This window comes from Podarcis liolepis, assembly GCF_965112155.1.
Source record: "Podarcis liolepis genome assembly, chromosome: 17".
Lineage (NCBI taxonomy): Eukaryota > Metazoa > Chordata > Lepidosauria > Squamata > Lacertidae > Podarcis > Podarcis liolepis.
The window spans coordinates 3,325,977-3,441,619 of NC_139571.1; the positions used below are offsets into that span (position 1 = coordinate 3,325,977).

The following is a 115,643-nucleotide window of genomic DNA, read 5'->3' on the forward strand; positions in this document are numbered from 1 at the left end:
CGACTGGACCTAATGGTCAGGGGTTCCTTTACCTTTATTCCATAACAACAACAACAACAACAACAACAATAATGATACCCCACCCTTCTGTCTGGATGCCCCAGCTACTCTGGGTGGCTTCCAACATATATGAAAACATAATGAAACATTAAACATTTAAAAACTTCCCTAAACAGGACTGCCTTGTAGCAGGTGGAGAGTTTTTGCCCAAATCTGCATCATGCTGGGGGGGGGGGCAACCTTCCCCTGCATGACTGTCTTGAAGCTAGAGGCACAGGAGCAAGCACTGTATGAGAACAAGGGAACCCCAGGATGGTAGACAAAACCTAAAAGAGAGTTGGGTGGAATGGTCTTATGTCTCCCCCTTTACCCACAATAAATAGATTCCACTGATTCTCAAGGAGATCTTTGTTCATCCAGTCACACTCTCAGCATATTCTTTCTTTTTTTAAAAAAAAAAAAGATATTTATTGAAATTTCAAAAATTATATTAAAAAACACACAGTAAAACAGACAAAACACAGACAAAAACAAGTATAATTCCAGTCCCTTATTTTCTTATAACTTACTTCCCTGACCTCCTCATACCTCCCCTTTCTGTATCCCAATTTCAAATTATTAATTCAGCAAGTCCTCTCCCTTAATTTCATTTAGTTTTTAACCTTTCTTTTCTTTTAACTTAGTCATTACAGCTGTAAACCACTTAATTTCTAAACCAACATCATTCTAACATTCATTAATTTTGCAATGTTTCTTAAGATAGTTCTTAAATTTCTTCCAATCTTCTTCCGCCGTCTCTTTTCCCTGGTCTCGGATTCTGTCAGTCATTTCTGCCAGTCCCATATAGTCTATCACCTTCATCTGCCATTCAGCATATTCTTTCTCCGTATTTCTTCAAACTCTTCCCATCTCCCCGCTCTTCTGCTGGGCCCTGCCCAGGACAGGCAACAAAGTACAACAAATGGGGAGCTGCAGCAGATGGTAGGTGGGGGTGGGTGGCTGTGCCTCTGTGGAACTTCCTTCCCCACTCAATGCAAGTGTTAAGGACATCCTGTGTGTGTCCTCCTTCGCCATTTGGTCAGTCGTTCCAGGTAAGGTAGAGAAGTTGTAATGGAGGGGGAGAGGCTGGTGGAGAGGCTCTGGGGATGGAATGATTTTTCACATCAATGGGAGCAGCCAAGGGAAGTGGCAGATTCTCTCTACTTTGGAGGTGACTTGGAACAACTCCCAGACCCATGCTTATAAAGGTACAGGCAACAGCAGGTCTCTAGAGAAATCCTTGGACTGGAGGCAACATCTCACGGAGGACACTTTTCCTGGAGGGTGTGTGGGTGTTATCACTGATGTTGGCCCAGAGCTTCACACCCTCCCAGTCCCTTATTTGTAATTGTTGTCTGGGGTCTGCAAACATGAGGGTTGTGCAAGACCAAGAGCCTTGGTTGGAGAAAATGATTGTCGTTCTCAAAGGAGACAGTCCTCCCATCGCGGAATATTGTGATATGTGGGGAAAAGGAACAGGTGAGATGCCACAGATTCTGTCCTGGGCCTGTTGCTGTTCATCATCTTTATAAATGACTTGGATGAAGAATCTATTGAGGGCATGCTCATCTAATTTGCAGATGGCACCAAACTGGGAGGGGTAGCTAAGGCTGCAGAAGACAGAATCAGGTTTCAAGAGGACCTTAACAGATTGGAGAAATAGGCCCAAACTAACAAAATACTATGATTCCAAGGTATCTTTCCTGGTCAGTCACTGCTCTATGAGCATATATGTAAATTAAGTTTTTTTGCCCCATCATGCATCACTTTACAGTGGCAAGTAATTTCTGGAGTGTCTCACCTTCAGCACAGCTGTGACTGAGGATATTCAATGTCTGGGCGTCTTTACCAGATGTTGCTCATAAATTCTGGCACAAAAACTTCTGGTCACAGTTGCAACTCTCTCACCACACTCAAGGCATACTGCATCATCTTATAGTGAACACACAAACAAGAATGACAAGACAGACAGGTAGCACATAGCTAAATATAGTTCTGAATGGGACAGATTCAGCCCATTATGGTCTCTGACTTGTTATTGTCCTATTTCTTTCAACCAAAGACAGAAGATAACGTCAGCCTGTTTCAGAGATTTATGCTGAGTGGGATATTTTTACAAAAATATTTTGGAATTCTGGACATTTTCCATTTAAGGTTCAATGCCAAGTTTCTTTAAATTCCAATTATTTGCTATTAAAATGCCTGTTTCATGATTTTTCTTCTTTAGAAATAAATGTGTCCTAAAATGAAGATTTTAAAAACCCCTTTCTCGTTATTTTTAAGTGCTCTTTTGCGTTCCTTCTCCATCAGTGAAAATCCCCTTTTTTATATAGAAAAGTTCTGCTTCCAGCCTCAGGGACTTGGGATCAGCACAGGGCTGGGAGTGAAGGAGGAAGGAGGTTGGGTCTCTCTGTCTTTCCTTTTCTACCTACAGCTGAGATCTGTTCTTCACCTGCCCTTCACCAGGCAGGCAGCCGAAGGGGGTGGGGAGCACTATGCAGGCTGCTCATGGAGCTGTCAGCTGCTCCCATTCACTGATGAAGATGCTCAGAGACGAGCAAGTGGCACCAGCTGCATCATGTGTCCTCGTCTCCCAGTGTGAAGCACCCCCTCTTCCCCTCCAGCTACTCCCAGCCATCTCTCTCCTGGCACATGCTATCACTTCAGTGCCTCATCCTTGTGCCACTACAACTGGGCAGCTATGATTGCCCCCTACTGAGTACCCAGGAGCGGGGGCAGACTTTGGTGATATGGTGCCCAGAGCAGGGACAAAATTTAGCACATGCCCAAATACATGGGAGTAGCCAAGGTGGGGCAGGGGGGGTTCTGGACCCCTAACAAAAGCCTGCCCCCCTAACAAAAATCCTGACTATGCCCATGCCTAAATATTTCCACAATAATTTTTTTTGGCACAAGTGTTTTTCTTATGGATCTTCTCAATATGATGGTGATGATTTATTTCTAGTGGGGAGGGTGGTCAGAGTTTTATACTGCCTTCCTTGCCTTTAACTGCTTTTAGCTCAGTGTAAGGTAAGCTGCTTAGAAGCCTGTTTTGGCACTAAGGGGTACAGGCAGCCCCTGCTTTGTGTTCCGGGTCATTGTGTGCGATGGCGGAGCACGCCTAAGCCTGTTTGACCCTGTTCTGCCTCCCCCCCCGCGTTCTGCCCCCTTTTCCGCCACTTTGCTGTGATCCACACGGTCGCATGTCAATTGGATGCATGTAAATCAGTTGTTGCCTGTATTTCTGTTCATAAATAACAATGACAACCTGATGAGGGAAGGGCCAGAGCTCACTGGGAACACCATCGGCCTTGCATGCCAAAAGCCACAGTTTCAGTCTCTGCAGGGTGGTGAATGCTTCCCGCAATCTGTTTGCCGCCATCCATCCTCCAACTGCCTCCAGACACTCACACAGGACCTTCACTGCCTTCACTCGTTCTGATTTGAAAGAGGTAGAGCTGGGTATCATCCGCATATTGATGGACACCCAGCCCAAACCCCCTGATGATCTCTCCCAGTGGCTACATGTAGATGTTAAAAAGCATGGGGGAGAGGACAGAACCCTGTGGCACCCCACAAGTGAGGGCCCAGGGGTCTGAACACTCATCCCCCAACACCACTTTCTGGACACGGCCCAGGAGGAAGGAGCGGAACCACTGTATAACACTGCCCCCAGCTCCTCTAGACAGTCCAGAAGGATGTTATGGTCAATTGTACCAAAAGCCGCTGAGAGATCCAGCAGAACTAGGAAACAGCTCTCACCTTTGTCCCTAGCACACCGGAGATCATCATCCAGTGCGACCAAGGCAGTTTCAGTCCCATGATGAGGCCCAAACCCCGATTGGAAGGGATCCGAATGGTCCACATCCTCCAGGCATGCCTGGAGTTGTTCAGCAACCACTCGCTCAATCACCTTGCCCAAGAATGGAAGATTTTAGACTGGGTGATAGTTGGCCGTACTGGCCGGGTCTAAAGATTTTTTTAAAGAAGCGGTTTAATGACCGCCTCTTTCAGCGGTTCTGGGAATGCTCCCTCACAGAGAGAAGCATTCACCACCCCGCAGAGCGCATCGCCCAGACCTTCCCGGCTAGCTTTTATTAGCCACAGGATGGGCAAGGATCAAGGAGACAGGTGGTTGGTTTCACGCGTCCAAGCAGCCTGTCCACATCCACTTCAGCAAGCCCTTCACACGTAGCCAAATACAACATCAATCTGTCAAAAGAGCTTGTTGGTAAGTCAGTACGTAGAGTGGAAATTTAACAGTGGAATTTTGCAACAAATCAACGAATAAGTTCAAAGTATTAAACAACATTTCAATAACAGTAACAGCATGTCACAGTAACACAGAGCTTTCCAAACTCTGTGTTGCGACGTGTTAGTGTGTCAGTTGCAGTGTGTAGATGTGTCGCACAAACGCTCCCTGTGCTCCTCCCAGGGCCGGAAAGGGGTTATTTTAACTTCTGGTTTGCTAGTAAAACTGAATTACTATGTTGCGAAATGATGCGTGTCCAAAATGTGTGTCATCAACATGAACAGTTTGGAAAGCTCTGCAATAGCATCTCATAAAAGACAAGGAGCTTGTTTTTAAAGAGAGTTGCGCTTCTGGGGGAGGCAGGGGACATAGATCTGCACTCACTCTGGACAACTGAAGCCATCCCTTTGGTGGCAGATGTGGGTTGGGGAACCTAGATCACTGCAGTGTGGCAGCGGAGAAGCAACAGGGTCCAGAGCAGTACTTAACTCGCTCCCCTCCCACTCTTTCTCCCTGAAGCTACCTCTCAGCTGCTTTTACCTAGACAGGGTTTCAAACACATGCTAGCCTCACAAACATAGGCCTGGAACCCTATCATCACCATCACCATCACCATCACCATCACCATCACCATCACCATCACCATCACCATTATCAGCATCATCTTATAAAGTGCCTAAGTTCAGCATTTTCTTGTATCAGAAACCAGGTTTTTAGTAGAAAGGATATTTTACAGGACTGAGCGGGATGGGGAGTTTCTAGCTCTTAGGACATTCTAGGAATCAGAAGGAGCTAGTTAAAAACCACATGTCCAGGAGAACAAGAAGATATAGAAAATGGATTGTCTCATGTTGCTCCACACAAGGTGCCTTTAATGCTATTATTGCTTTACCAAAACTGGCTGCTGTGCTGGCTCCCCATAAAATCCAGCAATGCCTGTCCCTGTGGGCAATTTTTTTCTATACTTTATGAGAATAAATAATGTTTGGTTTCCTTCTGCACCTGGCCTTTTACACAGTGGCTGCATATCTTCCTCTTCCTCTAAAAGCAACCTTACACCTTTAATCAAGTGTTTCCTATTCACATATAGAATTTCTGAATTGTCCCTTAAGCTGTAGTGCTGTACACACTTACCTGGGAGTACTATTTTTCTAAAAAAAAGAGGTGCCAGAACTCACCATGAGTGCCTCCCTTGTTCTCTTATAATGGCAATGGCACCCACCTGAGAGGTGCCAGAACTGAGTTCCTGTGAGTTCCCCCTCAAAAAAGGCCCTGCCTGGGAGTAAGACCCATGGAAGTCAGGGAAGGATAGTTCTAGGTGGAAATGCATGGGGGGGGTCAGTTTTCATTTCCTGCTTTTTCCATAGAATAAATTAAGTTATACATTAGAGAGCCAGTTCAGAGGCAACCTTCTTGGGCTGAAATGATAAGTCATGGTTTGCTGGTCTGGGAGTACTCTGAGTGTGTTTGTACACCCCCCTCCCAAACCTCCCCTCACATTATTAGTTTCAGTACCAATATTGTGACTTTAAATCTTCTTCTTCTTCTTCTTCTTCTTCTTCTTCTTCTTCTTCTTCTTCTTCTTCTTCTTCTTCTCTTGGTTCTTGTTCTTGGTTCCAGTAAGTCAAAATTAAACACAAGTTCCCTTTTCTGGATGCAAAAGGAAGCTTTGGTTTAAAGGAGCCTTGAAATCAGCACAGAAGCTGGGCATGCAATGGAACAAGGGGGTAAATAAGTAATTTTTTATTTTTTTTTATAATTCTCGGTTGGCTATGACATCAATGACTCACATTGAATGTACTGACATGTAGAAAGGACTCTATGAACTGAAAACCCCATCCATTTTAGAATTCCTGTGGAGAAATTGTACAGTAGTTTATATGAGCCTTCTTTTCTTTAGTTTCAGTAAAGGAAGGTTTCCTATTCAAATCCTGATTTGCATGTGTTTCACTGACTGCACCCACATGCAGGCACACCTAGACAACTGGCTGCTGTTTTTCACCAAACTATTTTACTCCTCTCTGTCAGAAGGGTAAGGGTGCCACTTCCAGTGCTGAGGCTATGCCTGCTTTTAGACCCAGGCCAGGACTTTCAGTTGCAACCCAGAGATTCACACTGCTTTCTTTAAAACTACTAATTAAGAGTCTGTTACAAGGTCCTCTTCCACATGGGTTGCTTCTCCCATTCATTTCTTCCTTGATCCTCTTTTCTGTCCCCTTCCCACATTTGCTGGCTGGCAACTGCAGGTCTCTTTACTACAGAAGATCATAGAATTGTAGAATTATGGAGTTGGAAGAGATCCCAAGAGTCATCATCCAACCCCCTGTAATGCAGAAATCTCAGCTGAAGCATCCATGAGAGATCGTACAAGTATGGGAGGGGTTGGTTTTCCCTTCACAGAGACACAATTCCCGGCACACTCCACAAACTTCAGGATTCTTTGGAAGAGAACCATGTATGTTGACTGTGCTTAAATGTATAGTCTATGTGGATCTGCCCCCAAAGGACCAGGGAAGGGAGGAAACTCTGGCAGAGGCCCAGATCCCACTTAATGGTTTGTTTCAGGGGCCACTCCATTTGAGTCAGAAGACCAAAATTGCATTTCAAATTCCCCTCATCAGTATGTCTCAGTCCACTAGCGAGGGTTTGTTAGTTTCAGTGGAACTCAGGCAAGAAAAACTGCCTTGGGGATTGTGCCCCTTGGATCTCTGCCTTCCACCCCTCTGCCACACATAATAGCACCCAATATCCGAAAGCTGTCTCTGCCTGCTTCTTTGAGCATTCTGACTCACTGGGGACTTTCTTACGATGTTAAAGCTGAGGAAGTGACAAACCAAAACCAGCCAGTTTCTGGAGAAGAAGTCACTGGTCTATCAGGGCCTCTTCCTTTTCTTTTACTCAGTAATTTTGATTTCTTTATTGATTAGGCACTATGAAAGACAGTTTAAATAAAGATTAGAGTGGAATGGAAATATCACTATATGAAGATGTATGTTATGCCTTTTAGGGTTGTCAAACTGGCCTCACTCTGATGCCTTTAATGATGTGTTCTGATATGCAGGGAAAGCTTCCTCCATCACTTCATAATCCTACCCCAAAAAGCTTCACTTTTTGTCTGCCTGATGGCTGCTGTTAAAAGCAGAGGAGCAGGAACAGAGGGAGGGAAGAGAACACATTGGTCACGCTCTTCAACAGGGCTGGTGCAGGAAGGTGCCCCAGTGAATTTTTGCCCCTTAGCCCTGTAGATCACATCCACACCGTACGTGTAAAGCACATTTATATCACTTCAACCATCAGGGCTTCCTGCAAAAGGCTCCAGGGAATTGTAGTTTAGCCTCACAGAGCTACAGCTCCCAGCACCCTTAACAAAGTTCAGTTCCCGGGATTCTTGTGGTGAAGCTATGTGATCTAAATGGGCATTCAATGTATGGTGCGGGTGTCTGTGCCTCCTGTGAAATCGCAGCGTCGCAAACTGCTCCCATGCAAACGTTTGCTGATCTGAGTTGTTTCCAAAACTTCTTTATTACAATAAGCCCTTTGAAACTGAGTGGTGAACCGAAGCCATGTGACCATCTCCTTCGTGTCAGCTATAGAGACGCCTTGGAGAAAACAGGCAGATTCCCAGGGCATTAGGAAACCAAGAAGTCTGTCAAAGGAGTCCCAGTCCAGAATCTGCAATGGTCCTGCAGAGTACGCCGATTACATGCTGGGATTTTAAAAAATATAAACCAGCAGCACCCCAGATTTTGCCTCCATTTCAGTTCCTACCATTTGTGGGGATGAAGCCAGGTCCCGTACTATTTTGCAAGATTTTTTTAAAAAAAATGAGTTGCAAAAGAGGGAGGAAAGTAAAGGCATTTTTAAATTTAAAAAATAGTATATAAATAATACTAAAGAGTAACAAAAAAAGCTGACAGGTCACAATCTGAATACAATAACCACACAGTACATGCATCTTAAGTTAAATATATATGTAAGCCCGTCAAATGCCCAGATCTACACAAAACTAACTTGAAATATGTTCACGAGGTCCTCAGACCATTGTGTAATAGATTGTGGGTATTTTTGCAAAATTATATGATAGTAGCATCAAAGTGTTCATGCTGCATCATGTGACAAAACATAAAAATTCTGCCCACTTTTGAATATAACATGCCATTTACATGTCAGCTGTTGAATATGGAGATCCAATACAATTAGATGTCAAAATGCGAAGTCAAATAAACAAAGACTTATATCAGCTGGTTACTCAACAACATTCACAGAGGAGAAATCTTAGGATATTTTTTTTTTAGCAAATTAAATTTCAGTTCTGTTTTCAGGGATAAGACTTAGGAAGTGTGTGTTTCTTTGAAGCCAACTTTGATGGATTTAGGAGAACAAACAGACAGTTTATACTTGGGGTAGGACTAGAATTAGATTAAAGAATACGGTTGCAGTCTTGTCCACATTTAAGGCACCTAACCTAAACCAGATGGTCTGGTTTATCTGCAAAATGTCTGGACTTTGTTGAACATCCATTCTGATTTGTTTGTGGGGCGGCTACATGAGAAGCATTCAACCTGGTTTCTTTCTGGGATGTTTATACATCTTTCCCATTCGCCATTTGTTCATCCCACACTTTTCAGTGGATATCCCAGCTGCTTTCCTCACCACAAAAAGCTCACTTATTTATTTATTTTAAGTGGATTTGCTATATTAATAGAACTTTAAAGGTAAAGATAAAGGGACCCCTGACCATTAAGTCCAGTCATGGCCGACTCGGGTTGCGGCACTCATCTCACTTTACTGGCCGAGGGAGCCGGCATACAGCTTCCAGGTCATGTGGCCAGCATGACTAAGCCGCTTCTGGCAAACCAGAGCAGCGCACGGAAACGTCGTTTACCTTCCCGCCGGAGCAGTACCTATTTATCTACTTGCACTTTGACGTGCTTTTGAACTGCTAGGTGGGCAGGAGCAGGGACTGAGCAACGGGAGCTCACCCCGTCGTGAGGATTCAAACCACCAACCTTCTGATCCTAGGCTCTGTGGTTTAACCCACAGCACCCCCATGTCCCTTTAGAACTTTAATCCACATTAACTGCACAAACCTAAATTTTTAATATGTGTTTGAATCCCTCCCACAAAATAATGATGGTCATCCGGTACTCTTACTTGAGAGTAAGCCACACTGAGAACTTATTTTTGAATAACCACCAATGGGATTGGGCTGTATAATGCCGAGCGGCTTGTGCACTTTCCACTATGGTATTTTATTACCATAAATCGCTTTGGGACTTATTGTTGTGGGGAGCGGGACATACATCTGATCTGATTAACCCAACCCTAACCTAAACCTACATGCCACCTGTCCTCTTGGTGGCATGTTATGAAGCTGGGGGGGGGGGTTGGGGAATAGGGGGGGTCCCAGGTTTGGCAAAGCCAGTCTGACTTTGCAAGCAGGCGAGAAGTATGTCTGGGGAGGAGGTTGTTAAACATCCCTGTGATTCCCCACAAAGCCTTGTGAGGTTCAAGAGGATGCTGGCTGAGGGGCGGCATGTCTGTGTCTGCGGAGAACCTTTGGCTCAGCTTAGCACTTCCTGTCAAAAGGAACTCAGAGCGAAGGGCTGAGAAAGTGAATGTTGCTACAGAAGGTCCCAGAGAACTTCTGCCAGTTATGGAAAGCCCTTTTGGTCTGGATCTGAGCCTTGGCTGTGAGTCCCAGAAGACCCTGCAGGCCTTTCCCCACCTGGCCTGGGGGGGGGGCGGGGCCTGGACTGACTCCTGCTACAAAAGCAGAGGCCAGAGACCATCTTGGCTGCCTCTCAGGTCATCAAGCCTGAGCTTCCACTTAAACATTGAAGATAATTTGTTTTGTTAACTTGGCTGCCTTAAATGTGGATTCTGCAGTTGACATCCTCTGCAAAGTTTTATTTTGAAATATTTAAGATAATATTTAGTTTCCTGTTAATTATGTTGCTTTGAATGTATACTTTATATTCGACTTTCTTTCATAATTTATTCTTCTGGATTGTTTTATTTTATGGTTTTATGTAGGTTGTAAACTGCTTTGAGATTCTCTCTCCCCCCCTCTAAAAATACAAATCAGTATAGAAATGAATTGAATAAAAACAAATAAAAGTGAATAAATTCCCTTCTGAGGAAACTTCCAAGGGTCCCTTTCCGTTGTGGGCGTGGCCAGAACCAAAAATGGGTGGAGCAACACATGCAAATGTTTCCTTTGTAGAATGTGCTGGAACACGTTCCTCACCCCAGCTTTAGCTGTGGACCAATTGTCTGTAAAAGGAAGCCCTAAGAAAAGGGGTTGGACTAGATGGCTTCTAAGGCTCCTTCGAGCTCTGAAATGCTCTGGTTCTATATTTGGCCCAGGGTTTTGGCTCGTGCTGTGCATGTAGCCACTTGTGGGAGGAAAAGGGTCTGGAGCCACTCCTAGATCTGAAACAGCTGCCTGGAATTTGATTGAAGAACCAACCAACCAGCGGGGATGTGTGTGTGCTGAGGAGCCGGCGCCCTTCCAGATGTTGCCAGGCTGCCACTCCCATCCCTCGCTGACTATTGGCCATGCTGGCTGGGTGCTGTAGCCCAACACCACCTGGAGGGCCAGAGCTTTCCCCACCCCTGTTTTGGTCAATGATTCCTCAGGTGTGGACAGAACAAAGATGCCGCCACATTCCTCTGGGGTGAGCCATCCTGCGCCCACCTGCCCTGCAAGCCTCCTGCGGTGCTGTGGATCTTCACAGTTCATTTGCTTGCCCTGCGAAAGCTCCTGCCCTGGGGAGAAGCCCTTCGGCCCCGCTGCTCAGGTCGCCTCACCCAAACCCTGTGGCCAGCCCCGGAGTCTCCTGTTCATCTCTCTTCCTTTCCGATCCCAGGTGTAGCAGGTGCTGGAGTGGCCTGGCGCCACCTGTAGCTGCTGCTCCTCATCCTGGGCTTTCCTCATCTCTGTTGCTGGCGAGCTCCAGGCGCTTGCTTTTTCTGCTTCATCCTCCTCTCATGCCTCCTCCATCCTTCACCACGCTGCTTTGCACATCGAAAGCCTACAGGCGCCAGGATCCATTTCTCTGCCTGCTCCCTGGCCTATCAGATGCAGAGGAGCCAAGCTGGCATGAAGAAGGGCAGGAAGGTGGCGCGGCTCCGTCCTTTGGCTGCGTTCCGCCACAGCCGTTCGGCCCGCCGGCCACTTTGGCAGCCAGAGAAAGGCCAGACCCTTTTGGGCTTTGAAATCACAGCACCCGGCACCCCTCGAATCTGGGTCGGCTGTGGTCCCTCCAGGGAAGCCAGGGCTGCTTTATGCTAAATTGTACCCCCTTAACCATATCTCCCTTGGCACCTCCTTAATCAAGACACTCAAGCTCTCCCTTCGAAACTCCCCATTTCTGAGTCTTTTGGACGTTTGTTAAGAAACGTTTTGCTTTTATCAACTCTCACACCTACACAAAGGTGGCATCAAAAGGGCACCCTCTAAAAGTGTGTGTATGAGGGCGGATGGGGGGGGGAGAGACTGGAAGATGTGGGGCTTGTGACCTTCAAATAGCTCTTCCAAATCCCGTTTTGAGGCTCCTAAATTCCTTCCCTCTCCCACGAGCCCAGCTAAGAAGGTGGTCTTGGCTACATTTATCTATATATCAATTAAAAACATGTCTCTGTGCGTATCCCACCCTACTACTTCGTCGCTGCACCGTCTCCTCCTCCAAGATGCGAGCAGAAAGCCAAAGATTTTTGGATGCCGTTGCTGGCATCCCTGCTGCGGCTCGTTTTCCTTCCCCCCAGGCTCGGGGGTGGGGTGGGGAGGGACCCAGGCGTCCGGCGGCAGACCCTTGAGGTGCAACCCACCCGCTGGGGCACCCCCTCCTCCCGTCCAAGCGGAGGAAGAAAAGTGGCGAAGGAGAGGCTGCGCTCATTCTCCCCCCCCCCAGTCCGCCCCACCCCAACTCTCCTTAGCGCAGGGCCGGGGAGTGGAGGGGGGCACTCCCTTCTCCCCCCCCGCCCCAGCCGATGCCTACCTTATCCCCCCCTCCCCGTCCAGCTTTGGGGCCCAACCAGAGCCCGGGAAGGAGGGGAGGAGGGCGGAGGGAGGGGGCAGGGCGGGGCGGGGAGGGAGGGGACTCTCGCCGCCGCCGCCGCCGATTATGTCACATCGATCGGGCTCTGCAGCAGGAGCAGCAGGAGTCGGCGAGGCGGCGGCTGCGGGGCGAGCGGAGGGACGGGCGCGGCTCAGGTAGGAGGCAGGAGGGGCTGCCGCGGGGACCCCCTCCCCGGCCTCGGCAGGAGCCTCGGGGTTGGGGGAGAGGATGGGTCCCCTCGCTGGGAGGGCTGTCCCTCCTCCCGCCTTTGTCAGGATCTGGAGTGGGGGGGGGGTGCTCTTCTAAATTTGGGGTATAAAGGAGACCTGAGGGGTTCCTTAGTGGAACACGCACAACCCGCTTAGAAGAAATAGGCTGGTGCAGCCCACCCGCCCCCTCCCCGCCCTCGATCCGCATCTGTCTCTAGGAGAAGTTGCGGGGCGTGTGGTGGCGGCTGTGGGTCAGGGCTCAGGGCTGGCTGAGTGTGTGTCCGTGGGGCTAGGATCCAGGGGAGGGAATCGGGGAAGAAGGGGCCGAGAAGGGGAGACCCTCCGGGTGCAGGGGAAGGGACCCCTCTTGCGGGGAGGGTGCATGGGAATGTAAGGGCCAAGAGATGTGCTGGAGAAGATGGCGGGGGCGGGGGGGGGGAGAGGCAAAATCTCTAGGTGCAAGCCATCTTTAGCTCTTTCCTCTCAGAGGAAGATGTATGAGGGTCTTTTGGGGGCAGTAATAAGGGATGTGTGAGAGAAGAGGCGGGAGGGAGGCAGCCAGCAGGGCCCCTTGAGTGTGAGAATGTGCCAAGGATGGGGATGTGTCAGGGAAACAGATGTGTGCACCATTGTATGCCAGGATGAGGGCTTGCTTGAGGAAGGGGAGTATTCCAGGAGTGGAAGCCGAGGCAAGATTGTCTTCAGAATGAGTTGTGTGCGCTAGAAGGGTTGTGCCAAGACGGTGTGTGTGTGTGTGAGAGAGAGAGAGAGAGGGAGGGAGCTGGGTGTGTGGGTAGGGAGGAAGGATAGCAGAATGGTGTGTGATGATGAGTCTCTCCTGTGTACATCTGCGCTAAGGAGGCTGGAGCATGTGCCTGGATGTGGGGGAAAGAGCACGCTGTGGACCTCGGTGTGTGAGAAGGGGAAGCATTGTGTGCTGGCAAGGATGCTGTGGGAATCGCGGGCAGCTTGTGGGCGAAGATGTTGAATTATGGTTGGAGGGGGAGAGGGAGGGAGAGCATCGAAAGGGTGTGGCAGCTGGATCTGGGCCTAAAACAGAAGGCTCTACCATTCCTGTCCGCGGTGGAGGATGACCATTACGCAGTGTGAGAGGGTCTGCCTCAGGCGGCAGGTTTCGGGCAGCGGCCATTAAAGAGCAGCAAGTAGTTAATTATTTAATGTATCATATATATATTTAAGTTGTTGGTGGGAGGCAGGGTACCATTTGGACTGCTGCTTCAGGCAACACATCTTTTTCAATTATTTCTGCATCCATGGAAGGCAAGATGGGAGCTCTTTAAAACTACAGTTTGCATGTGTCTGAGAGGAGGCATCAGACGGGGGAAGTAGTTACTCGGAGCATCACTCTGTTTTGGAGGTGTTGTGCAAGGTTGTGCTATTCTGGAAGAATTTGTAAATAGCACTGGGAGGCAGGAATGAAATCATTGTGAGTAAGGACTGGAAGATGGTACTGGAAGATGGATACTGGTTGTGTGTGTGTACAGGTTGTGGGTTGCACATGCAGAGCTTGAAATGCGTGTGTGAGTTGGCTATATGTGAATAACAGAATTTTGCAGGTGAGAAGGAATGTTGATCGCATGGGGTATGTGTGTGTGAGGGGGGGCTGTGTTGTGTTGTGCAGAATAGGGAGGGGCAGTGGGGAGAGCTTGGGGTTTTGTGTATATGGTGTTGCTGCTGTGTCTCTCTCGGGGGGGGGGGCAGTGCTGGCGATGGACATGATCCTGAGGTCCACAATCTTTTGACAGTTTATATGTCTGTGAAAATCTGCTTTGCAGGCATGTGCAACAGAGTAATGTAACAACGTGTGTGTGTGTGAATGTGAATGATTGGTGGGTTTCTAGGTCTTCTCAAAGGGTTTGGTGTAAGTCCGTTGATGGATTCATGGCTACTGAAACATAATACTGGTGTGCATGTGATGAGTGCATTATGCAGACCTAAGTGTGCAGTCAGTTGTGTGTGGAGGAGAGACAGGTTGTGTGTAAAGGAGAAAAGGGTTGCATGTGCCTCTCATATTATGCTGTGCAGATATGGTGGGTGGTGGCATGTGCACAGCCCAGGCCTGCAGTGCTTGCATGGTGCCTTTGTGGAGGTGTTTCCTAGAAGTAAAGAATTTCCAGGATGTGTTCTTGTGCCAACCTGGCACCTACTAGATGTTTTGAACTGCAACTCCCATCAGCCCATAAACATCGGTGTGTGTGTGTGTGTGTGTGTGTGTGTGTGTGTGTGAGAGAGAGAGAGAGAGAGAGAGAGAAAATCTGCTGTGCTTTGCATGCACGGAGTGTTTGAGTGGGACCAACCGCTCTCCCAGGCTCAGCCCTAAAAGCTGAAGGGTGAGGCTGGCATCCTTCAGATGTGAGGACACCTGGAGCAATATCAAATGAAGAGAACACCTCACTGCCTGCATCTGCCTTACCCCCCCCAGCTGCCAGGTCAGAGGCTTCAAATGAGCCCAGACCCCTCTCTATTTAAAAGTGAAATGCTGCACACAAGAGAGAGTCGGGTGTTGGTGGTTTGCACAGGTCTGTGCCTGTGTGTGATGATTTGCTGCTAACTTCAGGCCGTATTTCCTGGGCTGGGTGGGGCTTGTTTTCCTATGCTTAGATCATAGCGGTTTTGCACACACACACACACACACACACGCCACAGGTTTGCTGAGATTGATGAAGTGTCTGTGGACCTGATGGCAGGTTGTGTGTGTGTGCATGGGCAAAAGCAAAGGCTCGGCTTGTATCTGGCTCCTTCTTCTGCACACCCCCAGCCATACGAGCCAGTGGCATAGCGTGGGGGGGTGCAGGGGGGGCTGGCCGCACCAGGTGCAACATCTGGGGGTTAGAGTTAGGGGGCGCAAATCCACAGGTTAGGGGGCGCAAATTACTTGCCTTGCCCCGGGTGCTGACAACCCACGCTACGCCACTGATACGAGCCAACTCCTAGGGGCCAAGGTCCTTTCCCCTCCCCAATAAAATATTTGAGGGGGCCAGCCTCCCCCCAAGTTGATGGGCATTGCTATTCAAATGGTGTGCTCATGCCTTGTCTTGTGGTCTGTTATGTGAGGCAGGGCTTACCTCCCCCCCAATACTTTATTCAAGGAGGCACCCCTGCCCCCAGTGTGGTATTGGAATCAAAGCAGAGCTATCAGCCCCAGAATCTGTTTTCAGAACCCATTAATTTGATGACAAACCAACAATTTAAAAACTGAGTGTTTTGAACATGTGCACCGAATCATTTACATTTATTTACAGAGGTAAATAAAAAAATTGCATTTAGGAGGTGCAACTGTCTAAGCAAGCTGTTGTTTAGGGAAGCAAGCACTGCTCACTCATTCAGAGAACAGGGTATTGCCAGTTCACCATCACCATCATCTTGGGGGGCGGGGGCGGCAAAACTACATCTGACCAATCCAAGCACACATCCTCTTCCTCTTGCCCCATCTAGGGGAGCAAAATCCCAAGAAGCCTTCACCAAGCTGAAGTCTTCCAGTTGCTTTGGACTACAAGTCTCATCCACCTGGGGGGCACCAGGTTGGCAAAGGCTGCTTCTGAGAGAGGAAGGCATCAAAGTTTCTCCCCTCTCAATTCGATCAACTTTTATATATAGCAAAAAAGCAGAGATCAGGAAGACTCCCCTCTCCCTCTTAAATCACCTTGAATTCTCCTTCGATTCCAATAAGGGGGAAATAATTTCTGAGCTTAAATGGGGATATGCCCTTGCCAGGGAGAAATATCTTACTGGGAAATGCAACCCAGAATATTCACAGCAGAAGTCTAATATTTTGGGCTGAACACCTGCTGACCAAGAAATCCTCTGAGCTGGAAAACAGCATTTGTGAACACTCCAATCCTTGGATTTCTACCAGACACAGCACAACTACAGCCAATTAAACACACACACACACACACACACACACACCGGACATAAATCCCTCCTGCAATCAAGTGAGTAGTTAGGAAAATGAATGAAAATCAATGGCATTTTCTGTCCTGAAAGATGAGGGCCCTGAGATTCCCCAAATGCTGGGCAGATCAGCATGAAAAGGCATTGTATCCTGGGAAGTTAAATAACCCCAAATCTCAGCTGGAACAAATCTGATTTTGATTTTATGGCAGTCAGAAGATGGGGAGGGAAAACATTTTGCCATCCAATCCCGCCCCCCCCCCGTCCCTTTTTGGCAGCTTGCAATATTGTTTTGCTGTCTGGCTGGCTCCTTATTAGGGAGAGAGGCTATTTAATTATCACTTTCACCAGCCTAATAACAAGAGGGAGTATTAACATTGAAGCACATAATTCCGGTATCTGGGTAATTGGTCTTGAATTTCTGTTAAGGAAAAAACACCCTTATTTACAATATCCTGGGCATCTATGTAGGTTAAGGCCCCAAACTCCATCTAACTCCCCAGTTTCCTTTCCTTTTCCTGGCTCCAAAGCCTGATGCTAAAGCAGCCCACCCAAGGAAAGGCCAGGAGTTCCTCACATCAAGGATCAATTCCTCTCCCCAGTTTAATAAATAACGCTGTCCTCCTCACAGCATGGCTGTGGTTTTCCACAGCACCCTCCATTCACTTCTATGGGACTTCTGCCGGAGAATATCCTCTGGGGGTGTGCACCCTACCTAGGTCAGGAGCTTGATTCCCAAGCTTTCCTTAATGATTAAAAAATCCCCCTTCCCGGAGCTATGGAAGATAACCCTGGATGCCCCCAGCCTCCCCCCCCCCCGCCGCCCTGACAAGGAGGTGATGGGTGGGTGGGGAGGGGGGAGAGGGGCAGCAGGTGGCAATTGATTTACGGGAGGAATCTGTCTGAGGCAGGAGCTGCGTGGTGGGGAGAGGGACGGATAGCGGCATGTTGCCCAGGCAACGAGGAATTATGGTCTGGCATGTTCCTCATCAATCCACCTTGTCAATAGAGCTGGTGGCAGGATAGAGAGGAATCCCAAGGCCGGCTCTGCCCAACTGCACGGATGCCCTCGGCCCTGACCCAAAACCCTCCCTGCTGTCTGATCTGCCCCCTCCTCCCCACAGGCTTGACAAATGCCCCACACTCTTCTCCTTCTTGCCACCCAGCTCTCTCACCTCTTCCATCCACATTAGAGCCCAACGGTCTCTCTTTCCTGCCTTTTCATGAAAAGCTCTTTGTTCCTGGGACTCTCTCTCTGTCTCTCTCCTGCTTTGTCCCCAGCCTTCTGCTTCTCAGTGCAGCAAGAGTGGAGACCGAGAGTGGAGACTTTAGGGCTTTGTTTGGGGTGGGGAGAGGGAAGGAGGAGGCTGGGGTTCTTGGCACCTGCAGCTACCTCAGGGCCTGGGGGTTTCATCCACAACTGCTGCTGCTGCCTGGCACAGCCGCTGTACCCTCAGTTCCCTTGCCCCACCCAGGGCTGCACCTGCACGTCCATCTCTGTAACCAGACCCATAGTGACTCACCTCCCTGCATCTCTTTTTCATCTTGCTGTATTTGCCTGCCTAGAGTCTCTCTCTGTGTGTCCTGCTGCCCCCACTCAGCACCTGCAGGAATAAACTCAGAGGATGGGATGGGGAAAGAGCTGGATTCTCAGTCTCTTCCCCCTCTGCTGTTCCTCAAAGTCCTTCTCTCATATTGTATATAAAAGAGATGTTTCCAAACAAGCCAATTTCTTCTGACTTTCCACCACAAGGCCTTGCTAGAGGAGTGTGGACTTTTGTTCCAGCTTCCAGAGGATGGAGGACCCCAGGGGTCTGGGTGCCCAGTCCTCTCTGTAGTGTCATGATGTGGGAAGGGCCCTTTCTCCTCAAAGGCTGGACCACTGACTTGCCAGCAAACCACAAGCAGACCGAAGGGGCTTCAGAGAAGATAGCTGGAAGCACAGAGCTGAAAACCCTGCCACCATGGTAAATAGCCAGTTGCTTGGTCACCTCTGGCAATTAAGTGCTGCAATAAAGGTGATGAAGTAAGGAAGCTTAGATCATTGAAAGAGAGCTGGCTAGGCTACTCACCAGCTGCAGGTGACTCATATAGTAGGGGCAAGGGGCTAGTAAAAATGTATGTGAGGCTCTTGTCTAATTTGTAAGGCCTTGAGAAAAAGCAAGGTTTCCACATCATACAGGACAAATCCAACCCATAGGCTACAATGCACTGGGAAGGTAACACTGAAATATAGAAGATCCACAGTCTTAGCAGCTTCCATTCATGCCAGTGAACTTTACACCCCATATTAATTAGCAGAGGTGTCTAGTGTTGGTGCCATCTGGAATTAATAACTGTTGAGACACCAACATGTTTTCGACTTGCTTCTAACCCTGAGCGAAAGCCATTCAACCAAATTATCCTGAGATTTCTTACTGAATGCAACATTTGCACACCACCCTCCACATCCTGCCTCTCCTCGTGGCAATCCCCAGTCCTCCAGAGGAGGTGGGGCAGAGACTAAGGGTTAGCTCAGGTTACTTGCTGTCCTACTCAAATATCAAATTTGCCCTTAGTAAAGCTGTTAAGTGCAGACTTTGGGGCCACAATCTGGGGCCTCACAGCCAAGTGCCTTGAAGAGAGCGCTAGCAAGCCTCACTGGGCATTGCCCACCATCTAAAATTTCTCCAGAAATGTCTCTGAACCTTGGTGGGGCTCCAAGGTTTCTGGGCCAATAAAAATGGCCAGTGGTTGGAGCCTGCCTTTGCTTTCCAGCATGTACCACCCAAAGGGTTACAAAAAGTAAGCAGGCAGGGGCAGAGACCCAGCTCTCTAAAGGGGGTTTTATAGGACAGCAATGGCAGCAGCAGGGAGGGAGTATTCAGGGCTGGGGAGGGGGAAGCTGAGCATGGGACTCTGGGTCCAGTGTTGGAAACTCAGATATATAATCTAATCGTCAAAGGGCACCTTAAGCATAGGGTACAGTCACCAGAATGGAATGTCTAGGTGCCTTTTTTGCAGTGGAATTTATTTTTATTACTGTATTAATTTCGTTTCTATACCGCTTTATATTTTAAAGGGAAAAAATCTCAAAGCGGTTCACAACACATTAAAACATCAAATAAAACAATCCATAATAAAACAAATTCAAGCTTCAAGGAAAGTATTTCAGATCCTTCCCTAAGTGACATTTTGCTTTCCCCCGTCATCAGCCTGGCACCCCAAGATCTCCAGGTGGCCTCAGTTGGCCCTGCGCCAATCACAAAATGCGCCTGGCGCCTGGCTGATTTCTAACACGGCACAGGAGGGCTGCCTCCAACCTCTTGGCACCTCTGTCACCTTCTCCTGCCTCCACAACTAGGAGTGTCAGTTGTGTTGCCCTTTGAAGCATCTTCCTGACTCGTAAGTTCCACCAAAATGAACGAAGGCAGTGCAATTGCATATGTGTGTGATGATGATGACAACACACCTTCCCTTGCTCTGAGGAGTGACAGGGTCTGGGTTTGGCAGAGACATCACACTCCCACTTTTCAGGTTTCTTTCTTTCTCTTGCTTGTTCATGGCAAATGGAGACTTTCTGAGCCATGCAAAAGGAGCGAAGGAAGGAGGCTGCAGTCTGAGAAGCTATTGCCTGCTTTTTGCTTTTGTTTCCTCTCTTGGCTTGGTTGGGCAAAAGTTCGTTGTTTTCAGCTTGCAATGGGTAACAGGGCTGCTGGTATTCCACGCACTATGTCACACTTGCTTCTTTGGGGTGGGTGTGGGTGTTGTTACATTGAAGGAGACAGGCTATTTCGGAGTCCCAGGGAGAGGGCACCTTGCAGGAGGTCTCCTTTGCTTGTCTACTGGATGTTAATTCACCTGGGGGAAGATCACCTGTCACAACCATTTAGGGTTGTTAATGAGTGTAATGAGTGAGATTGAATGCAAGTAGGCTGAGAGGAGCAAGTGTTTAACCTGAAAGGTTTTCTGGCTGGGTACATACCACACATGTTAAAACACACGGCTCCCCCTCTCCCAAGCAGAATCCTGTGAACTGTCGTTTACCTGGCACAGAACTGCAATTCCCAGCACCCTTAAACTACACTTAGACTCATAGAATTGTAGAATTGTAGAGCTGGAAGGGATCCCGAGCATAGCTGTCAACGTTTTCCTTTTTTAAAGGGAAATTCCCTTATTCCGAATAGGATTCCTCGCAGGAAAAGGGAAAAGTTGACAGCTATGATCCCGAGGGTCATCTAGTCCAATCCTTGCCATGCAGGAATCTCAACCAGATCATCCATGACAGATGGCCACCCAACCTCTGCATTAAAACCTCCAAGGAAGAAGAGTCCAACTCTTGTCACTGGAGTCCATTTCACTGTCAAATAGCTCTTCCTGATGTTTAGTCAGAATCTATTTTCTTGTAACTTGAAGCCATTGATTTGGGTCCTACCCTCCACGGCAGGAGAAATAACAACAGCAACAACAACAAGCTTGCTCCATCCTTCATGTGACAACCCTTTTGATATCTGAAGATGGCTATCATATTTCCGCTCATTCTCCTCTTTTACAGGCTAAATATACCCAGCTCCTTCAGCTGTTCTTCATAAGACTTGGTTTACTTTATCATTTCGGTCTCTCTCCTCTGCAAATGTTCCAGCTTGTCAATATCCTTCTTAAATTGTGATGCCCAGAACTGGACACAGTACCCCAAGTGTGGTCTTACGAGGGCAGAATAGAGCAGGGCTGTTATTTCCTTTGATCTGGATACTAGACTTGGGTTGATGCAGCCTAGAATAGCATTAGCTTTTTTTATTGCTGCATCACACTGTTGACTCATGTTCAGCTTGTGCTCTACTAAGACCCCTAGGTCTTTTTCACATTTACTACTGGCAAGCCAGGTGTCCCCCATCTTATATTTGTGCAGCTGGTTCTTGCCTAAGGATTCTTTCCCAGGATTCTTTGTGGGGAAATTGTATGCTTGAAACATGCTTAAAAAACTAAAGTGTGTACACAGCCTCTACCGTGTCACATGTTTCTTCCTTGCCACTCTGAGCAGCCCCTCCTACCTCGGTGGGCTCAGAGCCAAGATGCGGCTGGACTGGCAAGAGAGGAAGGCCTTTGCGGTTCCCTCTCTTTGGCTTTATGCTCTGTGAAACAGACTTGTTCTGGGGGCTCTTGCAGTCGTCCTGCAGCCTGAGCTGCCATCACTCCTCTGGAATCTGGGTCCCAAACAATCAGCGCCTTGTTGTGCACTTGCTGTGTGTTGTCAACAGGACGGCTCGGCTGCCCCCAAGTTTCCGCTGCCTCGCCCTCAGCCTGACCCATCCGCAGGGCATCATGGCTACAATCGGGGACTTGATTGAGGCCCCAAGCAGAGCTAGTGGGACCCATAGCATTGATGGATCATTGGGGGTGTGGTGAGCTGGGCAGGGGCAGCAGGAATGGTGGGGCACCAGCAAAGCAGGGCAACGGGGAGGTGGCGCAGGGAAGAAGCCTGCCTCTGCCTCTCCAGTTCTTCCAGCTGCATGAATCAGCCTGTTCCAAGAAGGAGGAGGCCCACATGAAATCCTCTTCCCAGCAATGGGAATGACCCAGCCCAAGACTCCTGCTGGGCTGCAGCCCAATGACACCAAGCCAGAATGTTTTGCAAATGAGTTGCAAAAGCACAGGCTGGATTTCTAGAAAAGTCTCATGTCTCTCTTTGGTCTTCAGGGTCAGAGTAATCATTTGGACACGTGAATCTGCCCTCAGCAATCCAAGCCAAACTGTTGCTCTTGTGCGTGTAACTGGTGTGTACATGTTCACCCATGTTCACCCATGTACACAGACCACACTTAAAAGTTTTAGTTTATTCCCACCTGTATGTGACCCAGTTCCCTACCTGTCAATGTGCCTTTGGACCAAGAGCATCCTAACGGCTCATGAATGCACTGGCCGGCATCATGAACAGGGCATAAAGGAGGAGGGCCATTTAACAGAGAGCTGCAATAATATTATTAATCATTTATATACCATACTTAACATACAAGTGCAAGAAAGCAAACCTTGAGGCTGCCTGAGGGGGCTTTAGGAAGGAGGAGGAGGGGCCCCTCCATCAGAGAAGGACTCTCAGCAGGGCCATACGTGGGTGGAAAACTCTGCCATTGTACATGTTCTGGTGATTTTCCAGCAATGGAGAAAGGGGGAAACAGTGTGTGTCAGGGACGGGTGTGGATATACCCATCTCCTCAATACACCCTTTGGAATTATGCCATTCTATGGGTGGCTCTGTAGATAATTCCCTCCCATTGGAGCAAAGAAGGAATAGATGACCCCTTTGCCTCTCCTCTGGCTGCAGGGACCTCTCCTTCCTCCCTCCATTAGTGACCTTTAGGACTGTGCTGTTGTTTAATTTTAAACTTGGAGCAATTTGTGGCTTCATTTTGCAGATGGAGAAGTGATGCTGGTAGATCCCTCTTGGTTTGTGGCGCCCCCTGCCCTGCCTATACCCACCAGGTACTCTCAGTACAGGACAGCACCATCTCGACATAAGGCTGCCTTGGGTCGATTTTCCATTCTGTGGGTTTTGGTATTATTTCAGCATTTGGGGGTCATAGAGAATCCATCCTATCCATATGACATGCATTGTGGGATCCTGGGAGGCACAGATCCAATGATGATAGATAGATAGATAGATAGATAGATAGATAGATAGATAGATGATAGATAGATAGTCTTCTTTACATCTGGTTATGGTTTGGAACTTATCCACAGACACATTTAACAATTGTGATGCGGCTGTATGAGAGCAGAAGATGCTGAAAGGGTTTCATAGGGTTCCTAAGCTGCTTTGAATACTCAAGGCCATTCAGACTAGCTTTCAGGGCACCTGGAGTCTATTCTTAGCCCCAGAAAGAGAATGGAGTGAAGGGAGCTGGAGAGAGGCTGGAAGGCCAAACACTCATAATTTCTGAGAAGTGTCTTGACAGGAATCCAGTAATTCCGGGGATGGTGGGAAGGGAAGTGGCCTTTGCGGGGGAAAGGGTGGCTTTCCCCCTTTTGTTTATAAAATGAGATTGCAAGATTTTAATTAGCATTCAGTCTGGACTTAGGGGTGGAGCATTTGCACTTGCTGCCCTGTTTTGCAGTCTCTGTGCTGCTCGGAGGCTCTGAAAACCTGCCTGCCCTTATTATCCCAACAGGTTCCTTGGACCCCTCCAAGCTGCAGAGGAAGCTGCAGGCACATTATTTTAAAGAAACACAGCAAACTGCAAAAAATATCTTCTCCAGATCTTTATGCAAAGTGTAGATGTTTCAGCATTTTGTAATCTCCCCCCCCAACAACAAATGGCTAGAATCAGTGTATTTATGCGCAGTGACCCAAAAGAGCCGTCTGCCATGGGGGTTCCTGCTCAGTCATGGATAAGAGGGTGGGTGAGCAGACGCAAAGAATGGTGGCAGGACTTAATCTCTTGCCTTAATAGTTGTGCGGAAGAGTTCTGTGAGTCTTTCCCCGCTCAGCTCTGAGTGCGAAACTGCAGCTGCCAAAATCCCTTCTTCTACATAAGGATTAAAGGTACATGATCCCTACCTGCCACTTTGCATCTCACCATCCTAAAGGAAAGGTGGGGAACCTCAGGCTCAGGGGTCCCAGGGGCCCCTCCAGGTGCTTTTGACCCAGCCTGGATGGAGACTGTGGGGTATGCGTGTGGGCACATGCGTGTGCACACTAACCTCTGACTTTTGCAGGGCTGCTGTGTAGTCTACTGTGCAAAGGTAAGAGTCACATTTGTTGCTCTGATCACATTTTCGCCAATGGCCGTGCCTACCACTTCATGCTGGCCTCTGGAAGGCTGCCTGCCAGGGAATGTGGCCCTTGAGCTTAAAGGTGCTTCCCTACCCCTGTCCTTCAGAGTACTTGGAGGTGGTGTCAAGATACACAGGGGTGGTGGAGCCCCCCCCATACCCCCCCAGCCCCTGAGAGGCAGGATGAGATTATTTTATTTATTTATTTTTTAAGTTCTACACCGCTTTGTATTTTTAATAAAAATCTCAAAGTGGTTTATAGCATATTAAATCAATAAATCAATAAAACATTAGCCGGGCGATGTTCCTCTAGCCTCATGAGGAGCCTCTTCAGTGGGGCTGGTGAGTGTGGGTCCAGCCCCCTAGGACAGGTGGAAAGGGCCTTGCAGGGAGCGGCCTCCACGCCTCAGAGCCGGGCCATGTTCCTCTGGCCTCAAATGTAATTATGTAATTATGCAAATGTAATCATCACTATCATAATCTGTGGGTTTCAGGGGTGGGCTTTTAATTTTTTTAGGCTTCCTGATGAGCCTGGAGGGTTGCTGATAGAACCTGAAGAAGGGCAATTCTCAGGGTGGAAATATAAGGAGAGAGAGAGAGGGGATTTAAGGGGCTTCCCCCCCCCCCAGTCTTGGAACTGCTCCTTTCCCCGATAAATATGTTTCCCCTCATCCCTCTCCCTTGTTGGGATTTGCATGTTTTCTTTTGCAAATGAGGACAAGGGAGGAGCAGAAATGGAGGTTGTTCACCCCTCAGCCTACCAGACCTTTCTTATCTCCCTGCACAGGGACCCCTGCCATGGCCAGATCTGCTGTGTTTTGCTGAGAGAGGCAGGGAGAAGAGAAATGAAACTGGGACTCTGATTTCTGGTTCTGGGAAAGGATTGGGGCTTAGTGGTTAGAGCAGAAGCCAATTCCCCTGGGTTGAATTCCCTGTGGACAGTTATGGATCCTGCCTCCTCCCCCTTCCCTGCCTCCCCCTCCTTTGTGTGTGTTTAGTAGGCAGAGTCCTTAAGGCTCATTAGCTTATCTTTGCCCATGGTTGCTATGGAGACCACAGAGTGGCACTGTCCTGTAGGGCAGCAGCGAGGGAGTGGAAGAGGCTGCTCTTTGCGCACAGGATGCCTGGCATGCGCCTCACCTGGGTAGTGCCTGCAAATCAACACCTGCCAAAAAATAAAGAGCAGGTGCTCGTGAGACAAACTACACCAACTGTCACCCCAAACTCCAAGGCTTCATGGTGACTGAACTGCGCACAATATGCAAACCACAGAGGGCGTGATTTGACAAGAGACCCAGGTCAGCACTAAGTACACCCACAATGCCCGTTTCTAAGGCTGCGCACGGCCGTGCACTAAAAGCACCCAAGTGCTGTAGCTTACCCACCACAGGGCTGCCATTCCTTGGCACCCTTAACAAACTACAGTTTCTAGAATTCTTTTTCAGGGGGTGGGGGTGGGCGGAGAAATATGTCTTAAATGTTTGGTATGTATGTAGCCTAAGAGCAGTACAGGTGATGGCTGTGGCATGAAGTAAGATAAGGTGGTCCCCTCTGGCAGCAGGTGTTGGGTACGTAAATGCAGGTCCAGCCTGCCAAAATTTTTCGCCTGTGCAAGAACATTGTGCAGCTGCTATTGGGATATATATTAGACAGATCACTTTTTGGGGGGGTTGCTTCCTCTGCCACCAGGCCTTTTAAACTGAGATCTTTTCCAGGCAGCACTGCAGAGGTTTGGCCTAGATGTCTCCCTTCCAACTGTACAATTCTGTGATTCTATTCACTCCCCCCAAGAGTTACAGTTTATTACTTGGACCCCTTAAATCTGTAACTGCCCCACAGGCATGAAGTTCCACCAGCCCCTTTAAAACAGATTAAGGTGCCGCAAGACCCTATTGTTGCCAGTGTAGATCAGTGTCATTCATTGGCAGTGCTCCCTGCCCCCCAAATCAGAATAATAAAAAGGGAAGATCTGTTCTTTCCTGTTGCTATCTTTTAACTACATCAGGCATGTCCAAAATCCGTTTCGGGGGCCTAATCCGGTTGATTTAATCCGGCCCTCGACAACTTTGGTTTAAAATTGTAAAAAAAGCTCAAAAACTTTGGTTGGCCCTCACGCATGATCACTTCATCAAATCTGGCCCTCTTTGAAAAAAGTTTGGGCACCCCTGAACTACACGGAGGAGAGGTAGTGAGACTGGTGACCTCCATTAACAAGTGTATTTCAATTCATTAGCTATGGAGTGCCAAGGAGCAATTTCTAGCAGAAAGTGTCAATCCACAGTATGTTCAGTGTTGGTGTTTCTAGTGCATATATCCCTAGCATATATGTAAATAGCTCGTCATTTATTCATGCAGGAAGAGATACAAATTTGCTGTTGTGGTTGTTATTACTTTATCATAGGTTGTATTCAGTGTATCACTGTCAGGTGTGGGGAACCTTTGGCCCATCTGAAGTTGCTGAACTACGACTCCCATTGTCCCTGGCCACTGCCCATCCATGCCGGGGCTGATGGGAGTTATAGTTCAGCAACATCTGGAGGACCAATGGACCTATAGAATGGAGATAATTCTCTTGGGCAAGCAGAAATGCTGTTGCACACTCTTCTGGGAACAATAGTAACATGCTTCATGGGGTTGTTGGGAGGGCAAATGTGAGATATATATATATATTTAAGTCGAGTGAAAAGGGCTATTTAGATGTTTCATAATACCAGATTAGGGTTGTGTGTTTGTGTTTGTATGTGTCTGTGTATGTTTTCGGGCACAAGGGGCCTGCTCAATGGCATCACTATTATATGGACTCGGTTTTCCCTGCCAGAACAACGGGAATAACTGTGTGTGACTGCCTCTGAAGGTTGGAATGAGATAGGCAAGAAAAGGTTGTGGACCAGTAAGGTTTAGAAGCAGGGGTCCTTTTCATGGGTGAGATGTCTCCCAGCCCTGAAGCTCAGTGGAGAAGGATTCGAGGCTAGTTCTGTTTCTCAGGGTGCCTTCTTATGCAGATGTATTTGATGTAGCAAAGTAGTGAAGACTGCAAACCTAGACACACTTTCAATGGGATAAGCCTCACTGAATGCAATAAGAATTAGAAAACCAGCTTAGGGTTGTGCTGAGCCGCAAATCAAGAAACAGCCCCCCCACCTGGTCTTGATTCTTGCCTTTGCCTCCTCACCCAAGGTGGCCTCAGGCAAGCTTCTCCCTCTCAGCCTCAGCCCCATCCAGCTGCTTCCGCAATATAAGGTAAAGGGACCCCTGACCATTAGGTCTAGTCGTGGCCTACTCAGGGGTTGTGGCACTCATCTCGCTTTATTGGCTGAGGGAGCCGGAGTACAGCTTCCGGGTCATGTGGCCAGCGTGACTAAACCGCTTCTGGCGAACCAGAGCAGCGCACGGAAACGCCGTTTACCTTCCCGCCTATTTATCTACTTGCACTTTGACGTGCTTTCGAACTGCTAGGTTGGCAGGAGCAGGGACTGAGCAACGGGAGCTCACCCGTCTCGGGGATTTGAACTGCCCACCTTCTGATCGGCAAGTCCTAGGCTCTGTGGTTTAACCCACAGCGCCAAGATGTAATAATAATGGCAACTTACCTTACAGAGTTGTTGTAAGGAACACAACATGCTAGTGCCCATGAAACACTTCATTATAGCAGTAAATGTAGGATCTTTGAACACTCAAAGTACTATATCAACCTTCCCCAACCTGGTGCTCTCCAGGTGTGGTTTTTTTTTGCTGCTGCATCACACTGTTGACTCATCTTCAGCTTGTGGTCCACTAAGACCCCTAGATCCCTTTCACATGTGATACTGGTAATCCAGGTGAGCCCCCCCCCATATTTATGCAGCTGGTTCTTCCTGCCTAAGTGTAGAATGTGACATTTGGCCCTATTGAAATTCATTTTGTTAGTTATGACCCAGTTCCCCAGTCTGTTAAGGCCATCTTGAACCCCAATTCTGTCTTCTGTTTGCTGTCCTTGTTTGCTGAGATGGAAGTTGGCTTCTGAGCAACACCTAGGCCTTACAGGCACAGCTCCACAGGGTGCTAATGCAAGCCCAGGGTGGGATTCTAGAGGCACACACCATCCTCTTTTGTGTGCTGACTTTTCCTAATACACTAGGCTCAATGCAGCTCACAGCTGCCAAAAGTTAGAAGGCAGAGCAGCTTTTAAGCCACGAGAGATGCAGCTCCCCAGGACCCCCTTCTCTACCCAACACCCACATCTGCGAGAAGAAGAGGCCAGGCATGTGCTTCATGATGCTCTCCATCAGCAGAGGGTAGTGGCCAGCCGTTGAGTCTCAGAGGCAATGAGATCTGTGGAAAAACAGAATATTAGCTGTAAACAAGCATTTTTAAAAACAACAACAACAACAACAACTGAGGGATCCTAGTGGAGCAGGACATGATCTCTGTGAGCTGGGCAGCTTCTAATCCCTCCTAGCCTTTCACTTTCTCATTAAAGACTGAAGCCTCAGATAAATCTCCAAATGAAAGTGCAAGAGATCCAGTTAATTCCAGAGGATTGGAGGGGCTCTGTTGCAATGCTCAGTTTGTCCTGTAGAGGGCGTCAGGTCAGATGGCGGACAGGCTGCTTCTTTATTTTTAATGCTGCTTAATGCCGCGCCACAAAACTCTGCAGCCCCTTTGCTTTGTGCTGCAGCTGGTGGCAGCTCTGAGATCCCTTTCAGCCGGAGATGTTGGGGCTGAACCTCAGAAGTTCCCCATCCAAATCACATGCTCAAGCAGTGAGCTATGGGCTTTCCTCCCCTGATTTGATTTTATACATTGTTCAGTCTGAGGTCTTGGCAATATTCTAGAAAATGAATTTTAGTTGCTCCATTAATTCATGCACAGCTTAAAAAAAAGACGGCTAATCAATACATTTAAAATTCTTTAATCGGTTCAATAGTCCTAGTTAAAAGGATTCGAACCCCCCCACCCCACCATGGGACATTTTAGCTCTAGTACTATCTTGAGGAAATAAAAAAATCTCCTGCCCTTATATGGGGAGAGGCTGTTGCGCATGGCACACCAGTGGCGGAGGAGATGGGGAGCTGCCTTTTCTCATGCAAACATTTCCAGTTCCTTTTGATTAGGGCCTGTCATCAGATTCTCCTCTCCAGTCATTCCCCCCATCTCTCCCCCCCAAAACTCTACTCCCAGCCCCTGTTAAGAGGGCTTTTGACAAGGCCTGTCACCTACTTCATTAATTCTCCTGCTTCTGTGGATGTTTGTTTTACCAAGGGAGATGAAATATGAAAAGGTTAAAAGAGGTGGGGGGGTCGGGTAGCAAGCAGGGGGACAGGGCTGGGTCAAGCAGAACCAGCAAGGGGAGAGATGAGCGAGAAGGTCACCAAGGGCTTTTTGGATAGGAGACCTAGCCTGGGTAGATGGGAGGATTAAGACTGAAAGGCATTCGTGTGTGTGTGTGTGTGTGTGTGTGTGTGTGTGTGTGTGTTGCATTGTGTGTCTGTGTGCCAGCCCAAGACAATTTGGCTTCTGAGGCAGAAAAGCCAATCGGAGCCCCTTCTGATTAAGGCTGTGTACACACCACCCCCTTGACACACATTTAAAGCACAAGGCCAGGCCTCCTCCACAAAGAATTCTGCAAACTTTAGTTTGCTCAGGGATGCCTGGAATTTTAGCCATGTGAGGGGTAAACTACAGCAACAAGGATTCCTTGGTGAAAGTCATGTTTTTAATTTATGGTGTGAACACAGTCTAACTGACACAGGACCAATCCTACTGGATGTTCTCCTCCATAAGCCCCACTGCAATGAGTGGGCGATGATAATGTGTATAGTAACAGCCCTTGCACAGCTCCCATTCATTTCAGCAAGAGCTGTGCAGGAGAACTTCCCAATGGGCTGTGCTTTGTGAGTCAGATTTGTATATTGTCTACTCTGCTGCCCGTCAACAGCACCCAAAACCTGCCACTCCAAGTTGCCCATCTCACTATGATAGGGCTCTATCTGTCTGTTATAGTCCCCTATGTTTTGAGCAGACTTCACATTGCAATCCAAATACCCGGAGGGTAGGAGTGTTAATGAATCTGCAGCAATTTAGGTTGAGGTGCTCAGGCCAGGTTGCTCTGTGCATGAGCATGCGTTTGTGTATATTAGCAGTCCTTTGTGTGAAGGGAGCTCTTCCTTGCTCTCTGGAACCATCTGCCACAGAACATTGTGATGGGCTCAGGGGGCATTGACCACTGTTGATGTCCAGAATTGTGCCAAGCACAGTTTCCTGTTTTCTTTGGCAGGATTCCTGCCACCAAAGTGTCTGTCTATAACCGGCTGCTTCCCCATGATCCTGCTGTGAATGGCTGTGGGGGTGGGGGCGAGAGATCAGACTGGATGCGGATTGTGGCCTGAATTCAGGCCACAGATCTCCCCACCCACCTCCAAGTTTTGACCCACTAGGCATAGATTGTTTCTTGTCTTAGCAATTATGAGTGCTAGAAACATCGTTGGTTCAAACCAGCGAACGCTGAGGTCAGGCAGCATATTTATGGCTCCCCAGCTTCCCTGGCTGTTGATCTGGTTTTTTTAGTTGTGGAAAGTTGGTGTTAAAAGTTAGTTGGCTATTATATGCTGGGCAGACGACGAAGACCACAGGGGATACTGGCCTGTTTCAGAGGGCTTGTTGCAATAATTATGGAGACAATGTACGCTCTCCAAGTATTAGGTAGGATGGGACTGCAGTTTTACATTAATGGACTTCTAAAGACCTTGTCCCCCGCCCCCCAAAAAAGTCTGAAGGATATAAAGTTACAGTAATTGAAAGTTGGGTTATCCTGTTCAGCCTAAGGACTCCCAGTCCCAGTGCCATTTGAACAGCATTTCTTGTAACAACTTGAATATACACCGTTGGGTGAAGACTGATACTGGGTAAATTGGAGCGGCATCATAGAGACAAATTCTTATTGACACGAAACAGAAGCTTTCAAGTTCAGTGACAAAAGTTCAGAGTGGCATGCTATTCTATACTGTTTTAGCTCTATGGTCCAACCCCTTTCTTTCCCCAAGTGGAAGTGGCTTGTTCTTTCTAAGAGCTGGCTCTGACATGAGCCCCATTTCCCAGCCCCACTGCAGAAGTGTGGGGGAGGGGGCTTCACTTACGTCTCACAGCTTATGTCTCTTAGGTCTTATGACTTATGTCTCTTATTGCGGATAAAGATTATTCTCTCTCTCTTATTCCCATAATACTACAATTTAGGGTCACCTAATTAAATTAAGTGGCAAAAGGTTCAGGACTGACTGTGGGAAGTTCTTCTTCACCTGACACATAGCCTGCTAATAGACAATACACTGATGGATACTAGTTTAAATGGATTTTTATATATATAAGAAAGATTAAACACGGTAATGGCCAGGTCTATCAAATGGCGATTAGCACAACAAATCAACATTTTAAAAATAGAAACTCCAGGATCAGAGGCATTCTACCCCCATGCTTCCTAGATACAGTGGTATGTACCTCGGGTTAAGAACTTAATTCATTCTGGAGGTCTGTTCTTAACCTGAAACTGTTCTTAACCTGAAGCACCACTTTAGCTAATGGGGCCTCCTGCTGCTGCTGCCGCGCTGCCGGAGCACGGTTTCTGTTCTCATCCTGAAGCAAAGTTCTTAACCCAAGGTACTATTTCTGGGTTAGCAGAGTCTATAACCTGAAGCGTCTGTATCCTGAAGCGTATGTAACCTGAGGTACAACTGTTCTGGGCATAAACAATGGGTGTAGCCACACCCTGCGTGGGGTCTCCCCTGAAGCCTTGTGCTGGCTGATGTTGCAGACAGAAGGCTGGTCTATGATGCCTCTTGGCCTGATCCAATAAGGGAATCCTTGCTTCCTTAGCCATCATGTCTTATTTTCCCCCCTGTCTGACATTTTCAGAAAAAAAGCCTTTGAGACACTGTAGCTCTGTCTCCCCCGGTGCCTAATAATCTCCACTTCTTTAGGCTAAGCAAGCATACGCCATGCATTCTGCCTATTCTCCTATGATTTAAAAGGACGGATGATCAGAAACATCTCTCTTTTTCACACCCGGTGATTCCTCCTCTTTCGTCCCCTCCTTTATTTGCATTGCCTTGACCTTCCTGGGTAGCATAATCAGAATCATGGCCTGTCCCCTGTGAGCTCACCCCCCCCCCCGCAGACACAGCTGACAGGTTGCCCCCTCCCCCTTAAATTATTCAGCTCCCCATAGCTGCCCCCTTGGCTCCATCTGCATCCCGGCTGCTGTTCACTGAGCCCCCGCCGTGCTAACAATATAAGCCCCTCGCTTGGTAATTGCCAGATGAATAGAGGAAGGCAGGAGACATGGGAGGGAAATGGGGAGTTGCAGTCAGGGAATGTGGGGCCCATAAACATGAAGGCTTCCCATCACATACCCACCCACATTCTTCAGATGAAAATAGGGACATTTCTCACTCTCTCCTGCCCAACTGACCCTCCTCAACCCCACATTTTTTGTTGTTCCCCCCTCCCTGCAGAGCATTTCCACCAATGGAACATAGCACACATACAGTGGTACCTTGTGTTACATACGCTTCAGGTTACAGACTCTGCTAACCCGGAAATAGTACCTCGGGTTAAGAACTTTGCTTCAGGATGAGAACAGAAATCGCACGGCAGCAGCGGGAGGCCCCATTAGCTAAAGTAGTGCTTCAGGTTAAGAACAGTTTCAGGTTAAGAATGGACCTCCAGAACAAATTAAGTATTTAACCCGAGGTACCACTGTACCCTATACCATCCTGAGAAAACCCCTTCATCCAGATTTTATTTGGCAGATTTGCAAAAAGAAAAACACACACCATTAAATAAATTTTAGAAAGGGGCAAGAGTAGATGCAGGCTCACAAAGCATTTTTAAAAACAACAAGAAGAAGAGCAAGACTCCTGGTGCCCTGCTCCTCTCCACTGCCCCTTTCTTCCTGCGCAGGGTGGCCCAGCCCTCGGCCTGCCCCTCAAAGCTGGTGCATCACGGGGTGACAGCCTCTCCTCCTCCTCACCCCCTCTCCAGCAGCCACTATGAGCTGCCCAAGGGGGGAGGCTGGCAGCAATGGCCATGGAGATGCCGTGGAGGATACTCTTTCACAGTTGCCCCTGCTGCTCAGGACAAGTACCAGCTCCCTGAACTTGGCACTGGCAGGGGAAATAGGGATATTCCGGGATCAAATCAGAAGCCAGGATGGCTTTCAAAATTCTGGCACTGTCCCTGGAGAATTACTTGGAGCACATGCCACCAGGCATCTAGGTGGTCACTGCAATGGGAGGGTGGTGGGCCTGATGGGCCTTTGACCTGATCTAGCAGGAATCTCTTACATTCTTAAGAAATGCCAGCACCCATTTACAAACATGTGCATGTGTCTTTGCTTTGTTGTCTGCATTGTTCTGCTGGTCAGGAGGGCACTTCTACTATCCTCTTGCACCTGATATCCATTCAGAGAGAAGCCAAGGAAGGTACCAGGTCACATCACTCACCAGAATGTTGCAGATAAGTCAGCAAATGGTCATTTGTCTTGGTTTCACCTTGGGTAGTTTTAGCAGTGCCTGGAACGGAAAAACTGTGCACTGCTCAAGCAGTGGATTGGATTGTAGAATCTGGAATGGGTCCCACAGTGCACTCCAGGCATATACAGGGAAGCTAAACGTGCCCAGTTGATGTCGCCAGACCGTACTGTGACAATCTGCATGCTCTGAGGTCACCCCTGGAACAGGAAGAAGTTGATGTTTCATTTCTAGCTTGCTGTGCTGGAGGTCTCTGAGCGTTCAACACACACATCTCATGTGATCTGAGGCTTCTGGCACGGCATAGTGCAAGACAGATGATAACATTGTCCTGCCCGCCATGTTGGAAGGCTCTGGCCACACAATGCAGCATCTAACACAATTTTGTTTTTTCTCCTAAATTTATTTCATTTAGAAGTAAAATAAAACCAAGCACAATCCAGGGCTGTCCCTGAAGCCCAACTAGGCCATTCTGCAAACTGGTTCCAGGGCTGGTTCAGATGTCATCCTACCCTAGCCAGTGCTCTAGCTTTTGGCCCAAATTCCATTTGCCAGGAAATTTGTCTCCATCCTCATATTCTGTAATCTAGATTTGCAGAAATTCAGTGCTAGATCACATATTTATGCATGCCTAAAGTCCCAGGTTCTGTTCTCGTCATCACCAACTAAAGGGTTGGAGATGCTCTGGGCTGGAAAAAGCTACTGCATCAAATCTTGAAGAGCTTCTGTGAGTACACAAGACTTGGGCCTATGCTCTGACTCATTGTGAAGCAGCGCTTTATGGCCAACAGAGAAATGAACAGCTATTCTCCTCATGTGTTATGGCAGTGTGGAAATACCACCCCAAAAACGTATTTGTGAGTCAGTGGGGTACATGCTGGAATGTATGCATTAGATTCACTGTGGCTGATCCTCTGGTTTTTGGGTGTGGCTGTGGGTGCCGGCCTAGAAGCACCCTCCTGTATGGAGGGCTGGTTGTACGGGTGCTGGCAGCACACAGAGTGCTTCTGTTGTATAGATTTTATCTTCAGTGGAACCATGCCTTGTGTGCATGGGCAAAGTCTGGCCTTCATGGGGGAGGGGTTAAAATTGGGGGAAGTGGTGAAAAAAATAGCCACAAGCACACGTCTTCTGCAAAATGTCAAGAAGTTCTGAGCTTTCTGTCACACTGTCAGCACCTATCATCCATGACCACTAGGCATGCTAAACTGGGGCTGGAGGTAGGGCCATAGTCTCCTCATCCATGCTTTAAAGTGACCAAGAAGGCTAGCTCTGGATAGCGCTAAATAGAGAGGCATAAGCCTAATATTTATTACCTGGGCAGGGAGCAAATTTAGACGCGATCTCAGTGGTGTCTCTAAATGAACCCTTTTACTTCCTTCCATATACGGTACACAAGTGGCTGCCATTCATTCATCTGGGTCATGGGGACGCAGCTGTGAAGAAGGCAAAGCCTGCCCTTCACCCCTTGATTGGCAGAACCTGCTTTCAAATATATCACCTGTCAGAATTACAGGATTTTAGCTAGTAATATCAGAACAATCAGATGTGGACCTGACACATAGGACTGTCTAGTCAGTCAGTGATGTGAAGGAGCATTACAAAATGAGACGGAAGTACTGGCATTATAATTAGGAAAACTGATTGAATATTCTCCACATCTGAATGCACTCCTGGCGTCATGCTGATTAAGAGCATGAGCTGGGAAGTCTCTGTCTCAAATGTTTCCATCTCCTGTGCATCCATTAGATAACGTTAGGCTGGGCCTGCACAACTTATGTCCGACCAAACCAGATGCAAGCCATGTCTTTTGGCCTGGCGGGCTGTTTAGAAAATGTTCATGTTTATGCAACTCCAGGCAGGCAGCAAAGCCAGGTTTGTTCAGCTTACCAGTGGGGGACCATGTGTGGCTGATAAGCTCTGTGTTTGACTCGGAAGATCAGAAGTTCTACAGGCTTCTCTTAGGCAAACTCCTTCATCTAGAAGATTTTAATAGGCTTGTTATAAAAAAACAGATTCTGTAAGCTACACCCACCTGCACACCCACCATGCTCCATGGAGAGTTCAAGATTCCTTTGGTTCTCCTGGTGGTATTTGTCTGGACTTTGCCCAATGTACACTGCAAGTGATGCAGCTAAAAACCAGGAAAATCTCTATCTCTGGCACATCCATATCTTGACATCAGTAGAACCTCTGGAGCTACTGAACATGCACAGTTTGCTTGCTTAAAAAAAAATTCTTCCATTCATCAGAAATATCTGTTAGGGGAGAAGGGCAGGAGATGTATGGAAATTGACAATCAGTGGATAAAGAGCACAGCATCAGTGTGAACTATTAGAATTCTGCCTTTCCATGTATCTATTTATCTTTCCATTTATAATAATATATTCTTATCTCTCTGCTTTCTTTCCATCCTCTGCTCTCTCTCTCTCTCTCTCTCTCTCTCTCTCTCTTCTCTCCCACCCTCCCTACTTTGCTATCTCCATCCATCAACCCACTATTCTTCCCCATCCACCATCGCCTCTCTCTTTCTCTTTCAGCCGCCAACCCCCATAAACCTTTCCTCACTCACCCGCCCCCCACCCGCTCTGCCTTCTCGTGACCCACCCTCCCTTCCTGAACAAAAGGGCCCCTCCCCTTTCCTTTCTGCCTCGAAAATACACGGCACCCTAGGCCAAGACCTGCTACATCTTGCCTTGACTTCGATTTCGGGATCGCCCTTCTTTCCTTCTCTCTTTAGTAATCCTGCTTTGTTGGTGGGGGCGGTCTGGGACTGGGGATGCTGGGCTGGTGGTTCACCCACTTGTACACACAGCATGCTCCTCCAACAAGTTGGAGTGAAGGCTGATGGAAATAAATAAACGCAGAAGGCATCATTAACTCCCTCTCCTCTCCAGCTCCTTTTTGCTGCGTGTGCAGTTGTCCTTGGGGGAAAGGATGTTTTGTGGGGGAGGGGGACAATGATGATTACACAGGGTTTCTTCCCTTTTTTCTTTACACTAACGGTCTCTTTCTCCCTCCCTCCCTCTTTCCTCCCACAGCCACAAGCCACAGTGGGGGGTGCATGCTGCTTGCTCCCCTTTTGCTGCGCCACTGCCCAGAGTTGGAGAGAGGCCCTGGCCAGGGGTGCCAGGTGAAATGGCTTCAATGCTGGCTGGTTTGCTGATGCTCTGGCCGTTGGTTCTGCTCCTCTGTGATCCAGCAGCGTCCATCGAGTTCCCCAAAGGATGTGAGTAGTGATGGCATCAGTATCTTTCCCCCTGCGTGTGGCTTTGGAAAGCGGTAGGGTGGGGTTTACTACTGCCGCGTGTGGCATGTTTCCCGAATGTGAGAGCTTGTGATGATGGTGATGCATTCTGGCCATGTTTTGTTGTGTCAGAACATGTGGTTGGTTCTTTTCAGACAGTTTGCATTTGTATTTCTTTTACAATTCTTGTTGGTTTCTCAGAGCCCTGTTCCAGGCATTTATCTCTGCTTTTATATTATCACATAACCTTGGGTAATAGTGCCTCCCAGCGCTCAGTCTGCCTGCCTTCCTTTCCCTAAACCTTTGGTGCAGCAGAGAGCAATTCCGTCTGGAAACTGGGAGGGAGGGTAGGTAAGTAAGAGAGATGGGGGACCTGTATCGTGTTGCTGGTTGGAGCTCCCTAAATACCCTGCCCCCTAGAAACTGCATAGAGGAATAGTACTACTCCTGCCTGCTTGAGGAAAGTACTAGTGCCTTGCGACACCAGCAGTCATTAATCCAATCCTCACCCTCATCTCAGACCTATTTGGATGGTTAGCACCCAACATGCTTCACACTAATGAAAGGGGCAAATTTTGCCAATCGTAACAGGTCAGGAAGCAAAGGTTTGAGAATGAATGTAAGTCTACAGAGATGTGCATCACTTAAGGTGTGGATGTGCAGAGCTTGCAGAAATGGAGACAGAAAGGGAAGGAAGCATGAGCCAACGAAAAGAAAGGTGGAGCTATACCCAGCTGATGATTCTGGCACTCACCTACACCTTGCCTTTATGACCACATTTCTGTACATATTATACATTTTGTGAGTCATTAAATATATTTTCTGAGTCATTAAATATATCATCTAATTTCTATAATGCTTTCAGTGTGCAAACAACTTCACAGCGCTTCCTTCTGCCAGCCTCACAACCTCCCTGTTGAGATGGACTGCACATACAATTCCATGATTTGGACAGAAATGTGGGCCTAAGATAGCAACTTTAGCGCAACCATCCAGGTGTCTATGGCTGTGATGGAAGTTGACCCCTGGCCTTCTAGACCCAAATCCACAAATCCTTTTACTTGATCACATTGCCATTACTGACACAGTTTCTTCAGGCATCTTTGTGCTCTGACTACAGTTTGATGAGTTTAGGAGTTATCAGCCCCTCCTCCTTGTCCCTTCCCTGCTGAGGCCAATGCTTCTTTTGACACTGGCTTGCTTGCTTGTTGCAAAACAGATTGCATGGAACTGTGCTTACAGGCAATTTCAGCACCAAGGACAGCTCTTGAGGCCTGGGAGGCAGGCATAGAAGAGCTGTCCTTTCAGCACTGTTGTGCAAAGGAAGCAGGCATTAGATCAGTGATTCCCAAAGTGGACGATACCCCCCCCCCGGTGTGTGTGCTGGAACGATCCAGGGGGGCAGTAGTAGCCTCAGATGCAATTAGGGGGCATTGAATAAAAAATGGGGGGGTGTGGAAGCATAAAGAAAGAAGAGAGGGCAAGAAAATTTTGAAAAACCGTTCGTACATGTTTCATCTGTTGTGTAATGATGCTTACTGCCAGGTCAGTCACTGTTGTGGGATGGCAACAATGCCTCCCCTGGGTCCGGAGGTCATGCTGGAGGTGAGGGGTTTCCCCAGTCATGGGTGAACCCTTTTTGGCTTCACCCAGGCTCAGGAAGTGGATTGCAGCTTGTCTGCCTATTTGGCCACTGGCAGGCAAGCTGTGGTGCTGGTCTTGCCCCTAAGCCGTCGGGGGGGGGGCACTGAGTAATTTTTTTTTTCCTGAAAAGGGGACAGTAGGCCAAATAAGTTTGGGAGCCTCTGGGTTAGATTATCAGGAAGAGGGCAGAAGAAAGAGGACCTGTGTTTCCAATCCAGCGTCCCAGCCCCTTCCCCATCCCTAAGAGGTGGAAGTCAGTAGGTCTGCAGAATTTATTTTATTTATTTCATGAAATTTATACACCACGTGATTGTAAAAGAAACCTCAAACACATAAAACAAATCAAGAAAAAATTACAATACTTTAAAACATCCTCCCCCTCCCAACCGCCCCCCCCCCCAGTGTAGAATGGAAGCAGCGCCTTCCATCCTGGCCAGGTGCATGGTGGAAGCTCTTCATATTCTTGGAGCCAAACTAGACCTGATGGTGGCAGCCCCATTTGTTCGGGTTGGGGTCTGTTCCAATCATATACATATATGCTATGAGGGCTGGGCTGGGGAGCTTTTCTTTTAGTGCAAAAGGGGGGTGCCGGTAAGAGGATGGGCAAACCTTCTCAGTGCCCCTCACTTATCTCCCTGCAGCCCACAGGTGGGGAGCTACTGGCCTGCAGGCCGAGTGTGGCCCATGGTGGTCTCCCCATTCAGCCCACAGCCTCCCCTCCCCACTGCACAGTAATTAATAATAAAACCAGCTTCCAATTGGGGACAATGGAAACCTGATTTCAAGCCTGATTTCCATGCATTTTGGGGAGAGGATCATGTCTGGGGAAGGGCTAGGGTTAACCCTTCCCTCCCTTTGCACTGGGACGCCCCATTACCAGCACCAGAAATTGTCCCTACATGGCAATGAGGCTTGAAAGCAGTCAGACAGTATCAGCCTCTCTTTCTCCCACTGAGCTGCTTTCGGGTAACTGGAATGAATTGGACAAGAAAAGAGCCTTTAAGGAAACAACCATGGACAGGTGTTCTCTTTTTGCTGCTTTTAAAAAAATAAAAAATACAGGACCCTTCAATTTTGTATTTGATTAGGGGAGACCTGGATCTAAACTAATGGCTCTCCTGCTGTCCCATTTACTTTGTCCCTTGGCTTAAGTGCTTTTGTGAGTGAAAAGGGAAGAATGGCATTTTTCTTTTCTACAGAGATGATTGTGTGGCTTATGCTGTTCTCTCAAGCCTAATTCTTACCGGGGTGGAAAACCTTGGTTTGGGCTGTAGAATGCAGGTAGGGACTCACAATGAAATCTCCGCACCCCACCCCAAAACCCAGTTGCACGTGGAAAACTAGCATGTCAGGGAGACGAGGCAGAATTCAGCTAAGTTGTTGTATGCATGGAACAAGGTCCACTCATGCAACTCCCTCTCTGCCCCCACCCTCTAAATCTGCTCTGGGGGGTTGGGGGAAAACCTAGAACAAATTTAGAGGGTGCATGGAAGGAAGGAGAGGGGGGAAGTCCTGTGGTATGAGCAGACCTCATTCCACACAGGCACAAGCGTGAGTTCAAGGTTAGCATTCTCCCTGACCTACTAGTTTTCTGTGTGAGAGGATTATTTATTTTTGCATGGAGAAGCATTTAGTCCAAGAAGCCCTGGTCTGTAGTTTAAATTTCTAATGACTGAATGTTTCTTCATACAAAGAAATGAAAAATTCTCCCTCACATGGTAGTTCACTATGTGGAATATATTTTTGTGTATGGAGGAATGTGACTTCAGCACCTGCAATATGAAGTTTGGATCTCAGAGAAAGGTGCACCTCTTTGATGGCGACTGGGCCTCCGCTGCCCTGGTCTTGTGTTATGGGTAGATAGGGACAGATGAGGAACCTGCATGGGAAACGGTTTCTATGTCTTCGTTGCTGGGACTCTCAGATGTGCGCTGGAAGCACAGCCACCCTTTTCAAAAGCCTTGTGAAAAGCATTGCCGTTTGAGTGAAGGTCACGAGGGTTGAGTGTGTGGAGGGGGGGGGGTTTCCTCTGTGTGTCCTGAGCTATGTGGTGAATTGCTTCCCAGTGTGATGCTCCCTCTGCCATCCAATCTCCTGTAGACTTGGTTCTGTGGCCAATGGGGCTTCTGTGGGAAAAGGAGAGGATGGCTCCAAGTGTGAGTGAGATGAAGAATCAATCCAGCAGCAGAAACACCTCTGCAGAAGACAGCCCAGCCTGAGAGATGGGTTTAGGAATGGGGAGAGTCACAGGCCCACACAGAGGGGGGAAGGCAGCCGGGTACGCTTGCCCCAGGCCACAGAGGGCTGTTATGCCAAGAATGCCCCGTGCCTCCCAGCCAACTGAGGACTTAATGGGCAAAATGACCAAGAGTGAAATGCCCATGTCTGTCCTTATGCACTGCTAGGCTTTGATAGTAAAATCTGGACTAGCGTTACTGCATACTAACACGTAGCCTCAGTTCAGATTAGGTGCTGCTGCCATGTTGGCAAGTCTCATGAATAAGACTCTTGCTCTGGGCCTCAGACAAGCTCTGCATGGGTTTGGTAGGCAGCATCTGTGACCAGCATGATCACCCATTGGGAAGGAGGCTACAGAGCTGGGGCTGAATTTGTCACTGAGGACAAATGCCAAGACATCCATTGTGTGTCCATTGTGGGCTGCTGTTCCTGTAGAATCTACAATAACAATGTGGACTGTTAGAAGTGGCGGGGGTGGTGGTGGTGAGCTGCCCACTTGGTGGCATTTCTTATTGGGCCATATTTGGGTGAGAGAACAGGAGTGTTTTCACAAGCTCTTCTGGGGCAGAAGTCAGAATTACTTGCTCACCCTCCATTCCAGACATGGCTGAATTCAATTTCAGGGCTTCACGTTCTAGTTTACTAAGAATAGGCAGGATTTAAATTCCAACCTTTCAAAGCCTTTTGCTTCATGTGCTATGACTGGAGCTGTTCTCTTCCCTTCTCCAAGGAAGTCACACAAAACTGATCTCAGTCCTATCAACACTCCTGTCTTTAGATATTCCTTTCCTGCCAGTTGTGCCTTCCATGTCAGGCGACTGCTTTTTCAGTCCATATATTTACTTGCAGGAAAGTCAGGCTCAACTAATGCCAAACGTGTTGCTGAGTTCAAATGATCTCTCCACTGCGTTACTCATTGTCTATGAAATGAGCTGCTTTGTCAAAGGCAGGAAATTATTTTTGGCTCCGCATAATTTGTTCTTTGCAAATCCACATTGGATTCTTGCATGCTTTACAAATCAATTGTTTCCTGATTTTCCTCTGACAACTTCAGAGGGAGCGGCGTTGAGCTAACAGGATTTATAATTTGTTTCCCTGGCTGCTTTGCCCTCCTCTCTCCTGCCAGAGCTGTTGAGCCTCCTCAAAGGGGTTGCAAGTGTTCCTGGGATTTCTGTAACTAATTCCTTCTACACCCAAGGGTGTAGTTCCTTGGGATCCACTGACTTGCTTTCATTCACAGTTGAAAAGCTACATTACTGTGCAGCCAGATAGCAGCTTTAGAAGGAAACCTCTGCTCTGGGGACCCTTTCAGGGCAAGGAGGAACACTGTGCTTTTTCTTAGTTCTTTATCAGCTATCCCTTTTCGCATATAATAAAATGTGATGATGCTGCAAGTAGTGGGAGACAGCAATTTTTAAACAAACCAACACTGTAGGTTGAAATCACGTAAGTGCTGGCGATGGAGAGGGGAGGGAGGAAACAAAGAAATGGAAGACTGTGTTGGTGTAGATAGGTGGGGACTCATGATACCCTCTCAGTGATGTTCACCGCCTGATTCATACATAACCAGAGTTCAACAATCTGTGGTTTACCACAAGTGTGGGGAACCTGTAGCCCTCTACAGGTAGCTGATGGGAGTTATAGTTTAGCAAAAACTGGAGGGCCATAGTTTTTCCACATCCAGCTTACTGGGAATGAGCAAGTCTGCTGGTCTGCCATTCAGGTTGCTCCTGCTCCCTTTTTCTGTGCCAGGAGGAAGCAGAGCAGAGCACTGACTTTCTTGGCATTGTGTGCAAACTGGCACTTGTGGTTAATTTCTGTCCAAACAAATCATGGGATCAAGCCAAGAAGAAGCTGGTTCCTGCCGCGTGCCTCGAGAGAAACTAACCATGAGCTCTGGTTTGCACAGGGCTCTGGTCTATTTCCTCTCGGTCTGGCAAAGGAAGGAGGAGCAGGCACAAATGTGAGCAGTGGGCACCAGCTTGCTTGCTCATTTCAGTAAGACCAAGTTTGTTTCATTCTGGCTTACCATTATGTGCAAACTGGGAAACAGTATACGATTCTATGGGTTAAGAATGTAAGTTATGAGCCAATAAATTCTGAGTTTCATCTCGGTCATAAACTTACAAGGTAGCCCTAGGCAAGCTGTTCCCTCTAAGCCTCAGCCCCATCTGTAAAGAGGAGAAAGCAACAGTGGCCTACTTTACAGGGCTGTAAAGATAATGTTTGGGAACTGCTTTGAATAGTCCAGCCTGTAAGTATATGGCATTTTTGTATTATCATTATTTCCCTGCCTACTAGTATGCAACAGCTGTCATTGCTGGGGGAAACTGAACAGTGACTTGGATAAAAGATTTGATTGCTCATTATTTCACTGCATCAGAAGCACTTGCTGGACCCTTGTAATCTCTAGGTGATTCAGCAATGACTGCACGGCCCTTAAACAGTAAACCCCAGTGTATGGAAAGTCTGTTGACATCACTTTCACAGTCCAATTCTAGGACCCAAAGTAAGTCCCACTGAAACAGCAGATGTAATAAAAAGACAGGAGCATCACAGGAGCAGATCCAGGTAATCCCTGAAAAGGGCTGGGAGGATGAGAAGGTCTGAAAAGACATAAGAATAACTATCAGGTGAGCTTTCCTGGGGGCAGCATTCCAGAGACAGGGTGCCACCACCAAAAGGGCCCTGCTTTCAGCCATTGGAAGCAGCTGGAGAAGGTTAAGAAATGCATCCCTGAAAGGATGTCCTGTCAGTGCAAGATTTCCAATATATTATAAAGATGCGGTTCTTCATTAGTAGATTGGGGCAAATTCAGGTTATGCAATTAAGGTGGGTTGGGGCTCCTTCACAATAAACCTACTTCCAAAAAGAATAGCATTTTTTTTCATCATGGAAAGTGATTATTTCACATGGCATCATATATTCTCCTCAAACAAATTGAAGCGAGTGCTTAATAAACAGCATATAACCTCCCCACAAACATTGTGCAAACAAATCAGGATGACTACTCAGTAAACAGGTCACATGCAACCAACGCTAGTATAATGCTACTCCCGTGGGACGTAATTTAAAAATCTCAATCAGGGCCCCACAATGGTTGGCTGTCCGTGTTAACCAAGCCAAACATTGTGATCGCTGGTCCCTGTCCTTCCTTTGCTTGTCTGACTCCAGCTCTGCCCAAGTCCTCAGGACACCTCTGCTGAGGGGCGGCCAAAGACACCTCCCCACCCGCCTGCCTTTGCTGTGGGAAGTAGAGGCATGGAGCTTCCTGGTCTGGCTCCTAAGCAGTCTCTGCCATCCTTTCCTGCTCCAGAGGAGGAAAAGGAGGGGGCTTGAAGTCCACTTGGCATCTTGGCAATGCCTCAGGCAAATGACCTTGGGGATGGGGACCGGGGTTATGCTGCAAGGGTCTTGGTGATCCGCACCCATCTGTGCCATCTTCAGGGGTTGGGAGGAAGGCCCAGGCTCAACATGCCTTGCCAGAGATAGCAGTGACACATATTCACCATAGCAGGTGTGGTGAAAAAAAATTGGAGCTGGGCAAATCCCCACCATCTATGCAAAGCACATTTAAATATGTGACACCCACCCACCTCCCCAAATCCTGGGAACTGTAGTTTGTTAAGAATGCTGAGTATTGTAGTTCTGTGACAAGAAAACTACATTTCCTGGGAATCTGCTGGAAGCCATACTTTAAAGGATCACACAGAGCGGCCCCAGGCGCTGGTTTTGTCTCACCATTTTTGTGACCTTTTCTTTTTGAATCCCAAAGGTGACCTTGCAAAAATGTACTGAATTGTTTTACGTGGGCTGCCCATTATTTTCACTGTTGCAATGACCCGCCATGCTTTCCTGGGCCAGCTCCACACTTCCCCTTCGCCATGCAGCGCAGGCTCACCCGGTATCTGCAGCCACTCCTGGCTTTCTAATCAATGGACCCGCACTTTACATTTTTGGATGCACACCTTAAAAACAAAATGTAATGTGTGAAAAGCTTTTTTTGTTTTATTATTATTTTATTATTTATACCCCGCCCATCTGGCTGGGTTTCCCCAGCCACTCTTGTCGGCTGCATCTGAGTATGTCAGGGAACTGACATCGGAGCTAGAGGCGGAGGGAAGGCACTCAAATGATGCTGGAGAAGGGCCCAGCAGGCAGCTCCGCAGATGGGGAAGCAAATCAGCGCAACACCAGGGATATAGAGGGGATGATGGGCGAGAGGGCTCCAGGACTCTTCACCGGACACCAGCGGGGAGAGCACGGGTCCTCCGCTACCCACGCCCACCCTGCACAGAAGACTTCCGCGCAGAGAGAGTAGGAGGAGACTGGGTGTCAAACAACTTTTATGTTGGAAAAGATTTAAGAAACGCCCACTGACAGATTCTGCTAGCGACTGAGGCAGCCACGAAGTGAAGGGCTGCCCAGACTGAAAGATTTAGCAAGGCAACAAAGCCTGGAGAGGCGGCAACTTACGCACAAGCAACCCATACACATTACAGAGTACTTACTGTTTTTTGATATACAAGGTGTTGGGAGGGGACAATCATTCCATACTCATTGCAATAGCTCAATACCTGCTGTTAAGGGAAGAGTGGTATCTTCTTCCTTAGTTTGCATACTCTAACATGTCACAGTCCCAAACCGGGATGTGTGTCTTCTGGGCCATGCTCCAGAGCAAGTCATGTGACCTGTGTGAGAGTGTGGAGCTTCAAAATGCACTTCTTGGGTACCATGATAGTACTCTTGTCGATTATTGGCTACAGTGCTTTCATATGTTTTTAGACACTGTGCTCTCACATGTTTTTGGGTGCCATGGTCTCGCGTGACAGCAAGGAACCAAAAAATGGGATGTCCCAATTTAACCAGCACAGTTGAGGGGTATGAAGAGCGAGTGTGGTTAAGGCAGAAGTTGCAAGACAGAGGTTGGGGGTCTTTGGCCCTCCAGATGATGTTGATGATGATGACCACTGGCTATGCTTTCTGGAGAGCACACAAGTCCCCTCATCTCTGTTTCAAGAGTAAGGCAGGGCTGTCCCCGCAGGGTGGATGTGGGCCTGGGTTTGATGAACTCAGTGCCCCTTCTGAATGGGACAGAGGAGAACAATATGTCTCTCTCAACTTTTTTTTCCCAACTGAAAAGGCTGCAATTGGGGACAACAGAAATTGGGGAGTAGGGGTTGAGGGTGAAGAATATGCTTAATTCTTTCTATTCCCACTGCTTTTCTGCTCAAAATTACCTCAAGCTTCCCAGTGCTTTCCTTCTTACATTGAAAAAATATATGTACTTTTTATCGTGCTGTCATGATGATGATTTGTGGTCATGCTTGCCTCCAATGTAATTATATGTGATCCTGCTTTCAATACCCTTTGTGCCTGCAAATGTTTTTCAGTGCAGATACCGCTCCATTTCCATGTCCTGTAACTTCTTTTTGAAATCCTGGAACTTTTAATACCAGAAATGATCCATTTTCTCTTCTGTCCTGCTTTTGTCGCTCTATAATGCAGTAACATCGTCATTATTAATTTACACCCTGCCTTTTTCCCTGGTGGGACTCCAGACATTGTGGAAGCACTGCAGAGCAACTAATAAAGCAGAATGGCATGTGGACAGTCCATTCTAAATCCACTGGTAGAACACATATGCAAAACAAAAACACCTTGCACTGGTCTAGGAGGTTGACTAGTATGAACTCTAGGCTACCTGCAACTTGCTTCTTGCAGGTCTAATGTGTGAGAATGTTTGGCGCTACTTGTGTGGAGATGAGACTCTGACAACCCTGCTCTTCCTTTAATTAATTTTCTGCCCTCAAGGAAGCTCACTGCTATTGAATACAAATTAAAACAATCCAGAATTCAATTAGAATCCAAACAATAAAACGACAACAGAGAAACAGAACTAAAAGCCCCACGTGGCCCCAGCAGAACTAATCTGGTCTTCCTCAGAGGCCCTGTGGAATAAAAAGCTCTTGGCCAAGCGATGAAAAGCCCAAGGTGTAGCCAGCTTGATGGCCCTTTAGTGCAGGTGAGGATGCCCCTGGTCTACAACTCCCAACACCCCTCACCATTGGTCATGCCAGCAACATCTAGAGGACACCAGGTTGTGGAAGGCTGGCCTATAGCGAGGAGAAGCCCTTGAGTCATCCCTGCAGACTCTGAACCAACAGAACTCACATTCAATAGGATTTTGAATGCAGATGCCCCCCCCCTCAACTCCTGGCACCTGCAGGTTAAAAGGATTGTGGATAGCAGAGCTGGGAAATTTTTTTGCCTAAGGGGGACATTAGATGCAGCATTAATCACCAGAGCTGACCCTTGCAGGCTTGATTTTCCTTTACAAATACAGTGGTACCTCAGGTTAAGTACTTAATTCGTTCCGGAGGTCCATTCTTAACCTGAAACTGTACTTAACCTGAAGCACCACTTTAGCTAATGGGGCCTCCTGCTGCTGTTGTGCCACCGGAGCACGATTTCTGTTCTCATCCTGAAGCAAAGTTCTTAACCTGAAGCACTATTTCTGGGTTAGCGGAGTCTGTAACCTGAAATATATGTAACCCGAGGTACCACTGTATCAGGCCTGCATGAGTGGGGAGGGGCTGATCTGCACTGGGGTGTGTTATGCGGAAGGAAGAGGGTTTTCACCTTTGCCCTTGCGCAGGTCCCATTTGGATCAGCCCCCTTTCCCCAGGGCTGCTCTTTGCTGCTGGTGCTGACATGAGGGGGCAAAGTCCCCAGCAGGACCACCTCAGGGGCTTAAAGCTCCTTCCCCACTTTCTAGCCACCCTGTACTTCTGACCCAGAACAAGCACAGCAGGCCAAATCTTGTCATAAGCAGCTGCCCTTCCCTGAGTCTGGCCCTTGGCAGCAGCCCTCCAGAGTTTCCACCCGGGAGTCTTCTCTCAGCCCTCCCTGGAGATGCTGGGGATTGAACCCGGGACCTCAGGCATGCAGGGCTGGGGCTCTAGCACTGTCACCAGTGTCCTTCGTAGTGCATCTAGTTGATCCTGGATGCCTTTTGTCTGAGCTAATGGACCAGCAGCCTGGTGTTTTATGGCATTACTCTGTGCTAGGAGAGCCTAAAAGCCCAAACGTCTAATATATTTCATTCAGAACAGAACAGAAACGTGCAAGTAGAGCACGCTTGAACAAAAAGGGGCAAATGTGCCAAAATGCTATTTATTTCCATGATGTTTAATCAAGTTTTCAGAGTGTCTAAGAAAGGCACAGAGCTTCAGTTTGAACAATCAGTGCCTTGTTGTGCACTTGCTGTGTGTTGTCGACAGGACGGCTCGGCTGCCCCCGAGTTTCCGCTGCCTCGCCCTCAGCCTGAACCGTCCGCAGGGCTTCATGGCTACAACTGGGGGCTTCACTGGGGCCCCAAGCAGAGCTAGTGGGACCCATAGCATTGATGGATCATTGGGGGGGGCGAGGGGGCAGGGGCAGCCAGAACGGCGGGGCACCAGGAGAGCAGGGCACCTGTCTCTCCAGTTCTTCCAGCCAAGTTCTTCCCAAGTGGAATCCTTTCCCCAGCAACGGGAGACCCAGTCCAAGACTCCTGCTGGGCCGCAGCCCACTGATACCAGGCCAGTATGTTTTGCAATAATGTTTTGCAAATGAGTTGCAAAGCACAGGCTCGATTTCTAGAAAAGTCTCCTGTCTCTCTTTGGAACTGAGGGTCATCAGGTTCAGAGCTATATGTGATCAATCTGTATATGGGGGTATTGTTTTTGTTTGTTATTATGCCATGTATTTTTGTGCTTTTATATTGGAAACTGCCCTGTGAATTTTGGATTTAGGGCAGTATAGAAATAACAACTCATTTTAAATAATCAAGCACCAGCCATCTGAGCTGAATGGATGTTCCTCATCTTCTTAACCAACACTCTCAGCATTTGCTTACAAATTCAGACTGCACTGATCAATAATCCATTGCACATGTAATTCAATCCTAAGAGTGTTTACTCAGTTCAGTGGGACTTGCTTTCTTGTCAATGCTTTTAGGATTGCAGGCTTAAACTATTTTGCACTAAGTGAATTTAGCAAACTTTAACGCTTTATATATGGCAATTCTTTCTGAAGCTAACCTCTTGCTGTGAAAATTTTAGCTGTTTGTAATAGATACAGTAGAATTCCTCTTGGGATCCATTTCCCAATCCCTTTAGGAACCCAGGCATCTAAGAAGGGAATAATGCCTCATGTTTTTCTAATAATATTGAACATTTCCTTCCCACTTTTTCCCCTTTGTAGAGGGAACATGTATTGCCTTTTGGAGCCAAACATTTTGAAAAGAAGTTATGGTTTGCATGATTTAATTTGGAGCGCTTCTCCAGTGGCGATGAGCTCTTCTGCAGCTGCCCCAGTCTCACCATGAGGCCTCAGGGTCTCTCCCTTCCACCCTGGCTCCTTCCTGCCCCCTCCCCCTCTTCATGTTTGTGTCTCTCTTCTCCCACCTCCCCTTACGTCTGGATGAGCAGGCAAGTGGATCCCAAGAGACTCTATTCCTCCTCTAATTGGATTGGAGCCCCTTCCCAACCTGTCGCTGACTCAACCAGAGGCAACGCGCTTCCTCCAAGAATCAATTCAGCTTCTATTGAGGGAATTGGCAGTGGTGGGGGGTGGTGCAAGGAGGCAGCCAGCTAGTCAGAAGGCTAGCTGGATTTTTTGTCTGATCCATAGCATATTGGGAGGATCCCCGCAGCCCTGGTCTGAACTATGATTGGATTTTTACAGAATTAGTTGTGGTTTTTTAAAACTACACAACACCCACTCACAGCACACAGTAAAATTGCCAACTTTTCCAACCATCCATGGTAGCTGCTTGATCTGTAGCCAGTGGCAGGTGATTCTATGAAAAGCTTCACCTGATGTTTTCTGTGCACATAGTTGCCATTAGATATGAGAAGGTCATATGGTCAGTTGCCAATCCTAGTCACATGCCCTCCAACATTTCTCTGATGAAAATAGGGATGTTCCATTCTATAATAATAATAATTTTATTATTTATACCCCACCCATCTGACTGGGTTGCCCCAGCCACTCTGGGCGGCTTCCAACATATATAAAACATTAAACATGAAAAAAAACCTTCCCTGTACTTGGCTGCCTTCATACCCTCTAACATTTCTCCAACAAAAATAGGGACGTGGGTGGCACTGTGGGTTAAACCATAGAGCCTAGGACTTGCCAATCAGAAGGTCGGCGGTTCGAATCCCTGTGATGGGGTGAGCTCCCGTTGCTTGGTCCCTGCTCCTGCCAACCTAGCAGTTCAAAAGCACGTCAAAGTGCAAGTAGATAAATAGGTACTGCTCCGGTGGGAAGGTAAACAGCATTTCCGTGCGCTGCTCTGGTTCGCCAGAAGTGGCTTAGTCATGCTGGCCACATGACCCGGAAGCTGTCTGCGGACAAACGCCGGCTCCCTTGGCCAATAAAGCGAGATGAGCACCACAACCCCAGAGTCGGCCACGACTGGACCTAATGGTCAGGGGTCCCTTTACCTTTACCTTTAAAGAAAAGCAGGATATTCCGGGATCAAATCACAAACAGGGACAGCTTCTGTAAATCAGGGACTGTCCCTGGAAAATAGGGGCACTTGGAGGGTCTGCAGTCAGTGCTACAGCAGGCTAGCCACACAGCTGGGTTCCGTAGCCAAGGGGAGAAGAGGCAGCTACCGCCCCCTCCAAAAGTGGGAAGCCAACTATGCAGGGAGACAGAGCAGCCAATCAGTGCTGGTTGACCACTGGGGAAGGAAAGGGAGGAGTCATTGCTCAATGGTGGAGCCCCTGGTTTGTATGCAGAAGGTCCTGGTTTCAGTACCCAGCATCTCCAGGTAAGACGGACAAAGGTCCCTGCCTGAAACCCTGGGGAGTTGCTGCCAGTCAGTGTAGAGAGAATACGGGACAAGTTGCTCTGATTTGGTAAAAGGCAGATTTCCGTCTTCATATAATCTTAGAATTGCAAAGTTTTAAGGGACATTTATGTCCCATTAGCCATCTGATTGGCATATCTATATCTATAGATACATAAATATATGCAGGCTGCATACACATCATACATTTTAAGTACGTAACTTCCCCTGGGAATTGTAGTTTAGCCTTCACAGAGCTACAGTTTCCAGCATCTTTAACAAGCTACAGTTCCTAATATTCTTTCGGGAAAGTGTTTTAAATGTATTTTAAATGCCTGCAGGAGTGGATGCACTATATCCAACCCCACACATGCTTTTGCTGTTCTGCATGTGCACCTTCACACATACCATCCCCCAGGCTTCTTCAAACATGATACCACCTCCTGGTTCACTCTCCATTTCCTATTTGGCTCTCCAAAATGGTTCCAGAATGGCATTCAATCTACCCAGATGCCCCAAAGCAGGATCCTTTATACAACTGCTCCTGCCACCCCCACTCCACATAGCCCCTCCTATGAGTCACACTGTGTTGTGCCCCAAATGGAGAACAGAAGCCGACCACCACTGTGTCCTCAGAGCAAAGAGCTTGAGAAGTGAACTGGGTGAGCCCAGCAGCCTACTCACACAAGAACAGAATTGTAGAGTTGGAAGGGACACTGAGGGTCACCTGGTCCAACCCTCTGCAATGCAGGAATCTGAACTAAAGCATCCATGACAGATGACCATCCAACCTCCACTTAAAAACCTAGTCTAGTCTAGCTCCCGCATCCTGAAATTCCAACTCTTTCCAGATCTCTGACTGTGCCAGATCAAGATGCAAAACAAAATATAGTGGTACCTTTGTTCCCAAACTTAATCCGTTCCGGAAGTGTGTTCCAAAACCAAAGCATTCTAAAACCAAGGCATGCTTTCCCATAGAAAGTAATGCAAAATGGATTAATCCGTTCCAGACTTTAAAAAAGAACCCCTAAAACAGCAATTTAACATGAATTTTACTATCTAATGAGACCATTGATCCATAAAATGAAAGCAATAATGTGCTGTACTATAAAATAAATAAGACAGTATTGTAGATTATAAAAATAAAAATTATTGTTTCTTACATGAACTGATGATAGTCATTGTTTGGATGAGGGACTTTTATCCATTTCTTCAGTCACACAATCAATCAATCAGTAGCTGAACGGGGTTCCACACAGTCACAAAAACGAAGTCACAAGCCACAGTCACAAGTCAGCCCCATAAAACGAAGAACAAGTCACAGTCAAAAAGTGAAAAAGCCACACAATCAAAAACACAAAAAATAGCAAAAACAGAAGCTCCAAATATCACCTCTGTGTTGCATGGTGCTCGGGACTCAACAGCTGACAGACTCAAGAGGAAGCCTCTGATTAGCAGCGGGGGACTCAATTTACAAACGGAGCACACTCAACAGGAAGCGGAACATGTTTCACTTCCAAGGCAAAGTTCACAAACCGGAACACCTACTTCCGGGTTTGCAGCATTTTATTTCCAAGTTGCTCATAAACTGAGCTGTTCTAAAACCAAGGTACCACTGTACTGCTTTCATTCTGGTTGGTGGGTATGACTTGATGATGTTTGTTCACCATCAGCTAGATAGAGAAGATGTTTTCTTCACATTGGACCTTATTAATCCAGCCAAGGGTCAGCAAACTTTTTCAGCAGGTGGCCGGTCCACTGTCCCTCAAACCTTGTGGGGGGCCAGACTATATTTGGGGGGGGGGAATGAACGAATTCCTATGCCCCACAAGTAATCTAGAGATGCATTTTAAATAAAAGCACACATTCTACCCATGTAAAAACACGCTGTTTCCTGGACCGTCCGCAGGCCAGATTTAGGTGATAGGGCCGGATCCGGCCCTTGGGCCTTAATTTGCCTACCCATGATCCAGCCTGTACATTTTGGGTGCCTCCAGACTCGCACTATTTCAATGGGAGGAATTCAGGCACATACTGCAAATTTAGGTTTGCATGTTTCAAACCTGAAGCACCCAAGTGCAAGAAATCCACATATAAAAAAAGAACCTGACTTTTTGCAAGTTGGAAAGTGACAGATAAATGCTTTGGAAAGCTTGAGATGAATGCATGACTAATGAGAACACCCTGAAAGCAAATCAGGAGGAATGCAGGCCGTATCCCTGCAGATCAGAACAAATGCCCAATAAAGACTGGCTATAATCTAACTGCCGCCTAAGCTTTTTGCAAGCAAATCAGGATGAATGCCGAACAAATAGGCCATCCGGAGGAGTTCTTTCCCCCCATGAATTGCCTGCCGCTCTCCTGTTCCCCATGGAGCGCCTCACTCATTCATGACTTGTGTCACACAGTTGCATTCCTGCTGCTCTGCACAGCAGCTCCTCTCACACTCTCTAGCCACAAACTACCTCACTCTCTAGGACACACACAAACCCAGTCAACGCACTCAAACTGCAGACAGGCACCTGATTGTCCCATGTGTGCCTGTCCTGTCCTGAAGAATTTCATCTTGTGCACTCCCCTGTCTTGTATACTCCAATTTCACCTTGTATGCTTCCTGCCTCAAACACACTCATTTTGCATACCTATGCTCTGATTGTGCTCCCCCCGCTTTCCCCATCTTGCACGAAAAATTGCATGTTTTATTTCCATGCTGGGCAGTGATTCTGTGAAATGGCCACTAACAAACACTTATTTCTCCCTTTCTCTCTTTCTTCTGTTGCTTCCTGGCTGGTGCAGTTGACCGGACAAACTGTGAGTCTTCATGAAATGTTGTGTGAGTGTGTGTCTGGCTGCAGGGTGGGAGCAGGACAAGGTGAAGGGCCAGTCCGTGTGACTGCGTTGTTGGGGAGGGGTCTCCTACCATGGTCTGAATCTGTCCTGTTATATCTTTGTGCAAGGTATAACCGTTTTATTGCAATCTGTCCAGGGCGAGGGGAGGCGGGGGGCTTCAAAGGGTGGCCCTCTCCATCTTAGGGGTCCTGGTTGCTGATTCTTGCTCCCACCTTGGTTTTCCAGTACTACAGCCACCTGAATTCACGGAGCAGCCAGATAAGAAGATTGTTATTTTCCCAAATGACGAGGCCATCCTGAAATGTGAGGCCACCGGGAATCCCCCAGTGAAGTAAGTATGACAAAAATAGCCTCCAAAATGCTTTGTCTTTAGGTTGGTGCGCTGATATCTGCACCATACATTTAAAGGGAATTGTAGTTTACTTCCTCACAGAGCTACAGTTCCCAGCACTCTTAACACACTCTATGTGCGAATTTAATGTGCTTTAAATTTATGGTGTGAATGTGACCTTACCAGATAGGATGTGGAAGATCTGTCACTGGATCTAATCATTTCTCTTTCTGTTTTTGAAAAGCAGTCATGGTGGGGAGAGGGGTCGGGGGTCAGATTGGACTGGTGCTGTGTTGTGTTGCTGGGGGAGGGGGAGGGAGAGCGAACCTTTTCCATCCAGGATGCTTCCCTGGTTGAAATTGCTCCCCCTTCTCAGGCAGCTCTTAGAGACAAGACAGGCACTTGTGTTGCTGTGATAATCATAGGTTCAGGGCTGAGGATTCAGCACGGGAAGAAAAGGTTAGGTCCCAGCGCTGCGTCTTCATTCTCATTTTGCCCCCCCCCCCCCCCCGCACCCATCACTACCAGCGCTGGTTTTAAACCAAGTCAAAGATGTCAGGAGATCTGATTTCAGATCTTCCAAGTCACTCTGAGTTTAGCTCTGAGGCACATTTTCCTCCTTTGCTTGATGCCTGCTGCATCTTACACTGGGAAGGAAACATGGTGGGGGCGTGCTAAGTGTAAGGAGCACCCACCTGCAGAGGAGCTGGCCCCAAGTCATCTCTGCCTCCAGTCGCCCAGGATATAGAGACATGGATGAACTGCTGGCCCCCCTGCCCCCTGCATTGATTTATTATAAGGAGGCAGGAGGCAAAGTAGGGAATAATTTGGGAAGCCTGCAAGCTAGATGTTTGGATTGCTTTGCAATTTTGTGTTTTTAATTTGCACCTTTTGTGTAGAGACTTCAAGATTGGGCTGTGAACCAGAGTCCCTGATTCAGGTCTCTCTCCACACTGCACTAAGAAGTCACTAGGTGGTCTTAGGCAAGCCACTTAGCTACTGTTTCTAGAAAGCTATCAGGGGAATTTTTTTTGGCTAAAATTAGGGAGCAGTCAGGGGGTGGGGATTTCATTAAGAGCTCACCTACTTTCCTCTCTATTATTCACGCACTCTGTGTGTGTTTTCTTGGGGCGGGGATGCAGCCAGAAAGGAACCTCAGAGAATGTTTTTAATACTCAGGCATATTCATACAGAAATAGGCAGGCTTTTGTATACCTCAATTCTAACTAAGCTAAGAAGGGCCTTAAAGGTTTAAAACGAACACTTTTGGTTGTCCCAGAAATTGATAGGGAACCATTGCAGCTGTCTGAATACTAGCAAGATGTGGTCTCAGTGGCTAGTGCTAACCAGCAAATCTAACCATTGCATTTTGCAGCAGTCTAAGGCTGCAGTCCCCTATGCATTTACTAGGGAGTAAGCCCTAGTCACCTAGTGAACTCAACAGTACTTATGTCTGAGTAGATACAGTATGTACGCATTTTGCTCTGTGTTTCTCAGTGTTCTTCAAAGGGTACAATATTTGATCTTGACTGCTGAATTGCTAGCCATGTAAACAATTATACTTTTGGTCACACGCTTGCAGATATCAGATCTTCTGTACTTGCTGGGATGGGGGTGGGGAATTCAGTTTAGTTTGCATGTTTGCAAATTTGCCAAATTTACATTTCCTGAAACAACAAATGAACTGAAATTCCTTCAAAATTCATATGTATCTGAATTTTGAGTTGCAGTTCTCCAACAAAAAAGTGTACATATTTGGGAAAAGGTGTGCATAAAAATGGATATATAAAATAACATACAGACATGCAACATGTCAGTGGAAATTGCTTGCAGAAATGTGTATATTAGGAAAAGGAGCACTACAATGCTGTCAAATATTCATAAGAATTTTTTTTTAAAGAATACCACCCTGCTCATTTATGTGTAAATTTGGCAAGCTAAACTTAGGTTTAGAAAAAATGAGAAAATGAGAGAAAGTGTAATTGACATCTCCCCTCAACCCTCTGAGCTACAATGTTTTGAATAAAAAAACAAAATTCCAAATTTTGCCAGGACTCAAATTCCTAATAAAGAATTAAAATAGAAATGATGTATGCATAAGAGTGTATATTTGTAGAAATTCTGTTCCTAGGAATTGCATTTTTGAGCACCATACTTGGCTATTTCTAAGCCAGAACGCATTCAGCCCTGGGTTTCCACCTCCCACCGTAGGATCTGGTCTCTCCAGTGCTTATGAGACTGGATATTGCACAGTGCTCCAAGCGCAGCTCCACTCTGTTCCTAATATCTCTTTTATTCCCTCTTATGCTGCTCCAGTAATGTTCCTCACCTTCCTCTGACCTTTGCTCAGCTCCTAATCTGCTTCCTTGCCTTCAGCTCAGCTCTTGTGAATATGAGAGAAATTATTGTTCCCCTGCCTTCCATTCCCATAACCATCCATTCCCACCATTGCTTCCCCAGTCTCACCTCCCCCTACTGGTGCATACTGGTTTTACATGGGGTCATCCCTGACCATCTCCTAAAAGAAGCACCCTCCCTCCGACCCTGTTGCATTACACCCCAAATTTTCTGCCTATATCTCCCTCTTTAGAAGGCTTTCCTTCCAGCCGCACGCCTTAGAAGTGATCTTTCTGTGAAAATGATCCCAGCTCCCTCCCATGGGTATCTCCCAAATTCCTGTCTAAAGAGATGCCCGCTGCATTCCTGATCTGTGCAGCAGCCTCTTGTGTCCAGCATGGTCTCCCTTTCATTCCTGATGCACCTTCTCTACTTGGCAGGTTCCGGTGGACCAGGGATGGGCGAGAATTTGATCCTGAGCAGGTGCCGGGGATGACACAACGGAACGGCAGAGGGACCCTGAACATCACGACAAACAATGGGAATACGGCTACCAAGTTCCACGGGAGATATCGGTGTTATGCCAGCAACATTCTGGGCACTGCCATGAGCTCCGAAAGCCAAATTATAGCTGAGAGTGAGTGCCCACCCACCCACCCACCCTCGCTCGGTGCCCCTCAGTCTCGCCCAGCATGGTGTCCCTGCTTCAGCCCCACCCTACCCCCTTGCATGGGGACGTCCGCCAGTCCTGCCCCACATCACACCTACAGCTGCACACCATGCACACCCACCCTATGCCTGGCCCAGGCTTGGCTGATGTTGCTCATTTCTGCCACACAATGACTGCGACTGCAGCTCTGCGCATACGCACACACTCATGTATGCTGCCATACACGCGCACACCCCCCCGCCAGTTATCTGAGTAATAAATTTCTCCCCTCCCCCTCACAATAAATATATATCCCCGGCTTCTTCCCCCTCCCACCTCCCCTTTTACCTGCCTGGACTCCCTGGAGTGCAGCCAGTTGTTCTTGTTTCCATGGAAACCGTTGCCATGGATTCATGGTGTCGGGGTGATGTAATTGCCAGTCCTCTCCATCAGCACCTCTGTGGGCCCCTCCCCCACCCTCTGGCTTGGCCTCACCCTCCCCATGCCTGCCAAGGAAGGAGTTAAAACAAAAGTGTGGGGGGAAGCAGGGTGGGGGTGCGGTGGGGAGAGGAGACACATTATTGATCCTGACTGTAACCACAAAAGAGAACTGACACCAAAAATGGGCCTTTTTTCTTTTTAATGGTGGTGGTGACAAATTTTTAAGAGGAAGGGAAATTTTACAGTCTGTTAACATTCTCTTCTGTATTCCAGAACTGGAACCTTCTGATTGTTTTTCCTTTACCTTTACTAAAAATCCCAAAAGAAAATCCACTTGCCCTTTACTGCATATTATTATTGCTGCTTTTGTTGTGAATTCAGTGGTTTTTGAGAGTGAACTATGAGCCAGGAAGGTCAAATCACAGGCCTTACACAAGCCACAACCTCAGAGGCCAGGTAAATCCATGCTCCCCTACATTCTTCAGTGTGCCCTGGTTTCCGCCCTCATATGAAAGCCCCTCAGATTCTTGGCTTGGGAAATCCCAATAGCTTTATTGATAAAATCAGCACACAGCCTCAGCCTCAACTGATGCGCAGTATAGGAGGCACAGTTCATGGTTCATAAGCAGAGTTCCAGGATCCATGGCTGGGCATAACCAAAGATGTTGTCCCAGCCCTTGACACCCCCCTCCCATTCTACTTTTACAGTTGCCTGGTTCTTGTCCCAAGTGAGAAGCCTGCGCTTCCCCATCACTGCCTGAACTCTCTCCCCCTCCTCTCTCGGGACCCTCCTCTTCCTCTTCTGGCAGATTCTGCCATCCCTGCCCTCTTCTGGGGCATTGCAGCAGTGTTTCCCTCCTTTAGCTCTACTTCATTAGCTGCTACTTGTGAGTAGGCTAGGCCAAACACCATCATGCCTTGCCATGCATCTGCTTTCATAAAACACATGTTGGAGCTGTTCTGTGCATCAGTGTACAGATTGGAAAATCCCACCCCTCCCCAATAGCACAAGAGTGAGAGACTGCAGATATTCAGGACTTGATGAATGAATCTCTGCCCACCTAATGCTGAACTTCAGCAGCCAGTGCAATAAGAGGATGTGCACACATCACTGATCTAGGCAGTATAGTAGGTGGCAATCTTATTCCCTCTCCTTAGGAAAGAAGGATGGGGGGGTTTTGGGGAGGGGGTGATGTATTATGGATAAAGCAACCTGAGCCCATTTTGCCCTCAGTCCAAGGTCCTTGTTAATAAAAGCACCTCTGCCTCTTTTGCAGCACAAATCGCTTCTAGGACAGCACTTTTCCTCCAATCCTAGAAAATACTCCCTCAAGACCCTCTTTCTTTTTAATCTCTTCTGTTGCTCTTATTGAATTACATTTCTCAAGGTGTCTCTGCATTTCCCCACCCTTGTTTTCACATGGATATTTTGAGGATACAGAGCAGGAACCCAGGAAACCCCCCTCCCTTTAGTGCTGTGTTCTCTGGGCTGCATATCTCCTGCCCGTTCCCAGAACTCTTGGCCCTGAGAGGCATTTCCAGTCACTTAATAATATTCAGAGGGCCAGGTTCAATTAGTAGGTGTGCCAGCAGGAACCAGGACAAGTCCCACTAGTACAATGAGACTCTCCCTGCTTCCTACCCCCATTCACACCACACTCCTCCAAGCAGAACCTCCCAGAGCAGCATTGGAGGGGGTAGGAGGGAGATGCCTCCATTGCACAAGCTGAAATGTTTGTTCTGATGGAACAAATGGAATAGTGTGGTGCTGAATTCCTCCCAAAGACCTGTGGGATGTACGTCTTCTGTAAGAGGCAAAGAGGAACTGGATGTGTGAAGAAGTGAACCCAGAGGACTTTGCAAGCGATGCTTCTCGGCTGATCTCTTTGGAGTCTTCCCCACTTGCTGTCTCTTGCTCACCCAGTTTCCTCCTTTCCTTCCTGTCTTTGTCCAGGTGCTCCACAGTGGCCAAAGGAGAAGGTGGCACCTATTGCAGTGGAGGAAGGGACCCATACGGTCTTACCCTGCAACCCACCTGAAAGTGCTGTCCCACCCAAAATCTACTGGCTGAACAACAGTGAGTATCCCTGGTTGCCCTTCCAGGTGTGATCATGTGGCAAAGATGACCAAGGTGGGGACTACTGTCTGCCAGCAGTTGGCCTGCTTGCTTAGGGTGAGCAGTTAGGCTACTCAACTCAGGAGGGAAGAGGCTTGGGTTCTAGGCTCATTGTCAGATAGTAAAATGTTGGGACACATGTCTTTATATTTATGCATTTTTCTATGTACAGTGGTGCCCCGCAAGACGAAATTAATTCGTTCCGCAATTTTTGCTGTCTAGCGAATTTTTCTTCTTGCGAAGCACGGTTTAAACGGTTTAACAAAGTCGCAAGACGTTTTCGTCTTGCGAAGCAAGCCCATAGGGGAATTCGTCTTGCGAGGCAAATCGCGAATGAAAAAACCTTTCGTCTAGCGAGTTTTTTGTCTTGCGAGGCATTCGTCTTGCGGGGCACCACTGTATATTTATTACAAGTGGCTTCTTAATACATACCTCTATGCAACATACAAGAGGTAAATTGAAAACAAAAATGGGGTGGGGTGGGGATCACATTATACCTGCCTTGTATGTATGCAAGTCCCTGGACCAATCTGTGATTCAACCAGCCAGAACGGATCAGAGCTGGGGAGTCTGTGGCCCTCTAGATGTTGGACTCCAACTCCCATCAATCCCAGCCCTGAATTGCCAATGGCCAGGGATAAAATGGGATTTGTAGTCCCACAACTTTTGGAGGCCACAAGTTCCCTACCCGTGGAATAAGCAGTATTCGGGTAGATGGTCTGATTCTATGTAAGTCCATTCTAAGTACCCTAGGAGATGGACCTTTGTCCAGGAATGTGTAGCTCAATGCATTAATCAAGGTCGTTTTGCTTGGAACTGATTACTGGGATTCAGATCCCATGGCCTGCTACCTGAAGGAGATCTGAGGTCTTGTGGGGGAAAAGCAGAGCACAGGACTGTCAGTATCCACTTTCACTGAGGCATGTGGCAGGCTACTGTTGGAAGGGAGACCTTTGGTCTGATCCACCTGATCAATTCATGAATGAATGAATGAAATGGGGTGTGATTCCTCTCTCTCCTATGATGTTGGCTGGGCCAAGAGATAAGGTGGGGTGGAAGAAGCAGTCTACTGTGCTGTGGCTTCTCACCCCACTTTGCTATTTCCACTCTCTCCTTCCCCTCCAGAGATCGAGCATATCACAAAAGATGACCGAGTCACCATGGGCCAGGACGGGAATCTCTATTTTGCCAACGTCCAGATGAAGGACAGCCGCCCTGACTATATTTGCAACGCCCATTTCCAAGGCCCTCGAATCATCATCCAGAAGGAGCCCATTGAACTAAAGGTTTTCCCCAGTAAGTCTTCAGATACCCTGCATTTCTGAAGTGCAGCTACCTTCTGGGGTGGAAAGGTACAGGGATCCATCAGTCACCTGATCTTCTGTCCACCCAGTCTAAGATACACTGAGAAAGAGTTAGTTTCTTGGTAATTAGTTTTGAGGCTAAGGAAGGGAGAAGTATAACAGGGTGAACAGTAGGCTATGGCAAGTACAGCAGAGATGGCAATCTGTGGCCCTCTAGATGTCGTTGAACTCCAATTCCAATTGGCCCCAGCCAGTTTGACCAATGGTCATGGATGATGGGAGTTGTAGTTCAATAATGTCAGGAAGGCCACAGGTTCCCTGACCTGCCTTCAATCCCTCACTTGTCAACTTCAACAGCTGTGTGAAGCTCCAGTTTAATTCTGGCTGGTCTTTGGCCCAGTTTGATATTGTTGTTTTTATAATTACAATAAAAGCGCATGGCGCCAGCAGTCACCTCCCAAAAGCCTGTTGGAGCAAGAAGGTCTTCACTTGCCGGACAACAAGGAGGGGGCCGGTCTACCTTCTCTAGGGAAGGAGTTCCAAAGTCTGGGAGAAACCATCAAGAAGGCCCTCTCCCACGTCCCTACCAAGCATGCCTGTGAGTGTGGCGGGACTGAGAGAAGGGTCAATTTAAGCCAAACCATGGCTTTGTGTGAACGCACAAGCATATGAGCTCCAGAAGAAAAGAGCACTTAGTGCTGCACTGCACTAAGCCATGGTTTGACTTCACACATATCTGAACCTGACTCATGATTTAGCTCTCCCAGACAAACTGCAAGCTGTAAACCACAGGGCAGATCTTGGTTATAGTTCATGGTTACTCTGGAGAGAGTCAAGCCAAACACCTTGGTTACTGCTGCAGCAGAACAACAAATGGGTAGAAGCACAGTAGCCACAATCTCCTCTCTGGGAGCCTGCATGCTTATGTGATGGCACTAAGCCATGGTTTGGCTGAGTGTGATGTGCAAATGTAGATAGAAATGGAAGGTCTGTGGCTGAGTAGCTCTGTTAAAAGGGTGCAGCAAGCATGCCTGCCTTGATAGATCAGAGGGACAAATGAGATGGTCCCTATTCTGCACTCTTAAGGTGCTGCTGCTGAAAAGCAGTGCTGCTCCTGCCTCTTCCACAGTTTGCACCAACTAGGCCTCTGCAGGAGCTGCCACTGCTCTATGGTACAGGGTCACAGCAGGTCAGATTAGCTCAGAGTGGGCTCAGCACCCTGTTGGTTCCATTGCTGCCCAGTTGCCTTCCCTTCTTTCTCTTCCACAGCCAACAGTTTCTCGAACCAGAAGCCAATGCTAATTGTACCGGATAAGATGCCCAACACATACGAGGCGAAGCAGGGGGAGCCCTTGGTGCTGGAGTGCATTGTGGCAGGACTGTAAGTGCCTTGGGATACCTGTTGTCAAAGGGCTCAAACTCTACCCAAAAAGGACTCCAAAACACCCATGGAGAGAGTTGGGGAGAGGAAGGTTTGAAGATCCTTGAAGGGGAAGAGTTCCATCAGAGACAGTCACCCAGTGGATCAGCTGTCGCATGATTCTGCAGCCTCTGGATATCTTGGCTTTTTTAAAAAAATCAAAATCCATGAATGTACCTTAGGATACTTTCTCTAAATTCACATTAATTTTACCTGAAATTAACTACCTTCACAGTATTCCTGTGGCAGTGAGTTCCACGGGGCAACTATGAATCACATGGAAGTGTAACTTCTTGGCTTTCTCAACCCAGGGATACAGAACCTGTGGCCCTCCAGATATTACTGGATTCCAGCTCTCCTCAGCCACAGCCAGTATGCCCAGTGGTCAGGGATGACGGGAACTGTAAATCCAGCAGTGTCTATGTGGAGAGCCACAAGTTACCCAACCCTACATTAAATCCACCCCTTATTATCTTCTTCAAGTGTTTCCCTGGTGTTCGTCCATTACTCTGTTAGCTGAGGGCCGGGGTGGTTAATCTGACCATTGGTCATGCTGGCTGGGGCTGATGGTCAGCCCCAGCCATCAACACCTGGAGGGCCAGCTTAGCCACTCAAGGTTTAGGGGCTTTCACAGATCTTTCCCTTCTGGTTGCCTAAAGCAGATATCTGATTCCCTCCCTCCCTCCCTCCCTCCCTCCCTCCCTCCCTCCCTCTCTCTGTCTATGAGAGAGAGAGAAACATTTGATGTTTGAGACAGGGAGGTATGGATGGGTCTAAGATTGTGTGTGTGTGTGTGTGTGTGTGTCTGTGTGTGTGTGTGTACATATGGAATTTGAGAGACTGAGGTTCCATTCTCCTTAGTGCAGCTTCAGTAGGGGAGAAGTACCTGCAGGTGGGCAGACAGGCAAGCTCCTTTTTAATGTGTCTCCAGAGTCCCTACATGGCTAGCGGAGAAGAGGAGGGGACCCTCTTGGGATTTTAGTCTTCCCTCCCTGGTGATTTGGCAAGCAAACAGACACCTCCAGCTCCATCCTCAGGTGTGGGCAGCCTCCTTTCTCCCCCCCTGGCTGCATCCTGTGGGCTTGGAAGCAGGAAAGGCACTTAAAGGCTGGCTTACAATCCAAAGTGTTTCTTGTGTGATTAAGGAAACGTCTTGCTAGTTGGCTTCTCTGGGGACTCTCAGCTCAGCCGGCCCTTCAGCCACAGTCTGACTGATGAGGATGAAGAAGGGGAAAGTGCCAGCCAAGGAGATCCAGGAAGCACTTTGGCAGCGTTCTTAGTCATAGTTTCATGCATTGTCTGGATGATGGCAGAAAGAGTAGAGAGTACCTTTGAGAGGAAGACTAAGAGCAACCTTGCTTGGTGCGCATAGTCAGAAGGGGAGCCAGGGCGTTACGGTGGTGGCATGTTGACCTACGGGCAAAGCGGTTCAGGTTCAAGTCAATCTTACTGCATGACTGTGAAGCCAGTCACAATCCCTCAATCTAGGCTACTTCCTTGTTGTGAAGATGAAATGAGATGAAAGAAAAATATGTGACATTGCTAGGATTTCACAGTTATGTCTCGCTGATTGTGTTGGAAGCAAAATTGAGCTAACTGAATCCAAAACTGCTGCAGAGTGAAATAGAGCACTTCCTGTTCTTATAACTGGATGGGCAAGGATGGGCAAGGATCAAGAAGACAGGTGGTTGGTTTCACTCCTCCAAGCAGCCTGTCCACATCCTTGGAGATTTAGGATGATTCTAGTAAGATGTCATGCGTTTTTGTCATCATCTATCTCTGCCCCTCTCTTGATTAAAAAACAAAAATGTTGCTGCTTCTGACAATTCTCTTTAAGTACTGACTTGACCAATTATCCCAAGTGTCTTACATGTAGATTCTAGAATATGATGGTGACAGACAGTGATAAATATTGAACAGGAAATAAGATATTTGTTGGATGTCAAACTCAGCCAATAGCATAAGGTCAAACAGATTCCTCACTGGCCTTGCAGACAACTTCATTGTCCAGAAAGTGGGAGAAGCAACAAGAGGAACAGCCATTTTAGATCTGGTCCTAACCAATGTTGATGACCTGGTTAGTGGGGTAGAAGTGGAAGGATCATTAGGCGCGAGTGATCATGCTCTTCTGAAGTTTACTATACAGCGGAAAGGAGCAGCCAAGCATACCAGGACTCAATTTCTTGACTTTAAGAAAGCCGACTTCATAAAACTTAGGGAAGTGCTGGGTGAGATCCCATGGACAGTAATACTAAAAGGAATGGGAGTTCATGATGGCTGGGAGTTTGTTAAGAGGGAGATAGTAAAAGCACAACTTCAGGCAATACCAATAAGACGGAAACATGGAAGGTGCCTAAAGAAGCCAGGGTGGCCTCTAAAGAACTTTTAACTGAGTTAAGATTAAAAAAGGATGTGTACAAAAAATGGAAAAGGGGGGAAACCACCAAAGAGGAATTCAAACAAATAGCCAGCACGTGTAGACGCAAAGTCAGAAAAGCTAAAGCACAGAATGAACTCAGGCTTGCTAGAGAGGTTAAAAGCAACAAAAAAAGGCTTTTATGGGTATGTTCGTAGCAAAAGGAAGAACAAAGAAACAGTGGGGTCACTCAGAGGAGAAGATGGTGAAATGCAAACAGGGGACACAGAAAGGGCTGAACTCCTCAATGCCTTCTTTGCCTCAGTCTTCTCCGATAAAGAAAACAATGCCCGACCTGAAGAATTTGGAGCAAATGATTCAGCAGAGGAAACACAGCCCAGAATAACTAAGGAGATAGTACAAGAATACTTGGCTAATTTAGATGTATTCAAGTCTCCAGGGCCAGATGAACTGCATCCAAGAGTATTAAAAGAACTGGCAGATGTGATCTCAGAACCACTGGCAGTCATCTTTGAGAATTCCTGGAGAACAGGCGAAGTCCCGGCAGACTGGAGGAGGGCAAATGTTGTCCCTATTTTCAAAAAGGGGAAAAGAGAGGACCCAAATAATTACCGCCCAGTCAGTCTGACATCAATACCAGGGAAGATTCTGGAGCAGATCATTAAGCAAACAGTCTGTGAGCACCTAGAAAGGAATGCTGTGATCACCAATAGTCAGCATGGATTTCTCAAAAATAAGTCATGTCAGACTAACCTGATCTCGTTTTTTGACAAAATTACAAGCCTGGTAGATGAAGGGAATGCAGTGGATGGAGCCTACCTTGATTTCAGCAAGACATTTGACAAGGTGCCCCATGATATTCTTGTAAAGAAGCTGGTAAAATGCGGTCTTGACTATGCTACCACTCAGTGGATTTGTAACTGGCTAACTGACCGAACCCAAAGGGTGCTCATCAATGGTTCCTCTTCATCCTGGAGAAGAGTGACTAGTGGGGTGCCACAGGGTTCTGTCTTGGGCCCGGTCTTATTCAACATCTTTATCAACGACTTGGATGATGGACTCAAGGGCATCCTGATCAAATTTGCAGATGACACCAAACTGGGAGGGGTGGCTAACACCCCAGAGGACAGGATCACACTTCAAAACGACCTTGACAGATTAGAGAACTGAGCCAAAACAAACAAGATGAACTTTAACAGGGAGAAATGTAAAGTATTGCACTTGGGCAAAAAAAATGAGAGGCACAAATACAAGATGGGTGACACCTGGCTTGAGAGCAGTACATGTGAAAAGGATCTAGGAGTCTTGGTTGACCACAAACTTGACATGAGCCAACAGTGTGACGCTGCAGCTAAAAAAGCCAATGCAATTCTGGGCTGCATCAATAGGAGTATAGCATCTAGATCAAGGGAAGTAATAGTGCCACTGTATTCTGCTCTGGTCAGACCACACCTGGAGTACTGTGTCCAGTTCTGGGCACCACAATTCAAGAAGGACACTGACAAACTGGAACGTGTCCAGAGGAGGGCAACCAAAATGGTCAAAGGCCTGGAAACGATGCCTTATGAGGAACGGCTAAGGGAGCTGGGCATGTTCAGCCTGGAGAAGAGGAGGTTAAGGGGTGATATGATAGCCATGTTCAAATATATAAAAGGATGTCACATAGAGGAGGGAGAAAGGTTGTTTTCTGCTGCTCCAGAGAAGCGGACACGGAGCAATGGATCCAAACTACAAGAAAGAAGATTCCACCTAAACATTAGGAAGAAATTCCTGACAGTAAGAGCTGTTCGACAGTGTAATTTGCTGCCAAGGAGTGTGGTGGAGTCTCCTACTTTGGAGGTCTTTAAGCAGAGGCTTGACAACCATATGTCAGGAGTGCTCTGATGGTGTTTCCTGCTTGGCAGGGGGTTGGACTCGATGGCCCTTGTGGTCTCTTCCAATTCTATGATTCTATGATTCTATGGAAAGTGCCAGCCAAGGAGATCCAGGAAGCACTTTGGCAGCGTTCTTAGTCATGGTTTCATTTATTGTCTGGATGATGATAGAAAGAGTAGAGAGTACCTTTGAGAGGAAGACTAAGAGCAGCCTTGCTTGGTGCGCATAGTCAGAAGGGGAGCCAGGGCGTTACGGTGGTGGCATGTTGACCTACGGGCAAAGCGGTTCAGGTTCAAGTCAATCTTACTGCATGACTGTGAAGCCAGTCACAGTCCCTCAGTCTAGGCTACTTCCTTGTTGTGAAGATGAAATGAGATGAAAGAAAAATATGTGACATTGCTAGGATTTCACAGTTATGTCTCGCTGATTGTGTTGGAAGCAAAATTGAGCTAACTGAATCCAAAACTGCTGCAGAGTGAAATAGAGCACTTCCTGTTCTTATAACTGATGTGTTCATTGCAAAGCTTGTGCAGGCAACTGAGAAAACATACTTCCGTAATAGTTAGTAGATGGTCTCTGGTTTTAATTTTTTCCTGTGGTTTTTATTGTATATAGACATTTCCTGCTTTATTTTAATTATATAGCTGTATAAAAAATATTTATAAAATAAATAGATAATATTTCATAGCAGCCATATCGTAGAAGATGAAACCTCCCCTCTTCTCGAGGCAATTTCACTACTAAGATGGCAGTTTTTATGAGTTCTTGTTTTTAAAATAAAATAATTTTTTAAATTAAAAGAATACATTTAGCCAATCAATAAGTTTTTAAGCCGTTAATCTAACAAATTAATCAATTAAATGTTTGTTTTTTATTACCATTAGATCCCATCTTTTCTCCAAAAAGTTCAAGGTAACATACTTAGTTCTCCCACTCTCTCTTTTATCTCTCAACAACCCTATGAGGGAGGTTAGGCTAAGAGAGAGTGACTGGTCCAAAATCACTCACTGAGCTTCATGGCTGAGCGGGGATTTGAACCCTGCTCTCCCAGGTCTTAGCCCAGCACCCAGGCCACTACACCAGACTGGCTTTCAGTCATTGCGTCACTACTGCCAATGACACGGTATGGGGCAGGGAGGAGGAGAGGATCTGGGATAGGACAGCATAGCAGGGCTCTTTCCAGCTGTGCCCAGCCTGGTGGTCCTGCAGATGCTATAGGGCTCTAGCTCTCTCTCATCAGCCCCGGTAAGCGTGGGCCAATGGAGACGATGGTAGTTGAACCCCAACAACACCTGGAGGGTTCTTGGTCTTAGCCATAAAACTAGTTGGACCCTCAACCAGAGTCATTAGCCAATTTCTACTCTCACCCTTTCTCTCCTGTCTCTGGCAGCCCTACACCAACCGTGGAATGGATCCACATGAACAGACTGAAGCTTTCGGACCGGGTAGTCCTTGAGAACTCAAATAAAACCCTGCGCATCCCAAGCGTGGAGGAGGATGACGATGGAGAATACCAGTGCATTGCTCACAACGACCACGGCACGATCCGCCACAGCTACTACGTGACGGTCGAGGGTATGCCCACAGCCACAGGCATAACTACACATGTGTAACTGGTGGGATAAGAGGGGGCACCAGCTAAGCTGGGGCAGTAGGACTCTGGTGGGGTGTGAGTGAGGGGGTCTCTCCTAGGAGAAGCCATTCATTTCAGATTTCAGTAGGGGGCAGACATTTAGCAAAGGACCTGCCCTCCACATTACATAGGTTTTAGGTCCCATTGATTTGGGGACCAAACTAGACATGGTGCTAAACTTGACTTTGCAGTCTGTTTTGTTTGTTTTAAGTGAATAGTGGGAAGGAGATTTTGTTGTTGTTGTCAGGACTGTGAGAAAAGGGGGGTAACACCCCCCCCCCACAAAAAACTGACGGCAATCAGCTAAATGCAACCAACCACGCTCTGGTCTCTCCAACATCTCACACTGCCAACAAGAACAAACAGATAAATAAAGAACCTATCCTGGCAACACTGACACAAAAACTCTGCACATACGTACACTAAGTAAAAGAGTGAAAAATCACTACCCCACTTCTTTCTTCCCGCTCTCCCCGATTCTCCCTCCCACCTCTATGACAGCAGTGTCTCACACCGAATGTGAGAAAGGACTGAGGCATTGTATGCATCCTTGCTAACTATGAAAATCCTTTAATAAAGACAACAGAAAGGGAGGAAAGGGGGCAACTCCTTCCCTGTGGCCCCATCAAACTTCTCACCCTGAAATGACTCTTAGCCCTGGCCAGGAAGCTCCCAAGGGCATCCTGCACTGTCCTGAGAGGTCTCTCCTTCACGCCAGCCAAGGTTTCCTGGATAGGATTCTTTTCCAGAAAGGCGAGGCTGGGTCTAGATATCGCAAGGAACACAGAGCCACCTGCCGCTGCATTGTGCCCCTTCCTTCCTTCCTTCCTTCCTTCCTTCCTTCCTTCCTTCCTTCCTTCCTTCCTTCCTTCTCCTTCCTGGCAATGAGCTGTCACAGTGTGCTGTGCAGTGTGCCATTGCCATGCTGTGGTTTGCCCTGCCACTGACAGCCAGTTTTGTGTGGGATGGTGGGATGGGAGGCAGCTCAATATTCTGTGCATATGTAGAGTGGAAAGCCAACAATCAGTGACATTCTGACCATTTGTAAGAAGTTAGAACTGCAGCTTGACCAGTAACACTGTAAATGTCAGAGACATGGCCGGCAGAGAGGAAGAGGCAGAGGAAAATAGGTACTTGATTATTTCACACAACGAAAGTGAGAAAAGCCCTTCTCGCTCTGGAATGCTGCCTGTAAGTTTTTGCAGCAGCACAGAGATGAAGGAGCAGGAGGCAGGTGGTAGGAGGGAGTTGGGTTCAACTCCAGAGGAGAAGGAATTGGCTGCACCTGAGTCTCCAAGAAGTAGGAGGCAGAGCAAGCGATTAGAACAAAGGAAGAGTGACAGGAAACAGGGGCGGGCCTGGTGTATATCGGGCCTTGGGAAGGGCCAGAAGCCAGCTGAGTCAACTGACTCCGACAGTGAGGAATGAAATATATTAAAAAATTGTCCAGTAGCACCTTAGAGACCAACTAGGTTTGTTCTTGGTACAGTATAAGCTTTTCTGTGCATGCACACTTCTTCAGATACCATGCATGCACACGAAAGCTTCTTTCAAGAACAAACTTAGTTGGTCTCTAAGGTGCTACTGGACAATTTTTTAATATATTTCGACTGTGTCAGACCAACACGGCTACCTACCTGAAGTGAGTTGTGGGAAGGTCGGATTGCTGAAAGCCTGTTATTGCTAATAAACCTCAACTAGTAAAACTGCCAGCATTCCACGTCTTGTGTGAGAGAAGTGCTAAACCTGACAGTATATATATTACACAAATATATTGCTCTTTGCAATAGCCACCCTAAGCAGGAACCCTAAGCAGGCATGACAGTAGCTTGAACTTTGGCTTTCCATTCGTTGTGGCTCCAGTAATTGGGGTGGGGGGGGAGAGAGCTTCAAGGTCAGGAGTGGGGGAATCCTGAATTTCTTTTTAGTTTTCAGAAGTTGATATGTAGGAACTGGAGGGCAAGATTAGAGTCTGTGGAGTTAGCAGAGAGGCTGCAGATGGGGCTTGTGGGTGGGGAGGCGGCCCTTTCACTCTGCCCTCTTTTCTCAGCTGCTCCATACTGGATAAAAGAGCCCGAGAGCGAGATCTTTGCACCAGGAGAAAATGTGCGCTTGAATTGCGATGTTGATGGGCAACCCAAACCAGAGGTGTCGTGGAGGATAAATGGGATCCCGCTAGAAGGTGAGTGAATGGGCAGGAGCGGAATGTGGGTGAGGGAAAGGGATGCCATGCTTCCTCTCGTGGGCCTAAACTCTTTTGCTGGGTTTCAGAGGTGATGCCAGACCCGAGAAGGAAGGTGGTGCCAGGAGCTTTGATCCTCAACCAAGTGCAGCCCAACGACACAGCTGTGATCCAGTGTGAAGCCCATAATAAGCATGGCAGTCTCCTGGCCAATGCGTACATCCTCATTGTCCGTGAGTTTATCTGCTCCTCTTGGATGAGTGTGGGGCTAGACCAGTTCCAAAGGGCGGCAAGGTGGGGGGAGCCAACAGAGAGCACACACACAACAGTGTCACCATTCTCACATTGCAAATAATGCTTGAAGGTGTTCCAGGCTCCTCTGAATTTCAGTTTTCAGGGTTGTTGTTTTTTTTTAAAGGTAAAGTCTGTAGTCGCAGGTGGTGCTGTGGGTTAAACCACAGAGCCTAGCACTTGCCAATCAGAAGGTTGGCAGTTCAGATCCCCACGACGGGGTGAGCTCCCGTTGCTCGGTCCCTGCTCCTGCCAACCTAGCAATTCGAAAGCACATCAAAGTGCAAGTAGATAAATAGGTACCGCTCTGGTGGGAAGGTAAATGGCATTTCCGTGTGCTGCTCTGGTTTGCCAGAAGCGGCTTAGTCATGCTGGCCACATGACCCAGAAACTGTACGCCGGCTCCCTCGGCCAATAAAGTGAGATGAGTGCCGCAACCCCAGAGTCGGCCACGACTGGACCTAATGGTCAGGGGTCCCTTTACCTTTACCTTTAAAGTCTCTAGTAGCTACTTTTCCTGGAGGGTCATTTAGTGATGTGTGTTGGGCTAGCTAGCAATCAGCCCCAGCCCACTATGCGTTTTGTTGCCACAGATGTCACTGCTTCACATCTTGCTTGCCTCTTGGGGAGGGAAGGCCAAGAGAGGTTTCTCCAGGAAGAGGGAATTAAGTTCAGGGGCCTCTAGCTCCTGAGCCTAGTCAAACCCTTTTACTTATGGAGATATAAGGAAAACATGAAGGCTTACTTGACCCCATTTGTCGGTAAGAGAAGTACACTTATTCCTACCTCCGGACATTCTGGTCAACGAGTGTTAAGCCTTGGCTAGCATCCGGCCAAACAGTAATATAACAAAAAAGTGTGTGTGTGTGTGTGTGTGCACACATACATATACATATACAAAACACACACACACACACACACACACATATATATATACACATACACACACATATACACATACACACACACATACACTCATACACATACACATTAAAAGCCTTTACCAAAAAGATCTAATATGCTAAATGACTAAATGTGTTTAATTGTTGTTGGGGTTTTTTTGCTGTTTGACTTACAATTTCCCCAGTTTGTATCCTGTGGGGGGGGGGATAGGTCATTGTTTTGTTCTGCTGTAAATGTGATGAAGGGGAGCAACACCGGGGTGAAGGTGACCAGTTAGGGTTGCTATATGTCCTCTTTTTCCAGGACACATCCTCTTTTTCATGGACACATCCTATTTTTTAAAAGTAGAAATCGGCAAATGTGTCCTCTTTTTTGCTCTTCAAAATATGGCAACCCTCCCTGTGCTAGTTTAAGCTTGTTGGTTAACTTTTCTCAAAGGGCGGCTTCCCATAAATTTCTGTGTGGCTAACTTGACCCAACCCCAACCCCCCTGTCCCTGCTCACACATACAAACCACCCACACAGCAGCCAAGCAAGCTCTGCACTCTCTAAGCTCTTGCAATGCCAACAAAAATATATAAATAAAGGTCCAGCCCACGTGATGCTGACACAAAAACACCACACAAACACTATGCAATAGAGCAAAAGATCTATCTCTATCTCCCTCCTCTCTCTTTTACCCCAACCACACAATGTCTTTAACAATAAAGTCTGACTGTAAACGAAATGTTTTTAAACGACTGTAAACGAAATGTGAAAAATACTCTATGAATTGAAAGTGGAGACACTATATGTACTTCCCCCTGTTTATTTGTTTGTTTTGTGACACAATAAAATATTTAATACAAACTAATTGTAAAAAAAAACCATGTCCTCAACACACACACCCGGCCCTCACTTTAAAAAACCCTGATTATGAGGCTGGTCTGATATACTTGCAAAACCCTAGATGGGTTTCGTTGAGGAGACAGAACTGGTTGTTTGTTTAGAGGGTGCCATGCCCCAAACGTATCTATCTACTTGATTTAATTCAGGTCTGCCGGCAGAGATCCTGACCCCGGATGGGTTGGTATACAATGTGGTGGAGAACCAGACCGCCACCCTGCACTGTGAGACTTTTGGGGCACCTCGGCCCACTGTCAACTGGTGAGTTCTCTGCTATGGCTGATGTATTTCATAGAATCATAGAGTTGGAAGGGACCCTGAGGGTCATCTAGTCCAACCCCCTGCAACGCAGGAATCTCAACCAAAGCGTCCATGGCAGATGGCCATCCAGCCACTGCTTAAAAACCTCCAAGGACGGAGAGCCCACCACCTTCTGAGGAAGTCCTTTCCACTCTTGAACAGCTCTTCCCCTTCCTGATGTTTAGTTGGAATTTCCTTTCTTGTAACTTGAATCCTTTGGATCCATTGAATCCATTTTCTTGCTAACTTTGTCCTAAGCAGCTATGGCACCATTTGTATATATCTCATCTTCTCTGTGCCAAAGTTCTGGCGCTTGGGGTTGAGCGCCACTGAGTAAGTGTAGTAACTTTTATTTGTAAATGGAAAATGATGCCTTATTTGTGTGGAGACAGTGAATATATGCTGTGAGATCTTTATTATTAGCATCAATCTGTCATATCAAACTTTAATTGCTCAAAACTGAAGTTCCAGTATGCACTGAAATCTCTCCTGCAAAACACTGACACTCTGGAGGAACCCTCTGCTTATGGTGTAGATCTTAAAATCATAGGAATCCCTCTGGAATTTTTTTGTTTTTAAGTGACAGCAACACTGACCACATTGACAACAGAGCATTTTCTCTTTCATGCGCTTGATGTGCCCCCTCTTGCTCTTACTTCCAGGCTTACAGAAGGCATGTACTCCATCATGGAAGATTACCGGAGCTTTCTATTCACAAACGGAACCCTGCAGCTTGAGAAAGTCCAGCGTGAGGATGCAGGGAACTTCACATGCTTTGCTGAGAATGATCAGAACAATGTCTCCATCGTTGCCCACCTTTTTGTCAAAGGTGGGAGCAGATTTCCCAGAATGCACCACACCTCTCAGACGGGTTATGAATCTGAAGAGAAGTTGGATAGGAAATAGTCAGTAAGGCATGATAGTAAGGCACAATGAGGCTTGATGGGAAGATAGCAGTCATAGGTCATTGCGGTATGATGAAATTGAAAAATAGGTGTTCCACTTTCCTGCTTTCTCCAGCCTGAGCAGTCACACTAAAAGTAAACAGAGAGAAAGGCCAAAGGGGTCAGATCTTACTTCATGAGGTAGACAGTTTGGTGTCAGATGTTGGACTACAATTTCCATCCTCCCCCTGACCACAGACCACATTGGCTTCAGCTCGCATTGCCCAGCAACCAGGCCCGGCCCACCCATGAGGCAGACTGAGACAACTGCCTTGGGCAGCTGAATCCTGCAGGATGGAGCCCAGTGACCATCAGAAAAGTGGGGAGAAGTAGTGGCAGTGGCTTCTGACAAGTTCTTATGAGAGTTCCATGAGATGCTGCCAGAAGCTGCACTGTGCGTCCCTCGTAAGCAAAGATTTGACAGAAGCAGCACCCTTCCTGTTTTGCCTCAGGTGTCAAAATGGGAGGGGATGCCCCTGCCAACAACATATGGAGGGCACCTCATGGACTACATTCTGCCCACTCTGAACTGTCAGCCGCAGCCTCTAAGGCCCTTAGTTGAACATCTCCATCCTCCTGTACAGCCAGCTCCACAGATGGATTTTATAGATAATACTGACGTTTTGGATGCTTCCCCAATGAAATTAGGAGATGATTCAGGTTCTCCTGAGTCTCCTGCCCTCTTCTGAGAAGTGGAAAGAGGATCCTGTCTTGGTAACCTCACAGTAAGAATGAAAGCTCTCCTGGGTGGCAGCAAATCTTGTTTTCCCCCCTCATGCTCACATTTTAGATTTGCCTTTTGTCTTGTATGTTGAGGTCTGCCTAAAATTAACATATTCAGGCCACTGCCAAGGTAATTTAAATCAGAGCAGCTTTAGGAATACTCGGTTTGGGGTGCCATTCAAGGTAAAAGTGTGGGAAACAGGTCAAAAGTGGTCACCTGGTTCATTTCAGTGAGGTGTGTGCAGGAGAACTTCTTAAGAGGTTGCATTGCCTGAGAATTTGTTGCCTGGCCCTGCCTGCAATGGGAGGTGCTCAAGTCACACTGTGGAATGATAGGGAAAGAGCAGCCATGAGGGCTATTGAGATCTCATCCCTCCAACCACAGCAAGGCATGGTGGGGAGAGAGGCCACGACTCCACATTCTGTCCCTGTTCCAGGAGCCACACAGTTTGAAGTGGAGCCTACAAACACAGAAGGGGAGAAGGGTGGCCATGTGACGTTCCATTGCAAAGTGGTGTTCGATGACACCATCCCAGGCCCTGGTCTTGAGTGGCACCGAAAAGGGCAGCTGATTAAGGAGTCCGCTGACAATGACAAGTGAGTGGTGTGGGCAGGGCAGGGTTGTGGGGGAGCCTGTGGACTGAGGGAAACCACAAAGCACTCTTATTTTATCCACCTGCTAGGTATTTCATCAACGACACATCCTTGACCATCACTGACCTGGACTATTCTGACCAAGGAATATACACCTGCCGGGCTTGGACAGCTCTTGACTCTGTGGAGAAAAGTGCCAAGCTTTGGGTATATGGCAAGTACCAAAAAAGGAGAAATCAGATATGGGTTCTTTTACCTCTTGTAAAATGGTTGTCTTGGGTTCTTTAGACTCCAAAGTTACTGAGAGAGCAAAGTGATGGTAAGTGAGGTAGTGGCTGCAGCTGGTAGATTTGGGGCACATGTTTTTGGTTTTTGATGTTTTGAGGTGAATCTGGCGTTACTATAAAAGGGAACTCAAGGTGGGGGAGGGAGGGACAGAGCGAGAGAGAGAGAGAGAGAAGTGATGCTTCTTCTGACCAGGAGATGTACATAAACATTGCACATCCTTCAACATGCCTCCAAAGGCATCTGTGAAGCAAGTTTTATTTGAGTCTGGGTTGTGAGGAAATTGATATATGTGTGCATGGGAGAGAGAGAGACATGTTTAAAAGACAACTATTTATTAACTAAAACTACTTCCATTTCTAGATAGCCCTATCAGTTAGTGAAATAATAACAACATTAATTATACCATGGGGTGGGGTGGGGAGAGACAGAGCTGTCATTTGGAATTTTAATCTCAGGATCCAAAATGTTTTGGGTCAGCTCTGGGAAAACTGCTAAAGGAGATACAAAGAAGACTTGGGGCTTTCATCCTGCGGTCGCTCCCTCATCATGGCTCGCATGATGGTCTCTCTTTCAGGCAGTCCTGGCCCTGTGTCAAATCTGGAACTGTCGGAGCAGCAAGATTGGCAGGTGAAGCTGACGTGGACACCAGGAGATGATCACAACAGGCCTATCAAGGGTAAGAAACGGGGCTGAGTGCACCGTGGTGCTTAGAGCCAGCGTTGCCATGTTACCAGTTTGGAATCCTCACTCAAAGCCTCCGAATTCTTGGCTTTTCTTCAGAACTCTCACACGTGGGATGTGTTTGGGTGGGAGGGCAGGATCCAGTCATACCATGGGCAATGGCAGGATGGGGAGGCATGGGGGGCAGCTATTCCCCCCACCAAATAAATCATAACCCTCAGATTTCAAGATTTCATTTTTTTAAAAAACCTGTAGAACCTGATATGATGCAAAATGTGCACACACTGTTATCTCTTTGTTTTGCAAAACTAGCCTGATACCCCTTTCAGTGTTTTACTTTGCCCTCCCCCAATTCCTGCCCATCAGCTTTGTCTTCCTCCTGTACCCCTATTTCTTCCTTTCTCAGCAGCTCCTGAAATCACCTCAGCAGAACAACCATATTCCCCGGTGGTTTATCCACAGGTCCCCCACACCTAGCTGCATTTAAAACAAAGACAGGATAAATACTAGAGTTATCTGCAACCTGAACTTGTTTTACAAATTGAAAGGCATCTTTGGCCACGATTCTCTGTGGATGCAGAATGGCATCTCTCTGTGGTTTCCCTGTGGCGAAGGCCCTATTATTATTTGCAGTAGAAGGCAGGGTAGAAAACGAGATCACCCTGAAGCCAGGTGGGCCTTAAGGACCATGGCTGTAAATGCATCATAGCACTTTCCTGCCACTGCCAATGTATTTTGGCATTTAAACTGAGGTGCTTTTTGTACCTGGGTCTGTTTGTAAAGAATCTCATTAGTACGCGCTTTCGACTCACAGCTCATTTTTGTAAGTATAGAACTAAACATCTCAAGTGTGACAAACAACTGTTAGAAAGTGCTTGTCTCCTGCAGGTATTCTTGTCAGAAAGCCATAAGGGGTTGGTTCTGACTCCCTGCTGGGTTTGTTGCTGTATTATGTGTGAAGCAATGCAGTGCTTCATTTGAGATATACTTGGAACTGGAAGCTCTGTTTAAGTCACACATTTGCTCCAATGTTATTTCCGTTGGTGTGTTCAGACTGGCTGCAGGAAAATGAACGCTTCTGAGCATGTGCAGAGAATGCATCTCTTTCCCAGTTGGTTGTGGTGGGGCTTCCCAGTCAAAGGCTGTGATGACCTTGATTATTTCTGGGAGGGGCTTAGTCTGTCAAAATATTGACATGGCCTTTACTCTCCCCACAGAGTATACTGTATTTTGTGACGAAAGCAACTTTGGGCAAGGAAAAATGGAAAAGTTAACCACTGTGCCAGGAAACCAGCCGTGGGCCACGCTTCACCTTTCTCCATTCAGGAAATATAACTTCTATGTGAAGGCCAGAAATGATCATGGGGACAGTCCGCTAAATTCCCACCCTGTCAGCTATGTCACAAATCCTGCAGGTAAGGAGGCTGACAATGCCAAGGAGAAGCATGTTTGGGGCTTAGGTGTCATCGTTCCCTGTAGCAGGGCCTGCCCACCCATGAGGCAAGGTGAGGCGATTGCCTCGAGGAGCAGGGTCCACAGGGACAGCAGATCCAGGCTCCAAGGAGTGCATTGCCCACTGCTGCCATGGTGGCAGCAGCAGGTGCTGCATGATCTTTGGAGGCCGAATCTGCTGCTTCCTTGGCGGCGCCCCCCCCATGCCACCTCTACAGCGGCCTCTTGGTGAATAGGAGGAGCTGCTACTCTCCTCCCGCCCTTGTTCCCAATGTAGACCTTTAAAGCCCTAAACGGCCTCGGTCCAGTATATCTGAAGGAGCATCTCCACCCCCATCATTCTGCCTGGACACTGAGGTCCAGCTCCGAGGGCCTTCTGGCAGTTCCCTCCCTGCGAGAAGTGAGGTTACAGGGAGCCAGGCAGAGGGCCTTCTTGGTAGTGGTGCCCGCCCTGTGAAACAAACTCCCATCAGATGTCAAGGAAATAAACCACCATCTAACTTTTAGAAGACATCTGAAGGCAGCCCTGTTTAGGGAAGTTTTTAATGTTTGATGCATTACTGTATTTTAATATTTTGTTGGAAGCCACCCAGCCAGATGGGCGGGGTATTAAATAAATTATTATTATTATTATTCCTTGCTCCTGATGCAGATCTTCATTTGCCCCTTCTTCCCTGGCAGTGGCAGTGGGGGGTGGGGGGGGGCATTTTGTGTTTCGCCTCAGTTGCCAAAGTTTATTGAGCCAGCCCTGCCCTGTAAGAATCAACAGTGCTTGTGATACACAGGCAAATGGGGCCCTGCAACGAAATGTTACAGCTCAGAGTGCTTCTGTTCAGGGCTCCAGCCCCACTATTCCAATCCTCCCCACACCAGACTTTCCTCCCCCCCCCCCCACCGGCCTGCAACAGGCAGAATTTCATAGTCATTGAGCATGCACAGATCTTAATTGGACTGTTTTAAGGTTTTTCCTCTGTTAAGTCTCCTGTCTCCTAAATATTTTTTGTATTTCTGAAAACCTTGGGATTTCCCCCCAAGCCTGCTGTTACCTCCCTCATGTGTGATAGTGTTTTGGCTACTCACAGCCCAAACGTGAGAAAGAGAGGGAACAAGTGGCTTGGCATAAGAAAATGCCATTACCTGCCTCTTAGTCATGGTGGGTGATTTGTCTGAGCTGATATATAAACAAACCTAACTGTGATCCATTACTTTCTAGCCCCTAAGCGGAATCCATCTGATGTCAAAGGAAAGGGGAACGAGACTACTAATATGATCATCACCTGGACGGTAAAATATAAATACTCTTGCTCCCCTCCTCCTCCTCCACAGTTTTAGTGGCATGGCTGACTTAGCAGCATGTTGAGCAGATGCAAGAGTTGCTGTTGGATTTTGCCTAAACCTAAATTCTGAGGTGAATTTGAGTATTTCTGCAAGGCACACAAGCAATATGCTCCTGGAGGCTAGTTGCTTTGTATTTGTGTTGCTTTGCGTGGTCCAACTGAGCCACACATATTGTCTTCTTGTAATCTTAACAAGAACCTTGTAAGGTTGGTCAGTATTATTATCTCCATGCCTCACATCACATATTCAGCACTTTGCTCTTGCACCTCTGCTGCAGCATCTGTCAATGTGTCTGCTAAACAATTCAGAACACAAAGAGCCGCTCACAGCATGGGGTGGACCTAACACAATGCATAGCGTGTCCCTAGCGGAAGCCACCGGTGGAAACGAAATCAAGCAGACGTTAAGGTCTGAACAAAAGTCACTCAAGGATTTGTTTGTTTGTTTTGCTTGCATGCAGGCTTTATGCCACTTTCCCCAAAACTGAGTGTACAAACAAAAAAGTCAGGGCTTCATAATACTACACATAAAAGCCCTTTTAAACAAAGTCAATCTGAAAGCAATCTAACATAACGAATCAACCACAGGCCATCCCGATTAAATTTATCCCAGCTGATACAAAACAAACATTTTTTTAAAAACATTCAGAGCATTTCACATACATGATCTCAGTATTCCTTACAACAACCCTGTAAAGTAGGCCAAGCATTCTTAACCCTTTATTACAGGTGTCAGGGGCACTGAAATGGAGGTGGTATTTGAACCGGCTCTGTCCAGCTCACACTCATTTCACTTTCAGCCACTATATTTAGGATTCTGGGAATAATCTTCCCCTGAGTGAGACGGGCCAATGACCCTCTTGGTTCTGGGGGATTCCCGCCACCCTCTTCTCCTTCTTGGCACACATTTTGACTAATGGCGCTGCTGCTTCTTTCTCACTTCCTGTGTCCTCTGCAGCCCAAATTACATGAGGGAGGACCTGCATCCATGTCTCTATTTTGTGTCTGCTATTCCAGCCCTGCAGAGCAAGTGTGTGTGAAAGAGAGAGAGAGAGAGAGAGAGAGAGAGAGAGAGAGAGAGAGAGACTGGCCTCTTCTCTGAGGTGGCACATGGAGTGTGCTGACACAGGGTGCCAGAGTGGGGTGTTTCTATTGAGGCACACGCCACTTGGGCCTTTTATTATCTTCGCTCTGTTTGGGTTTGCTGTGTTGTTTGCATTCCCATGTAAAGGGGCGGCATGTTCGCACTGCACTGTGTTTGCTGCCGACATTGTCCCCAAATGCTTGCGCTTGCCATAATGATGAGAACTGTGGGCTGCGTTCCCAGGAGGGAGCTGGTGCCAGACGTTTCCGTTTGGGGAGGCATATACCAAGTTCAGCTAGACAAATGTTATCACAATACAGGCGGTGGAGTGGACACTCTGTGTTAACCACAGCTGGCCTGGCATTGGTTGCCCCTCGCAGTTCAGTCTTGGCCCTGAGGGAGGGTTGCCATGTGGCTCCCATTTCCTGTTTAACCCAGGATGGTGGCTGCTGTCAAGAGCAATTATCTGCCTGATGATGACTTTTGTTTGGGACACCAGAGGGTATGGATTAACATTCCCTCCCCATCGAGGGCAAAGTTGCAACCTGTGGTGTATCACTTCAGCCTCTTTAGGGGAACTTAATGCGCCTGAATGCTCCCTCGAGTTAAATAAAGAAATTGCTGAATGAAGGAAATAAGCATGTAAGTTTAGAAACGTTTTCAGCATAAACCTCTCTGTGATGTTCTAGGGAGAGTTTTTCCCTCTCTCTTCTTTTTAAGTGGAAAGAACAGAAAAATGGATGTGTGTCATCATCCCTGTAGCCTCAAGTGGGTGCAGTCCAGGACTCCAACCCCACAGTTTGCCACATGCACCCACCTCTGGATACAGGGATGATGGCTGGTATCAGGTTTGTACCATGGCCAAGCTAAGTTCATGATGGAGAATCTCATGTCATATGTAAGTTATGTCAGTCTTTATACTTATGATATGAGATAAACCATAGAAATAAGTTCAGATTCACACACCTGTTCACACCAGCATCTAGAGGGAGAAGCAGCATCTGCTGAGCTTCTGCCTGCTGTATGACTCTCCAAAGGTTGGTGGGATCCTGCACCCACATCTACCTGAAAACTATGGCAACTACCCATCTAGTGAAGGAGTGGGAAGCAGCTTCTTATTCTTATTATTCTATTATTATTATTATTATTATTATTATTATTATTATTATTATTAAATTTATATACTGCCCATCATCTGAAGATCACAGGGTGATTCACAAAATAAAAATACAAAATGAAAACACAAGATACATAATAAAACGAGAGCAAAAACAGCCCAGTAACTCCTCCTCCACAAACACATTTAAAAGGCCATCGGATTTTCAATCAGCCAAAGGCCTGGTTCTAGGGAAACATTTTTGCCTGGTGCCTAAAGATGTGTGGTGAGGATGCCAGATGAGCCTCTCAGGGAGAGCCTTCCACAGATGGGAAGCCACCACAGGAAAGATCCATTCTCATGTTGCCACCCTCTGGGCCTCTCATGGAAGAGGCACGTGAAGAAGGGCCTTGGCTGATGATTGCAGGGTCTGGGTTGGTTCATATGGTCTTTGAGGTATTGCAGTCCTGAGCCATTTAAGACTTTATTGGTCAAAGCCAGCGTTTTGAATTGTGCCCAGAAAGCAATGGGCAGCCAATGCAGTTGGGCCAGCATCAGCGTAATATGCTCAAACCATCTTGCCCCGGTGAGCAACCTGGCCACCAAATTCTGCACCAGCCAAAGTTTCTGAACCCTCTTCAGCAGTATAGCGTGTTGCAGTAAAAAGCCTGGTCTTCACTTGTCTATGAAAAGACCACAAGGATGGTACCTGGCAAATGTCCCTATAAAAGAACAGGAATTTACTTTCCATTCAGGCCATGTGTACATCAGTATTTACTCCAGCTCCAGTGCGCCCCCCCCCCACTGTTGTTTGAAGCGAAGTACCCCTGGCATTAGCCACACTCCATTGTATTCTGCAGCTTTTTGAGGAATACTATTGAATTCACATTCCCTCAAACCAGGTTCCATTCAATTAGAAAATGAAAGGAGTGGTTAAGTTGAGGTGTGCATGCTGGAGACAGCTGTTGTGCATGCGCAGATGACACCACATGCACAGCTGAGAGCTCCAGTGATTGGAGTTCAGCGTGGGGAAGCAAATCAGGTCATGGGCATGGGGTGAAAATATCCCCACCCCCAACTTGGTGTGTACAGAAGTGTAAGAAATGAGCTTGAAACACAGCAGGGGTCGGGGGTGGGCCGGATAACAACCTTGCAGTGTTTTAAGTGACTAATTTTTACATAGCCTCAGTTCTGGGTTGCCCTGCTTCAACCCAGGCACAGTTGATTGAGGCACAGTAGATTGAAATTTACAGGTGAAGCATATCCTAGCATAGAAATTTTAAGTGGTGAAGTGGGGAGATGAAAAAGGAAGGACAGCACCTGTTCCAGACCCCAACAGGAACAAAGAGGTGAAGATCACAAGGTCTGAACAGCTTTGTATGGTTTATTTTCCAAAGCATTCCAGTTTTCTGCTGTTCCATGTTTCAGGTGTAAGAATGCTTTATGCAGGGCAGTAAATTACTTTTTGCATCTCAAACGAGACATTCTCTTATTTTGTAGTGGGTAAAGAAAAAAGCCAACTCTGTTGTATTTGTTTCAGCTTAGAGGGACTTCCCAGAGTGAGATCTTTAACCCAGGGTAAAACTGGGAAAGAAGCCCAGAAGCGTTGCAAGTTCCATAGCCTCGTAAGAAGTTTTGTGAACAGAAGCATTTAGCTGGGAAGTTCTCCTTTGCTTTGCTTAGCAGGTGATAGCAAGTGGACCAGTCTCTTGTTAGTAGTGAGGGAGTAAAAAGAAGTGATGGGGAGTTCTACTCATTGGCATCTCGTAGCTTAAATTTCAGCCTGTGTGGGATTTTTCGCACAGGGTAGAACTGGGCACATAAAACCCATTTTATCACACAGAAAGACAAAGGGTAGAATTCAGTGTTGTGCTGCAGAGATTGTTCCATCAGCACAAGCATTTCGACCTCCACAGGAAAACAGTCTCCATGTTCCTTCCTTCTGTGGGTTCGCCTGACCCTCCAGAGTAGAATTGGGGAAGTGGGGGCACATGGGGAGGAGAGCGGGGAAAGCCCCACTGTGCCAGTGGGACTCCTTGTGCTACTTCTGCTAAATGAACCCTGTTCTTGAATCCAGCCCAAGGATTCAGGAGACAAAAAGTTCATATTGTTTCTGATGAAGAGTTCTTACACTTGACACCCACTAAGGCATAACAACAGCAAAAATGGAGTGCTCTTGAAAACAAACCATATTGTTTCCTTCTGCACCTTGAGAGGTTTGCCTCCTTGTGCGGGAAGTCTTGGAGGAAGAAAGCATTGCCTTTTCAATTTCTGCTTTAGGCAGTGATTAAAATCGCAAGAGCCAAAGGTCAGTGAAGAAAGGTGTCAGGCCCCATAATTGTTCAGAGCTTAGCAGGGACGGATTTAGGTTTGATGAGGCCCTAAGCTACTGAAGGTCATGGGGCCCTTTATATGTCCAGCTGTCCTTTGTCAACAACAAATTGTCACTGTTTTTTGTGTTGAATATATGCTATGGTAATTTATGGACCTAATAGGTATCTAAAGCCATTTTCCACTGTTACTGTATGTAGGTTTTATTTTATTTGTTTTTATCTTATATTTTGGAAATGAACATCCAGTTTTTCCCCATTAATTTTTTGGGGGGCTCCCAAGAGAGTGGGACCCTAAGCTATAGCCTGTTTAGCTTATTCGTAAATCTGACCCTGGAGCCTAGCATGGAGTGGGGAAGATAGAGCCTTTCCTCAGGTGGGGCCCCCTTGGTCTTCTAAGCCACGGTCTCCCCCTGCTGGACCCTTGGAAAAGTGTGGCACTTCAGACGCAATGTTTCTCTGGGGCCGTGTCCGACTTTTGGAGCTAAGACCACACATCAGGAGTTAGAAAGATAGGCTTCCAGTGTCTGGGCTGCTGGTCAAGCCCTTTCTCCTGACCCCAATGCTCATGCACCCCTTTGACTAGGAGGGGTGGGCGGGCGTGGGAAGAGGATGCAGCAGTTTCCCTTCTTCTCCGGGTGGGGCAGCCAAGCTCATACCCAGACATCCCTTTACCGGTAACTCAGTTCCTCCTGTGATCCTTCTGCTGGCTTCTCTCTTGTATGCGCATGCAAACCGAGGAAGAAGGTGGAGAAAAGGTCTGGGGTGGGCATGAACAGGAGCTCCTTGTTCTGTGCATTTGAAAGTAAACCAATGGTTCTCCAGCTGCTGTCTTGGCAGGCCTACAAGGAATTCCCTTATATATTTCAAGCATCCCCACTGCAGGATTGGGGCCTGTTGTGCTGTGGCCTCAGGGCTGAAGGAGAGACAGCAGCTAAAATGGCAGACCTAGGCCAAGGCAATCTGAATTCAAATCTCATTGGGTGCTTCTTGAGTAGGTCACTGAAGCTTTCCCTGCAAAAACCTGCTCCTTAACCTGAATTGGAGCAAAAGGCAATCCACAGAAAACCCATTTGTTGTGATTCAGCTTTAAAGAGCGGGTTTTCCTGGGAAAGCGCTTGGACACGGAGCGTTGGACCTGCGCCTGGGCGGAAGGGGGTTACAGGTAAGGGTGGATAAGTCCAGAGTGAAAGGGGGAATGCTTTTCCATTTTCTCCCAACACCAGGTTTGCCAAAATAAAGGAAAGAAAAGTACTTCATCACTTAACCATAACTAGTACAGAACTCACTATCATCAGATGAGGTGATTGTAATCTGTTTTAGTATTTTAATTTTGTTTTCGTATGTTTTAAAGTATGGTTGTGAATTTCCCTCCATTTTATTGTTTTGTCTTTTTTTGTAGACTATTTGAAGTTTTCTTTACAATCAAACAGTGTATAAATTTTATTAAATAAATAAATGAAATGAAAACAGCCTGTAAGGTTAGGTGGCTTCCCCCTGATCCCTCCCCCAAGGATCACACGATCTCACGCAGGATACGTCTTAGCCAAAGAGCTTAGCCATGATGGTTTAAAGTGGCAGCTGCATGAACAGAGGCAAAAAGAGCTGGGAGAAGCCGCAAGGGAAGCTCCATGTGTTTATTGCTCTGCTTCTGAGCACTAAGAGACACCTGGCTGGCTGCTTTTGGAGTAGACGGGCCTCTGGCCTGACCCAGCGCAGGTGCTCTGATGCTCAGCATTGCTATTCCCCATTCCTTTACCTCCTCTGACCCCACCCTCACCCCTTCCCTTTCAGCCCTTGCCTCGCAGGGAGTGGAACGCCCCAGTGCTGAAATACCTTGTGCAGTGGCGACCACGGAACCACGAGAAATGGAACACGGTGGAGGTGGAGCGCCCCCCTGTGGTGGTGACGGACACCCCTGTCTTCTCGCCCTACGAGATTAAAGTGCAGGCGCAGAATGGCTTTGGCAAAGGACCTGAACCGCACACCACTCTTGGCTACTCTGGGGAGGGAGGTGAGATGGGAGTGGGGGAGCTGCTATTGTGGAAGGGGGAGATGTAGTGACAAGCGTGGGTTTTTACCCATCGAGGCCACCTCAGGTAGGTACACCTCAAACAAAGCCAGGTTAAAGCCAGCAGAACACCTTTTCAAAAAGGCATATTTCATCATGGGTGTCTTACTAGGGTCAGAAAAAGTGTGGCTCTGCTGTTGCTAGGTTTGGGGGAGAAGCTCACTTCCATTCAGATTTTAATGTGAACCTACCTAATTCAGGGTTGTGGCCAGCCAAGCTCTACTCCGAGCAGACATATTGAAATCAACACGATTGTGGGTGAGATCCTGCCCATTTTGGGTCTTGTGTGAAATTGGCATGAATGGCAGTGTTATTTCTTCAGCCGTGGCAGACATGGCAGGGCACACAGTGATGGCACAGCGGGACATGTGGGCAGCAGTGGCAGCAACAGATATCATGGTAGCAGCAGTGTACTTTCCGAAACAATATGCAGTATGCAAATTGAAAGGCAGCTGTCATTTGCATGCTTCATGTCTCTGTATTTTGTGCTACAGTTCTCCAAGGAGGAAGTGTGCATAAAACATCATATATTAGTGAAAATAACATGCATTGTATTAGGCATAATCACTTGCAAACCTTTGTATATTAGGCAAAATTGCATAGTGAAATATATGTATCAGGAGAAATTTGCTCTAAAATGCTGACACGTTTTTGAGGACTTGAGGAAAACAGTGGGTTTTCCCAGGGAAAGCGGGGGGAGAAACAACACCCCCCCTTGCACCCTTGACTAGAAATCATGGGACAAACAGAAGTGTGGATGAGCCCTTAATGTGATTTTTGAGTGCCTTCTGGGACCTTTGGGCCACAGGTGAGCCACTGCTGCATATGGTGAGGTATCTGCCCAAGGCAGCCTCTTCAGCCTAGTCGACACCCCTCAGGCGCAGCCGAGGGCACTGTCCCTGTGCCAGCCTTGATGTAAGAGCCGCCTGCCAGTCCAGCCAGTTTGGTCTCAGGTAGAGAAACGTTTTGGGCCTGCCCAAGCTCTCAGGCCCTCTCTTCTTCTTGCCTGGCCACATCTGAATGGGATTAATTGCTCTCCCGATAGTACCCGAAGCCGTCCCTGAGAATATGGGAATTATGGTGATCAACAGCACAACCATCAAGATTTCCTGGACCCTGCTTCACAGACAGAAAATTTTCGGCCACCTCAGGGGATTTAAGGTAAGGGCAAAACCTCACCTCACTAGCAGAGTGGGGGCAGCATCTGCAGAGGTCTGTTCATTTTTACTTGTTTGTTTTCAGAACTTACATCCCACTCTTCAAATAAATTTCCCTGGACCCATTACAATGCTGCTCTGTCACTGACATATCTACCATAAAGGAAGTCCCACTGAGATCAATAAGACCTGGTTCCCAGTCAGGTGGTATAGGATTGCAGCCTAAATTATTCAAAATAGTAAGCCGTTGCAGACTAAATCAGAGCAAAATAAGAGAAATTTATGGAAGCAAATTGTGGTGCAGAATTTGGAATACAGTACTTTGCTGCAGAATTATTGTTGTGTGTGTGTTTTTTTAAAAAAAATTAGTTGAGTGTACACACACCTGACTGGCCTAAAGGATTTCAGTACAATGCAAAACAGCTCTGCCAACTCACAATAATTTTACTGTCCCAGCCAGAATTTCATCCTTCTGCCCAGCTACCACATTCACTGCACTGAACGCCAGGATAAAATGTTGCTTCCTTGCTTTTTTTAAAAAAGGCCCTTTGAGAAAGAGTGAAGATGTGCTCAGAAACATTCTGGGCCCCTATAGATTAAACTGTTCTTATTTTATCTATAAGCTGCCTTGAGTCCCTGTCAGGAGAAAAGGTGGGGAATAATAATAAGAATATTTTTTTTAAATCTATGTACCATTAAAATGGCAAAATCACTCTTTACATGATCAAAGGTACATCCCATCAGGTTTTTTAAAAAACCTTCTTCTTGGAGGGAGGCAGTCTGCACATGGCAAGAGGCACTTTGCACAAAGGGTGCCAGAACCAAACAACTGTGAGTGCATGTGTGGCTAACAGAACTGGGGGTAAAATCTCTGTTCCTCTCTCTCCCCCTTCCCCAGATTTATTATTCAAACTTTGGGACCATGGCAGAGCACAGCCATCGCCAGGTCTACCTTCACCCCCACCCCCATGGGGACCTGGAGATTGAAGGGGATGTGTCTCAAGTCACCCTGGGGGGCTTCAGGCCCTGGAGCCGGTACCGACTTCAGATGAGTGTGCTGAATGGGCAGGCCGAAGGACCCCGCAATGAGGCCCTGGAGTTCAACACCCCGGAGGGAGGTAAGAGACCGAAGTCCATCACCCTCAAACCGCCCACATTTGATCTTCCCCTCAACGCATATGGCTAACCTGCTGCTAACTTTATGCTCCTCTTCCTTCGAGGGGCTGAGCCCTCCCACCGCATTCTCTGTCCTTGTTTTGTTAGATGCAAGTACCAAAGCATACAGAAATTATAACAGTAATAACAACAAAAATTCCAGCAAACCTCAGCGTAACACGTTGGGTAACCTCATTTTATCCTACAACAGTCCTCTGTAGTAGGTTGTTGTTGTTTAAAGGGAAAAAGAAGGATACATTGCAACATTTTTAAAAACTGAGGAAAACTGCAATAACAAAATAACCATAAAATATAATTAAGGTTACAGAACTATATTGTATATGTGTAGTTGCATAAACTAATTGTTTCCCTTAAGTTACTGTATTCATGTGTCACTATGGTTTTGACAAATACTTTCCAAATATCATTAAATTTCCCCAAGCAATAATCTTCATCTGAAAGCAATCTGTTCATGAGTTGCCCTCTCATCTATCCACTGACTGAAGAGGGCTGGACGTTGGTCCTTCCAATGTATCAATATCAATGTTTTTGCAGATTCAAGGGCACAGAGAATCCATTTATTTTGACTGATTGTCAAGCCCCATATATTACGGTTAAACTATAGTTTAAGCTGATGTTATCTTCTGAAATTTTTAATTCTTTCCCCACAATGATATTTATTCATCCTAATACTTTCCCCCAAAAAACATTTCCAGAACTGAACACTGTATAAACATATGTTTCAAGGAAGCAGTTTCCTTGTTGCATCTGCAAGGTCATGTTGTTGTTGATTGTTTATGTAATTGGGTATGAGATAATCTAATGATACTTTAGAAAGGAAGCTGAAACATTATCCCATTGTTTAACTAAGATGGAGCTTGTTAATCCTCTGTACAGTGGTGCCTCGCAAGACGAAATTAATTCGTTCCGCAAGTTTTTTCTTCTTGCGGGTTTTTCGTCTTGCGAAGCACGGTTTCCCATAGGAATGCATTGAAAATCAATTAATGCGTTCCTAGGGAAACCGCTTGCCAGGCTGGCGGTGCGGAGAAGGGCTTTTCTCCGCACCGCAAGCCTTCAGGACAGGTACGGGAACAGAGGGGAAGGCGCGCAGCGCTTTCCCTCTGTTCCCGGGGCTTGCGTGGGAGGAGGGTTTTTCCTCCGCACCGCCAACATTCAGAACAGCATTCTGAATGTTGGCGGTGGGAAGGAAAACCCTCCTCCCACCCCAAGTCTTCAGGAAAGCCATCCGATGCCTGGCGGCGGGAGGAGGCGTTCCCCCCCCCGCCCGGCATCGGAGCTTCGTTCCGATGCCGCGCGGCGGGAGGAGGCGTTTCCCCCCCCCCGCCCGGCATCGGAGCTTCGTTCCGATGCCGCGCGGCGGGAGGAGGCGTTCCCCCCCCCCCGCCGGGCATCGGAGCTTCGTTCCGATGCCGCGCGGCGGGAGGAGGCGTTCCCCCCCCCCCGCGGGCATCGGAGCTTCCTTCCGATGCCCGGCGGCGGGAGGAGACGTTCCCCCCCCCGCCGGGCATCGGAGCTTCCTTCCGATGCCTGGCGGCGGGAGGAGGTCCGAGGACAGTGGGGAAGATGCGCTGCGCTTCCCCGCTGTCCCGGAGATTTCCCTATGGGCTGTCATCTTGCGAAGCAAGCCCATAGGGAAATTCGTTTTGCGAAGCGCCTCCAAAACGGAAAACCCTTTCGTCTAGCGGGTTTTCCGTCTTGCGAGGCGTTCGTCTTGCGGGGTACCACTGTAAAAGGTTGTGCTGAGAGATAATAACTTGTTCAAGGTAATCCAGTGAACTTTGAGCCTGAGCTGGGATATGAACCTGGGCTTCCCACATCCAGGGGTAGCAGTCTGGTCTCTTGGTGCTCACTTTCAGCTTTTTAGCCCCCAGAAACCTCTGAAATGGGAGTGTTTCTTTTCACCACATGTGGCCCACCTCTTCCCAAATGCTTCCTCTCACTATCTTCATTCTCCTTTTCTCTCTCTGCCTCCACACACAGTGCCCAGTCCCCCAGCATCCTTCCACTTGGACTGCATCTCGGATACGGCACTGAAACTGGAGTGGACGCCCCCCAAATTCCCCAATGGGAAATTGCTGAGATACAAGTTGGCCTTCCAGCAAGGTGAGTCCGTGGAAGCGTTTGTCTGGCCGCTTGCAGTGAGGTTGGTCTGTGGAATACTAGGGGGCTTGAGAGGCATTTGAGTGGGCATTTGTCCAGAAAAACAGCCCAAAATATTATTAGTAAAAATAAAGCATACTGTACTTTGGATGTGGGAGTATAGATTGTGTTTTTAAGCATACTGCTGCTACTGTTACTTGTAATACTGCCAGTAGTGACAACTAATAGTGACAACCCTAATTGTTAATGCTCCAACCCTCTCTGCCTTCTTGCGCCTAGCCAACCAGACAGCCAACCAGACGGCGCTGGAATCCACCTCCTACAGCATCAGTGCTGAACACAATGACTTTAATCTCACTGACCTTGCCCCCCATACTCCCTACAAGTTGTACTTATGGGCAGAAACCAGTGTGGGGCCAGGGGAGCCATTTGTTCTGGAAGAGCATGCAATGCGCGAGTCAGGTAAGTGAAGCCTTATGGATACGCCCTCCAGGGGGAACTTGTGGCCCTCCAGATATTGTTGAACAACTCCTGTCATCCCGGATCACTGGCTATGTTTTCTGGTGCTGATGGGAGTTGAGTTCAAGAGCATCCAGAGGGCCACACAGGCTCCTCCATCCCTGTCAAACCCAGGGAGAGAAAGAGAAGATGTTTCCTGTGGAGGTTGCACAAACTCCCTGCATAGGACGAGGAGCACAAAACTGGGGCAAGGCCACCCCCACCCCCTGCCATAGCCTGGCCCTTGGGCGCTGCTCCCATGGCCCCCCATAGTTTGCCGTTTTTGTTTTTTGTAAGTTAAAGTAGGTGCCTTTGAAAAGAATAAGAACAGGTCGTGAGGAGGACTTTTGAATAATCCTTGATGTATTTGTTTGCTGGATTGGTGATAGTGTGTGTGCTCCTTTTAAAAAAAATACTCTTGAAATTCAAATAGAAATTGTATTCCCACTCAGAGATTATAGGATACGGCTGTATGTTCTGGGTCAGAGATGGAGAACCTTTGGCCCTCCAGGTTTTGCTAAATGTACTCAAGGTTTCTCACTGACCTTCTTTTATGTTGTTGGTAATAAGGTTCAAAGTCCCTGGCACAGCTTTTAGACAAAGGTTCCCAGACAAAGGCTTTCGTGGGGGACTCAGTAGGCATACCTGATGTCCATACGCCACATGCAAAGAGAGTGAGTCCTGTGTTGATCCCAACATGAAGGTCAGGGACTTGCAGGATCAAGGGCCAATAGATAATTATGGCTTGTTTCAGAAGTAACATCAAGTGATAAAGCACTATGTGAACAAGTCCTGCATGCGCTCTCGTCCCCTCCTGTGCCCTGTATCAGTTAGTTTCTCCCTCTTCAGCAACAGAGTGCTTTGTCATTTCATCCTAACCAACATGCTTTGGTTTGTGCATGATAAACCATGATTTGAAGCTGATTTGCAGTTTCGATTTGGAAGGGGAAGTGCAAGCCATAGTTTCCTGTTTCTGACATAGTGGTAAACTATGGTTTGCCCCCATGAAAGAAGTAACTAAATAAAGGGGCCGCATGGGGGTAAACATGCAAGCCTGAGCCTCGTTCATGTGTGAATAAGCTGAGTACTTGAGGCAGAAGATCCAAGGTGTAACATTGCTTTCTCACTGATGAATATAGGAAATATTCTTCCATTGCTTCAGCATTCCAATGGAGAATTTTCTAGCAGGTTTGTACTCTGCTAGTCAGAATGATATGTTTCATGGCATCCATGATCCATTGCCTGGAGGTAATACATTGCTTTGCAACAAGGCTGCCTCTATGATCAACAACAAGTATTAAGACTTGAATCCCCCCTGGGTCTTAAACTGGTGTCCTGAGGGATGTCAGACAAAGACTCACTCTGCATGCCCCCCCCAAACTGCAGGAACCCTCCATGTCAACCAAGGAAACCTTCTTGCACCAATAGAACATAATTGGTCAGGTGATACTTCAAGACCAGGCTTTCTTTCTTGATTTCTTGTCTGAGGAACTAGGAGATCTTCTCCTGTTGTGTGAAGATTGCCTCTGCCTTTCTCCACAATTGGCAGACTTTTCTTTGACAGACAATTCATGTGAATGAGGTGGTGACAAAGCTTTCAAGTTGAACTATTGTTTGTACTACTAGTCTAGAGGAAGTCAGAGAATGAGGCCAGCTCAGTAATTCTATGATGGTCAGTTCATTCCAAAAAGGGGGTATTGTGCTATCTGGTGCTGTTCTTGTGCGGTGTGTGTGTGTGTGTGTGTGTAATGCATCAGCATAGCAATGTGCATTTTGGACTCACCTTGGTGGTTCAGTTATGGGGGTTGTCATGACAAGTTCCTGCAGTTCAGAATTTACCACTGGCTTAGTAGCAGTGGTCAGTAAGAGAGGGGAGACAGGGAGCAAGGCAGAAGACTGGGCAAAATTGTTTGGATCCAGAGATCTGTGGATTCCAAGGGAAGAGCAATGGTTCCAAGATGTTAGGAATGGGCAGGCATCTGAGGGGTGGACAGAAGAGCCATGGGGTAGGAGGATGATCCAGGGCAAGGAGCCAGTGACTTATGGGGTTCTGTGCCACTCGTGAGGCAGGAGCTGTCGGGGACCGGGCAGAGGAGGAATGGTGGAGACCGCCTCCCCAGCCTGACCCTTCCAGGGAGGAGGGAGAGGAAGACAGCTTAGATTTACAACAGGGGTCTGAGGGAGGTCGCAGCTCAGAGGCAGATGAGGGAAAAGTTGGGAAATAATGGGAGAGGAGGAGGAAGCAGCAGCAGCAGCAGCAGCAGGTGGGCAACAGCTGACAGACACAGTGTCTTTAGAAAGCATTCCAGACCCCACCTCCCAGAACCCGGCGAACCTTGAAAGTAGGAGAGCAAAGGGCTCAAAAGCGGAGGGCGTGGAGCAGCACCTGTAGAAGTGATGAATGGGGAGGTGGAAGGGATGAGGGATGGAGATTCACTAGGGACAACACCATTATCCAGAGGCTGGGTTCTATAGCCTCTCTCTGTAAGTACTGAATAAAAAGAGAAACATTCCCTTGTCTTTGTATGTTTCTGGCAACTGGCTGGGAGTCGCTGACAGCTGCCTGACAGGAGCTGGGGGTGGAGGAAGAGGAAGAGGGAAGAGTCTGGGAGAAGGAGGCAGGGGCAGAGTTGTAGCAAGGCGCAGAGGCCAAAGAGACAGGCCCAGAGAGAGTCAGGCCCATTAGAATCTCCATCCTCTCCCACCCTGTCTCCAAGTGTGGAGGACAAGGAGGGGCTTAAAGCGACAGGAGCAGCTGGAGCCGCCACCACTATAGGTTGCCACTTGCTTGTACACACTATATCAGATGAGGGGGTTTAGGTGAGCTGAGTGGGGTGTGGTTGCATTGTTGCTGCAAATTAGAGTAAAAGTCTGAAGAAGTAGCTTCCTAGCTAGCTAAGTAGCAGGAGTAGTGTGTATATTTGTTGCACCTTAGAAACTGATGCGATCGAGTGCTTTGCCAATAAAGAACTACATTTCTGATTGCTTGTCATCGTTGGGGCCGGACTGCTTGGAACACGAGAGCAAGCAGTGGTGGCTCATGCAGCAAGATCTCTGCTGGGTGACAAGCTTTCTACCATGGAGTGGGATTGCCTAAGGGGAGACAGCCCTTACTAAACGGTGCTTTTGAGGTGCAGGAAGAAGTGCTACTTTCATTTCATGTGGCTGCATTGCAACATGGGTTCTGGGTGGTAGAACCAGTAATGCCAATAGAGGCTGCTGGTGCCATCACTTGTGCCGCAACCTGCTCACAACCAAGTGAGTGCTTGCTGCAAAAGCAACAGTCCGCCACATTCTCCACATCTGACTCACAACCTGCTCCAGTAAGGGTGGCAGGTCCCCTTTGCTCTGCCATATGAGCTTAAAAAGCTCCACCTTAGTTCTTGGAGGACCCCCAGTTTCAGACTTCCACAGCCAGAAGTATCTATCACTCTTGGAAGCAGAAAGAAAGGAAAGCAGCACTTTATCTTGGTTACCTTCCCCACTCCCTTCAGAATCAATGATTCTCAGAAAACAAAAATCTATGCCATGTTCCAGATTTATCTGTGGTTTTTTCCATGCAGAATTTCAGGATGATGGGCAGAGAAGATCAATCCATGCATGGGATCATAGGGTATCACTTCCAGATGCTTTTTCTGCCTTGATTATGTTGTTTTTCTCTATGGAGGGCTCTGTAACAAGGCTGGGGGGGGGGCTGTGGCCCTACAGATGCCCTTGGGCTTCAACTCCCACTGGTCCCCAGCCAGTAAGGCTAATCATCTGGGATGTTGGGAGCTGCCATCCAGCAATGTCTACAGCAGTGTTTCCCAAACGTTTTTGGGCAACGGCACACCTGTTAGCCGGAAAAAAATCTCGCGGCACACCACCATTAAAGCCCCGCCCCGTGACGTCAGCGCGCAGCGTCACGCCGGGAGGGACGCACAAAAGCGAAAGTTTTTTCCCTCCCCCTTGCCGGGGTGGGAGGAGGCAGCAGAGCGAGGGCAGCTGAGGCGGCGGCGGCGATAGCGGGCGGAGGAGGGGGCGGCGGGGGGAGTTGCTGCTGCTGTTGTTGCTGCTGCTGCCCAGACATGCCGGCCTCCTCCTCCTCCGCTGTCTCGCGCTCCTCCCTTTTGCGCGCGCTGCCCCGCCGCTCGGCACCACCACCGCGGAGCCGCCCCCGGCTCGACGCGGATCCTCGCCGCCGCCGCCGCCTCTCACCGCCCGACTCGCCCGCCTTCCTCCCACGGCACACCAGCCGGTGTCTCACGGCACACTAGTGTGCCGCGGAACACCGGTTGGGAAACACTGGTCTAGAGAGCCATAGATTCCTCGTCCCTGCTCCATGGAGTTAATCAGGCATTGCTTTCTGTTGTCTTCTTAAGGAAGGCATTGAAATGTTAATAAATTCCTCTGCAACCTTGTTTTTCTTTCTGCCTCCATGCCCAGTGAACCTGAGCTTTATGAATATCAGTTTGGGTGAAACAGGGAAGAACTACACCACCATCGTCTGGACCCCACGTCCCAACCAGCGAGATGTGGAAATCAAAGTCCATCTTATGAGCAAGACTGGTAAGAGCAAGCAAAGGTGGGCTGTGGCCCTTTGGAGAAGGAGGTGGGTGGTGGGTGGGAGGGGAAACCACAGCAACTTTCCCTTCTCTCATGGTCTTCGTGCCACCAGAGAAACTGAGATGCTACTTACTGTAATTTTACAGGTGTGGTAATTGAGAAGGAAGGATAGAGGCTTTCTCATAGCCACCAGATGACTCCATCGGTCAACCAAGTCCATAAATATCCTGCACATTTAGCAGTGTGCACTGGTTTTAATCTTCCCTGCCAACAGAAAATGGACTGTGTTGCTAGAACCTGGAAAAAGTGGCAGGCATGGACACTTGCTGTTGAAAATGTGGATTCTCTTTGCTACTGAAACAAAAAGAGCACAGGGCAGGGCTGGAGAACCTTGGTGACCTTCCATATGTTTTTGGACTCCAACTCCCATGAGCTCCAGGCCGCTTGGCCAGTGGGTTAGGGACGAAGGGTGTTTGTAGACAACAGCATCTGGAGGACCACAGGTACAGCGCAGATCTTCCCATCTCAGCATTCTTGATGATTAGAATTCAGTGTTCAACCTCTAAAAGGTGAATAGTTTAGTGAATAGATTTTGGACATACTTATCATCCTTCTTCATCAAGTTAGGCAAATGGCATAAATGTTAGTCATTTATACACTGAAGTGAAATATTCGCATTACCGAGTATTGATAAACAGCAATATTTGCAAAGGAGGATTTTGAAGAGAAAGCTGCTTGAGTGCGTGGGAGCTAATTAATTGCTGCTCTGACACACAATGCCCTTTCTGCAGGCAGGGATGGGATGGAGCAGAAGACTATCCTCCATTCCTCTTCTGCTAGTGTGATGATGGATATTTCCCAATAATTTTGCTCTTGGCATGAACAAATTCTTCTCGCAAAAATCCTCCAAAGCCAGCAACAGATGTCATGAGCCCGTCTGAGCATCTGAGAACAGAATAATATTGATGGCATTTAGTAACAATACTGACAGTGTCTTAGTCAACAACTTGGAGAGTGGAGGTTGGTCCTTAAATTCTGAAATAACATAGTTATATGTACACTTTTTAAGGAGAGGAAAGGCAGCATACAAATCAGCCTGTGCTCTTAGTGTCTGCTGGGCAGCATCAGCAGGCCAGTTTCTAGCTCAGGCATAGGCAAACTCAGCCCTCCAGATGTTTTGGGACTACAACTCCCATCATCCTTGACCACTGGTCCTGTCAGCTAGGGATGATGGGAGTTGTAGTCCCAAAACATCTGGAGGGCCGAGTTTGGCCATGCCTGTTCTAGCTAGAGATGGGGGAGAAGTACAATTAAGTTTGCATTTGAAGTAAAGTCTACTGAATTCACACTGTCCAAAAAACACTGCACAAGCCAAAACACAACCACCCTTTGACATTCACATTCACTGAAAATTGCAAGGAAGTACTCCAGCCAAGCAATGTGTAAAGGTGCAGGGATCCCTGACTGTTAGGTTCAGTCGTGAACAACTCTGGGGTTGCGGTGCTCATCTCGCTTTACTGGCCGAGGGAGCTGGCATACAGCTTCTGGGTCATGTGGCCAGCATGACTAAGCCGCTTCTGGTGAACCAGAGCAGCGCACGGAAATGCTGTTTACCTTCCCGCCAGAGCGGTACGTATTTATCTACTTGCACTTTGACGTGCTTTTGAACTGCTAGGTTGGCAGGAAGTAATGTGTATAAGAGGTTTATTATAAGAGGCTTATTATCGAGGTGCATGCAATGCATATATTAGTGAAAATAACATACAAAAATGCATTCCTTTAGGGAAAGTGTTAATATTAGGGAAAACATGCTTTGCAATATTGCTTATAAAATGTTCACACTAAACCACTGTTGAATCTTACAAGCATTTAAAAAAATAAAACAAACAATTATGTGGAAACATGGAGAACCGAACTTAAGCTTGGGGAAATGAAAGGCTGAAAAGGTCAGGTTTGCTCACGCTGACTTCACCTAACCCAGATTCAGGTGAAAGGGTGTGGCTGCCCAGGGGACTGAACGCACAGTCTGGTTTCCCCCTGTCTCTCCCTGTTTTCCAAGCAGATAAAGAATCGTGGCGAACCGTAGGGGATGCCAGCTCCAGCCAGGGATCCTTCAGCATCGCAGACTTGCAGCCAGGCAAGCAGTATCGGGTCCGGCTTGTGAAAGCGCACCGCACTGGGGAGGATCAGACCATCTGGGAGACAGAGGTTGAAACTAGTGGCGTAGGTAAGTGGTATTTCGGACCAAGGGGTTGCATTGCTAAGAAGAGTGGTTCTTTTGCTGGATCAGTGAGCAATAACAAGACCAAAAGGTGAGGAACGATATCAAAGAGATTTATTGCAGCTTGGTTACTACAAAGAAAAAGATGGATTTTTTAAACAAAAAAATTTAGGAAATCTTTATTAATTTTCATATAGACAAATATACACGAGATACATAACATACATGACATAACATATAATACAGAAAATAATACAAATGAATAAAAACAATGAAATAAGAATAGAAAAACAAACATAAACAAATACAATATATTACACTTACATGACAAATTAAAATATATAACTTCCAATAATTCTCATTATACCACTTATAATATCTGTATTATTTGCACACCTGGCTTGAGAGCAGTACATGTGAAAAGGATCTAGGAGTCTTGGTTGACCACAAACTTGACATGAGTCAACAGTGTGATGCGGCAGCTAAAAAAGCCAATGCAATTCTGGGCTGCATCAATAGGAGTATAGCATCTAGATCAAGGGAAGTAATAGTGCCACTGTATTCTGCTCTGGTCAGACCTCACCTGGAGTAGTGTGTCCAGTTCTGGGCACCACAGTTCAAGTAGGACACTGACAAACTGGAATGTGTCCAGAGGAGGGCAACCAAAATGGTCAAAGGCCTGAAAACAATGCCTTATGAGGAACGGCTAAGGGAGCTGGGCATGTTTAGCCTGGAGAAGAGGAGGTTAAGGGGTGATATGATAGCCATGTTCAAATATATAAAAGGATGTCACATAGAGGAGGGAGTAAGGTTGTTTTCTGCTGCTCCAGAGAAGCGGACACGGAGCAATGGATCCAAACTACAAGAAAAGATTCCACCTAAACATTAGGAAGAACTTCCTGACAGTAAGAGCTGTTTGACAGTGGAATTTGCTGCCAAGGAGTGTGGTGGAGTCTCCTACTTTGGAGGTCTTTAAGCAGAGGCTTGACAACCATATGTCAGGAGTGCTCTGATGGTGTTTCCTGCTTGGCAGGGGGTTGGACTCGATGGCCCTTGTGGTCTCTTCCAACTCTATGATTCTATGATTACTTTGTTTTGTATATAGACATATAATTCACTATTGTATTTCAAGTAATTCTTGGTTACCAGTATCACTCTATTTCTGCAAGTATCTTATCGTTCGTAGAGTACATTTTTAAGTATTCCTTAAATACTTTCCATTCCCTAAATACCTTCTGGTTTGACATTCCTCTAATTTTTTCAGTTAATTTTGCTAGTTGCAGGTATCATAAGGATTTGCCACTCTGTAATCGTTGGTAAGATTTCATTCTTCCAATTTCTTGCCACTATTATTAGAATAGTAGAATAATAGAAAAAGATGCACTAAGGCAGAGTGAGGGATCCTGTGCCCCTTGAGTCACCAGGATCCCTACTTGATGGGTGAAGTGAGAGTCGAAGGCTGTCACGGGAAGGGGCCTACTCTGAATGATGCCAGGTGGGCGCAGAACTCAGAAGATCTCAGAGGGTGGCCCCATCCATTTCCTCCCTAGGGGTGGGAGGGGAAGACCAGCCTTGCCAGCTGTTTTCTGAGAGGCCACTGCAGAGGCAGCAAGGTGGGGAGCTACTGAGGAGGAGGCAAATGTGGCCTTCAAGGAGCATTGCTGCAGATATCGCTGCCGCTGCAGCAGCAGCAGTGAGCAATGCGTTCCTTGGAGGCTGGGTCTGCTGCCCTGCAGATTCTGCCACCCCAGGTGGCCACCTTGCCTCATGGGTGGGCCAGCCCTGCTCAATGGAGGTTTTTAAGCAGAAGTTGGGAGGCCGTCTGTCAGGGATGCTTCAGTTGTGATTCCTGCATTGCAGGGGGGTTTCACAGTCCCTTTCAACTCTACAGTTTTATGATTCTATGAAGTAGCTGCCTTGGAGGAGAGAGCAACTTTAGCCTGCCTTTTAAAAGGGAAGGGTCTTCCTCCACTGGCAATTTTTTAATGGAGAAAAAACCACATTAGGATCAGACCTGATACTTTCAAACTGAAGGGCTCTTCTCCAGTCTTCATTAAATTGTTCCTGAAGATGATGTTACAGGAGCTTGTATGTGTGTGTGTGTGTGTGTGTGTGTGTGTGTGTGTGTGGAGTCAATTCACAGCTAGTGGTTCACAATCTATCAATTATATTTTCAAAGACTTTGATTGTATTGCCCTCTTGCATTTATCTTTTGAGCATTGCCTCCCTCCTGGTTTCTCAGGCTTTTTATTAGGCATTGTAATGTATTATTTATGGTTGTCACTATTAAATGTGACATCTTTTAAGTGGAGGAAGGGCCTTCTGTGATCTGACAAAAATGTCAGATTCATACTCGTGGAGACTTGGGAAGTGATGCTGAAAGGAGCTGGTTGTGTCTCTAGGCTTGGGAAAGATGGGGAAGGTGGAGATTTGATTGCTGTCTTGAAATATTTTTAAAGCCACAGCAAAGAAGATAAGAGAGTCATTGTTCCCTCTTGCCATGTAGACAAAGGGACAAGAGGCTGCTGGTTTATATGGCAGGAGAGTGAATTTTAGGAAGACAATCCTACTTCTGAGAGCAATGGCTATATTTAGATTTGTACTGACTTAGATCAGGAGAGCTTTTTGGAGGGGGGAGTAGGAGATTTTATAAGAGAAATCTTCATTATTTGTTATTATATTGCTTGCTTTCCGCTGCCTTTTCCCCAAGCTGTGGGAATGGGATAGCACAGATGCATTTGTCTGGTGCTTGCTTAAACATCTTGGTATGTGTGTTGGTGAAAACCATTCTGTTCTCTCAAGCTGTTAGCTAATGTGTAAGCCCCCCATGTTTGGGGTTTCTGAGTAGACCCATGGATGCAGGAAATGGCTGTAGCTCAATGGTAGACACACACTTTGCACATGGAGGGTTCCAGTTTCAATTCCTCATAAATCCAGAGGGGGCTGGATAAAGACCCCTCTGCAGAGCTACTGTCAGTCAGCTTAGAGTAGTGGCAAGGATTCTGTGGCTCTCAAGATGTTGTTGAACTCCAGATCACACAAGCCCCACCCACCATGCCCAACAGTCACTGGAGTGGGCTCCAGCCAAGGTCTACAAGTTCCCCAACCCTGGCGTAGACAGCGCTGAATGGACTAATCCCTTTACTCCATATAAGGCAGCTTCCTACGTATCTTTGAATTGCCTGTATGTGGAGGGTTGCAGGCAGCCTCTTGAGTCATTAGCAGCCAGCTGATTTTTCGCAATATGGGGCTGCAAAGGCCCATCTGCTCATATAGAGATGGTGCTTGGTTAGGGAGGACTCCGGGCTGCTGTTCTAACCATGCTGCTCTTTCCTGAATTCGTGAGTAAATGCCCCTATCTGCCACACATGGGCGGAGAGCCCTTCCCAACCAGCTGGTCCACTCACAATACTGATGAGAACATTGCAGAAAAGTGATGTTTCTCTTTTGAGAGAAACTAGTGACCCAGCCCACTGTTAGGTGCAAATGGCTCCAGCATTTCTGAGGAAGTATTCTAGCAGGAGCCAATGAACCCTTAACCCCAGGTGCGTGGAGCAGATTTTGTAAATTTTTGGATGTAGAGGGGTATGTGCCTGTGTTTGTGTGTGTTTAATAAGACAAGCTCCTCCATTTAAGAACCAGCATAATATGGGTGGCATTTCCTAGAATGACCTGCTCCATGTATGAGCAGAATGTACTTTCCTATACGCTGCTGCATGAAGATGGGTCTAATCCCCCAGTCTGAAAACACACACACACAATCAGCTGGTGTGTGTGTGTGTGTGTGTGTATCAGCAGGTGCTATTTGAGCCCAGGTTGTTCAGGGGTATATGGTAAGAACCTAGGTCTTCTCTAGGAGTTAGTGCGGCTCTGCCAAGATAACAGTAAGTTGTTCTCTCTGCAGTCTGATGTTGACATACTTTTACTTGGTGGATTTCCACCATCATGGGGAAATTCCACATTCCAGTCAGATGTTTTCTGGAGGAACGTCTCTCAAGAGTCAGAATTTAGAGATGGGCAAAGCATTAAAGCATTGAATATAACAGGTGGGCCCCAGCCCAGCACTTTGTGTTGTAAAATAGTAACTTGTAGATAGACTTGTATGTTTACTGCTGTGTATAATAAACTACAAGAATCAAATTACTAGTAGTCGTCAGTCTTTGTTCCTGATCGTCTTCCTGCCTGGGCAATCTCAAGTGTTGCCTAAGAAACGCTGCAGTACTCTGCTAAGCTGTGCAACAGGCGAAAGCACTTCAGAGTTCACCGGCTTCAAAAGTTATAACATTAATTTCCTCTCTGTGCTCTTTGCAGTTGCTGAGGATTTCCAGAAGAGCTTTGCTGCGGAAGGTTGGTTCATCGGCTTTGTCAGCGCCATCGTCCTCCTTATCCTGGTTCTGGTGCTTCTCTGCTTCATCAAGCGCAGCAAGGGCGGCAAGTACTCGGGTGAGGTGCCCCCAGCCCCACCCTAGCACCTCGCAGCAGACCCCCGTGGGCCACCCCCCAGGCTATTACCACTTTTCAGTTACATAGCACTTTTAGTGTGCCTGGTGGCGTTCGTCCTCACAACACTCCTGTGAGGTAGGTTGTTATCGTTCCCATTTTACAGACAAGGATGCTGAGCTTGAGAGATGGGGGAGTTGATGGAGTTCACGGAGTGAAGTCCATAGTTGAGCTAGGAGTTGAACTCATGCGATCCAAGTTCAAGTCCCCTATTTGACCCACTGCGCTGGGTAAGTCCAAAACAGGGAGGGGAAACAGGGCACCCTCCAGATGTTGCTGGACTCCATCGGCCCCAGCCAGCATTGCCAATGGTCAGAGATTACGGGTGCTGCAGACCAGTAACATCTTGAGAGCCAGAGGTTCCCCATCTTTGCATTACGTACTGGAGAGACAGATTTTAGGTTAGGACACGGACGTGTTACCGACATAAACTGTTTTCATGGTAACTGCTTCCTCAAGGTAGTCTGGGAATTGCACTTTGTGAGAATGCCTCTTCCAGCTTCTCAGCATGCTCTCCTATCTGCAGCTCCCAGGCTCCTTGCAGAGAAGCCAAAACAGACGAGGCTTTTGAAAACTGGCGTTACCTTTGTGTTGTTCATATGCTATTTTGCTGTCCCCTGAGCAGGCGTGGGGGGCCACAGGCTCAGGGGCCGAATGCAGCTTTCCGGGCTTCTCTACCTGCCCCTTGGAATTCTCCCCAGCCACCCTCTTGCACCCCTCACTGACCCTGCTTTGCACTCTCTCCTTGTGTGCTCTGACTGGACTGTGCTCTTGAAGTCTCATAATGCCACTTACATGCCTGGATGGAGGCTAGAGAGGGGTGTGTGAGTGTGTGCACAAACTAGGCACTACTGTAGAAAGGTAAATTTTTCCTTGTTGCTCTGCCCATGGTTTCCTCTGGCCCTCTGCCTCAGGTGGGTTCTCTTGTCTGCCCTTGGGCGTTGGAAGCCCCAGGCGGGGGGAAACTGAACAGTTACTCTAGCAGGAGCCAACACAGTGATTCCTGCTAGTGCAATGGGATTCCCCCTCCCACATAGCATGGGGGGGGGGTTGGGAGAACCCTGAGAATACTGCGTGGGGGAGGGAGAGCGGAGATGGTTTCATCTGGCAAACTGAAATGCTTGGGCCGGTGGAACATTTGTAAGAGGACTACATTGAGTAACTGCCCCAAATAACTTCCCCACCCCCTAAAAAAAATTAAAAATAGCATGTTGTATCTAGAGATGCTTCCACTCATCTCTGATCCAAGAACTTTGACAGCTTTCATAATGCTTCAAAGATTATTTGCCTTGAGATTACTGTGGGACAAAAGAAATGAATTTATAGAGACCCCTGGACAATAATATTTCCATAGTGCACATCTCAATGCTCTGGCGGGGGGGGGGGCAGGCGTGTTTTCCATCTCCAGCCCACATGGCTAAGCCCTCATTCAGATAACCACTCAGCCCCAAGAGCTGTGGGGCAGCTCTCTAACAACCGTCTGTCACAGGTTCCCCCCCAACCTGCAGGTTTCCCATAGCTCCCACACCAACACCTCAGTGAGGCAGAGGAGAGGCATGGTCTTTCAGAATGAGAGCCAGTGCTGCTCCTCTCCTCTTTCTTAATAACATCTCCCTGCCTGCTTGGCCACCTTCTGCACTAACCTCACCCACCCCAGTCCCTAATTCCAAACCTCTGCTCTGCTCTGGTTGGTTGGTCCCCTGCCCATCAAGGCTTTCACCTCATTTGACATGTTTTCTCTTCTTCTCTAGTGAAAGACAAAGAAGACACTCAGGTGGATTCCGAGGCCAGGCCTATGAAGGACGAGACCTTTGGGGAGTACAGGTACAAGGCAGGCGAGTGGAGATGGCGGCCGGGGCTCAGGAGGGAGGGTGGGGTGGGAAAGACATGCAGGGCCAAGGCAGCCACTCTCCATGGCCACAAGGTTTATCCATGTGGTTTCTATAGGTCTGAACCCCAGGAACTTAAGTGGCCTCATGTGCCTGGACGCCCGTGCTTGGGAAAGTGTGGGGTTTAGTGGGCTGCACTTGTTTGTGGCCAGAGAAACAGACTCTGGGATTTATTTTGCATCCAAGAGCAGTGATGGCATTAAAGACGGAACAAATTCATGCAGGATAAGGCCATCCATGGCCACCAGTCCTGATGGTTGTGTTGTGCCTTCGCTGTTGGAGGCAGTGATGCTTCTGAAGAGAGCAGAGAGCTGTTGCGCCCATGGCCTGCGTGCGGGCTTCCCGTGGGCATCCGGTTGGCCCCTGTGAGAACAGGATCCTGAACTAGATGGGTCCCCCTTGGCCTCATCCAGGAGGGCTCCTCTTCTTATGCTCTTCCTTTATCCTCCCATCCGAGATGTAAACAAGCCTGGGTGTTTGGATAGGTAGTGCCCCTTCTCAACACTTCAAGATATTTACTGAAGTGAGCCTGCTTCTGATGCTGCCATGCACCTAGTCTACAACACCACACCTTGACCAATCCAGCCTGTGCTTGGAATCCCAGTGACCAAACCTTGTGAGATATTAGCAGGGCTGTGTAGTTTTGCAGAAATGTGGGAAAGCAGTAGAATGTGATATTGGCCACAGAACTCAGCTTCCTTAAGAATCTCAAGCTTTCTTTTTTCCTTTTTTTAAAGAAGCAAGTTTCTAGCCCTTATTGTTGCAAACACCGTATTTTTCGCTCTATAAGACACACTTTTTCCCTCCTAAAAAGTAAGGGGAAATGTGTGTGCGTCTTATGGAGCGAATGCAGGGTGCGCAGCTATCCAGAAGCCAGAACAGCGAGAGGGATCACTGCACAGCGCTCCCTCTTGCTGTTCCAGCTTCTGGCTTAGCTGCATGCACCCTCTTCAGGGCAGCGGGGAGCCTTCATCCCGCTGCCCTGAAGAGGCTGCGCAGCTATCCCAGAAGCCAGAAGAGCGAGAGGGATCGGTGCGCACTGATCCCTCTTGCTCTTCTGGCTTTGGGGATAGCCACGCAAAGCCTCTTGAGCGCAGCGGGAGCGCTCCTGCCTCTTCACTCAAGAGGCTTTGCGTTGCTTTCTTGTTTCTTGTTTTCCTCCTCTGAAAACTAGGTGCATCTTATAGGGTGAAAAATACGGTATATACTTCTGTGGGTTGTGCCTCACTTCAGTGCCCTGAATAGGTCTTTCTCCCTCTCCATGACTATCAAAAGAAAAATAAACTAAGTAAGATGTCATGCAAATTTGCATAATGTATACAGGCTGTAGAAATCCCACTTATCTTGGCAGAGGATTTGGATTACCTTCATGTAAATCAATTGCTGGGGTTTTTATTTGGACACCCAGTCTTGAGTATGAGTCCCTCTTCCTTGGTGGTAGGTTCAGGGAGTGACCAAGCAGGAGGAGAGAGTAAGGGTGACGGTGGTGGCCGGTGAGGGATCTTCTGCAGAGTCTTGTACAAAACACCATCATCTGCCAAATGATGGTTGGTGCTGCCTAGTTAATAAGTAATCCAGTTTAGTAAGTGTGAGATTGAGATTCTGATGGTGCTACACATCAGGGCAGCCAGGAGATCTTGTGAGTTGGCACCTGAGTTACTGCACCAAGTATTTCCATTGATATAGCATTAGTGGGATGCTGGGGGTTTTACAGCTGACAAAGTTATGCTGTTTCTGCATAGGGTTGGTAATCTACAATAGACAAGATAGGGAAGCAGTCAAAGACTGACAGGGAGCCGTGAGGAGAGGGAGGGGGATGTCAGTGGAGGAATCAGTTGAGTAGCCTTTCCCAGCCTTGTGTCCCCAGAGGTTTTTGGACTGTAACCATCATAATCCTCGGCCAATAATCAGAGATGATGGGGGCTCAACAGCATCTGGAGGGCACTAGGTTGGGGAAGTGTGCAATAAAAGGTTGGTGAGGCTTCTTGAAAGGTTTGACTGAAGAAGGGAGTCCCTGGGTAAGTTAGGGGGTGAGAGGTTGGCAGAAGTGAGGGGTCATAAATAGGATTCCTGATGTTTAACATGCTGCTCACTCCTCTTAGGCCATGCCTAGAAAGCATGGGTCCAAGCGGTTTCCCCTTGACCCACACTTTCTGGGCACAGATCTGAGCTCTTTAGCCAGGGGAGGACTTTGGGCTTTCAACTTTCTGCAGCACCCTGTGCCAGCCCAAAATTTAGCACCCCCCCCCCACCTTCACCTTCTGTTCTGCGCATGCTCTATGCCATAGTTGCAACACCCTGTGGTCTCTCCCTCCCCCCCAGTTCAGCACTCAGTGCTGAGGAACTGGCCGTGCTGCCCTAAATCCACCTCAACTTTAGTTCTTAATTGGAATGAAGAGATTGCCATTTGCTTCAATTGAGCTCTGAAGAGCAGTTTTCCCTTGGGGTGGGGTGGGGGGACAACGGAACAAGAGGAAGTGTGGATAAGCTCTTAGTATATTTACACACACACCCCTTTATTGCAGTCCATAGACCCAAATCACACAGTACAACATTGCCTTAGTATCTGCATTTCTGCCCTTAGTCCCCACAGGAAACTCTCAAAATATGACGCTGGTTTTCTCTCTTTTCTCCCCCATCTCTTGCTTCATTAATGGAGGTCCCTGGAGAGGTAAGAGGGATATCCGGGGACTGCATATTGCCTGAGGAAGGTGGGGCTGGACAAGGACACTCACCCCCTTGCTTCCTCCCTCCCTTTTTCACTGTCTTTATCCACAAATGACCCTTAAATAGCTTTGTGCTTTCCTTATCTTTTGCAAATCCAAATGAAAAATAGGTGTCAAGGCAGATTACATTTTAAATGCTGTTCTCTTCTACTGTCTGCCTTGCATTAGCATTCCAGTGACGAGTTCCAGACTAACAGGCAGTCTTATTAATGTTAGCTTGTGAAAATGGCTTTTAATTTCTTGGTAGATCTCCCCTGAAATGCTACATGCCTGATCTTTCCACCCTGAGGATATATATATGCAGATTATGCGATAAATGTCTGGAATCCTGCAGGCATAAAGGCTTCACAATGCCATAGCATGTTTACTTTGAAGTAAATCCAACTGGGTTGGGGGGTATTCCCTGGTAAGCATGCATAGGATTGCAACCTTCACGTGTTCAAAAAAGTACATATATTGTCTTTGCGTGTCTGCAACTGCTCTGGCAGATAGGCCAGTGTTATTTTCCCTAGAGGGAGGTCTGAGGAAATGCTGGTTTGCCTAACAAGGGCCTGTGAATGTGTTGCTGAAGCAAGTCTCAAATGACAGATGCTCTGATTTGTAGGGAATGGACAGTACTATCCACACCTACCCATCTAAACCCCATAGAACACAGTGGGCTTAACTACTGAGCAAGCATGCCTAGGATCATGTGGCACGTCTGTGAGTCACTGTAATATCCACTTCCTGAGGATCATTTGTTTCTGCCCCCCCCCCCCCCCGTTTTTGGGTTGTGGTTTTTTGCTGGGGATGGTGGCTGAGTGAAGACTTGGCTTTTTCAAAAGGCATTCTCCATTAGCTAACTGCAGGCCTTTTTGAACTGTGGTTGTTTTAACTTGATTTTATCTTATCTTCTTATCTGCTTTCCTACTTTGGTTTTATTGATTGTTTTTAGACAGACAGTTAGGGTTTTGATCATCAAAACAAGAAAACACTCAAGAATATAAAATCACTATTCAGTAATCATCAAAACTGATGACCACATGTGTGGGGGTGGAGCACAAAATCCCGTATATTTTCAGCTGCACATTTTTCATTCATTTTTTTCTTTGTTGCCAAGCAACAATTCAGCAATTTTCCAAATTCAGCCAATAATCCTTTTCGGCTAACAAGCGGCTGAAGTTCCTAGAGCTTTGAACAATGAACACCGACATAGGAAATGCAGCAGATGTTCAACGAGCCCATAAGCCCGTCTCAAAGCTCCCCCACCCTCCAATGTTTTCTATTTTGATAATAAGTGAATATTTATTGTTAGCCTCTTTGGGCACAGCTTATAAATAAATTCAGTCAATCAGTTGAAGCATGCAGTACTCTGCAATGGGCAGTCAGTGAAACTACTAAAGATACAGCTCTCCTAATTACCGGTATATATTTAGGAAAGAGCAGGTGTGTGCTACTGGAGCAGTGTGTGGCAACTTTCACACAATTCAACATTAACATCTCAGATTGTATAAAAAACATTCTTCATTGCATTTGTAAATTTGACTTTTGCTACTGCTGCCTCAGTACTACAAAATTGCTCATAAGAGAAACTGTATGAATGAATGAATGAATGAAATCAAGCATTCCAAGAGGTCCCATTAGAAGTACAATTTAAAGCTTCTTGTAAAAGGCAAAATTTGGACAACTTGTTACCCATTTTTAGCTAATTATAAACAATGCAACTTTGAACTCCCATTTTACAAAGGGTGCTTTGCTTTAATTATTATTTTACTGATGGTGTTTTTATGAATTTGGAGAATTGATTTTAGAGTGTTTGGCAGTCCCTTCTCCCAAAGCCCTTTTCTTTAAAATAATTTTTGAACAATGTTGGGATTCCAGATACTGTGCACATGGAAAAAGTGGATCATAGAATTTAGCTATACAGTCATACCTCGGGTTGAATATGCTTCGAGTTGTGCTCCTCGGCAACCCGGAAGTAACGGAGCGCGTTACTTCCGGGTTTCGCCGCTTGCGCATGCGCAGACGCTGAAAATGACGCGACACGCATGCGCAGAAGTGGCGAAAAGCAACGTGTGCGTGCACAGACGTGCCATCGCTATTCACGTTTACTTCTAGATGCGAAGAGGGCTCCGGAACAGATCCCGTTCGTATCTGGAGGTACCACTGTATCCAAAAGCAAGAACCTTCAGCATTTTCATACTCAGGACCCACTTGTAACCAAAACATGAATTTTGGAGACCCATTTTTTCATCTTTTACCATATATTTGCATGGTGGTAGTGCTCCTGTTGCGACCCACAAGTTGAAGACCAGTGTCCTAAAGGAAACAGTTACCTGTGGACAAATGCAGTCCATCTCCTATTGAAACCAATGGCAAAACTTGGTTTTAATGAACAGGAACTGACACAGTTGTACAGGGGAGAGAGGAAGTGTGTGCGTATATATAATGCCATCAGGATAAAAGTGACCCAAGAGCTAATTGTGCATGATTTGACCTCTTTCTCTCTTGTTGTCTTCCTTCCTTGAAGTTCATCAATGCTTAGAATTAGGTAACGATCTCCCCCTTGCCCTCCAGCCCTTGCACTTTTGTCCTGATCTGCTTTCCTGGAGCACCAAAGCAGCATCGTCTCAGCTGCCTGCCATCTAAGCCTTGCAGAAGGCGCCCTGGGGTTCCCCGCTTCCTCCCTTTGGGAGATACTGAATAGATGCTTTTTCCTAGTGCTGCAGCCTGCATGCTTTCCTCTTTGCGGTGTGCAGTGGGCATGGGCCTTCGTGGCTTTGTCAGAATTGATGACAACAGAGATTCACTTTGGTCCCTGCCTCATTAGTTCATGGGCATGTCTGCACACTTCTACAGCCAGGGCTTGCTTTGCTCAGCCCCTCTAGGGTTCACTTGACTGAGTATGCCTGCTTCTTTCTAACAGATGTCACCCCTGTAGTACAATTGGACTTTCCTTTGAACCTGATTTCTCTCTCTGTGCAGCAATCTGCAATTCTGTACAAGTTCAGAAAAACTGGAGAACTTGGTACTAGCTACATAGCGTCTTGAGAATCTCAACTTCTGTTTAAATGGGGTGTGGGTTGGGGAGCTTGTTTCTGGGCCTTATGGTTGTGAAGACAGAGCAGCCATTTAGTGAAATTGGCAAACCCCAAAAGAGTATTGACAGGATTTCATGAGACCAGAAAGTGAGGCATTCAGTGATCCACGGTGCTCATTGCCCCTTCCTACAGCAAGCAAAGTCAGAATAAATAATATGAGCTAAGGAAATAGATGCAGATTTGCTTAGTTTGCATGATGCATACAGGTTGCAGGATCTGGCATTTCCTGATATAACGTTTGGGGTTTCTTGCTGCATTTTTAAAGCACACATAGCCTTATCTCCATTACACACCCACACTTTCTTCCCAGTCATGCTTGTTAGGAGCTGTCCTACTGTCGAGTAGGACCCTGGCAGAGACCCATGCCCGACTGGCATGTTCTCTCCCTCCTGGTCAATCGTTCGGGAGCTTCAAAAGCTTTCTTCTGCCCAAACATCACAGCGATTGATGCCAACAGACATCAGCACACTTATGGATCCACAGAGTCTTCGCAGCTTGCATAACAGAACTCAGTAGCTCAGCATTTTGGCTAATCTACTTTATTTACATATAATACACATTTTGACTTAGCTCTTTCCTCTTTCTCATCAGACAGCAAAGAGAAAGAACAAAGGACAATAGTTCCACTTCACAGAACACACTAACACAAACATCCTGTCTCCGTCACTTCCCACTCTGTGGGGTCAAAACATATACAGTGATGTGAAAGACAACAATCCCATGACTGCAATCACGGAGCAGGAATCTTAACATTGCCATCTCTGGCTCACTTACAGCCCATGTTTCGCAGCCATAAAACAAAATTCTTACATGTCCTTTATGTGCATTTTTGCTCCTGCTACTTTCCACATCCACTCCTCTGCTTGGGTTTTAGTCATGCATGCCTGCCTGAAAAGTGTTTCCTGCTGTCTGTTTCATCTTTGCACGCTTACACATTGCCCTTTGGGGCATATCCTTGGCCTGCCCCTTTTTGGTGTGTTTATTGCCGACACTGTCTGTCTGTATCTGTCTCTCTCTCACCATGCTTTGTATTGCAAATTGGGATCACTTCTCACAATAAAAGGAAAGACAGACCCACACCATACATTTAAAGCTCATGACTTCCCCTAAACTGCAGCTCCCAGAATTCTTTGGTGGAAGGTGTTTGCTCTAAATGTACATTGGATGCATTTTAGGTGTGTGGTGTTGATCTACCTGAAGATGTGGGACATGGGGGGGGGGCAGGGGAGAGATTGTGCATGTTTAGGGAAGTTTTTTGATGACTGGTGTTTTAATGTATTTTTAATCTCCTGTTGGAAGCTGCCCAGAGTGGCTGGGAAACCCAGCCAGATGGGCGGGGTATAACTAATAAATGATGATGATGATGATGTCTGCAAACATATCCCTGAGATCCTAAGCCAATTGCATCTCTCAGGCATATGCTGACTGCCTGCCCACAGTCTCCTCTTCAAATGTTAAAATGTGTCCCTTTGGGCCAGTTTCAAACATTCGTTTTCTCTTACGTGCAGCGATCCTCGAGGGTGTAATCCTGGAAGCACAGACTTCAGCAGGTCCTCTCCCTGTCCCGCAGGAGAGCACTCAACCTGGGGCTTCCCAATTTGCATTTCCGTTTGCACTTTCCTTTGTTGTAGGCTCACAACCAGCATTCGATGCTCTTGGGAGCACAGGACTTTTATGATGACATTTGTAAGGGCCAACCTAGACTCTTACAGGCATCTTAAGCACATGTTTGCCTGTTTGCATACAAAGCAGGGTGTGTGTGAAACCGACTCCCTCCCCACCTTACCTCACTGAGCTCTAGTGCTTTAAACAGTACTTGATTTTGGGCATTCTCATCCACCTTACGGCACTTCACACATTCATAAGAGGCTCTGAGGGACATGTTTGTGAGGGCTTTGTACACACCTCACATTTAAAACACATTGCTTCCCCTGAAGAATACTGGGAACTGTAGTTTACCCTTTGCAGCGCTATAATTCCCAGGATTCTTTGGGGGAAGGGTATAGTGTGTACAGAGCCAGAGAGTGATCCTGTGGATTACTGTGGCTGAGCATGTTAGTGCCTGAAGTGCATAATCAAAAGTGCATTCTCCTTCTACCCACTGAGATGGGGCACAATCCACCAAGAACTTCTCTTGCACAAGACCCACTGAAACAAACAGTGCTACTTCTCAGTGACTTAAGCCCCAGGGGACAGGACTGTCTGTCTTCCACTCTGCTGCACTTAAATGACAGCCCAAACCTGTTGCCTAAGGGCTTCTCGATGCTAACCTTTTGCCCTGCTCTTCCCATGCTTTAAAGCTCCATCTTTTGCCCCAGAGCTTTCCCCGTGAAAACCCACTCTTTAAAGTTGAAGCACAATGAAGAGCAATGCTCCAATTCAGTGGTAAAGAGCCACTGTTTAGTAAAGAGCCACTGGGGAACTCTCCAGAGGAAAGGTTAAGTGCGGATAAGCCCTAAGATGACTTCTCCTCCTCCTCCTCCTCCTTGTTGTTGTTGTTGTTGTTGTTGTTGTTGTTGTTGTACCCCGCCCATCTGTCTGGGCTGCTTCCAACACATTATAAACCACAGAAAACATCAAACATTAAAAACTTCCCTAAACAGGGCTGCCTTCGGATGTCTTCTAAAGTCAGATAGTTGTTTATTCCCTTGGCATCTGGTGGGAGAGCGTTCCACAGGGAGGACACCACTACCAAGAACGGTTCCCTGTAACTTCCCTTCTTGCAATGAGGGAACCTTGGAGCTGGACCTCAGTGTCTGGGCTGAATGATGGGGGCAGGGCTACAAGTGCACTGCAGATGCAGTTTCTCTCACAGCCGTTCCCACAGTGTGTGAAGCCATATTTGTAATGTGTGGACTGGTCCTCTGGCACACAGTTGTATGCATGCACTTGACTTCTCCCCACCCCCAAAGATTCAAGTCTTGCAGTTTTGCATGCTGCCTTATATTCCTTCAGGTGTTGGGACTCCAACTCCCATCAGCCCCACCCAATGTAAGAAATGGTCGGGAATGATGGGAGTTGGAGTTCAATGGCACCTTGGGGGCCACAGGTTCCTGCACCCATGATCTGTATGCTTCCCTTTGAGGTCTGCCTTGCCTAGTGGAATGTAGAGCACAGCAGTTGCTGCTCTTGCCCTTTCTCATCCCTCTTCTTTCCTCCCTGCAGTGATAATGAGGAGAAACCCTTCACAAGCAGCCAGCCCTCCCTGAATGGCGAAATCAAAGCCCTGGGAAGCGACGACAGCTTGGCTGACTATGGGGGCAGCGTGGATGTCCAGTTCAATGAGGACGGCTCCTTCATCGGCCAGTACAGCGGTCAAAAGGGCAAAGAAGGAGGGGGAAATGACAGCTCAGGGGCTACGAGCCCCACCAATGTGGTCACTGCCCTGGAATAAAAGAGGGGGCACTTCCCCAAAGGATACCCCCAACCCTGGGGGAAGAGGATTTCCCTGTGGATTATTGGGTTGAGGACACAGGGAGAACCCCCTCCTCACCAAGGGAAAGAAACAAAGAAATAATAATTGCTCAAGCAGAAGTGGTAATTGGGGGAATTCACCCCTTTGTTTACTAGCTGACCCCCCACCCCATCAAGGAGGGTTAGAAAATCAGGGGATTCCCATAATTATTCACCAGCCCTGAGCAAAGTCATATCTCTCTTTTCTGCACCCCTCTCCCAAAACCCAGTTATCCTTCAGCCAAATTGGGTGTGTGTGTGTGTTTGTGGTGGGGAGGGCAGGGCAGTGACAAGCTTAGAGGGGCTTAGTGGGGCTCAGGGTTCAAAATTGCCAAAAGAACAGATGACCCCCTTCCCAAGCCTCAGAAATGTTCCTTCTTCGTAGGTGTTTAGGAAGCAGGTGCTAACTGGTACTGCAAAGTCCCATCTCCACTCCGCCCCCCAAGACATGGGAAGCAGACAGAACAGCTGGTGGAATAATAGGGGCCGGGAGTCCATGGGGGTCTTCTGCCTGCCTCTGTGGAAAGAAGGAAGGAAGGCTTGTGGGACAGCTGAAAAGATGGCTGTGGGAAAGGAATGAGTATCAGTGGGCTGGAAAGTTCAAAAGCTGTGGGTCTCTTGATTCTGCTATGCACCCCCTTTTCATGGATTAAGCCAACTGAAGTTTCCTAACATTTGCACCTAGCAAGGGGAGGTGTGCCCCAGCTGCACCCCCAAACCCCACTGCATAGATTTGTCAATCCTTCCCTCCTTGCTTCCTTGATTTCCCAACCCATGCCTTGTTCAGGGGGCAGTTCCCTTTGACCAGTGGCTTTCAAACTTTCTGTCTCGAGGCTTGTCTGCTGAGGCATTCTTGCACACCTGCCGTGGAGGTCTGAGTTGCCAAGCATTCTGGGACATGGTCCAGGGTCCACACTAAGCATCGCAGTGAAAGATTCGTGGTCATAAGGAAGGGGTTCTTCAGGAGAAACTTAGCTGCCATGACTCACTGAGGAATCCCCAAATTAGTTTCCAAGAGGCCCCAGCTTACACCCCTGGGAACAAAGTTTGAAACCCATTGCCAGAACTTAGTCCCCTTCTGGTGCTGAATTTCCCACTTAGGGTGTGTGTGTGTGTGCGCGCGCGCGCATCTCTCTTGTTCCTTTTTCTTCCTCTTTGGGTGCCACATTAATTCATGTCCCTCTTTTTCTGATGACCAAAACCCACAGTTTCTTCCACTGGGCCAAATACCTTACCATTTCACAGACACCCCCCCCCCTTTCTCTGTTCCCCACTCCCAGCCTCCCCACAAACAATAGAGAAAATAAAATAAACCCAAGAACCTCTGTGCTTCTTGAATGCATCTCACGCAGCTGCCTTGCGACACGTTCTGTCTTTTGAAAGTGGCCTCTTCACCGAATCAACCCCCACCCCCATCTCCAGCCTCTGTCTGATGTAATTTTTTCCCTCTTGCTTGTTGGGGATGAAGCAAACCCTTGCTTTTTTGCATAAAACGTTTTTTAAAATAATAATAAAAAATAATAACAAAAGTACTCTGATGTTTTGAGCAACCCTACGCAAAATAAACCCCATCTTTTCCCTGGTCTGTAAATATTTCAAACCCTTGTGCTCGAGTTTGTTTTAGGTATCTTAGGACTGGTGTTTTGAAGTCTTCTAGTTGGTCTATTTAGGTGGCTTGGAATTTAAAAAACAAAAAAGGAAAAAACATTTGAAAAGTCCCTTTTCCCCTACTCTGTGATTCCTTCTCCCTCCCCCCCCGCCCAGCTCCAAGCCCCCCTGCCCTGTGTATCCTTCTCTTTTGTCAGGTCTGTTGCTATCTACCTTTCTCTCTCAATGGCTTTTTTAATATATATATATATATGTATATATAAACAGAATTATAAAATGGTAAATAAATGCTGGAATTGGAGCTTGCTTGGAGTGATGATGGGGAAATGTGGCTCACGGCAGGCGTGTTCTCTTGGGGTCCCTAAAGCCAAACCGGTTTTCCTCTTGCCAATCCGAAGCACACTCGTATTTACCTCTCTCAGTGACTGAGGTGGCATCGTGCTGTGGGAGGGGCCATAGCTGAGTGGTGGGCCACATACCTTTCATGCCTAAGATCCCAGGTTCACCCTCTGCCATCGCCAATTAAAAAGGGACCTGGGAGCAGGTGATGGGGAAGGACTTTCCCCCGAGAATCTGGGAGCTGCTGCCAGCCAGTGTAGACCAGGGATGGGGAACTGGAGGCATGTGCCCACAGTGGCAGAATTAGAGGCAAAAGTGGGCACATCTAACTACTGCAAATTTTACCTTGGTCCATGAGGCTATTTTGTATACACTCTCACACACCAGCCCTCTCTCTCCTCCAGGCTGGTCAATGAGGCGTTATTTGAGTTCAAGGAAGCCTACACACTTGCGAAGGGAGGAAGCAGAGCTGGTGTGGCCGGTGGTGAGCGGGTGTGCGGCTGAAAAGAGAGGGTCCCAAGGCCACACAGAGAAGCCTGTGGGACCACATTTGACCCCAGGTGTAACTCAACTTCCCCAATCGGCGGATGTCTCGAGCCAGATAAAGTGCAAATTCAGCGTTTGACATCTCAGCATGGACTTTGGGAAGATGCCCCTGTTGGTTTTTCCAGTTGGCCAGTTCCAGCAGCTTCCGACCCGGTTCTCACAGAAGGGGTCAACCTATATCTGAGTCATACCTCTTCGTGCTGCAAGTGAGGGCTTCTCATTACTTGATTGCTTCTCTATACCAGTAACCTTCCCTGCACATGGAAAGCAAGCTTGTCAGGGAGGAGATAAGCCTAGAACTAGGTGTAGCCAGACACTGGCCGTAACATCTAGTTTGACCCTGATAATTACAGAGGAACAAAACCCAGCAAAGGTTCGGTCAATAGAACTCTCCCTGCGATCAAGGACCTGCGTAGACCTCCGAGGGCCCTTAGCTGTTTCTCTGTTATCAACCCTCAATCGGCCAGTATTGTGAAACACAGATTGGTCCAAGCACACTGCCACTCTGCCTGCCGGCCCAATCAAGATGCGCCTCAAAGCTGGCAGGGTGTTGCTGCTGCCTCTCCTAACAGCTGCTTATGCCTCCTTAGGAAGGCCAGCCTCTGCTC

At 47.4% G+C, this 115,643-nt stretch overlaps 1 protein-coding gene across 15 annotated transcripts; it reads left to right on the forward strand.

Annotated features, from left to right (window-relative positions):
• The first annotated feature begins 12,410 nt into the window (after positions 1–12,410).
• L1CAM (L1 cell adhesion molecule) lies at positions 12,411–114,451 on the forward strand. Of its 15 annotated transcripts, none has more exons than XM_083482760.1 (29): positions 12,411–12,509; positions 36,772–36,959; positions 53,500–53,514; positions 53,779–53,884; positions 56,662–56,858; positions 59,266–59,388; positions 60,553–60,723; positions 62,001–62,112; positions 67,794–67,978; positions 70,087–70,218; positions 70,308–70,451; positions 72,447–72,558; positions 73,260–73,426; positions 74,702–74,861; positions 74,948–75,076; positions 75,725–75,822; positions 77,045–77,242; positions 78,493–78,563; positions 84,921–85,140; positions 86,243–86,358; positions 87,253–87,472; positions 89,511–89,633; positions 89,910–90,092; positions 94,554–94,676; positions 96,733–96,900; positions 101,206–101,337; positions 103,146–103,218; positions 105,943–105,954; positions 112,255–114,451. In XM_083482760.1, the coding sequence occupies exons 1-29, from the start codon at positions 12,421–12,423 to the stop codon at positions 112,481–112,483; spliced, it is 3,996 nt and encodes a 1,331-aa protein (XP_083338886.1). In that variant the 5' UTR covers positions 12,411–12,420; the 3' UTR covers positions 112,484–114,451. The 15 variants fall into 15 exon arrangements, with proteins under 15 accessions (XP_083338886.1, XP_083338895.1, XP_083338888.1 ...); XM_083482769.1 differs by having other exon boundaries at positions 101,206–101,325; XM_083482762.1 differs by having other exon boundaries at positions 101,206–101,241.
• Positions 114,452–115,643: the final 1,192 nt, after the last annotated feature.

Excerpts from the sequence above, each read along its gene's own strand:
- L1CAM (XM_083482760.1), top strand. The coding sequence starts at position 12,421 with ATGTCACATCGATCGGGCTCTGCAGCAGGAGCAGCAGGAGTCGGCGAG. Across the intron at positions 67,979-70,086 it reads CTACTACGTGACGGTCGAGG|CTGCTCCATACTGGATAAAA; the intron begins GTATGCCCACAG and ends CTCTTTTCTCAG. Across the intron at positions 75,823-77,044 it reads TCACAACAGGCCTATCAAGG|AGTATACTGTATTTTGTGAC; the intron begins GTAAGAAACGGG and ends CTCTCCCCACAG.